Here is a 136,133-nt window from a genome sequence, read left to right as displayed (position 1 = left end):
CGTCTGGACTCCTGCGGGAGCCGGACTTCGCACCTGACTTCTACTGCAAGGAAGACTCCGCCCGGACTTCCTACGAGAGCCGGGCTCCGTCACCAACTTCAACTGCTGGTAAGCTCCGTCCAGACTCCTATGGGAGCTGGACTTCGCATCTGACTTCTACTGCAAGGAAGACTCCGCCCGGACTCCTACAGGAGCCGGGCTCCGTCACCAACTTCAACTGCCGGTAAGCTCCGTCCGGACTCCTATGGGAGCCGGACTTCGCACCTGACTTCTACCGCAAGGAAGACTCCGCCCGGACTCCTACGGGAGCCGGCTCCGTCACCAACTTCAACTACTGGTAAACTCCGTTCGGACTCCTACGGGAGCCGGACTTCGCACCTGACTTCTACTGCAAGGAAGACTCCGCCCGGACTCCTACGGGAGCCGGGCTCCGTCACCAACTTCAAACTGCCGGTAAGCTCCGTCCGGACTCCTACGGGAGCCGAACTTCGTACCTGACTTCTACCGCAAGGAAGACTCCGCCCGGACTTCTACGGGAGCTGGCTCCGTCACCAACTTCAACTGCCGGTAAGCTCCGTCCGGACTCCTACGGGAGCCGGACTTCGCACCTGACTTCTACCGCAAGGAAGACTCCGCCCGGACTCCTACGGGAGCCGGGCTCCGTCACCAATTTCAACTGCCGGTAAGCTCCGTCCGGACTCCTACGGGAGCTGGACTTCGCACCTGACTTCTACTGCAAGGAAGACTCCGCCCGGACTCCTACGGGAGCCGGGCTTCGTCACCAACTTCAACTGCCGGTAAGCTCCGTCCGGACTCCTACGGGAGCCGGACTTCGCACCTGACTTCTACTGTAAGGAAGACTCCGCCCGGACTCCTACGGGAGCCGGGCTCCGTCACCAACTTCAACTGTCGGTAAGCTCCGTCCGGACTCCTACGGGAGCCGGACTTCGCACCTGACTTCTACTGCAAGGAAGACTCCGCTCGACTCCTACGGGAGCCGGGTTCCGTCACCAACTTTAACTGCTGGTAAGCTCCGTCCGGACTCCTACGGGAGCCGGACTTCGCCTTTTGATTTCAATTGCAGGAAGACTCCGCCCGGACTCCTACGGGAGCCGGACTCCGCCTACGACCCCAACTGCAAGTAGACTACGTCCGGACTTCTACGAGAGTCAGACTCCGTCTTCTATTCCGACTGCGGGAAGACCTCGCCCAAACTCCTATGGGTACCGGACCTCGCTACCGACTCCAACCAAACTTCGGCCGACAAGTCTGGACCCCCTGGCAGGTCACAGTAAGGACAACACTGCTCCACTCCCTGCGGCGGACCCTGCACAGCTCCACTACTCCCTGACAGGCCGTATTAACGGCCATGATTCTGCTCCACTCCCTGTGGTGGATTCTGTGCGATTCCACCACTCCCTGACGAGTCACGACAGCGGATGCCGCTCCACTCCCCGTAACTGATTCCACGTGGCGAGCCACGGCGATAGCCATGATCCCGCTCCACTACCCTCCGCAATAAATTCCTCCTGACTCTGGACGGCCCACGACCAGACGGTTACAGGCGTCACTATCGATTTGTTACCCCTCCGTCTATAAAAGGGAAACCCCAGATACGTTATTCTATAAGCTCTCATTTTTTTTACCTAGAAACTCTGCTAAAATTTTCGTTCGAGCACTCCATTCTTGTTGAGGCAGAAAATCGACTTGAGCGTCGGAGGATCTTGCCGGAGCAACCCCACCTCCGGTTTAGACTTCTTTTGCAGGTCCCGGCGGCGACCGCGACTCCCTCGACTCCAGCTTCTCCGACGCAGGCGGATTTTTGCACCAACATAGTCGATTTACAGAAACTGCTAACACAGAAAGCATATAATGGTCAGAATATGATCAGTGACGGGTATAACCATCTATCCCACATCACATAATATCAGAACAAACAAGATCCACGTGTCTAACTGTTACGAATGGTTACCAACTACTCGTCTATAAAAGAAAGTAAATGAACAGCATTTGGTAAGGTCTCTTAAGAGCTGAAACTCTATCTCTTAGAATTCTTATCTGCTGTTCATCACTCCTCACTGACTTAAGCATTAGAGAATCTCTGTTGGACACAATTTTGGTCAGTGTGAACTTCATTTTGCAGGTACTCTTCATCGAGAACAGGCGCAACAGGAGATTGACCGCAATAGAATCAATATTTTTATTTATACTTATAATTTATTATTATTTAATACTTAAAAAAATATATAGAATTGATATTTAAATAATTTCATGATATAGATATAAAATATGGTAATATATTTTTATTATAGTTTTAGGATATAATTGAATAGTAATATGACAACAATATGAATAATAATATATTATAATGTAAAATATATCATAAACTCTAAATATGTAATATATTATAATATAAATATATCATAAACTCTAAATATGTAATATCAATATATATATATATATATATATATATATATATATATATATTATATATATATATATGGCTAGATCATGTATATTTGGCTATTATCCAGGAGAATGGTTTATTGTCATTGTCTCTGCTTCAAACATGGGCAGCATTTTTATTTTTTTTTTGGTATCATCGGTAGTAGATAGGGTAGGACAAACGCTTCACAAGATGTAATTGATTGTGCACAGCACTGCTGCCCACAGAATTGACTGTTCACCTAAAAAGATTTTTTTTTTTTGGTAGAAACACCTAAAAAGACTTAAACTGCAAGTAAACTATGGAGAGGATAAGACACAGAATATCCTAATTTGATTTATATGAGAATATTCCTTTGCTGCTTGTTTTTGCATTTGCTTGCAGTTGTCACTATAAGCATCAAATTCATTTCTGCATTACTTTCAAAAAGAATAAATACATGTGAAATATATATATATATATATTATATATATATATATATTATATATATATATATATGGCTAGACCATGTATATTTGGCTATTATCTAGGAGAATGGTTTATTGTCATTGTCTCTACTTCAAACGTGGGAAGCTTTTTTTTTTTTTGGTATCATCAATATGGGTAGTAGATAGGGTAGGACAAACGCTTCCACAGATGTAATTGATTGTGCACAGCACTGCTGCCCACAGAATTGACTGTTCACCTAAAAAAACTTTTTTTTTTTTTTGGTAGAAACACCTAAAAAGACTTAAACTGCAAGTAAACTATGGAGAGGATAAGACACAGAATATCCTAATTTGATTTATATGAGAATATTCCTTTGCTGCTTGTTTTTGCATTTGCTTGCAGTTGTCACTATAAGCATCAAATTCATTTCTGCATTACTTTCAAAAAGAATAAATACATGTGAAAGATTAGGAGCTTTATACCAGGCCAATCAACAACCAAATCGTGAAGGACTATCATTTTTTTTTGATACAAACGGGCAATCACATCATTCTAATATGAAAACAACCTAAGGAGTCAGAATACAAAATATCACACAATGTCTGGAGGCATTCATCTCCCTGATGCTAGGATCAATCTCCAATGTAATCAGCAACAAAGAAAGCAATCCAATCTGCGACGCTGTTTGCCTACCAATAGATATGACGAATAACCATCGCGGAGCACTGATGGAGGGACTCTTAGATATCATGGAGGAGCGGATGAACTCGCACATGCTTCATGTCATCTTGGATCTAGCCAATGACCATAGCAGAATCATCCTCTACAAGGATCTTCTCCGCATACAGCTCTTGACGTGCGCAAATGTTGCCCATCCAAGCAGCTCGAAGCTCCGCTTCAGGGATTGAAAGCTCAAAAAGGGAGAGCCCCCAGCAGCAAGCAGCCTACCATTCAGACTCTGGATGATGTAGCCCGCAGCATCTCTATCATCTCTGACACTGTCATCGAAGTTGATTTTGATGAATCCCAAAGGAGGAGGCTCCCAGAAAATGAGAAGAATCCTATGGATCATCGTAGGACTATCATTTCAAAAGCATCAAGCAACACAAGTATCTCTTGAGTTGACGTGATTATACATTCAACATCATTTCAAAATTGATCGAACTAATTCTACATCTAGCATTACACTAACCTCCAACTTCATGTAACTAATGTGATCCCAAGTTTAAGCAAAATTGAGTCATATATTGAATGGAAAGGAGGAAGAAATGAAAGAATATGGGGGGGGGTGCAGAGAGAGAGAGAGAGATTTATGTTTCTTTTCTTTTTTTTTTTAGATAAAATGGTACATTCATACTATTTTGGTATGAACACAACCAAAAGTATCAGAAAATAAAGTATTGTGAAAACCGCATGGCATCATAGACATATCAATCTAAATCACATTCTCTGAGTACTCCGCTATAAAAGAGACAGCCTAGTCTACCACGGTATTGGCCTCCCTGTAGATATACCTGGCACATACCATGGTGGCCCCTCTCAGTAGCATCGTAATATCCCTCAGAAGCGAATGAGTACCATCCTTTGTATCCCACATCTGAATCTATTTGACCACGTGACAGAATCATCCTCAATGATGAGTTGATCTATCTTAAGAGCCCACCTCGTATAGGCAATACTAGCCCACGTAGCCCACAACTCCATCTCGGGATCATAGTATCCACCAGGCAATTTCCATCTGCCACCAACGATCTCGAGTTCGGGCCATGAATCATGAACCCCGCTCCTTTTCTCAAGTCAGACACACTGCTATCAAAATTAATCTTGAGAAATATCGGGGATGGAGGCTGCCAAGAGATGAATATTCGACGGGTTGCTCAACAAGCCCAATGGGAGTCCCAGTGATCTGCCATCCTTAAGACTGAATTGGATGGTGAAGAATAAACAAACTCCATTGCCTGGGCCAGCGCTCTCTCCACCACAACAATCATTGATGATCGTCTCGACTCAAGCACCATATTATTCATAAATAACCAAATATTGTATGCAACATAGCCACACGAATCCCAATGAGCCTAATTAAATTTGAAGCTAAACTCTATCAGAGAAACTCCACAAAGGTCTGGGATGAGGTTGGTCAGAACAGCGATCGTAAGTGAACCTACCTGCCGTCAGATCTGAACAGCTCTCGAACACTAGAACAACACATGCTCTATAGTCTCCTCCTCCACCTCACAACAAGGATAGATAGATGAGAGATCTAGACCCCTATTCCTCAGCACCACAACATATGATGTGTGTGTGTGAACATTTTTCATGTGCAATTGCTTTTTCCCTCATATTGTATTTTCAATCATCGTATATTATAATATATGAATATTGAATAGCCTATGCTTTTGTGTCATCTATTTATACATAATTATATAAAATATATTCTTTTTTATTAGATTAACATCCTTTTTTTTCTTAATCCATTGCAAGAAAAATATGAGATTTTAGCTATATTTGTATCATGATAGGTGATCTCAAATTTTATAATCCGATTAGTCAGTAAATTCTCCATCACTTCAAATTTATTTGATGCAAATAATTATCATGTTTTAAGCTTCCACAACTTGTAATATATCATGCTTCTTTCCCCTCTCTATGAATTGCATGAGTTTTTTGTTGCTCTCATAAATTATATGTAACTAAATTATAACCCCATGCGATGCATGGGATGTGAGGCTCGGGGAGGTTCGAGAGATCTCAAAATCTTAAGAGACCAACTCACACCGCCACAACTCGCACAAAATCCCATCTCCTTCAAAAAAAAAACCAATCAAAACCTAAGAAGCCCCTTTAATCTTTCTCAAGTGCTCTCCTTTCCCATAGATCTCTAAAAAAGATAATGAAATGAAAAGAAAAAGAAGCGGAAAAAAAAAAATCATCTATGTGGAGAAGATCTTATCCTTAAATTTTTTCTGCCTTTCCTCTATTTTCCTTGGTTGTAGATGCTCTCACACTTCTGCCAAGAGAAATTTGTATCATAATGAGGAACTAAAGACACACATTTGGAGAAGAGGATACATGCATACACAGAGAGAGAGAGAGGGGTTATAAAAAAAAAGTGATATTTTTAGGGTTCATTCGAGAGGAAGACAGCAAAAACCTCTTATATGTATGAATGCTCCATCCTCATATCTTTGTTTATCATTTTTATTAACATATATGAGGGATGCTTTGTGCTTACTACCCTTGAATTCAGTTTGAAGAATCAAAAGCTAATAAAAACCACATCCAAACAAATAATTGAATGAATCTACTATATATTATAAAGAAATAATAAATAAATTGTAGTAACAATGATCGAACAATGATAGAATAGAAAAAGAACCCTTGTTACCTGTAGCAACTTAAGTAGTTCCCTCGAATGTCATAAAAACCTAAGGTCAAGCAATACAAAAAACCTTGTTTTTCAACAAACTAAATAGCATTTTGTGGATTTGGGTTCCTGAAACTCTAATTTGCTATAGATTCTTCAGCGGCAATATCAATAATAGTGAAGAAATTCAAGAAACCCTAAAAAAAGAATCTTGAAAAAAAAAGCCAAGTAATTGGAAAGTAAAGCAGGCGAAGATGATGGAGGCTCCGATTCACCAATAGATCTATAACTAATAAATCAAATCAATGCAGCTCTCCAAATTTGACAAACAAAGAAGAAGGAGAAAAGCAAGGGAGAAGAAACATAAAAGAAGATAGTTCCTTTGAATATCATAAAATGATAGTTCCTCAATTAATTTATCCAGAGCAAGTGGCGTTCGTTAGTGGGTGCAATATTTTTGATAATATTTTTGTTGCTTAAGAGTTCATGCATGATCTTCAGCGAGCTACCCCTCATCGTGGTCTTATGGTGATTAAGCTTAACATGGAGCGAGCTTATGATCACATGAGCTGAAATTTTCTAGAGAGGGCCTTGACAGACTTCGGCTTCCACCGTACATGGATCAACTGGACCTTGGCCTGTGTTTGGAGTTCTTCTTTTGCCATCCTGCTCAATGGGATGCCTTCGGATTTTTTTTACTCCATGATCGGACTATGCTAAGATTGTTCTCTATCTCCATATCTTTTTATTATCTATGTTGACACTCTCTCATGAGCTATTTATACTACAACCCAAAGGCTAGCCTTAGATTCCTATTTGCCAACACCCGATGCCCAACCGATCTTGGACCTCCTCTTCGTAGATGATTGTTTGCTGGTTGGTTGGATTTTTATCCAGAATGTGATTGACTTCTGGAGGATTTTGGAGGAGTATTGTGTAGTGTCGGACCATAAGGTCGACCTCCTTAAATCAGTAGTTGTGTTTAGTCCGAGACATCGGTCCAATAGTGGCTTGTGATCAGAGATATTCTTGAGATCAAGGAGCACAATGGGATCCTACAGTATGTAGGCATTCCTATTACTGGGTGCAGGTTAAGGAGGATGGAGTATGTGGATGTTGAGCGGATGATTTGGAAGCGACTGGAGGGTTGATAAGGTCATGCAGTGCCTATAAACGGGTCACCCTAGTGTGGTTTGTTCTAGGCTCCATTCCTGTTTACTTGTTGTCACATACGGTTCTTCACAAAACCCTGGTTACGAGATTGGAGCAACTCTTTTGGAGCTATCTATGGGGATCATGCTCGAGAGGAGGGGGAGGCATCCATTTGCTTGCTTGGAATGTGGTATGCCAGTCTCTAAGGGAGGGTAGCCTGGGCATTCAATTCTTAGCTAGGAGGAGGGAGGCCCTGATCATGAGGCATGCTGTACCTTTTTTGCTCAGTCTGGATTTTTTATAGAGCTCGATCATGATGGTTAGGTATGGCCCATAGTCTACTATGGGTGAGGTCCATTTTAAATGTACTGTCTCCTTTTTATGGAGAGAGATCTGCACCTACAGTCATAATATTTTTTCTTAGATGAGATGCCTGGTGAGAGATGGGCACTCTGTGGATATCCTTCATGATGTTTGGATTGAAAATCTGTCATTCAGTTGGTGGCTGATCTTTATCAGTGTAGAGGTGATAGACTCCATGAGAGTTTTAGATCTCCTTCATGCTGATGGTGTGGGGTGGGATCCGATAGTCATACCTTGTTTGTTTGATTAGCAATTGGGGGAGTGGGTGATGTCCCTTATGACTGCATCTTCAGCAATCCGAACATTAGAGTTTGGAGATACTCCTACATTTTGAGGGTTTTGACAGCTGACCTCTACCAGATCTATCAGATGGAGTCCATCAGACATGAGGATCTTGGGTAGATCTGGAGGATCGGAGTGCACCCAAGGATGAGCTTATTCCTCTAGAAAGTGATCTAAGATCGGTTTTCAACCAAATCTCTCTTACGAGCTCAGGGTATAGATATTTAGGTGGTGTGCCCGTGCTGTGACTTTGAGGAGACCTGGAGCATATTCTCTTCTGGTGTTTGAAGGAAATGGCTGTCTAGTCCATGGTGGGGTTGCACCTCGGTATCACTCAGGTGGAGGACCTCACTCAGACCTTTCTGGAGCTCCTGCAGCACAGCACTAGAGGTGATGTGTCTAGGGCGGCAGGGGTTCGTGTGGCCCATTTGGCCCTCCACATTTGACTGGTCAGAAACAGTTGGGTGATTCCAGATGGTATTTGGTGAGGCTTATCTTTGAGAGAGTCTTGGTTATGGCAGTGGAGATCATCGACCTGACGTCCAGGCTATCAAAGATTTGGAGCTCCCACCTTGCTCACGTAGCAAATGTCAGGTGTTTGTCTCCTGGGAGCCCCCTCCTCCATGTCACCTGAAAGCTAATTTTGATGGAAGTGTTCAAGGTAGATATGGTGGGATTGATTTTGTGATTCATGGATTCGACTTCAAGTTTATGGTAGTTGGGGGAAATCACCTATTGGAGCCTTCTATCCCTGAGATGGAGCTTCGGACGGCCTGGACGGGGATTGCTTTTGTTGGGCGGACCTTGGGGGCGACTCAGCTTGTTATGGAGAGAGATTCTGCCATGGTGATGACTTGGCTCCTGAGATGTACTCACGATGGAGCCACTCATCCCTTTTTGCATAATGTCTCGAGGTTGCTGGGAGGATGCACTTCTCTAGTTGTCAGGCATATCTTCCATAAGGAAAACATTACTACTAACTGGATGGTAGCTTTTGTAGCTGAGCACACTGAAGAACTTTTTGGACTAGGATGGAGGCCATTTTTGGATGACTTCAGGATATTTTATTTTTCAATTTTCTTGATTATATTCATACAAGACTTATTTGAACGAACCATCTTATCAAAAAAAAAGATTAAGGTCAAGCAATACAACACCTTGTATTTCAACAAACTACATAGCAATTTGAGGATTTGGATCCTTGAAACTTTAATTTGCTATGGATTCTTTGGCAATAATATTTATCATAGTAAAGAAATTCAAAAAATTCTAAAAAAAGAATCTTAAAAAAAAGCCAAGTAATTAAAAAGCAAAGGAGGCAAAAATGAAGACGGAGGCTCAGATTCACCAATTGATTTGCAACTAATAAATCAAATCTACTGCAAATGGCAAGATTGCCTCATTGTCAAGAAATAATTATTTTTCACTCAAAACATTGCAAAATCCTAGTCTGGGAATCATCACGGCCTCCTTGTGTAGAACCCAAAAGCAATGCAACTCTCCAAATTTAAGAAACAAAGGAGAAAAGCAAGAGAGAAGAAACATAAAAAAAGATAATTTTTTTGAATACAACATTTTGTTTTTAACGGTTTCCACTCAAAGCGCCACAAAACCCTCATCCAGGAATTATCACGGCCTCCTTGGAACCGAAAAGGAATGTCGCTCTATGAACAGGTGAATGGGGAAGCCTCTATGAAGTAGGCAAATAGGGAAGCTTCGGCGATGGCTATTTTTTCCATCAACAGTCTTGCCACAGGCACCTTCGATCTCACCGACGTCATCGTTTACGAGACTTTCATCCTCGAGAGCAAGGCAAATAGGGAAGCTTAGGCGATGGCTGTGAACAGGGAAGCTACGGGCAAATATGGAAGCTTAGGCGCTGTTTTGTCCATGTAGCTTCCTCTTTCTTTTTCAACACTCTACGTGTCAAACAGAGACTTCTTCATTAAACAGGGAAGCTTAGGCAATAGCTGTGAATAGAAAAGCTACAGGCAAATAGGGAAGCTTAGGTGTTGTTTTGTCCATGTAGCTTCCTCTCCCTTTTCCAGCACCTCACATGTCGAACAGAGACTTCTCAATGGAGAAGCCTCTATTTTAATATATATATATATATATATATATATATATATATATTATATATATATATATATATATATATATATATGATTAACATTGTTAGGTGAAGTAAAGAATGCTAGCTAATAAGACTTGGTCAAATAAGGCAATGCAGAATAGCATTTTCCAACATAATATGCCATTAGTCTTGAATTAGGATGCCATCGTAAGGGTAAAGTAATTATTCCTTTTGTTTATTTTTGTCGGGATACTAAGCAAAGCTATTAGTAGGTAAACTTTTATCAATAACTTGAAAATACATCATTTTCAGACTGTCACATCTAGGATATAATTCCACACATTAGATTCTTGATCCAATGGATATCACCGAAGTAGAAACTTCTTCAAGAAAAAAAAAAATTTCAGCCTAATCACATCCCTCAACTTGATATTAGCTTGACTTGACATTAGTGTTGTCGCTCTAACTCGCAAATCTGGCATCTGATACTCGACCCAATTGAAACATAGTATACGGTTTATTGCATACATCCAAGCAAGACTAGATACATATATACACGCATGCGCACTTATAGATTATTAGTTTTATTTTTATATTCTTTAACTTATAAATTTTATGTACATGACATTTTATTCAATAAATTAAAGGGTTAGAAAGAATAAAATTAATAGGATTTACATGTAAAAGGAAATGCTTTATAAGAGTATATGCATAAGTAATAAATTTATGAGGGTGTATATACAATTTTAGATTTTTATAAAAGTATGCATGCAAAATAACAATTATATATATATATATATATATATATATTATATATATATATATATATAATATATATATATATATATATATATATATATATATATATAGCAACTTTGTAAGGATATATATGGAAAAAAAACCCTAATGTAATAATATGCTAAAGTATATTTTGGTGCTTATACTTGAGTTTGAAGTAAAGTATATTTATTCAATTTTTAGTAAATCATCATTATATAGTTAACAATAAAGTGCTTGTTATTTATTATTTAATTTTTGTAGCTTATATTGGATGGTGTATTTATAAACTCAAAGTGTAAATTGTTATAGCACAATCAATTATTTAAGATATAATATTTGATATCCAATAGAGATAAAATGATCTCTACCTGGCTCCAATACAATATACATAATTATTACCCATATCTAGGCCTAACTTGACCCATCAATGGACAAAATATAGAATAAAACAAGATGCAAAACCCTAACAAGTAGATCTAGATTTAATGGAATCCAAACCCAACCCAACCTGATAGCACCCCTATCTGGCATTAGCAAGAATGCATATAAAAAGATCATCATTGACTAACTTGGATGAATCACACCAATTTCCCTAATGTCATATTCAATGCTGACCATGATATGAAACTTTTTTGTAACAAAATTCAGTTCTTATTTACCAAAAATAAAAAACAAAATTCAGTTCTTAGAGTCAACCATTTTTCTATATATAAAAAAAAGAAAAGTAAAAAAAAGGGATCCTGGATGTTGACCCATACTTCTTTATTTGTGTATCACTTCCTCAATTTTAACTTTATATATTAGTTTCTAAAACTTTTATCTGTTTCTTATATTAGTTGTTTTACATGCACAACCAAACTGGCTAGCTCTAGTTGAAAGATAACCCTTACATCCTTTGTTTGTCTTCTACAGCTTAGATTATTCTCAAGTGAAAACTTAATATTTCTATTGCTTTAGTCCTGTCCATGCCTATCTACTTTTATCTTCCATAATTGTAGAAAACTCCAATGATTATCTCTAAATCATTTTCAACAAATATTCTAAAAAGATAGAAGAATGAGCAACGGTGTGACTAAATGAACTTGGAACTCAAACTTCCACAATAAGCCAATTACAAGGCTTCAAGCTATGTAAAAAGATGGAGAGCACTTTTCAAAAAAGTTGAATAGGAGTTACCCTTCTAAGTTCTAACCATAATTAAATTAAACTAATTAGGGATGTTCTTTGCCACACATAGAGCTACACATACACACACACACACACACACACAAAAAGGAACAAACCAAGGGAACAATATGCAGTTTGTTATTTGCTTATATGAAGTAACATGCATAGCTAATAAATTAATCAATGGATATGCAAATCAAGAAGATTCTATGAAGAACACAAAGCAGTCTCAAGGCAAAAAATAGTTCATATAATTTTGGACCTCGAGTAACTTAACATATGCTAGAATATTTCTCGAATATCTGTTCAACTGCCATTTCAATCGGTTTGCAGAAACCTATATCCAACAGACTCTATATTTTAGAGATTAATATATAATTCCAAGGAGCTGAGAAATTAACTAATATACATTATATATTAAGAAGACATCATAATACAGTACCAAAAATTAAAAAAAAAAAGAGATCCTGAATGGTTAATGTGCAAAAAATATTTAAATACATGTAAAAAAAAAAGAAGAAGAAATTGAAGCTTTTCAAGATCTGTAACCAGCATATATAATTTTGGACTTAGTGACCAAGAAGTGATTGGTGAATAGGTTGAGGGCCATGTGGATGTGATGCAGCTGATGAGAGCTGAAGCCTGTGGTCCCTGCCTCTTCTCCGTGTGGTCCCGGTGAAGCATGTGCCTCCCTGGGCGTCCACGGCGGAGCCCGACCACATGGTACGTGTTCATGGACGTCTTTGCTCCCGGAATATGGCCCTATTTTGATGAAAAAAAAGTTCTCATGTTGCATATCTGCAGTTGAGAAATTTTTTGTACACCGCAAGCGATGCAGTATGTGCATATCATCTGTGATGATTGATTCATGCATAGAATCAAAATGCAGCATGTGAGATATTTTTTTTTTTCTTTCGATTCCGTACATAAGATAATTATCACGGATGATGCTCGTGGTTCTACACCATTCTGCTCGTGATGCATAAAAAATTTCATATTAAAATTTTGAACTAACTAGATTTTCATCGTTGCTGGCCTTTCTGTTTTTTTTTTTTTTTTGGTAACAATTGCTAGCCTTTCTTTGACTCTGACTAATCCACCGGGCTCCGACTCAATATGAGCTGGGAAGCTCATCGTTCTAACGTCTCCCCCCGCCGGCGTCAACACTCAACACACACTCACCACTTTGTCCTTCTCCGCTCCCACGTCACCGTGCCATGCCAGCTGCTTCCTTCCACTCCCCGTGAAAACATCCAAGCTCGGTGCCGTCCTTACGGGCACGGCATCCGACCGCGTCACATAAATCTCCCGATACCGGTCCAAAGAAAGAAACTCTTTTCAAGCCGGCGCCTCCAAGGCGCGCGCGCAAGGAAAAAAAAAAAAAAAAGAAAGAAAAAAAAAAAGGCAAGAGTTTGGAAGAAATCGTCCATGTCATAAAATCAGCCTAAAATGATTATTTCAGCTCAATTTGAATTGAATTTTCTTACGTTCAGTTTGGTTTCAAATTGAAATTTTTTGGAAACAAAAAAATAATTTGATGTAGATTAAGTTTATTTTAATAAAAAAGAACTTAAACTATATTGATCCACGTATATGCAACCAACTTCAAATATGTGAACCAACTCAGTCCAACAATCGTACCCAAATCTGCAACCATAACTCGACTTAAAAACCCATTTGCAGGCCCGAGCTTGCCCCTTTAGTGAGGATTTTCTTTTAAAGAGCCTCTTATGTGTATAATTGTGTGGGACTGAGCCAATCAAGCCTTCAACCATTTTACATCCTATCATTTTAGATTTTAATGTTTTAACATCTTTTTGTTAAAAATTTTGTACCAATATGGCATCTATCTACAAAAAATCTGATTTTTATTAGTAATAGATGTTTTACTTATTCCTCTATAATGACATATTCTCCTTCCCCTCTGCTGTCATCTCATCAAAGAGGGAGCTTATTTTTAGAGAGGCGCTGATGTTACAATAGATCTGATAACCAAATTTTGCATAAGATTAGTTTAGTTTTTTTTTTTTTTTAAAAATCAATTTTAAATTTATTGTCACTCAAAATCTAATCTAATAGATGGACAAGTTGATTGAGCAGGACTATTTCAACCGGAAGAATATCACATAATGTTGGAACTAATCTACAACCATAAAAATGATTGAAGATCGTTGGAATATATTTAGTTGAGGATTTTTTGATGTTTAAGTTTGATAGAGTTTTGAACAGAAACACGAGAGATAAAAGAGAGGGTTAAAATACAAAAATATAAGTATTTGGATTTCTCATCATACCTCGATTGTGTAATTGATATTTATAGAGGACAAGGTGCAAATCTGCATCGAATCACATAACGCACGGAAGAGTGGTTGGATTTTTTTTTTATCCTCTGACCTCAGTGGTGCCACTATCCGTTGATCTGATCGATCATGATGTATTTTTTGGATACATTAAAATTGTATCGAGTTATAATCGATTATTTAGAAATTTGATTGACTATTGATTTTGTTAGACGTACTCGTCGTATGGGCTAAGCCCTGAGATGAGATTTTAGGGATGAAAAATCGGAGCCATATTAAAATCGATTCAGTTTTAAAAATAATTTTAGACCGGTCAAGCCGCACACCTTAAAACCAGTTGTCCGACGCCCATGGGAAACACAGGCCGGAATCCGAATTCACGATCCAAACCCACAAATACCACCGGAAAGCATGGCGCGCCTCCCACAACGCCAAAGCGCGCCTCCAATGCTAAAGTCTCGACTTTCTTGCTCCTGTCGCTCCCCCTCCTCTCTTCTCCTCGTTCGCGATGCAGGCCTCCACCGCCCCTTGCGGCGACGCCTCCGCCCCTGTGAAGCCCACCACCCCGCTCATCTCCTTCCTCGAGCGCCTCCAGTCCGCCGCTCTCGCGACCCTCGGCCCCGACGGCTTCGACCCCAAGCTCTACGTCGACCTCCCCCTCAAGACCGACCTCACCGCCACCGAGAAGGCCTTCGCGAACCTCCCGCGGCCGGGCGGCGTGATCCCGGTCTCGGATTTGGATAGGTTTCTAGGCGGCTATTTTGGAGAGGCCGGGTCGGATTTGGTGCATGCAGAACCGGAGGACTTCGTGGCGGAGCCGGAGGGGTTCTTGCCCAAGGTGGAGAACCCGAAGGTGCGGGCTTGGGCGCTGGAGGTGCACTCGCTGTGGAAGAAATTGACCAGGAGGGTGTCGGATGAGGTGAAGAGGCGGCCGGAGCGGCACACGTTGCTGCCGCTGCCCGGGCGGTGGTGGTGCCGGGCTCCCGATTTAGAGAGGTTTATTACTGGGATTCCTACTGGACTATAAGGTAATTTGATCTTATAACTGGTTCTATTTTGGGCTCTTTTCTTTTCGAAATATGCTTGAAAATTAGAATTTGTCAATGATTCTTGAATTCCAACCTTGTCTGCCTTGTTGTTTTTGATGATGATGGAGTGTTGCATGTCGATGGTTTCTTGTTGGAAAATAGGAATGGTCGATCATTTAATTACAATATGTGGATACCTTGATGCCACCTGTTAGTTTGATATGGTCAAATTCTGCTGCGATCAAAAAGAGAGCTATCAAAACAACTAAGATGCTGTGTATGTTATAGGATGCTCATTGATCATCTTGCCGTCCATCTCTTAATGGTGGTCTTGCATAACTACACGACAGTTTATGATGCCACTGCGTACATCCATACTTTTCTCTTTCTTTCTTTCTTTTGATGCAAGAGAATCCGTGCTCTTACAAAAGCTATGTATCTTGCTAGTTAGACCTCATTCTTTGGAACCACATTCTGCGGTGTAGCAGACTTCTCTAGCCCTGTGGCTTATTAAAAAATAATGGCGGACGAGGAAATTGCACGGGAAATTGCAGTAACCTAGTTAGGTCAAGTCTCCTCTAGACGGGCTCAGAGGGAAATTTCTAGATGCAATTTACTTCTAATTTTTTAACTATAGTGATGGGCTCTCCCACCTATACAAAAACATCAGTTTCAATTTATATATAAATCTGTTAAATAATATTTAATTATTTAAATATTTTTTGATTTTTGGTTGGGAAAGTTTACGGCCATTAGAGCATTTAGGTTGTGTTTGGTGCATCGCCAAACAATTTTGAAAGATAATCTGCATTACCATCAAGATAGGTTACCATTGATTACTGTATTTGGTACATGTAGGTAATGTTACAGTAAAATTACTGAAAATTTTGATTGACATATTTGATATGACAATCAGATTACCGATAATATGAAATCAAATTTCTAAAATATCCCATTAATTTTATAATAATAATATAATATAATATAATATATTATATTATTATATATAATAATATTTATACAATTATTAGAATATAATATATTTTAATATAATATATTATAATACTATTATAATATTATAATATAATATTATAATATTATAATAAACTATTATAAAATAATATATTGTACTGTATTATTACATATAATATAATATATTATGTTATATTCACAAAAGATATTATTATAATATATTATAATATTTATATAATATATATATTACAATATATTAATATTATATATAATATTATATGATAATATAATAATATTATATTATTATATATAATAATATTATATTATATACAATATTATAATAATATAAGATATTAATACAATATAATGTAATATATATTATTATATTATATGATAATAATATAATAATATATAGCAATATGATATTATTATAATATAATATAATATAATATAATATAATATAATTTATTGTTATATATAATAGGATTTATATAATATATATATTATCATATATTATATTATTATAATATAATATAGTTACTATAAAAATATAATAAAAATATAATAATATTATATGATATAATATTATATTATATTATATCATATTATTATATATAATAAGGGGAGGGTGAGAGCTGCTGGGAGAAGAAGGTAGAGGGATGGATTTTATATGATTTTTTTTTAAAGATAATTTTGTCTAAAAATTTTTTGCAACATTGCCAAATAAGTGGTAATTTGAATAGTCATCTCTTCTCAAGACAACCTAGATTATCTCCTGAGAGGTAATCTGGATTGCCATCCAAAAAGCATATCAAACACAGTAATTTGATGGGTTCACTTTAAATTGTCAACAATCTTGATAGATTATTAGCTACAAATACAATCTTACTTCTTACTGGTTCAATAAATTTTAGTCTCATATTCAAAAATTAACGTAAATAGAGTTACATTTAATACTTCTCCGAGGAGAAGATTTTAGTTTGATATACAACATGTTTGGCTCGGCTTCGCGGGCCATGCGATGTGCACTGGGTGGAGCACATTTTGCTTATTTCAAAATTATTTTGATGTTTAAATTAGACTTTTCATGATTTGTTCAGCCATCCGTTGGGAGTGGTCGCTATAACCAGACTAGCCATTTAAGGGGCGTGCAAGCTGACAACAAGTTATTTCAGCTGCTACATGACTGGCCTCAATATAAAGGCAATGGTCCCATAGCCATCTTTTGTACTCGCCTACTTTTTTCCACGATTTCTATTATTATTTTTTACTATATTGTATATTACTTTGGAGTCTTGATTTTTGGGCAACTAAAGGATCCGATCAGGTTAAGCTTTCCATATGCTTGTGATGCACCAGAAGGAAGCCAGCTAAGTTGAGATTAATTGTACCTTGAGAGGATTAGAACTATCCTATGTTGAGATTAATTGTATCTCGAGAGGATTAGAACTATCTACTCTGCATGAGACGAGCGATAAAATGCATGGCATACATCCATCGTGGTTCTCCTATTTTCTTTTTTTTATTTATAAATTATTTCTTTTGAATTTATTTAGATTGTTTTGTTACACAAAAATAGAAACATGGGGCTAAGGCTATGTATATATGATCCTCCCTAGCCCCATAGTAGCAGGAGCATGGAGCATTGAGACATCTTTTTAATTATTTTATCCACAATTTTTCTTATTTTCTAATTTAATTAATAATTATCTTCAACAAAATTTATTTCGAACACACCTAGATTTATTTTATTAGTACGTAGGGTCACAAATAAACTAAGTTGTTCATAGGCAAGCTTAGGTCCCATTTTGAGGCTTGACTCATGAACCAGCGAGGCCGAATGCTTTGTGGTTAGGCCCAACTCAATGATAGATTGCCCGAACTTGGTCTATGATAAAAAATAACCAAATTCGGACACTTTCCACTGGCATCGAGTTGAGCTTAGAAAACCCGTTCATCCAACAATCCAAAGTGCCGCAGCCCTCATAATATGGTCTCCTTAGTCTCACAAAGGTTACCACAACCCTCCCCTCCATTTACCCGTCCAAACTGAGCCGTTCCTGTCGTGAACCGCCAATGGAACCCGCTGCTACCCGGCAAGCGCGTAAACGGGAAGCCCCCCGGGAAATGGCGCTTTCACTATTCCCCTCCTCTTTCTCTTCCCCATCTCTCTTGCCCTTCTTCTCGCCGGCGAAGATGCCGGCTTCTGCCCCGCGAAACTCTGCAGCCCTCTCCTCTCCTCCAGCGCCTCCACTCCGCCGCCCTCGCCTCCCTCGGCCCCGCCGAGTTTGGAGTCTAGATAATCATAGTAGCTTACCCTGCCACCGAAGTCAAGGTAATTGAAGTTGCCTTTTTTTTTACCAGACCCAACTCGGCCCAATTATCTTTCTGAAACACTAATCACTAGTCGTTATGTACTTAATTATGTTATGAGTAATGCTTTTTTGATCTTTCCATCAAGACTGTATGGCATGTATAGATTATTTGTTTATCTAAAGTAAACGTCTTGTCATGCAGGGGCTTACTAGCAAGCAAAATGTATGATACTGCAAAGTCAATAGTGAATAATCTAATTTCGCTGATTGATATTTATGGCTTTGTGCTGAATGGTGCAAGGACATACTATACTAATCGAAGGTGATGATCTATTTACATATTCATCTTGATCTCGTTGCTTCATTGGTCACTTATGCGATGCTTACTGAGAATTTAATGCAAAGGTTTCCTATGTAACTACATTCTGTTGATAGTATGTTTTTTTTTTTCAACATTGATTTAATCTTACTTATTTATATTTGCTATAATGGTGCAATGACTGTCAGTACACACATGGTAGCATGTAAGCTAAAAGCAGAGATCAAGAACAACTAATGTGGGCATGATTTCTTATGTGGGAGTCTTGTGTCAACCTTTTTTTTTTTAAAAAAAAAAATATTTTGAGGCAGGACAGTATACCCAATGACTAGCTTGCTAGAGTCTGGACTGTTAGCAGGCAATGGGAGACTCTGATACCTGGTGGGGCATGAGAAATTAGACATTTCACCATCATTTTCTTTTCTTATTGGTCATTTACTGTTGGACAATTCAAGAACATTTCTTGCATCTCCTCTAGTAAAAAACACCATAATTCCAAATCGTATTCTAGTTTTTTTTTTTCTTCAACATTTTTTTCTGAAAAATTGTTACAATACATCAACATATTCTTAGGCATGCATAATTTCATTCCATTTCATATGATCTGGGCATGCCATAATTTTGTTCCATATCATACAACATCTAGAATATACATGCATACTCACTTTCTGTTGTGTGATCAACTTTTCTTCTGGGATCTAAATCTTTGGGATAGTCTCCTAGTGTTCGCTAACATAGTGGATGAACTTCAGGGTGATGTTCCATGTTACTATTTAACTAGAACCACCTGTAGAAATTCACATACTTGTGGAAAATATCTTCTTGCAAGCAGAAGTTGAGAAATCTTCTATCCCATGCTTCCCAGTACACCTTTATATTACAAAGCCATTCTACATTTCCTGGTCCATTCCAAGCTCTGTACTCCAGATACACATTCTAGCCCTATGAGATTATTATGTCTGCTCTGGTTGTTCCTGAATGGGTTTCTAGCCTTCAACTAAATTGTAAACCCTTTTCTCAGACACCCTTTTTACATCTGACATGGAGAGGTATTATTTTGGAGTACAAGTTTTGTGGATCAAAGTGGCATTTATAAGCTAGGTTTTAAGCCTTTGAATATGCGTGTTCTTCCCACCTTTCTTAAAATAGAAATATGGGTATTTATGAAAGATAGTGGATCAAAAAAGGAAAAAAAAATATGAATAAAACAACTGCAGTGATGTGTGCAGGCAGTATTCAGGTGAATTGGTGTTAGTTTGGTGATGCCACTGTATTGATGGAAGATGTAGCTTGGTGAAATTATATCTAGAGGCTGTTCATTTTATTTCACACTTTCCTTTAGTTAGGAATTCTTACATTGGAATTAAAATGACTTTCTCTACATTTGTTACTGAGAAAAGTTTGAGAATTATATGATAGTCCATAATTCTGTAAAATTCTTACATCGTGATTAAAATTACTTTTTATACATTTGTTAATAACAGAAGTTTCAGAAGCCTATGAAAGTCCCTGATTCTGTAAATTTAGTTGCATGTCATGCTGCGCCATTTTTCTACTAGGAAATAAATAGGTCCGGGACAGCACCAAATGGACCCTTGTTTTAGTTCTTGAATAATATTATGATTTGCCATCTTGATGTAAGTTTCACCTGGTCAGTGATGTTATATGGTCACAGGCACTACTATATGGAACAGATACTTGCAGATACCCTTAAATATTGATGACTATAGTGTCTTAACTGAAATTTAGCATGGTGGAATTTTCTGCAGTGAACCTCCACTTCTTAGTTCAATGGTATTTGAAATATACAAGAGAACTGGTGATTTGGCATTTGTGAAGAAATCACTCCCTTCCTTGCTGAAAGAGCATAGCTTCTGGAATTCAGGTTGATATGCTTGACTTTATTTGCTATGTTATTTTGTTCTGATGCTGAATTTGATCCTTTTTGCTATGCATTTATCCTTTTTCGATTCATGAAACAATGCTACAGATATACACAAAGTAATCATTCAAGATCTTCAAGGATGCAAACACTCTGTTAGTCGCTATTATGCAATGTGGAACAAACCCAGGCCAGAAACTGCAACAATTGTGTGTAGCCCTGTGCATTTTGACTATATGCATTTGATTAAAAATAAAAGAAGAAGAAGCCATATTGAAGATCAAAAACTTCTTAATTACCTCTTGTAGGATGAGGAATCAGCTTCTAGGCTTATAAGTGCTTCTCAGAAAGAAATTTTTTACCGCGAAGTTGCTTCAACAGCTGAATCTGGATGGGACTTCAGTTCTCGCTGGATGAGGTTGTATTACTCTTCTGTTGCATAGCATTCTGAAATTGCATTCTACTTTATATTGATTTTATTTTACAAATAGACTACATATATTATTCTGTGTTATTTAGTGGTTTGATATTGCAATAACCATGATCTCACAATGTATTTTTTCTTATATATCTTGACAATCTTCATTCTCTTTGGTTTTACCTGTTTAAGCTAAATTTGAACGTCCAAGTTTTAGAATAAATTTTCTTTGAGAGAGAAAAAGGGAGGGAGACCCACTGGCATCATAATTGCCCTGGTCTAGATTTATGGGATGTACTATCCAAGAATCAAACCCAGAACCTCTAGTTGCTAATGGAGATGTGTGACCACTGGGGCAAGCCTCGGTTCACCTAGAATTATCTAGATATTCTTATTTGATTCTAAGTCATGTTGATGCTTCAGATATATATATATATATATATATATATATATATATATATATATATATATATGTGTATGTATGTATGTATGTATATATTTTAAATTATGTTTTAGCTTCAACTGCTTATTTCTAATGGTGTTCCCTGTCTATTGCAGTAATTCATCTGACCTCACAACATTAGCAACAACATCAATCATACCTGTGGACCTGAATGCATTCATACACAAGGTGCTGTATGGAGGATATTGGAATAATCTTTTTATAGTCGAATGGTTAGATACTTTGGTTTAATAGTTTCCTTGTAATTTTCTAAGCCTAGTATTTTGTAGTCATATTCTTGTATTGTGATTTCTGATATTAGCAAAAATATTAGTTTAATCATTGCAAAATGCGATAATTATTTTATCTAAATGCTTGACCCCAAAATCTTAAGCTGTTAGAGAATAAGTCTATAACGCAAATCATGCTTAACAGGATACCTCCCCCCCCCCACAACAATGGAAGAAAAAGAAAAAAGAAAAAGGAAAGAAAAGAGACTAACCACCCGACTCTAAAATCTGGAGCTATTAGTGAGTGGGTCAACAATATATGTCAGGCTTAACATATTATTTTTCACTTCAGCATTATACATTAGCCTTATTATTCTTTCAAATTTCTCTTTTAAACTACTGTATTGGTAAAGGGGTATTCTTGTCTCTATGTGAGAAAAGTCACAACTTTGTGTAAGAATGATGAAAAAAAATTCCCACTTCCCAGAATAAAGATATTTGTGCATTTTCTCTGATGTTAAATTTGTTGAACAATATACCCATACAAGAATGAACATGGGAGATGAGTAGTTGCAAATGCATGAAATAGTGTGAAAAATAAACTTCAGGCAACCAATTTTAGTGTTCTAATTAGTTTCCCCTTGTGTACAACCTTATTGGACTTTGCTTTGAAATAAACTCTTTGGTGTTCCCTAGGTCCTTATGCACATTTCAAACAAATTTTGTTTCAGTTTATAGGACTTGCATTGCCAGATTTTTTCCTGTAATTATGTTGGAGTGTGCAATGCAAGTGTTCTCTGCTGAAAGCCAACTGAATATTCAGTTAGAAAAAATTGTTAGATATGCTAAAATATAATCCAAAGATCCTACTTGTATTATAAGATGCCTACTAGATGAATCCCTCAAAGATGGAGTTCAGTTTGTTGGTGTGTCATTGTGTATATATAAGTACAAATGTGTTTTTGGTACCAATAGTGTAATCCTTGTTCTTAAAGAACATATAAATCCATATGGAGTCATTTGTAACAGATGGAACTTGACATTGCCTTCCTTGCAAAACTCACTGGGGATAATTCAACCTCAGAGAAATTCTTGGCGGCTTCAAAAGCACGACAGGCAGCAATAAAGTCCATTTTCTGGAACTCAGAAATGGAACAATGGCTTGACTACTGGCTTATCAGTAAGAGCAACTGTGAGGTGCATAATTAAATATCAGAGTAAATCTTACCTCTTGTAACATGCTACAGATATTAAATATACTTCAGTTGGCAGTATATTGATCTTCGCTTTCATACATCCAGGAAATTTACCAGTGGGAATCTCACTTTCAGAACCGCCATATTTTTGCATCCAACTTCATTCCTTTGTGGATTGAGACATACAACACAGGTTTGTCATCATCTTTCTGTTGCACAAGTTTTTGGCTTTTAATGAAAGAACATCTTTATGCTAACTTGCATAATATGCTTTTCCTGAAATGGTTTAATACAACTAAAATTGCTTCAAACAACTTGTTTTAGGATGCAATCTAAAACTCTGGTATCGATGCTTGTGCTTGTAATATGCTTTAGGACAAACATTTTAAATATTCTAGAGAAGAGCAGTTACTTCTGGAATTTTGACCAACTTTTATTGCATTTAATAAAAATGAGGTTTAGATTCTAACATTTTTATGTCCTCTCATGTATATGACTATTCTTCAGCAAATAAAATAGCTGGTAGTTTGACCAAATGACTCTCCAATTTAATTAGGGCAAACTCTTCTGGTGGAGTTTGTCCCAATCATGAATTCATAATCAAAATGTGTTATTTTTAGTCATTCTGGCTTTACACCATAACATGTTGGAGAAAGTGATTAATTGATCAGACAAATTTAAGAACAATATACCCGTGCATATGCTGAGTACATACTTAAGTGTATCTTACTGTGTTTCGGCAAGAAGTCCCATATCTTAAGGACCATGAAATCCATGCCATGATTGTTAAGAATCAGCTCTTCTAAGCTTCTGACATGCATTCCAAATTAATACGGATTCAATACTTGTAAACTCTGTATTCAGATTTATGTAAAGATGGGACAATGGTAGAGAAAGTGCTGAAAAGCTTCCAAAGCTCTGGTCTACTTCATGCTGCTGGCATTGCAACTTCATTGTCAAATACTGGGCAACAATGGTAGGTTGTTGTAATGCAGTTGTATGGCTTTTGAATTTTCAAAGTGATCATGATATATGGAAGAAACAGTGGACAGGTTTCAGATATATCAATTTTCTCATTTTATGTCAAAAAAAAAAAAAAAAAGAGTAAATGGTTGTTGATTCTGTTGAGCAGGGATTTTCCAAATGGTTGGGCGCCCTTACAGCATATGATTGTTGAAGGATTGGCAAATTCTGGTTCAAAAGAAGCAAAGTCTGTGGCTGAGGATATTGCTATAAGGTGGATCAGAACAAATTATGTTGCTTATGTGAAAACTGGTTCAATGCATGAAAAATATGATGTAGAAGCCTGTGGAAAGATTGGAGGAGGTGGCGAGTACAAACCTCAGGTAAAGTTATCGCATGCACAAGTGACCACATGTAACAATTTGATACAGTAATGTGTGATTGTTTACAATCTTGCAGTGACACCGATTCACATCAAGGGCCACATTTTCCATAAACATTCCTCAAATTGCCTTCTTTCTAATTTTCCTATGCCTTCCTTTTTTCTTTCCGATCCTTGATTTACGATTAGCACCCTTCTTATTGCCGACAGTTACACTGTTGTACCTATCTCAGGCCTCCAACTTCCAGTTTAAGAAACAATATATTTTACTGGGTAATACATCTAGAAAAGATCTTTCTTATAGTGAAATATAGTTAAAGGTTCATGTGCCTTGCGAAAGTATCTTTCAATTCCTTTCGCTGAAATGTTGCAGCATGCCCCTTTTGCCGGAGGGTGTCCCGTTGAGTCACCAGCTCTGGAGGGTGTCCCATTGAGTCACCAGCTCCAGTCGTTGTATATGTTATCAGGAGGCCTATGATTGTAATTCCTTGCTGGCATTTTTCCTAGATTGTAATTCCTTGCTGGCATTTTTCCTAGGTTTCCAGTAAGACGGATCTAATAAGTATCTGCTATAGGAGCCATCATCATCATCATTTTTTTTGTGCTACAGGGGGGTGGTTTTTCATTGCCATCTTTTACTCTACTAGAATTCTCCTCGTTTCGTGCTTCCCGTTGTACCAGATAAGTTGTATGCATTCTTGTGCTACTGATCGCAGTTATTTGTTTTATATCTTGGTGCAGACTGGTTTTGGTTGGTCCAATGGTGTGGTGCTGGCTTTTTTGGAAGAGTTTGGGTGGCCTTATGACAGGGAATTAGATTGCCGGTCAGAGAAAAGAAACTCTGTAGCAGCTTAGTATATTTGAGCATGTTCGAGGGAATGCAAGTTATATACAGAGCTGCCATTAAATTTATTGGCAGAGATCCTTTGAAAAATTAGGAAGGTGAAAAAACATCAGCAGGGGATGTGAACACATTTGGATAGAGAAGGAAGATGTCAAGATATTACAAGAGATTGAAGGGAGTCTGAAATGAATCAAAGCATAACATTTGTAATTTGTAAAGGAAGATTTTAGTAATTGTTTGTATTATCTTTATATCTACTAAGACAACACATCCGGTAGTTTGCATAAGCTGAATTTTTTCCAGTAACATCTTATGAAGTCGCTCTTGTGCTTCTGATGACTGAGCAAAGCTCCATAAGCATTAAGTGAAGGCTTCAGTGATAACGTCGTTTTCTTTTTCTTTCTTCCGGGAAAGGGACGTCAGCACCCAATTTATTAAAGAAAAGAGAGGACGCACAGAAGGGAAAAAGAAAAACAAAACAACAGAAAGATGAACCCTAAAGAACAAAGCAATAGACATCACAAAGAGATTAAGATGTTAGATTCCTAACTCGACCCCCCAACTTAGCAGCACCCGCTAAGTGCTTTTGGCTGCAGATGAGACCAGCCATTGGACACTCCTGGACTGCAGTAGAAAGCCAGATCTTGTAATTTATAAGGAGGATTTGTTGAATATATGGCCTTTGCTCTCTTTCAAGGAGGACCAAAGGATTTCTGCCATCAGCTGGGCGAGAGCCTGACTAAGAACTTGCGGGATCTTTGAGCATCGCCATGACGTCCACAGATCCGAATTTGACCATTTTATCAACAGACAATCTAGCTCAAGTTTTAGGCCCTATAGCAACTTGCTAAAACAGACGTTGCTCTTGAGTTGACATGGCTATATATTCAACATCATTTCAAAATTGACTGAACTTATTCTAAATGTAGTATTGCACCGAACTCCAACTTCGCATGATTAATGTGATCCCAAATTTAAGCAAAATTGAGTCAGATAGCACATGGAAAGGAAAAAGGAATGAAAGAATAAGAGAGAGAGAGAGAGAGAGAGAGAGAGATGTTTCCTTTTCAACTGACAACATATGATGTGTACGTGCCAACATTTTTCATGTGGAATTGCTTTTTCTCTCGTATTGTATACTCAATCATCGTAAATTATGATATATGAACATGGAACAGCCGATGCTTTTGTGTCATCTACTTATACATAATTATATAAAAAAGGTTTTTTTTATTAGATTAACATCCTTTTTTATCTTAGTCCATGGCAAGGTAAAAGTGAGATTTCAGCTACATTTGTATCATGATAGGTGAGATCTCAGATTTTATAAGCTGGTCAGTAATTAAATTCTCCACTACTTCCATGCTTCTTTCCGTCTCTAGCTATGAACTGCATGAGTTTCTTGTTGCTCTCATAAACTATATGCAACTAACATAGAACCAATCATAAGGCTTCAAGTTATGTAAAAAGATGGAAAGCACTTTTCAAAAATGTTGAATAGGAGTAACCCTTCTCACCATAATTAACTTAAACTAACTGGGGATGTTCATTACCACACATAGATCTACACATACCTAGACCCACACACAAACAAAAAAGGAACAAACCAAGGAAACATATGCAGTTTGTTATTTGCCTATATAAATTAATATGCGTAGCTAATAAAATAATCAATTAATATGCAAATCAAGAAGATTTTGGGGAGAACACAAAGCAATCTAAAGGTAAAAAATAGTTCATATAATTTTGGACCTCAAGTAACTTTACGTATGCTAGAATATTTCTTGAATATCTATTCAACTGACATTACAATTGGTTTGTAGAAACCTATATCCAACAGACTGTATAATTTTAGAGATTAATAAATAATTCCAAGGAGCTGAGAAACTAATATACAATATATATTAAGAAGAAATCATAATACAGTACCAAAAATAAAAGAAAGAGATCCTAAATAGTTAATGTGCAAAAAATATTAAAAAAAAAAAAAAAAAGAAATTGAAGCTTTTCAAGATCTGTAACGCGCGTGACCAAGAAGTGATTGGTGAATAGGTTGGGGGCCATGTGGATGTGATGCAGCTGATGAGAGTTGAAGCCTGTGGTCCCTGACTCAGCTCTCTGCGGTCCCGGTGCAGCATGCGCCTCTCCGCTGGGCATCCACAAGCGCGGACACATTGTACCTGTTCATGGATCTTTTTGCTCCCGGAATCTGGCTCTATTTTGATGTAAAAATAGTTCCCATGTTGCACATTTGCAGGTAAGTTTAGCAATTCCGAAGTAGTAGTTGTTCGTCATTGCTGGCCTTTCTTTGACCCTGACTAATCCTCGGCAGCACGTGAATCGCCAAAAGGCCTTTCTCGAATCAAGCCTCCGAGGCTCCGACTCAAGCCTGAGTTGGAAAGCTTATCGCTCTAGTATCTGGCCCCCGCCGGCGTCAACACCCACTCACCACTTGTCCTTCTCTGCTCCCACCTCACCGTGTCATGCCAACCGCTTCCTTCCACTCCCAATGAAAACATCCAAGCTTGGTGCCGTCCTTACGGAAGTCACGGCATGTGACCACCTCGCACCGATCCCTCGAAACCCGCCAAACAGAAAGAAAGCCTTTTCAAGCCGGCACCTTCGACGGTCAAAAACAAGACATAAAATCGACCAAGACATAAAATCGGCCTAAAATGATTGTTTCAGCTCAGTTTGAATTGAATTTTTTAACATTCAGCTTGGTTTCGGATTGAAATTTCTTTTGAATTGTATTTTTTTTCTTTTTTTTTGGAACCAAAAATTTAGTTTAATTTTGATTCAAGTTTTAAAAAAGAAGCGTAAATGAAACTGACCCACATGTATGCAACTCAACTTCAAATGGGTGAACCAACTTAGTGCACCAGTTCCACCCGAATCCACAATGATGGATTTGGGAAGTGTCGAGGATCCGATGGTGAGTATGGATTCGGAGAAGGTGAACAGGCCGGGGAGCAAGTAGTTCAAAAGAGGCCATTTTGCACATACTTTGGACTCAATGGCTAGGCGATCGCTATGTGCCTCGACAATGTCACATGCCACAATAACAGGGTGGCGGTACTCACAAGGCTAAAGAGATTGGTAGAAGCTGCGAAAGAGTGTAAGATAGCTGCTCAACTGGATCCAGCTTATGGGCGGGTGCCTCAAAGGCTAGATTCCCTGCTTATAAGGTATATATTAAGTCATTTCCTTTGAATATTTGATTGGAGACTCCATTACTATTTTGATGAAAGTGTTATTCTTAAAGTATGATTGGATCCATATTTTGTTCTTTACTGTCTATTGGGTATTTCTTACATTTTTTTTAAGTTTTGTATTAGTATGACATCGGTCTGAAAAAAAAATCTGTTTTTTATTAGTGATAGATGTTTTATTTATTCCTCTATCATGATATACTCTCCTTCCCCTCTGCTGCCATCTCATCAGAGAGGGAGCTTATTTTTAGAGAGACGCTGATGTTACAATAGATTTGATAAATCGAATCAATTTTTTTCAATCGGTTTGAATCAAATTTTGCATACCATTCGTTTAGTTTCTTTTTTTTATTTTAGAAAATCAATTTAGAATTATTCCCACTCAAAACCAACCTTACAGGTGGACAAGTTGATTGAGTGGACTGTTTCAGCTCGAAGAGTATCGTATAATGTTGCAGTTAATCTATAACCAGAGAAAATGATTGGAGGTCGCCGGAATGTACCTAGCTGGAGACTCTTCAATGTTTAAATCTAATAGAGTTTTGAAAGAAAACATAAGAGATGAAGGACAGGTTAAAGTATAAAAAAATAGTATTCGGATTTCTCATCATATCTTAGTTTTGTAATTGATATTTATGAAGAACGGGGTGCAAATCTGTATTGTTAGAATCACACAATTCATGAATGAGTGGTTGGATTTTTTTCTTATCTTCTGATCTGAGTGCTTCCATTATCTATTGATCTGATTGATCCCGATGTTTATTTTTGGGCATATTGAGATTACATCGAGTTGTAACTGATTATTCAGAGATTTTACTAACTATTTACTAGATGCATGTCGTCGTATGGGCTGAGCCGTGAGATAAGGTTTTAGGGATGAAAAATCTGAGCTATATTAACATCGGTTCAGTTTTAAAAATGATTTTACGCCGGCTAACCCCCACGCCTTAAAGCCAATTGTCCGACACCAACAGGAAGCACAGACCGGAATCCGAATTCACGATCCACACCCGCAAATACCTCCGGAAAGCATGGCGCCTCCCACAACGCCAAAGAGCGCCTCCAATGCTAAAGTCTCGATTTCCTTGCTCCTGTCGCTCCCCCTCCTCTTCTTCTCCTCGTTCGCGATGCAGGTCTCCACCGCCCCTTGCGGCGACGCCTCCGCCCCTGTGAAGCCCACCACCCCGCTCATCTCCTTCCTCGAGAGCCTCCAGTCCGCCGCTCTCGCGACCCTCGGCCCCGACGGCTTCGACCCCAAGCTCTACGTCGACCTCCCCCTCAAGACCGACCTCGCCGCCACCGAGGAGGCCTTCGCGAGGCTCCCGCGGCCGGGTGGCGTGATTCCGGTCTCGGATTTGGATAGGTTTCTAGGCGACTATTTTGGAGAGGCCGGGTCGGATTTGGTGCATGCGGAGCCGGAGGATTTCGTGGCGGAGCCGGAGGGGTTCTTGCCCAAGGTGGAGAACCCGAAGGTGCGGGCTTGGGCGCTGGAGGTGCACTCGCTGTGGAAGAATTTGACCAGGAGGGTGTCGGATGAGGTGAGAAGGCGGCCGGAGCGGCACACGTTGCTGCCGCTGCCCGGGCCGGTGGTGGTGCCGGGCTCCCGATTTAGAGAGGTTTATTACTGGGATTCCTACTGGATTATAAGGTAGTCTGATCCTATAACTCTGGTTCTATTTTGGGTTCTTTTCTTTTCCAAATTTGCTTCACGGTTAGAATTTGCCAATGATTCTTGAATTGGTATCCTGTCTGCCTTGTTGTTATTGATGATGATAGAGTGTTGCATGTTGATGTTTTCTTGATCATTTAATTTACAATATGTGGATATATTGATGCCACCTATTAGTTTGATATGGTCAAATTCTGCGTGGTGGTATTTTCAAAAGCAAACTGCACTGCATGCGCCGGAGAGCGCCATCAAATGGCTGCCAAATAGATGCTGTGTATCATAGCTGACCCTCTCTTGAAGGCGGCTTTTTGTGATTAGACAGCACTCTATGGTGCCACTTGCATACATTTTTTTAAAAATTAATTTATTTTTTTAACACAAAAGGATCCATGCTCTTACAAAAACAACGTATCTTGCTAGTTAGACGTCAATCTTAACAAAAGCTGTTGTATCCTTCCCACATTATGGTAGGGTTGATATCTCATCGATAAAAGGAAATGGAGGACCAGGGAGTAAGAAATAAGAGATGACCTTCGATTCCTCATGAAGAAGATAAAATTAGATTTTACTATAACGATTAATTTGTTTAAATAGTTTGAATTATCAGAAAGGTGGTTGATTCTTATAATTGCATGATGTATAGCTGGACATTGTGCTGGAAACTGCAGTAAGTTGGCTGGGTCAAATCTCCTCTAGACAGGCTCCATGGATAGAGAAATTTCCATATGCAATTTACTTCCAGTTTTTTCGATTAAAACTGTAATACCCAGCCTATTTGGGCTCTGAACCAAGCCCAAACCTAGAAAGACCAAGAAAAAAAAAAAAGGAAGAACATTGAAGACTCCCGCTGGGAGTCTTCTTTTACGAGAACAAATCGGAGAGAAAATCGAATCCGGAGAGGATTCAGCCTCCCCTCTGTCCTATAAAAACTTCCTCTCCTCTCTTTTAAGGCTGGCCATGATAAGCACCGGATCTCTCCTCTTATTTTTCTCGATTTTTCTCGTTAAAGCCATAGACGTCCTTATCGTGTTCATCTCAAATCCTTGCCGGAGACCTCACCGGTGATGAAGGTAAGCCCCAGCCCTCCTTCTTCTCTTCCTTTCCCTCCTTTCCATGGCTCGTGCACCCTCACCGGCCATCGGGCTTGTCAGAAAATCTGCAAAACAACATGACCCTGTTTTGCTCTATTCGGTCGAGCCTTCTCTCCCTTTTTCGGCCACCAGCACCGCCGCCTATGGTGCTGCACCTCTAGATTTGGACCCCCAACCTTCTACCTATCTTTTTCGAAGGTTATGGCCGCCGGTGATCGGCCAATGATCGAAGAAAATTCAAGGAAAGGGGGCGGTCCCCTGTTTTTCTATTTTTTTTCTAACTTCCCACCGATCGAACCTCATCGTCGGCCATCTCTGGCTCCATCGCCGTCGGTCGCTACTGTCGGACCATCGATCGTGCCGCCACAGTCCATCAGACTACGAGGAATGTCCTTTTGGTCCTCCCTTGTTCGGCTAGGGAAAGAAAAAAGAGGAAAGAAAGAAGAAAAGAAGAAAAAAAAGAAAAAGAAAAGAGAAAAAAAGAAGGAAAAAAAAAGAAAAAGAAAGAAAAAAAGAAAAAGGAAAGAAAAGAAAAGAAAAGAAAAGAAAAAATAAGAAAAAAATAAGAGAGAGTTTTCTCTCTCTCTTTCCTCTCTCCTCTCTCTACATTCTCTCTCTATTTTCTCTTTTTAAAATTTTTTGTCTTTAGGATCTTTCTACTCTCTCTCTTTCTTTCTCTAATTGCATCATAGACTCTAGAACAAATTTGAGATGAAAATAAGATGATCTGAAATTGCTTCAAAATTCGTATAGTAGGCTGGATCCCAGCCGATCCTTATTCAAAATTTATAGTATCTGATTATACTTAATCCATATTGAGTCACCCATATATGACTTCTGATGATCTCGATCATAATTGCCTCATCTGAAGGATATGGAGATTTTCTCTCTATTTTTTCTCTCTAAAATTTTCTTGCTCTAGACTTTTTTTCTCTCTTTGTGGATTTTCTCTCTCTAGAAGTCTTATGGACCAATGGAGGGTTTAGATACTTAGACAAATTTCAATTTTGATTGATCCTAAGTAGGATCCTGGATTTATACTATTAGGATCATTTATCTGTAATTTCTCCATATATGATTTTTATATTTGATCATGGTCATGTAGAGATGCGACTATCTGCATAAGATGTCAAGGAGAATATCTTGTTTTTGAAATTTATAAATCAAAGAGATCGTTGATTGCTATACTTGGATCAATCACCAGTGAAGGTAAAAATTTTCGTACATGATCATCATTATATATATATATGCTATTTTATCGTTGGTATTGTATCGTTGATTTTGCATCGTTGAATTAGTGATCGATGATTTTGCTATGCCTGAAACACCATTATTTGCTTATATGATTTTTAAGCATGAGTATGTTATGTCAATATATATCATCAGTAATTGATGGCATGATTATATGGATATGACATATCTAATTTGATTATACTATCAATCAAAATTGATCTGATAAAATCAACATATAATAATTAAATAAAAAAGATATGGTTTGGACTAGTCTCGTCATGTGGAACAGCCTGTCAGGAGCTTATGCCTGGGACAGCCTGTCAAGAGCTTATGCCTGAGACAGTCCCTACGGGCTTATACGTAGAATAGCCCGCCAGGAGCTTATGCCTGGGACAGCCCGCCAGGAGCTTATGCCTGGGATAGCCCCCACAGGCTTATACGTGGATCAACCGGTCAAGAGCTCATGCCTAGGACAGTCCGTTAGGAGCTTATGCTTGGGACAACCTCCCACGGACTTTCGTACGTGGAACAGCTGGTCAGGAGCTCATACCTAGGACAGCCTTGAAAGGCTTATGAGTAGAAAATTATTCGGATGGAGACTGAGGTATAGACTTGGTTAGTCCAAAGTCAGAAAGAAAAAAGTTAAAAGTCATGTGATTGTAAAAGAGAAATATAAGACATGACATGAAACTAATGCTGAATAAAAATGTTTCACCCGTTAACATATGATGATGCATCTCTTTTGACAAGACAGATAATTTATGGATATTTGCAGTATTCTGGATATTGAACATGAGATTTTATGTTTTATTGCTTATCTTTATTTTCAGATTATATTATTATACTGGTGTGATATATGGTATTCTTAATGGGCTGTAAAGCTCACACTCCTCTATTTTTTTTATTCTTCTCAGAGTTACAGGATGCTCATGGTTGGCTATGGTATGGATTTGCGAGTAAGCGAATGCATAGATAGAGTGTCATTGATACCTGATCAGAGGATTAAAAGAATTTGATTTGTAATTATGCAAGTTTTACTAATTATTATTGAATATAGACATTATGGATGTTGAGGTTGTAATGAATTATTTTAGGCCTTGCATATTTCTTAGGACTTGCTCTAAGGAGTGTGTGGTCATCCCGTATCCGATCCGGATGTTGGGTTCGGAGTGTGACAGAGTGGTATCAAAATTTAGGTTATGATCATTTGAAGATTATGATATAAATGATTAGGATGTGACAGAGTGGTATCAGAGCTTAAGTTATGGTCATTTAAGGATTATGATATAAGTGATTAGGATATAACAAAATGATACCAGAGCTTAGATTTAAGATCACTAGAGACTGTGACATAAGCGATATCAAACTTTGGGATCATGATCAATAATGTGATAGATAATATCAGAGTTTAAGGTTATGATTATTAAGGATGTGATAGAATGATATTAGAGTTTAGGTTATGATCATTAGAGAATATGATTTAAATGGTATTTGAGCTTAAGGTTATAATTATTCGGGATTGTGACTTTAGTGATATTTGAACTTGAGGCTATGATCATGAGCAACATAATAAATATAAAAGAAAAGATTTAATATTGAAATTTCGAATCAATAGATACTATGATGAAATTTATGCGTAAATGGCATATGATATCTATAATAAAATTAACGAGTTATATCTTGGATTTCAATTAGTAGGATTGACCTAAGTATAAGAAGTGTTGACCTTAGAATGAAGAGGGAGATATTGATGTGTTGTATTGAGTATACTCGATGATTTTTTAATATGAAACTTATATGGGTGAAGATCATGATAACTTTTCTGATTTCGATGTTAATTTTTTTTAGCATTATAAAATTTTTGGATTTATCAGAAAGAAGTTAGTTAGGATGTGGTCTAAAAAAAAATTACATCATACAAGAAAGAAATATTTTTGAGCATTGAACTTATGGGAGGATCATATATGAAACTCAAATTTAGATGAAAAATATACTTGAATTTTATTATGCAAATATGAGATACACATCTTGGTGAAATTCTTGGTTATTCAAAATATCATATTTGGATGTGATTTTTTTTATCTTTCAAGTTGCATTGAATTTCAAGTAAAAAAAAATTTACTTTTCTAAGTGAATTTAAGGTATTTTGATATTATTGTTAAATTGAATAAAAAAATTAATTTTGTTAGAGTCTGATATATACGTTATGATAAAATCTTTAATAATTTGTATTACCATCTTTGGATTAGATTTCTTAGTTTTTTTCTTGTGATTATTGAAGATAGTGGACTGTTATTCAAATCAAAGTTCAGATTTCTGAGCTGATCTAAGGTATCTTGTATTTGTTAAATTTTGAATGACTTATATAAGGGACAATATTTTGCATGAATTTATCTATTAATGCGAAGGATTGTGATGAAGGAAGCTTTACAAGAAATAACCAAGTTGATTCTACTCACAAAGATATTGACTTGAGTTCTTCTAGTTTGTTCGAGTTGGAGTTAATTCTTTTAAAAAAGAAGATTGATTTAAAAATTATCTAAATAATTTTAAAGTAAATCGAAGGTTAACTCTAATTAATTCTAGATATGTTTGATTCTTGAGAAGTGATGAAGCTTATGCAATGAATTCAATTATAAAAAGTAGATCAAGATTTAATTTTGATGTGCTATGTTCAAGGGATAGTAAAGATAAAGAAACTTAAAGTTTTGCTATAAGTTTTATATGAAAAGCGAAGGTTGGATTTATCTTTGATTGATCTAATATACAAGGATATCTTTTGATAAACCTATATAATTTGATAAATTAAGATCAAAGTATGCAGCAAAAGCGTGGCGGTTTAAATTGATTAGAAATATCAATCTTTTAAATCAAAAGATATTATGGAATACATTAGTTGCAAATAAAGAAGAATTTTGTTGATAATGAAATGATGCTACAGATTTTGACCTAATCTGATCATAATCGGATAATTTTTGTCAGTAGATTATTTCATTGTAGATAATGTCAAGAAGAACCTTAGACATCTTAAGTTTATTCTTGACAGCTTGATAGTTATTTTGTTAGTTCAAACTTAGAATGTTTTGACATAAATCTCATTTTTTGAGATTTAAAATTATTATTTGAACTGATGTAGAAGGTTGAGATTTTCTTGAGATAAAAGTCTATATATAAAATTTGTGGAAGATCAAAGAAGAAAGAAATCGATGATTATGGAGAGTATATGATGTTTGGCCTTTCTTTATTTTCTATCATAGGTAATCTGAGATAATTATGAATTCTGAGTGGAATGTATTGGATAAATAACTGTAGTATGTTAATACAAACCCAAAATATTATTATTCTTCAAAAAAATTGAGAAATCAATATAAAAAAAATATATTTGAGATTTCACATAATTTTGTTATAATAAGATCATAAGAAATAAATAATATATAAGACATTATTGGAAGTATGAGAATGACATGATGCATATATATTTTTAAGAATATATCTCAAACAACAAAACTTAATTTCGAGGATAAAATTATTTTAAGAGGGAGAGAATGTAATATCCAGCCCATTTGGACTCTGAACCAAGCCCAAACCTTGAAAGCCCCAAAAAAAAGTGGAAGAACATTGAAGACTCCCACTGGGAGTCTTCTTCCATGAGAACAAATCGGAGAGGAAGGCAAATCCGGAGAGGATTCGACCTCTTCTCTACCCTATAAAAACCCCCTCTCCTCTCCTCTAAGGCTGGCCATGACGAGCATCGGATCTCTCCTCTTATTTTTTTTTATTTTTCTCATTGAAGCCACGGACGCCCTTATCATGTTCATCTCAAATCCTTGCCGGAGACCTCATCAGTGATGAAGGTAAGCCCCGATCTTCCTTCATCTCTTTCTTCCTCTTTTTTTCATGACTTCGTGCACCCTCACCGACTGTCGAGCTCATCAGAAAATCCACAAAACAACAAGATCCTATTTTGCTCTGTTTGGTCGAGCCTTCTCTCTCTATTTTTCGATCACTAGTGCCACCGTCCATAGTGCCACACCCCTAAGTTTGGATCTCTACCCCTTTACCTATCTTCTCCGAAGGTCATGACCGTCAGTGATCGACCAATGACCAAAAAAAATTCAAGGAAAAGAGGCGGTCCCTTGTTTTTCTATTTTTTTTCTAACTTTCCACTGGCCGAACCTCGCCATCGGCCATCTCTGGCTCCATCGCTGTCGGTCACCATTACAGGACCATCGATCGTGCCACCACAGCCCGTCGGACCATAAGGAACGTCCCTCTGGTCCTCCCCTGTTCGGCTAGGGAAAGAAAGAAGAAAAGAAGAAAAGAAGAAAAAGAAAAAGAAAAGAAAAGAAAAAGAAGGAAAAGAAAGGAAAAGAAAGAAAAAAAAAGAAAGAAAAGAAAAAAAAATAAGAGAATTTTCTCTCTCTCTTTTCTCTTTCTCCTCTCTACATTCTCTCTTAACTTTCTCTCTCTAAAATTTTCTCTCTCTAGAATCTTTCTACTCTCTCTCTTTCTCTTTCTAATTGCATCACAAGTCTTAAGACAAATTTGAGATGAAAATAAAATGACCTGAAATCACTTCGAAATTCGTAGAGTAGGTTGGATCCCAACCGGTCCTTATTCAAAATTTATAGTATCTGATCATAGTTCATCCATATCGAGTCACCCAGATATGACCTTTGATGATCTCGATCATGATTGTCTCATCTGAAGGATACGAAGATTCTCTCTACTTTCTCTATTTCTCTCTCTAAAATTTTTTTGCTCTCGATCTTTTTTTCTCTTTGTGAATTTTTTCTCTTTAGAAATTTTATAGATCAGTGGAGGGTCCAGATACTTAGACAAATTTCAATTTTGGTTGATCCTAGGAGGGATCCTGGATTTATACTATTAGGATCATTTATCTGTAATTTTTTTATATATAATTTTTATGTTTGATCATGGTCATATAGAGATGCGACTATCTGCATAAGATGTCAAGCGAAATATCTTATTTTTGAAATTTATAAATCAAAGAGTTCGTTGATTGCTGTGCTTGAATCAATCACTAGTGGAGGTATAAATTTCTGTACATGATCATCATTATATATATATATATATGCTATTTTATCGTTGGTATTGTATCATTGATTTTACATCGTTGAATTCGTGATCGATGATTTTGCTATGCCTGAGATACCGTTATTTGTTTATATGATTTTTAAGCATGAGTATGTTATATCAATATATATTATCAGTGATTGATGGCATGGTTATATGGATATGATATATCTAATTTGATTATACTGTAAATCAAAATTGATTTGATGAAATCAATATGTAATAATTAAATAAAAAAGATATGGTTTGAACTAGCCTCGTCATGTAGAATAACTCGTCAGGAGCTTATGTCTGAGACAGCCTGCTGGGAGCATATGCCTGGGACAGCCCCCACGGATTTATATATGGAACAGCTCGTCAGGAACTTGTGCCTAGGACAGCCCTTCAGGAGCTTATGCCTTGGATAGTCCCCACGGACTTAGACGTGGATCAGCCGGTCAAGAGCTCATGACTGGGACAACCCGCTAAGAGCTTATATCTGGGACAGCTCTCCACAGGCTTTTGTATATGGGACAGTCGGTCAGGAGCTCATGCCTGGGACAGCCTTGAAAGGCTTATGAGTGAAAAATTGTTCGGATAGAGACTGAGATATAGACTTGGTTAGTCTAAAGCCAGAAAGAAAAAAGTTAAAGGTCATGTGATTATGAAAGAGAAATAGAAGATAAGACATGAAACTAATGCTGAATAAAAGTGTTTTACCCATTAACATATGATGATGCATCTCTTTTGACAAGACAGATAATTTATGGATGTTTGCAGTATTCTAGATATTGAACATGAGATTTTATGTTTTATTGGTTATCTTTATTTTCAGATTATATTATTATACTGGTGTGATATGTGAGATCCTTACTGGGCTGTAAAACTTACACTCCTTCATTTTTTTAGTTCTTCTCAGAGTTACAGGATGCTCATGGTTGGCTATGGTATGGATTTACGAGTGAGCGAATGCATAGATAGAGTGTCATTGATACCTATTAGAGGATTGAAGGAATTTAATTTATAATTATGTAAGTTTTACTAATTATTATTGAATATAGATATTATGGATGTTGAGGTTGTAATAAATTATTTTAGACTTTGTATATTCTTTAGGGCTTGCTCTAAAGAGTGTGCGGCCATCACGTATCCGACTCGAATGTTGAGTTCGAACGTGATAAAAACTATAGTAATGTACTCTCTAACCTACCCAAAGCATCTGTTTCAATTTATATATGAATTAGTTGTGAGCGGGTCTACATCATAGAATTGATCATTGATTAAAAAAATATTCTTTATAAATAATAACAATATGTCCATTCATATTTCTAATATAAAAAATAGTAGACTTTAATAGCATAATTAAATATACATAAGTGGATTTTAATTCCATCCATTAATTGTTGGGATATCACTTGCTCTGATATCACTTGTTGGGGATGTCTGACCAAGACACAATCTCTATAGAATCTTTTCGATACCACGTGTCACAGCCAGAAGAAAGAAAGAAAAAAACAGAAACATAATCAAATGTATAGATTAGTCAAAAGGCTCATCTTCACGAGGCATGCAAGCTTTACTATGAGAAAAGAGAAAATTACTAGAGGAGATCACACCCTTAACTCTTGTATGTCCAATCTCTCTCTCATAAGAAGCACTCCTTTACAAAAGTTTTCTCTCTAAGAAGATCTTCCTAAACTTCTGAAGCAACTGCTATCCACTGTCTGATAGTCTATTTGAAGCACTTCTGCCTCTGCTCTCTGTTGGACCCCTCAAGGTTTACTACTACTACTGTCGAATTCTCTCTCGACTACATCTCAGGATTCTGCCGAACTCACCACCGTGCTCTCTGTTTCACCATGAGCCTCTTAAAGGCCAAAATCTCAACTCAAGATGGAGTCTGCAATCCGTTTATAACTCAAACTAGCATCTGACTGTCCGATCAACTCTCAAAATCAACACCATCAAGCCGCTCACGTTCCTATCTGTTGGATCGTGCAATACTATGTTCCCGATCCACCAAAATGCTTGTAAACTGCGTGAAACGGATGAGAAACCATCCATTGGTCCATGTAGACCGTGAGAATCCGGGTAGGAAATGCCCAACTGGTCCATGCGACACCCCATGCACCGTCAGTCCATGCACGATATGTGGACCTCATGAGAAGTCTGTGCAGGCCACACCTGTGTGCGCCTGCCTGGGCCTGGGTCGTGCCCGTGTGCACTTGTGCGTCTGCGCACTGAGCTGCGCATCACTGTATGCGCTTGCTCCGCCACAGCCTTTGTCGGCCCACCACCGGCTTCTGCCGCTCCGTGGGCCATGCCACCACGCCCTGATCTTCTTTCGCATGTAGTTTCTTCGTCTGGACTCCGTTTGGACTGTTCTTAGATTCATTGGACTCCATTTGTCATCCTAGTCTCGCTATGGGCTCAATATGGATCGAATCTCAAGATGTCAAATTCCAACAATCTCTACCTCGATTCGATATTCGGCCTCCTCCTAACTCTGAGAGCTTTTGGATTTTCTCGCCCCCATGTCCTGGGGCAATCGCTTGCTGATCATGAATGGACAAACATGGGAGTTAAGCTGGGCTTCTCGATCTCATCTCCATCATATGCTGTGCTCCTCCTGACTTGAGATCTGCTCGGAGTATCCTCCTACGGTAATAGAAATCTCACCCTACGATATCATCTCTCATCCTCTCGAGTCTCATATCTCGTATCCGATCCACCTCTACCTCGCTCTGGCTCCTCTTGGCTCTTGAAGCTCCACCTCGCACTAGACTCCCTGACAGATAGTAATGTTCTCTCATCCTCTTCTTTTCCTCTAGAATAATCCTATCGCCGCTTATAACCTTCAGGATTCCTCCGTCAGCTATCCATCTGTAGCCGATTGAATCCAGTCTGCTCAGTGAGATAAGAATCTACCTGAAATTGGATATATATTAGACCTCTCCCAATCTTCTCACTGCACCATCATGCATCCTCCAACTGACCGTCCCGATACATCGGATTGCACAGCTCGATCTATTCGACAAATAAACAGTACCCTCACTACTCTTCAGGAAGTCAAATTGTTCCTCTCTGCAATATACATGATAGGTGCATGCAAAATTTAAAATCCACTATTGAGAAGAAGTAGATATCTCGTCAGATATTTTCATAACATCATCCTCTGACTCGTGACTGACCGTCACTGCAGTAGCCCTCATCCGATCCCTAAGTTGAGGATAATCTCTGGCTAGATGCCCCAACTCATCACACCGGTAACATCTGGTCTTGCTCAAGTCTCTCATCTTGGACTTGGACTGCCCTCATTATGATCTCCTGTCGCTCCGTCTGCCACCTCCTACTCCTCTAAAAATCATCAAAGCTAAGCTGCCGCCTCAGCTCGAAGTCGAGTTCTCCCATCTGAGAATCTCGTTCTAGAGAATTACCGTGATGATCTCATCTATCTTGATGGTGTTCTTCTCCACTAGAAGAGCAGTCATCAAGGACTCATACGAAGGGAGAAGTGACACTAGCAAAACTAGCATCCTAGTCTTCTCCTCAACTTTCTCGCCAATGCTGAGAAGATCGGTGAGGATCTTCTGAAAGTGGTTGAGATACTCCTGCACACTCTGTCCCTTAATCATTCGCAGCTGATAGAACTACCTTCAGAGGAAGAGAGTGTTGGTGAGAAACTTCGCCATGTACAACTCTTTGAGCTTCAATCACAGCACCGTCAGAGAAGTCTCTCTAAGTACATGGATCACCATCTCATCTGCTAGGTACAAGCAAATCGTACTTACCATCTACATCTAGAGCCGTCTCCAATCCTGTATCTCTATGGTAGTCGGTTTCCTCTCGTACAAAAGAGCATCGATCAACTCTTACTGGATGAGCACGTCCTTCACCCTCGCTTGTCACAAAGAAAAATTGCTCTTTTCATCAAACTTATTGATCTCCATGTTGATTGAGCCTGTCTTCTCCATCTTCAATTTTGATCACCACCATCACAACCTACGCCCTGGTACCGCCTAGCTTTGATATCAATTGTTGAGATATCACCTGCTCTGATACCACTTATTGGGGATGTCTGGTCAGGACACCACCTCCACAGGATCTTTTCGATACCATACGTCGCAGCATGAAAAAAAAAATAAAATAAAAATACAATCAAATACATGGATCAGCCAAAAGACACGCTCTACGGGGTATGCAAGCTTTACTATAAGAAAAGAAAAAATTATAAGAGGAGATCACATCTTCAACTCTCGTACACCCAATCTCTCTCTCACAAGAAGCTCTCCCTCACAAAAGCTCTCTCTAGGAAGACCTCTCTGAACTACTGAAGCGATCGCTGTCCGCTGCCTGACAGTCTGCTTGAACCACTCCTGCCTTTGCTCTCTGTTGGCACCCTTCAGGGTCTACTATTGCTGCTGTTGCTGCTACTGCCAAACTCGCTCTCGGCTACGTCTCAGGATTCTGTCGAACTCACCACCATGCTCTCTGTTTCACCACAAGCCTCTTAAAGGCCAAAATCTGAGCTCAAGATAGAGTCTGCAATCCGTTTATAACTCAAACTAGCCTCTGGCTGTCCGATCAACTATCAAGATTAATGCCATCAAGCTGCTTGCATTCCTATTCATCGGATTGTGCAATCTTGAGTCTTCGATCCACCAACATACTTGTAAACCATGCGAAACGGATGAGAAACCACCCATCGGTCCATGTAGACCGCAAAAAATCGGGCGAGAAATGCCCGATCGGTCCGCGTGATGCCTCATGGACCATCGATCCATGCACCATGCATGGACCGCATGAGAAGTCCATGTGAGCTGCGCCTGAGCCCGCTCACCTGGGCTGCACCGCTGGGCTGCACGCTTGCAGCCGGCCCATGCATCGCCGCATGTGCTCGCTCTGCCGCAGCCTCCACCGCCCTGCCGCTGGCCTCCATCGCTCCATGGGCCATGCCACCATGTCCTGGCCTTCTTCCATGCGTAGTTTCTCCGTCTGGATTCTGTTTGGACTATTCTTAGGTTCATTGGACTCTGTTCGTCATCCTAGATCTCGCTGTGGGCTCAGTGTGGATCGAATCTTGAGACATCAAATCCCAACATTAATGATATAATGCTTTCATTTAATATTGAAAGGATTGTTAGATAGGAGAGGCCAGATACGTAGCATATTGAAAATTGATTTTGATCTATATGGCATTCATACATGAAAATTTGCTGCTTACGTGGATAGTTTAATTGACTACTCCATTTTCATTCAGTTTTTGCTTTCAAATATATATATTAGAAACGTTAGATACTATTTAACCATTAAATATTTTTTTATTTTTGGTTAGAAAAGTTCCACCATTAGGGCATTTACTTCTTACTGATTCTATAATTTTTAGTCTCATATTGAAAAATTAATGTAGGTAGAGTAGATGTGTGGATGGTTTGCTTCGGATTCATTTGGGGTCAATTTTTAAATGGATCGATTTGAATCAATTTTCTAAAATCAAAATCGAAATCGAAATCGAAAAAAAAATTAAATCAATCATATAGAAAATCATTTTGAACCTGTTACTCCTGATCTCCGTGCCTGAGATCAGATTGCTGAGGTAAGGATGGCCGAAGTGATGTTGTCACTGGAGCTTCTTCTGAATATCTGCAAAAAATCCTCATCAAAATATTCTTCGATGCAGATCCTCCGACGCTCAAGTCATGATATGGAGAATAATAAGAAAAAGAGAGCAGGAGTGGAGAATTTATTTTGAGGGTCCTTATGCCCCTTTATGTATAGGAGAGAAATCGGAGTCGTATATATTTTGGAGTTTTGATTGCTTTCTGAATTTGGCATACAGATTGATTCGAAGAAGTTATTTTTTTTTGCAGAAGACTCGATCATGAAGAAATCCTTCTTTATCTGAACTTTTTCAATTTAAGAGAGAGACAAATTCTATTGGAAAGATCGTAGCTCGGACATGGACGACCTAAAATAGGTCGTCTGGAGTCGAGGTGAGGTCCTCAGTATAAACTGAGGATCGAGGAGAGCCGCTACTAGCACGATATGAGATGTTTAGCAACTTTTGGATCCATTGCTAATATGTGGTTCAACTAGTGCCCATCTTCTGTAGTTCCGCTGGAGTCATGATGTATCTAGCTGAGGCCGAGGTGGAGATCCACAACAAAACCAAATCAAAAAATCAGTTTGGTTTGGTTTGGTTCAGTTTATCGGATCATAGATTATTGGGCTCATATCAAATAGACAGTTATGGAATAGGTTAAATTGGTTGTTATCTATTTTAATTTTTTTTCTAATTATACAAAATAGACAGCTTATAGGATGAGCTAAATGGGCAATTTATAGAATGGGCAATATGGCCAATTTATGAAAAGAGCTAAAAAGGCTAAATATAGAAGCAATAAATTGATGAGGCTCGGATCAAATATAAGTGAACCTGCTATGGTTCGTATATGTGTGTATACCAATGGATCGGTTTGATTTAAATCAGATTTTTTTTAAATTGAAATTGAAATCAAGCCGTTTTTTTTTTATTTCTAAAATTTTCGAACCGAAAACAATTCGAATCTAAAAAAAATCTAAACTGAATTAAAATTAGTGATTTGGATCGATTTTACAAGTTGATCGATTTTCTTGCACACTTCTAAAATAGTGGCACTTGATACTTCTCCAACTAGTGGATTTTATTTGGAGATACAACTCGCTTGATCGGCCATGCCATATGCGCATGATCGAAATATATTTTATTTATTTTAAAATTATTTTGATGTTTAAATTAGATTTTGCATGATTTGTTCAACTATCCGTTGGACAGATCTCTATAGGTAGACCAGCCATTTAAGGGGCATACAAGCCAATAACAAGTTATTTGAGCTATTACATGACTAGTCTCTGTATAAAGGCTTCCTGCAATAGCCAGCCATCTTCTACTCTATTTCACTCTTTATTCACCTTTTTTTTTTCGCTACTATTACTATTTTTTTCATATTTTATATTACTTTGAAATGTTAATCTGAACGGTCTGATCAGATTAAGCCTTCCATATGCTTGTCATGCATTAGAAAGAAGCCAGCTAAGCTGAGATAAGTTAATACCTTTGAGAGGATTACAACCATCTAGTTGGCACAAAGGCGAACAATAATGCCTTTAAGAAACGCATAGCATGCATCCATCCAATTCTCCTATTTTCTACTTTTTTTTTACCGATAAGTTGTTTCCTTTGAATTTTATTTAGATTGTTTTGTTACTCAAATATGAAAACAACATTCTTCTTCTTCTTCTTATGTGAGGCCAAAACTATGTACATACGATCCTCCCCTGACCCCATAGTAGGAGGAGCTAAGTTGTTTCCTTTGAATTTTATTTAGATTGTTTTGTTACTCAAATATGAAAACAACGTTCTTCTTCTTCTTCTTATGTGAGGCCAAGGCTATGTACATACGATCCTCCCCTGACCCCATGGTAGGAGGAGCCTGGAGCATCGGTGCAACTTTTTTTATTATTTTGTCCAACAAACTTTTGATTTTCTAATTTAATTAATATTTATCTTCAACTTCGAATATACTCAGTTTTATTTTATTAGTACGTAGGGTTACAGATAAACCAAGCTGTTCGTAGACAATTAAGGGTTCGCTTGTATAATATGCTGGCTTACGTAATTAGAAATAAGCCCAGCTTAGGTCTCATTTTGAGGCTTGACTCATAAGCCAGCGAGGCCAAATGCTTTGAGCTCATAAACATAAGTTTGTGGTCAGGCCCAACTAGATGATAGATGCCTGAACTTGGACCATCATAAAGTAACCAAACTCAGACACTTTCCGCTGGGCTCGAGTTGAGCTCAAAAGAAGCAAAAAACCCGACCATCCAACAAGCCAAAGTGCCGCGTACCAGAAAAAACGAGCCAGAGTCCCGCAGCCCTTATTATATGGTTTCCTTACTCTCACTTTAGGTTACCACAACCCTCCCGTCCATTTACCCGTCCAAACAGCGAAGTTCCTGGCCTGACCACCAACGGAACCGGCTGCTACTCGGCAAGCGCGAAAACGGGAAGCCCCCCGGGAAATGGCGCTCTCACTATTCCCCTCCTCTTTCTCTTCCTCATCTCTCTTGCTCTTCTCCTCGCTGGCGAAGATCCCGGCTTCTGCCCCGCGAGACTCTGCACCCCTCTCCTCCACTCCGCCGCCCTCGCCACCCTCGGCCCCGCCGAGTTTGTAGTCAAGATAATCATTAGAAGCCTACCCAGCCACTGAAGTCAAGGTAATTGGAATTGCCTTTCTTTTTACCAGACCCAACTCCATGGCCCAATTATCTTTCTGAAACACTAATCACTGGCATTCACTTTTAGTCGTTATGTACTTAATTATGTTATGAGTGATACTTTTTTGATCTTTCCATCAAGACTGTATGGCATGTATAAACTATTTGTTTATCTAAAGTAAACGACTTGTCATGCAGGGGCTTACTAGCAAGCAAAATGTATGATACTGCAAAGTCAATAGCGAATAATCTAATTTCGCTGATTGATATTTATGGCTTTGTGCTGAATGGTGCAAGGACATACTATACTAATCGAAGGTGATGATCTATTTACATATTCATCTAGATCTCGTTGCTTCATTAGTCACTTATGCGATACTTACTGAGAATTTAATGCAAAGTTTTCCTATGTAACTGCATTCTGTTGCTAGTATGTTTTTTTTTTTCAACATTGATTTAATCTTACTTATTTGTATTTGCTATAATGGTGCAAAGACTTTCAGTACACATGTGTAAGTTAACAGCAGAGATCAAGAACAACTACTGTGAGCTTGATTTCTTATGTGGGAGTCTTGTGTCAGCCTTTTTTTTTTTTTTCAATATGTATATATTGAGCCCGGACAGGATACCCAATGACTAGCTTGCTAAAGCCTGGACTGTTAGTAGGCAATGGGAGACTCTGATACCTGGTGGGGCATGAGAAATTAGGCATTTCACCATCATTTTCTTTTTTAATGGCCATTTACTGTTAGACAATTCAAGAATATTTCTTGCGTCTCTTTTAGTAAAAAAAACACCATAATTCCTAATCATATTCAAGTTTTTTTCTTTCCTTTTACATTTTTTTCTGAAAAATTGTTACAATACATCAACATATTCTTGGGCATGCTTAATTTCATTCCATTTCATGTAACCTGGGCCTGTCATAATTTTGTTCCATACCATATAACATGTAGAATATACATGCATACTCACAGTCTGTTGTTCTAGTATCTACAGCTTTGGGAATTGGGATAGTCTCCCGGGTCTAAGCATTCACCAACATAGTGGATGAACTTCAGGGCGATGTCCATGTTACTATTTAACTAGAACTAACTGTAGAAATTCACATACTTGTGGAACATATCTTCTTCCAAGCAAAAGTTGAGAAATCTTCTATTTCATGTTCCCTAGTACACCTTTATAATACGAAGCCATTTTTTATTCCCTGGTCCATTCCCAAGTCTGTACTCCAGAGTCCAGACACGCGTTCTAGCCCATGAGATTAGTATGTGTGGTCTGGTTGTTCCTGAACGAGTTTCTAGCCTTCAGCTAAATTACACATCCTTTTCTCAGACACCCTTGGTGTGCTTATTTCAATCTGACATGGAGAGGTATTAGTTTTGAGCACAACTTTTGTGGATCAAAGAGGCATTTATAAGTTAGGTGTAAAGCCTTTGAACATGGATGCTCTTCCCACCTTTCTTAAAATAGAAATATGGGTATTTATGAAAGATAGTGGATCAAAAAAAAAGAGATGAATAATAGAACTGCAGTGATGTGTGCAGGCAGTGTTCAGGTGAATTGGTGTTGGTTTGGTGATGCCACTGTATTGATGGAAGATGTAGCTTGGTGAAGATATATCTAAAGGCTGTTCATTTTATCTCACACTTCCCTTCAGTTAGGAATTCGTACATCAGAATTAAAATGACTTTCTCTACATTTGTTATTCACAGAAGTTTGAGAATTATATGACAATCCATAATTCTGTAAAATTCTTGGATCCTAATTAAAATTACCATTTTTACATTTGTTAATGACAGTTTCAGAGGCCTATGAAAGTCCAAATTTCTGTAAATTCAATTGCATGCTATGGCAAGCCATTTTTCAACTAGGAAATATATAGATCCACGGCAGCACCAAATGGACCCTTATTTTACTTCTTGAATAGTATGATGATTTACCATCTTGATGTACATTTCATCTAGTCAGTGATGTTATATGGTCACAGGCATTACTATATGGAACATATATTTGTACATACCCTTATAATATTTATGACTGTTGCCTCGTAACTGAAATTTAGCATGGTGGAATTTTCTGCAGCCAACCTCCACTTCTTAGTTCAATGGTATTCGAAATATATAGGAGAAGTGGTGATTTGGCATTTGTGAAGAAATCACTCCCTTCATTGCTGAAAGAGCATAGCTTCTGGAATTCAGGTTGTCATGTTTGGTGCACTTTAATATGCTTGACTTTATTTGCTCTGCTATTTTGTTCTGATGATGAATTTGATCCTTTTGGCTATGCATTTATCGTTTTTCCATTCATGAAACAATGCTACAGATATACACAAAGTAATCATTCAAGATCTTCAAGGATGCAAACACTCTGTGAGTCACTATTATGCAATGTGGAACAAACCCAGGCCAGAAACCGCAACAATTGTGTGTAGCCCTGTCCATTTTGACTATATGCATTTGATAACAAAAAAATAAAAAACCAAATTGAAGATCAAAAGCTTCTTAATTACCCTCTTGTAGGACGAGGAATCAGCTTCTAAGCTTGCAAGTGCTTCTCAGAAAGAAATTTTTTACCACCAAGTTGCTTCAACAGCTGAATCTGGATGGGACTTCAGTTCTCGCTGGATGAGGTTGTATTACTCTTCTGTTGCATAGCATTCTGAAATTGCAGTCTACTTTATACTGATTTTATTTTACAAATAGACTACATCATATATTATTTGGTGTTATTTAGTGGTTTGATATTGTGATAACCATGGTCTCACAATGGATTTTTTCTTATATATTTCGACAATCTTCTTTCTCTTTGGTTTTACCTGTTTAAGCTAAATTTGAACATCCAAGTTCTAGAATAAATCTTCTTTGAGAGAGAAAAAGGGATGAAAACCCACTGGCATTACAATTATCCAGGTCTAGATTTATGGGATGTACTATCCAAGAATCAAATCCAGAAACTCTAGTTGCTAATGGAGACGTGCGACCACTGGTTCACCTAGAATTATCTAGATATTCTTATTCGATTTCTAAGTCATGTTTTAGCTTCAACTGTTCATTTCTAATGGTGTTGCCTGTTTATTGCAGTAATTCATCTGACTTCACAACATTAGCAACAACATCAATCATACCTGTGGACCTGAATGCATTCATATACAAGGTGCTGTATGGAGGATATCAGAATAGTCTTTTTATTGTCGAACGGTTAGATACTTTGATTTAATAGTTTCCGAGTAATTTTCTAAGCCTGGTATTTTATAGTCACATCTTGTATTGTGATGTCTGACATTAGCAAAAATATTTGCTTGATCAAATGCAAAATATAATAATTATTTTTTGTAAATGCTTGACCCAAAAAGCTTAAGCTGTTAGAGGACAGGTCTATGATGTAAATCATGATTAACAAGCTACACCCAATCCCCCCTTCCCCCACAACAACAACAATGAAAAAACAAAGAAAAAGAAAAAAGAGACTAACCACTTGCTCTAAAATCTTGAGCTATTAGTGAATGGGTCAACAGTATATATCAGGCTTAACATATTATTTTTCTCTTCAGCATTATACATTAGTCTTACTATTCTTTCAAATTTCTCTTTTAAACTACTGTATTGATAAAGGGGCATTCTTGTCGCTATATGGGAAAAGTCACAACTTTGTGGAAGAATGATTGAAAAAAATTCCCAGAATAAACATATTTATGTGTTATCTCTGATATTAAATTTGTTGAACACAAGTGTCATACTGGGCATTGAAAATTCTGAGCCATACAAGAATGAACATGGGAGATGAGTAGTTGCAAATACATGAAATATTGTGAAATAAACTTCAGGCAACCAATTTTTAGTGTGCTAATTAGTTTCCTCTTGTGTGCAGCCTTATTGGACTTTGCTTTTAAATAAATTCTTTGCTGTTCCCTAGGGTCTTATGCACGTTTTGAACGAATTTTGTTTCAGTTTATAGGACTTGCATTGCCAGATATTTTCCTGTAATTATGTTGGAGTGTGCAATACAAGTGCTCTGCTGGATAGCCAACTGAATATTCAGTTAGGTAAAATTGTTAGATATGCTAAAATATAATCCAAAGATCTTATTTCTATTATGAGATGCCTACTACATTAATCCCTCGAACATGGAGTTTAGTGTAATCCTTGTTCTTAAAGAACATCTAAATCCATATGGTAGTCATTTGTAACAGATGGAACTTGACATTGCCTTCTTTGCAAAACTCATTGGGGATAATTCAACCTCAGAGAAATTCTTGGCAGCTTCAAAAGCACGACAGGCAGCAATAAAGTCCATTTTCTGGAACTCAGAAATGGAACAATGGCTTGACTACTGGCTTATCAGTAAGAGCAACTGTGAGGTGTGTAATTAAATATCAGAGTAAATCTTACCTCTTGTAACATGCTATGGATATTAAATATACTTCAGTTGGCAGTTTATTCATTTTTCCTCTCATACATCCAGGAAGTTAACCAGTGGGAAGCTCACTATCAGAACCGTAATATTTTTGCATCCAACTTTATTCCTTTGTGGATTGAGACATACAGCACAGGTTTATCATAATCTTTCTATGATACGCAAGTTATTGGCTTTTAATGAAAGAACATCTTTTATGCTAACTCGCATAATATGCTCTTTCATGAAATGGTTTAGTACGACTAAGACTATTTCAAACAACTTGTTGTAGGATGCAATCTAAAACTCTTATATTGATGCTTGTGCTTGTACTATGCTTTAGGACAAACATTTTAAATATTCCAGAGACGAGCAGCTACTTTTGGGATTTCAACTATCTTTTATTTCATTCAATAAAAATGAGATTTTGATTCTAACCTTTTTATGTCCTCTCCTGTAGACTATTCAGTTCAGCAAATAAAATACATGGTAGTTTGACCAGATGACTGTCCCATTATAATTATATATGGCTACATTGTTTATTAGTCAGGACAATCTTTTCTTGTGGAGTTTGTCCCAATTGTGATTCATAGTCAAAATGTGTTATTTTTAATCATTCCAGCTTTACACCATAATATGTTGGAGAGAGTGATTAATTGATAAAAAGAATTAATAACAGTATTGCCGATGCATATGCTGAGTACATATTTAAGTGTATCTTACTGTGTTTCAGCAAGAAGTCTCAAATCTTAAGAACCATGAAAACCATGCTATGATTGTTAAGAATTTTCTCTTCTAAGCTTCTGACATGCATTCCAAATTAATACTGATTCAATACTTGTAAAATTTGTATTCAGATTTATGTAAAGATGGGACAATGGTAGAGAAAGTGCTGAAAAGCCTCCAAAGCTCAGGTCTACTTCGTGTTGGTGGCATTGCAACTTCATTGTCAAATACTGGGCAACAATGGTAGGTTGTTGTAATGCAGTTGTATGGTTGTTGAATTTTCAAAGTGATCATGATATATGGAAGAAATAGTGGATAGGTATCAGATACAATAATTTTCTCATTTTATGTCAAAAAACAATAGAGTAAATGGTTGTTGATTCTGTTGAGCAGGGATTTTCCAAATGGTTGGGCGCCCTTGCAACATATGGTTGTGGAAGGATTGGCAAATTCTGTTTCAAAAGAAGCAAAGTCTGTGGCTGAGGATATTGCTATAAGGTGGATCAGAACAAATTATGCTGCTTATATGAAAACTGGTACAATGCATGAAAAATATGATGTAGAAGCCTGTGGAAAGATTGGAGGAGGTGGTGAGTACAAACCTCAGGTAAGGTTATACTCATGCACAAGTGGCGACATATAACAATTTGATACGGTTACTTGTGATTGTTTGCAACCTTGGAGTGACATTGATTCAAGGGCACTTTTTCTATAAACATTCATCAAATTACCTTCTTTCTAATTTTCCTATGCTTCCTTTTTTCTTTCGATCCTTGAACTATGATTAGCACCCTCATTGCTGAGAGTGACACTGTCGTGCATTTTGCAGGCCACCAACTTCCGTTTTAAGAAACTAGACATTATACTGTGTAATGCATATGAAAAGGATTTGTTTCTCTTATGGTGAACTACAGTTAAAGGTTCATACCTGGTGAAAGTATCTTTCAATTCCTTTTGCTGAAATATTGTCGCATGCCCATTTGGGTATAATAAGTATCTTAATACCAGCACTGGAAGATGTCCCATTGACTCACCAGCTGCAGTAGTTGTATATCTTATCAGGAGGCCTAGGATTGTAATTCCTTGCTGGCATTTTTCCTAGGATTGCAGTAAGACAGATCTAATAAGTATCTACCATAGCAGCCATCATCCTGATTTTTTTTTTTTATTGGGTTTATTTCCATCTTTTACTGTACTAAAATTCTCCTCGTTTTGTACTTCCTGTTGTATCAGATAAGTTGCATACATTCCTATGCTGCTGATAGCTGTTATTTGTTTTATATCCTGGTGCAGACTGGTTTTGGTTGGTCCAATGGTGTGGTGCTGGCTTTTTTGGAAGAGTTTGGGTGGCCTCATGACAGGGAAATAGATTGCCAGTAAGAGTAGAGAAACTGTGTAGCAGCTTAGTATATTTGAGCAAATTTGAGGTAATGCAAGTTATATATAGAGCTGCCATAAATACATTGGCAGGGATCCCTTGAAAGAAAAGGAAGGGAAAAAAACATCAGCAGGGCATGTGAACACGTTTGGATAGCGCAGGACGATGTCAAGATATTACAAGAGATTGGAGTCTGAAATGAAGCAAAGCATAACATTTGTAATTGGTAAAGGAAGATTTTAGTAGTTGGTTGTATTATCTTTATATCTACTAAGACAGCACATCCAGTAGTTTGCATAAGCTGAATTTTTTCAGCAACATCTTATGAAGTTGGTCTTGTGCTTCTGATGACCGAGCAAAGCTCCATAAGCATCAATTGAAAGCTTCAGCGATAGCGTCGTTTTCTTATTCTTTTTCTGTTTATTTTTATATTCTGGGAAAGCGAGGTCAGCACCCAATTTATTAAAGAAAACAAAGAACGCACACAAGGGAAAAAGAAAAACAAAACAACAGAAAGATGAACCTCTCAAGAAAAAAGCAACAGACACAACAAATAGATTTCAGATGTTAGATTTCTAGCTCAACCCCCCATCTTAGCAGCACCTGCTAACTGCTTTTGGCTGCAGATGAGACCAGCCATTGGACACTCTTAGACTACAGTTGAAAGCCAGATCTTGTAACTTATAAGGAGGATTTGTTGAATATATGGCCATTTCTCTCTTTCAAGGTGGAGCTAAGGATAGTTGCCATCAGCTGGGCGAGAACCTGACTCCATGACGTCCATAAGGCAGGTAAAGAAGATGGACGCAATAGCATGCCTATCAATCTACCCTACTCGAAAAAGATTTGATGAACATTACACCTCTGAAGAGGTGGTCATGAGTTTGAACTGAGCCCCCATATCATGCATCCCACTAGACATCTTCCTGTCTTCTAGTAGAGGCTGTGCCGAGTTGTTTGGGTCTACTCTTATGACCCAGCAGAGAGGCCTAATGTTTATTGGCGGAGGCATTTTCCAGAGGTGTTTGGGTGAGAGGCATTTGACAGCATTGCTATTTAGAAACAGGGGTAGAAATCAGGTCAGATGGGAGAAGATATAGATCGGATCAGATATATGCCGTCAACCTAAATCCGATCTAAATTTAAAATATAGATTTGAATTTAATTATTTTATTAAATAAATAATCTAGCTCGATACATGCCGAAATAAGTTAAATGAGTTAAACTAATGTAATGTACCAAAAATCTTGTTTGAACATAGATATTGTTCACAAGGACAATTCTTTTTTATGCTTGCTAGTGACCTTCGACCCATCTCTTCCTCCAATAAAATATAAGCCCAAAAAAAAATACGCAATATAATATCTTTGTCATATAAGCTCCTGTAGTTTATATTTATGTACAACAATGACAACATAATATACTGCTACTGTCTTATTTCTACCGCGCGTACGGGTCCTAAATCCCCGTAAAGCCTGCTAGTTCTCCGTACCAAAAAGAGAGTGCAGAAGGAAAAGAAGGCGGAAGCGCCCTTTCTGCTGATGTCCCAAGGTACTCCCTTCCCTTCCGTATCCTGTTACCAAGTCTGCCAGCGCACAACGACTCTCTTTTCGTTGCCTTCCTGTTCCTAGAAAACTGTTCATCGGTCACTCCTGGTCTACTTTGTCCCCGATACGTCACATCTCGTCCGGCCGGTTCGGCGGGAGCGAATCCGGTCCCAACCCGGTTCGTTGCGGCCGCTCTTCGGCCATGGCCTCAGACGCGCGCCACAGCCGCGCGGCCTCGTGCCGGTTGGTGGCCAGCGACGATGGCGACGCCTCGTTGCAGTCCACGAAGTACTTCCCCGACGCGCCCGCCACATTTGGGTGCGTCGCCACGTAGCACGTCGTCGCTGCCGCCTGCGGTGCACCGGAACGCAAAATAATTATATTACTTACTAATTTCTATTTCCTTTTTTTGAGCGTATAGATAAAGCTGGCACGTTACTATTATTAGCAGTCGCTCTTCTCACCTGGGGAATCGTCTTGACGAGCTTGGATGCGAGGAAGAACGTCAGATCTGCCATCCAGATAGAAATCAAGACCACGGGATCAGATCGCACGGTCTTTTTTTCCCTTCTTGTATCATTAAATGCGTAATACCTGTGACGAAGCCCTCGCGTTCTCGGGTGAGCCGGGTTCGCACGACTCCCGGGTGGACGCAATTCACGGTCACGTTCGCGTCCATTTCCTATGATGCAATAAAGAGGAGAGAGGAAAAGAAAGAATCTTTAATAAGATGATAATGACAGATATTATGCGATGCAAAACAACGACGCAAGAGATGGCGATGGTGGTTTGGAAACCTTGAGCCGCTCGGAGAGCTCCTTGGTGTGGAGCACGTTGGCGAGCTTCGACAACGCGTAGGCTTTCGTGGCATCGTACGGTCTCGAGACAGGAAAATTTCGTATATATATTAGCTAATAAATTTCTATGAGCAAAATGATTAGCGTTATTATGATAAATTGATGGAATCGCGTCGCTGCTCACATTCTCTTGCGGGTGATGAGATCAAGGTAACCGATGACGTCGCCGGAGAACCAGCCATGGATGTTGGAGGACACGTTCACGATACGGCCTTGGATCCCCGTCACCCTCGCCGTCTCCACCATCTTATCCAGTAGCAGCTTCGTCAACAGGAAGTGACCTAAAATAAATTTCAATTCCAAAAAAGCATATATCAGAACGAAGTTCGAGGATGGAGGCTGGGGTTGAGAAGCTTCTAGAATTTTATCGCTCTCGCCAACCCAAGTAGTTGGTTGCGAAGGTCATCTCGATCCCGTCCTCCGATATAGCGAGATCGTGGGGAAACTTGCCCGCGTTATTTCTGTAATTATTCATTAGATTTTAGAAGTTTTAAGCCTAATAAAAACACTTGAGAGAAAAAGAGGAGTCGCAAAAGACACATACATGAGGAGGTGGAGGGGGAGGCGGAGCGAGAGGAAGCGGGAGGCGAAGGAACGGACGGAGGATACGGAGCTGAGGTCGAGAGGGAGGACGATGATGTGGGATCCGGGGAAGTCTGCGGCGATCCGGGCCTTGGTCTCCTCGGCCGCCTTGAGGTTCCGGGCGGGGAGGACCAGCCTCGCCCCGCGCTTCGCCAGCACCCGCGCCGTCTCCGCCCCAATCCCCGACGTCGCTCCTGACACGAGAAGAAGAAAAGGACGTTAGATTGAGATTGAGATCAGAAGAAGAAAAGGATTATATATCACTTGCTTGCTTTGCATCTGGTAGTGGTGGTACCTGTGATGATGGCGGTGATGGAGCGCAGGTCGGGGGAGGCTTCGGTGACCTCCTCCGCCGTCGACTTGGCTCCGAACCCGCTCGCGCCGGCCGAGCCCATCAGGTACTTCACCGTCTCCAGCATTTCTTTCTTCCTTTCCTTTTTTTTCTCCTCTTGGTAATTTCCTCTAAAAATTTCTGCGTTAAAAATCAAGTGGAAAAGGCGCCGCCCGGAATTTATAGTGAAGGCGAGAGAGACGGGGACGACATGAGACGAATCGGAGGGAGGACGGGTGATTAAGAAAGGTAGAGAGAGAGAGTCAAGTGTACACTGAAGTGGTAGAGAGAGAAGTGAGGTGATTACGGATTTTCTTTATTTTAAACGGAGAGACGGGATGCCAGAATGTTCGATGTGCGCGGACGGTCAGCAGTCGTATAAAATTTAGTAAAGCTATTATTATATCAAGGATTCAAAAAAAAAAACCAGTTTTTTATATTAATTCAACAAATCTTATAATTAAATTACACCTATTCTTTTTTTGCCATGTGGAAGAGAATTATTCTGTTGTTAGAACATGATTTAAATTTTTTTTAATATAATTAAAAAATTAAATAAAGTTAACAAAATTTTGTTGTAAAAAAATTATAATAACTTACGGAATATGAATATCAAGAAATAAAAATAATCAAATCTGAAAGCATACGAGCATTATCTCAAGACATATTTCAATCCTTAATGCAGCAAAAATTAGAAAAACTACCTCAATCTAGAAATATGCGAGCATAACCATGAAGGAGATTAATGAAAATCCTTTCGGTACACAGAAAAATAATCATAAAGAAAAAAATTTGAAGTGAATAAAATAAGAAGGAAGAGAGGGAGAGACTTGATAAGATCTATAAAATCAGGTCTTAAGATGATCTTTTTATAGTCATCCAATATGATTATTTATAATTATTTGAATTTTTATTAACCCATTAAGGTCTTTAATAAAGAACTCAAGGGTCATAAAAAAAAAAGTGATTCAATGTATATGACTGTTTGGATTTTTATTGACTCATTAAGACCTATAATTAGAAGCTCAATGGTCAAAAATTAAAAGCATGATAATGAATATTTAAACATAAAATTAAAAGATAAAGATAAAATGGTTGGAGGAAAATTTTAAGAAAAATTTTGAGTTTTCTTTTTTTGGATTCCCTCCAATAAGGATGACCCATCTCTCTTGGTAATCATTGGTTTATGAGAGCCCATTATTTTATGGATAAATATCATAAAAAAATTGATCAATTTTTTTATTGATCAACTTACCTATATTCTCATATTTTTCAAGATAGGTAACTTACCTTCTATGGATAGTATTTATCCATGAAATAAAGGATAAATATTATTCACTTAGAGGATGGCTAAATCATTTTTTCATTAGCCAGCAAAATAGATATTTAATTTTATTTCTAAAATATCCCATCATGAATTTTAATGGTTCCACCATTCAATACCCAATACCTTAGTCGTCCACTTTCTCCAAGCTTAAAAAATATAAAAGATATTATATAAAATATGGATAAATTTTAGTGACTTGTTTAGAAAAGTAATAATGCAAAAGAACATAGATAACATATTTCGACATTACTTTCTCATATATAAAAAAATATAGATAAATTATTTTTTATCTAAATATTGTCTAAAAAATATTTATCTGAAAAAATATATAGATTTTCAGATAAATTTTTTATCTATAAAAAAATAATCCTGAAGGGATCTCGATCTACTGCTTTGATTGCAGCAGAGGTGATTCTAAAAGCCAAAGTTGAGTATTTATCCTTTCTCAAAATAGTTATGATGTAGACAACCCGAAAAAGCCTATTAAAGATTTTTAAGGCTGGCGGCTAATGGAGAGATAGATAGAGACACAAAGAGAGGTGGAAGCAGCGACTCATAGATTTTAATACATGGATGAGTGGAAAATCATTATTGGAAGGTGTTATAAGAGCAATGGGATTTGCCATATGGCAATGCCAGATACATCTAACCGATTCAGAGGCATGGTGATCGGTGGGAACATGTTCAGAGAAATTATTGATTAGAACCATTCTAGCATGTGTACTTTGGATCATTCAATAAGAAATCATCACATCATCCAAGAAAATGAACTTTTTCCCATTCCAAACAATAAAAGTTGCCAACTAACCGATCATAATTATTAGTGAAATTTTTTTTATTCAAAAGTTAAATCAAACTTAGATAACAATGCATCTTTTTCCAACAATAAATGATATAATGGCTTCTTATTGGATGTTGGATTGTCTAAGATACACATGGTGGAAATGGTTCTAACCAATAAGTTTTCGTACATTTGATTCACGATTTATCTCGTTAAGCCGGATGGAAATTATTCATTCTCAAGATGATTCGAAAACTGGCAAGTGCTCGTGCTTTTCCAAAAATGTTGACGCATGTTCAAAATCTCAATGGTAGTTGATCAAGGAGAGCTAATGGAGATCACTTAACATTCAGGGATCGCCTAGTGCTGGTGGATCTCGCAAAGCAGGTTCGTCCACCAGTAACTTGGTTAGGATCCAATGATTTTGTGCTAGAAAGTCAAAAAGGTGCAGTAATAGGTGCATTGGGCTCAATGTTATTACCAGGTCTAATTCACTAGCTTCCACATCTTTAGCCTCCCCAAATCCTACTGTTAAACCCTAAATCACTAACCCTTTGAAGGATGATTCACCGGGCTTTGCTGATCACATGGTGAGATTGTATAACAGGTGGAGGTAGCTGCTAAATACTAGAACTATACCTAAAGCCATTCTAGAATTAAGTAAAGAGGAGACAGATGAGATACCTGACTAGATTTGGTGGCCTGCAAGCTTTTGCAGTACCCAGGAAACTCCCATCAAATATGAGACAAACAAAGAGGTCGAGAAGATAGCGGACCAAGATTATTGAAGTTCACAAAACTATGACTTAGATCAATAAATTGGTGATGTCATCAGACCAAGCGCAGATCTGGCGATGGAGCATAGAAAAGGTGATTTGACGTACTATTTCAAAAGAGTACTCGCTATGAGGAAAAAATTTATTTATGATTAAATTAATTACGATGATCGATCTATCATCGTAAAAAATTTATTTATGATGATAAAAAAATTTTATAAATAAGATATCAATTTTAATTATTATTTATAATAATATTTAAATTTTATAATAAAAAATAAAATTTTTATAATGATAATAAATCGTAGTAAATAATCTATGATTTTTACGACGATAATGGACTGTAGTAAATAATCCATGATTTTTACGACGGCAATGCACCATAAGTAATATTTTTTTTTTACAATAGTATTTTGTCATAATAAAAAATAGTTAAAATTAATATCCTGCCTAAGATTTTTTTTTTCTTCTTTTGCAACGACATTTTGCCGTGGCAAAAAATCAATTAAAGTCCCACCCGCTCGATTTCCCTGGCTCGCCCCTCTCCTCTTCCCCTCCCCCCCCCCCGCCCCCCACTGGCTCCAAAACCCTACGACTGCGCCCTCTCGCCCCCTCCTTCGCTCCAAACCCCCCCCACCCCGCTCAATCTCCCCAGCTCGCCCCTCTCCTCCCGTCCCCCTCCCTGGCTCCAAAATCCTGTTGTGCCCTCCCCCCCTCCGCTCCAAACCCCCCCTCCTCCACTCCAAAACCCTACCTCGATCCATCTCTCCGACATGCCGATCTCCCCGGCATGCCCTTCCCCCCATCCGCCGCTCCAAAACCCCCCTCCTTCGCTCCAAAACCCTAAATCCCCCCTCCCGCCCGATCTCCTGGCACGCCCCTCCCCGTGATGTGCCCCCCGATCTCCTCCACTCAAACCCCATCTGGCGTGCGCCCCCACCATCCAATCTCCCAAGCATTCCCCTCCCCCCCAGGATCTCCTCCACTCTAAAATCCTAGCCGGTGTCTTCCTCCTTAGTGCCCCCCACCCTCACCCCCTCCACCGGCGGCCCGACGGCGATTTGGCCTTCCCTCTTCGATGCAGGAAGCGGGATCTCTTCCTCCACATCTATCGGAGTCCTCCATCGTCGTAGGAAGCGGGATCTCTCCCTCCACATCCGTCGGAGTCCTCCATCGTTGGTTAGGTATGACCCCTCCATCGCCAAACTCTCATGTGGAGGGGGGGAGGGGGATGGGGGATGGGGCAGACTTGCATATATTTTTTATAATATCTTTTTCTTTTTTCTCTTTTCTTGGATCAGTAGTCATATTGAGAACTAATTTCTTGAAAATATGAAAATACTATATGAAAAATATATCAAATAGAATATAGCAAGATTATCATCAACATGTTATTGCATCATGATTTCAAGGACCGATAAAATATTGTTGCAAATAGGTTATACATGTTGCTATCTTAGCCCATATGTTGCGTATTTGAGCTAGATAAGGATATAGTGGATAAATATTTTTATTCCATTTCAATTCGGAGTTTTTGGTTGCTTGCATAATTTTTTCAAGAAAAAACACCTCAAGTTACTTTTATTTTTTTTTTCAATTTTGATCATGCATGCATGATTTCAAATAATACAAGTAGGTGTTCAAAAATGATCGAGAATTGTCATATGGTGCACACAAGCCCAACTATGTGAAACCGACATACTACTTGTTTTTAGAGGCCCAAACAGATGTAGTTGGTGCTCCATGGATGTGAATGATTTCGTTCTTAGCAAAGAAAAATATATCATAAAGTTGAGTACATGTGTTAATAGTTTGCTGAACTCCTATTAGATTTGCTTGTGATTTGCAATAATATTAGTTCTAGCTTCTTCACACTAATTTCATGCTTCAAAAAAGAATGTACATTCTTACCCAAAAAAAAAAAAAGGCGGGGGGGTGGGGTGGGGGGATGGAACCTTCATCTTAGTTTGGCAAATAATGGGAAGATTTCATATAAGGCCACTGGAAGAGACCAACATTCTTTCATGCAACAAAGATGAAGAACCAACCTTTGACACCGAAGATCAAGACTATGGAAGACCAACTTATAATCTATAGCATGTGCCATCCAAGAACTGAGTTAAAAGATAAAGCAATTTGTGCTACCTCCTATTTTCTTTAAAAGAAAGAAAATAAGAAAGAAAACAAGTAACACAACCCAAGGGAGAAAAATAAGAAAAGTCATGACAGGAATTTGTTTTCACAATGAAAACTCTAATTGGTCTTCTATAAGCAGACATACTAAAAAAAAAAAATGTGCATAACTTATAAAGACTTAATATATCCTTAGTAACGTTATATAAAAAATCGCATGTACTAAGATTTAATATATCGTGCTTAAGGTTTACTTAGTGTTTTACTATTCTTTTGTTTTAGGAGACCATCTTCACATTACTAGGAAGTTTTTATCATTTTCGATATTTATCCTCATAAATTTTATTCTTTTATAAATTTTATTCTTTTCTGATATTTATAAAGAAATTATTGTATATAATTTTCAGAGAATACATAACGATAATAGTATCAGCGGATAGTAATTATGGATAAAAGTTGGATCGATTTGCGAGAAAGGACTTTACCTACGTATATTGAGGGAATCAATTACTTTTTGAACTTTGCATATGCTAATCAGGTAGACGATGCAAAGATTTATTATCCGTGTAAGAAGTGTAAAAATCATTTTCTTGAGGACCGACATATGGTGAAACAACATATTATTACAAAAGATTTCTTGACGACATATAAGATTTGGACTTATCATGGAGAGACATACTATTCTACTAGGCCTAACCAAGATTGTGGAGTAGAGATTTTTTTGATATGAAAGATGATATGGTTGGAATGATATAAGAGACAACTGAAATCTTAATGTCAGATGACAATATGAAATTTAATCATTTAATGCAGAATGAGGGTCATGAGGGGTCTAATCAAGAAATAAAAATTTTTTTAGACTTCTTGAAGATGCGAAACATCCACTTTATTCAAATTGCACGAAATTCATCTCATTGTCATTTATTGTTCGATTACTGCATTTGAAAGTGTTAAGTGGATGGACAGATAAGTCATTTATATTGTTACTAAAATTGTTGAATGATGTATTTTCGGAAGGGATATGCTTGTCAACTTCATATTATCAAGCAAACAAAATCACCATGGATTTGGGTTTTACTTATGAGACATAGGATGCATATCCCAATAATTGCATGTTGTTTAGAGGCAAAGATGAAGGATATGATAAATATCAAATATGTCATAGTTCTAGATACAAGTAATTTATAAAAAATTCAAATGATGATACTACTAAGAATAGTCGGATTGTTGCAAAACAAGTACGGTACTTTCTATTGAAGTCGAAGTTGCAAAAATTCTTTATGTCATCAAAAACTACAGAGTTAATGAGATGGCATGAGGAGGAACGAACAAAAAATGATGTTCAAAGACATCCTGCATACTCAATTGGCTGGAGAACTTTTGATGAACGGAATCCATCTTTCGCTGCAGATTATTAAAATATTAGACTTGGTTTAACAGCTGATGGATTTAATCCATTTAGATCAATGTTTATAGCTCATAGCACTTGGCCTTTTGTTCTAATACTATATAATTTACCACCATGGATGTCTTTGAAACAACCTTTCTTTATTATTTCTATGCTTATTGATGGGCCAAAAGGATCGGCCAATAAGATTAATGTTTATCTATAATTATTGATTGAGGAACTAAATGAATTATGGAAGAAAGGGTACTTACGTATAATGCATCAAAAAAGAGATGTTTCAACTTCATGCTATATTATTATGGACAATCAGTGATTTTTCTGTATATGCAAACTTGTCTGGATGGAGTACAAAAGGTAAACTTGCATGTTCTTCTTGTTACAATCAAACAGAATCAACATGGTTGTCACATGATAGAAAATTTTGTTATAGAGAGCATCAATGGTTCTTACTGAATACCCATAGATTTCGAAGAGATAGAATATTTTTTAATGGTCAACGAGAATACAAAAGGAAGCCTGTTAAATTAGCAAGTTCTGATATACTAAATCAATTGTGACATTAAACTTTATAGTGCATTAAGTCATCAAGTATTGATCTATTCATGGTACTATTTTAGTTAAATTTTGACAACTTTTATTTTATTTATAAAATTCTTAGAAATCTATTCATAGAGCCAGCTATTCTAAGGAATACAAACTTAGTCCATGACAAGATGTTTAAATTGTGACAACTTTTATTTTATTTAAATTCTCATCCATTAAAAATTTTTAAGGTAGAGAGATCATCTAAGTAGTATTCGAGATTTCTAAGTCACCATTTGAACCATGCTGCGTCAATTTGCTTATAATGAAATGTTCCCAAAATTTCTTCTCCATAGTGAAATTAGAGAGTCATTCGATTTTTTGATGATACAAAAAGATTCCATTATAATCTTTGTTCTAGAAAATTCATTTTTGTTGGTAACCTCATTTTATATTTTTTGTAATAATTTATTAAATTAATATATATTTTTTATTTATTTTCAAATTTAGGTACAAGTCCATGAAGACGGAGTAAGCAAATTTCAAATTCTGTTTTGCTTTTTATTGTATTTTGGACAATAAATATGTACTTGAATACTTATGTTATGTTTTGTTTTAGTTTTTATTATATTTTGAACAATGAATATGTACTTGAATACTTATGTTTAAGCAAAATCTAGATAAATTTTTAATATTGGACAATGTATTTCAAGTTATTTTTGGTTGAATAGATTTATTTTCAATATTTGAGTATTATGCTTTATTTTCTCTCTAATTGATAAGCAGGTATGTCAATAATGGTTACAATTTCACAGGCATATATACATTAAAAAAATAAATATAATTAATAAAAATATAATTTATATTTTTTACGACAATATTTGCCATCATAAATAATGTGGTAAAAATAATGAAAAAAGTTTTTTGCTACCACTATTTGCGACGATAAAATACTGTAAAGAAAAAAAAAATTTTGCTACCACTATTTGTGACGGCAAAGTGTTGTAAGAAAAAAAATTTTTTTACTACCACTATTTAAGACAGTGGAGTGCTGTAATAAAAAATTTTTACTATCACTATTTGTGATGGCTATAATTATCGTAAAAATAAAATATTTATTTGTGACGATAAAATACTGTGGTAAAAAGTTATTTACAATGACATTCTTTATCGCAAATAAATGTCACAAATATATCTTATACGATGTTCTTTTGCGAAGCAAACAATTATTATCGTAAAAAATTATCATAAAATTTTTTTGTGACGGCATTCCTCCATCGTAGAGTTTTTATTGCGGCCGAAATGATGGCGGTTAAAATACCATTATAAGGCCATCGTAAATACTCTTTTGTGATGGCAAGTCATTATTTACGATGATAAAATATCATCGCAAAAAAATTATTTTGTTGTAGTGATTGAAAATCTTCTAGTTAAACCACATCCGAGTCCCAAAAAAGGCAATGCAAAGTACCATGAAGTTAAAGTCTTCAAAGGTTGATATGCAAAGCAAAGTTTGTGGTTGAAGGAAAAGCATGGAGCACAAATTCAGAAATAGAGCGCAACCCAACTTGGAGCTATATCTTCTCGAGCAGCACTTTATTTATAAGATTTACAACACAATGGGTACACTGCAAGCTTCTCTGATATGTAATAAGAATAATTTATTAAAAATTATATATTATATAATAATTAATAGTTATATATATATAATATATTTTAATAATTAATGTTTATTTATTTATGCTGATATATAATAAAAATATCTTTTATCAAAATAATATAGAATTGATATTTTATATTTATTTTAAACATATATCATTATGCACATGTTGTGAATCCACTATATTTATTCAATCAAAATATTACGTATTAATATCACAAAAATTTAACCTACTACATCTTTTATGCATGTCATAAAATAAATAAAGTTATTATAGATTTTTACCGTGATTGAAATATAATTTTTAACTATAATAATTAATATCTTCTATTTTTATAATAATATTCTAATTGTTCTCTAAAATAATTTATATTGCAAATGCATGGAAGATAGCTGGCAAGGGGAAACTTGACCAAGATGAAAAATTTCATCCTTTTTTCGTACTTTATCTTCAAATATTATCCAAACCCCTATCTTTATCTTTGAAATGCATCCACGTGAAAAACCAACAAAATCATAATTATCACATCAACTAAAGTTTTAATCCAAAATAAAAATGAGGGCTGGTCCCAACCTACTTCTTTTGACTCTTGCCGGGATTAATATTAAATTTTTTTATACCCAAAATCCTAATTCCATTTTCAAATTAACCAGGCCTAAAACAAGCGTAACAAGAAGCACAATTGCATATACACTCATCTAGATCTAGAGTCGTGGAATTATATATATATATATATATATATATATATAGAACGGATGAATTATAGATTTGATTATCCTGTACGAGTGCATGCTAATAGAAGGCCAATCAGCAGCCCCTACCTGTTAATCAATTGGTTGTCATGGCTCATTTGTAGTGGTTCCATCATGATATATACGGCATGGTTCCACCACCATCATCACGAAACGAGCTAGCCCATATATATTTGGTCCACCACCTTGTTGAGTTAGGTCCCTCTCATTGGACTATCGGATGCGTCCAATTGAAAGGGAGCAATGGTTGGGAAGGAGATGGCATCCTCCGGACAAATCCAGTCCTCTTATCATACATCAACTTACCTCATAGAAGAATGGAAACGTACAAGACGATGAATTTCCGCTCCAAAGCCCCCCTCTCACCTTGCTTTCCTTCCACATGACATGATGATCTCTTTGTTCTTTTCAGAAGATTTGAGGCTTTTGGACTTTAGCCTGGCATTTAGCCTTGTTTTCTTGGTTATTTAGCCTGGCATTTAGTCATGTTTGTAGAGTAGGAGCGGTGAGTCCTGGATCGCAGTCCTTGGAATCTTCTCTTGGTGATGTGTTGCGGAGAAACCAAAGCCACACGGAGAGAATAAAAATCCTGCGTCTGGCCCTCAGGATATATCAGATAAATTTACGTGGGGTACAGGAATCAACGTGCATCACATCCACCATGTTTGTCGCTGGGCATTGGCCAGCAGGATGAGGCGGCCCATGCGTAATTGCCACCCACCAACCTTTGTTTCGCGTTGGTGGGGGGGAGAGAGCGAGCGCTAACGAGCACCTACCTCTCAAACTATATATGATAAACATATACATGTAATCATCAACTTCTACTTGAAATATTAATTTGAATATCTATATTCGAAGATATTTTTAGATCAACAAAAACTTGGTCAGAAAATTTCAGCTGGTATTTTATTGTGTTATCTGTTTAACATGATGGTTTATATTGTATCATACAAGGAGTGATTGATATGGTCCAAGGCACATATAATGTATAATAGATGCATAGGTTGAAAGCCTCTTTAGCGGGGGCACGAACTAGCTAGAGATCGGTCCAATTGCAATATTGTGAAATGTCTGGTAGCGAGTGGGACACATTTTTCATGTTCGATACACCAATCACTATATCTATCATTGTAACATTTTCAAACATCTTGCATCATTACACTGGCCATCATTTGATTATTATTATAGCTATCGTCCAAACAATTTCAAACATCATGTATCACTACAATAGCCATCATTTAATCATTATTTTATTGCAAGTTCATTTACAGGGCATTATAATTGTTAATTTCAGTAAATAGATCCAATAGAAAAGTTTGTCAATAACCACTATACCATACAGCATGATGGTAATAAACAGGTTTGAAATGGTTCAATCCTACTTATTTGTTACAAAAATCCTCTTAAGGTTAGGTTGAAATACCACTTAAATCCAGTAACTTTAAAAACCTACACGTACAGCCTTTATATTCATTTTAACTCTATAGTTTAACTTACACTATTAAGCAGCCCGTTGATTCAAAATGGAACTCAAGTACCACATAATAAATTTTTTCTAAAATAACTAAAATAGCCTTCAATAAAAAATGAGCAAAACCAAAGATAAAAAATTCTTCTTCTTTTCAATCTTCCCTACATCCATTGTTCTCTTGCTCCAGTGCTCTTGGATGCTCCATTATTTTCTTGTTCCAGTGCTGTTAGGCAACAACAGCCCCCTGCTCCAGTGCGCCTTCACTTTAAAATTTCTGTGTGCCAAAAACATCCTCCTCCATCGCCACCATGTGTCCATCTATGGACATGTACAGCTTCTCATCGACCCCCGCCCTGACGTAGGTCCTGGGACACGCGGCGCTCTCCACCAAGTGCTCCTGCATGGGGCCCCACTTCCATGCCATGATGTCGAAGGCCTCCGGGGAGGGAGAGAAGTGGGCCCGGGCCTCCATGGTGTACCCATCGAAGACATGGAAGGTGCCGCGCAGAAAAGACACCCTTGCACTCGTCGCGCTCCTTCGCCATGTCCGGGAGCAAGACCCACTGGTTTCTCACCGCATTGTACGCCAGGACGGACCGCAGCACATTCTTTCTCTCGTCGTGCCTGCCCGCCATAAACATCGCTCGATCCACATTCGACATCATGCAAGCGAAGGATCATCGGGGGGCCGGCATGCAGGCTCCGCTGCGCCACATCACCATTAGGATGAAGTCGTAGATGAACATCTCATCAGAGGTGATTGAGGTGCGTGGGTCCTACCCGTCAATGACCATAAGCTCGATCCTGATGGTGGCCAATTAGCAGAAGAGAGGGAGGTCATGGTGGAGCCCCAGGATGGGCGGGAGCAGGGCCCAGGCGGCAGTGGAGGCGTCAAAGAGGGCATGGCGGTACAATGGGGCGAGGGTGGCATAGTTTTTGGTAGCGAGCAGGCTCGGTCTAGGCGATGACGATGTGTGGGCAAGCGAGGCCGATGGTGAAAGGGGGACGACTCCACCTCCTACTTTCAGAGCTTGTAGTCGAAGCAGGCCACGTTGAAGGTATCGTGCGGGATGCGAAGGAGGTGCTCTCGAGCAATCTCCTTCGGAAGACCAGGTATCAGATCCCTCCTCATCCGGTATGTAGAGAGATTGGGAAGAAAATTAAGTTGATTCAGAAAAGAAGTGGGAAAGGATGGCAATTTGATCATTTTATATTTTTGAAATGATTTAAATAATGCTGCTACATTTTATGGATACAAGTATCGATTTTGAAAATTAATGGGTGAAAGTGTAATAAACGCAAATCTAATTGGAAGGATTTTTATAATTTTTTTTTTTTAAATCAATATACTACACACGTGCGCGCACAAACACTACAACAAAATTGTGCCCTTATTAAGAAGATTATGGTTTTTTTTGGTATCAATTAAGAAGATTATGGTTGCCATTAATTAGCCCTAGCTTTATTTATATAAGGATTGTCTATGCTGTTATTACTTGCAATGGCAAGGCGATGGTCCAATAATTAGATGGATCAAATTTAGCGGATCAATCAGACCATGGGCACTGGGCCGTGCTAGTTAGGCACGTGCTAGCTAGGCACGCTTGGCTCATGCCCATCAGATTAGGCTCCAAACAGGCCGTGCCAGGCACGGCCCATCGGTTAAGTTGGCCGTGCCGGATATGGCCCATTTATCCTAAACCCTAGCCTGGCACGATCCTAGATCCGAGGTCTGACAGGCCGTGCCAAGTATGGCCCAGTGGTCCGTCAGGCTCGTGAGATAGGCGATCCATTTTTTCTCTCTTTTTTTTTTGAAAAAGCAGCCCAAAACGGGCAGTGCCAGCACGGCCCGTTTAAGCCCGTTACGAGCCGTGCTTGGCACGGCCCGTTTAAGGCCATTACGAGCCGTGACGGCTCATTCCTTTTTTTTTTGGGAGGGGGGATTGGGTAACGGCTATTTTTAAATTTTTTACCATTTTATCTCCCTAACAGTCATAAAATGGCTAGTTTTAGGAGTATTTTGAAAAAAATAAAAGTTTTAGGACTTCTATAAGTATCCCCTCCTCTTCTATTTTTACCATACCAAATTAATTCTTTTCTCCTTCTCTACTACTCCTCTTCTAGTAATATTTAGCAAGTGTTCAATATTTAGCAATTAGTAAATATTCAAGTACTATACAAAAGGAGAATTAGTTCATCTATTAGAGTTTTGGAGCTTGGAGGTCATTGTTGAGATCTTGAGGAGCACAAGAGAAAGCTCACAAATCTCCACTGACCCATCTCTACTCAATTTCTTCATTTAGTATTTTGATTAATTTTTATTATTTGCATAACTCATATTTAAATATGACATCTTTTGATGAGAGCTATTTTGACATTCTTTCGATTTTTAAAAAAAAAGAAACCACTATTTCTGTTCTCTCTGAAATCAATATCGAAGATAAAAGTTCTATCTTTTATTTTCATAAAAGAACTAGTATTCACTACAAGGAATTTGACTTTTAACGATGAAATTTTAGCAACGAAATTTATTTCGTTACAAATAATTAAGCTTTTGAAATGAAATTTAAATTTCATCCCCAAAAATCAGGTATTTGCAATGAAAAAAAAATTGTTGCAAAAAGTTATATCTTTTGCAACGAAAATTTTATTTTTGTTGCTAGAAGTTAATCTTTAGCGATGAATTTTTTTTTTCATTGCAAAAAAATAATTTTTTTTGTGATGAAATATTTTTTCGTAGCAAAAAATATTTTTCTGCGATGAAAAAAAAATTTATCGCAAAAAAATTATATTTTTTACGACGAAATTGATATTTCGTTGCAAAAAATAAGGACTTTTTTGATCAATTTTATTTGTATTTAGCGATGAAACTAGTTCGTCGCTAAATTTTATTTTTTTGAAAAAATTTGAATATTTTGTGATGAAAATTTAATATTCATTGCTAGAAATTAATCTTTAGCAACAAAAATTTTTTTCATCATAAAAGATTATTTTTTTGACGATGAAAACATTTTTTGTAGCTAAAATTATTGTTTTTTGCGACGAAAATAATTACGTCGCAAAAATTTTGATTTTTTGGGATGAAATATTTTTTTCATTGCAAAAAATTTGATTTTTACGATAATTTTTTTATATTTGCGACGAGATTAAATTTTCGTTGCAAAAAATTTATCATTGGCGATGAAATAATTTTTGTTGCAAAAAATATATTTTTTTGCGACAAAATATTTACTTTTCACAACGAATTAATTTCGTCGTTAAATATTTTTTAATTAAAAAAAAAAGACACTTTGAAATAGGATAAAAATTTGTCCCAATTCAAAATAAACCTCGCTCGTTCTCTCCTTTGCCCATGCTGCCGCGGTCGCCAAACTCTTTCTCCCTCCCCGATCGCCGGCGACAGTCCTCCCTCCCCAGTCACCGATCGTTGGTCGTTGGTCATCCTTTTCGGTAAGTACGCTCCCTCCCCACCACCATCCTCTCTCTCTCTCCCTCCCGACCACCATCCTCTCTCTCTCCCTCCCCACTGCCGTCGAGCCCTCCCTCCCTGCCACCTCTGGGAAGAAGAGTAGGCCGCAGAGGACCTCACACCTATCCTCCCCCTCCTCGCCTCCGCCGTCTCCCTCTCCCTCCGCTTCCTCTCCGACTCCTCCTCCCTCCTTCCCTCGAATCCTCCCTCCTCTCCGCCTCCTTCTCCCTCTCTCGCCTCCCGTCCCTCCTTCCCTCCCCGTCCCTCCTGTCCGATTCCTCCTCTGGCCCACCAGACCAGTAGCTTGACGCTGCCCTCTTCCGCCTCGCCCACGCTGCCCCCTTCCGCGACGTTGCCGTCGCTTCGGCCTCCCATCCCGCCGCCTGCCGCCTCCCATCCCCCGCATGCCGCCGCCGCCTGTCGCCTCCCCTCCCTCCCTCTCTTTCTCACTCTTCCTCCCTCCCCACCGTCGATCGAGCCGTCCCTCCCCTGTCTCCCTCCCTCATTCTCTTTCTCAGTGCCTAAACTCATTTTCTTTCTCACTCTCTCTCCCTCACTCTCCCTGTCTCCCTCTCTTACACCGACTTGTCTGGTTTCGTAGGGCCGTCGCCGCCACCGCTGCCGCCGCCGTCGGGCCACCACCACCATCGTCGGTTGCCGTCACCGTCACTGCACAGCTATCGGATTCAAGGGGAGAGTTGAAGGTGAGAATAATTTTTTTAATTTATATATTTTTTAATTTTTATAATAATTTTTCTCAATTAATTTTAGCCATTAAAAATAATTATTTATTATTTTAATAATTAGATATAATGTTAGATATAATTATTTGTTTGATATAATTAATTTTAGTCATGATTTAAAAATATTTTAAAAATAAAAATAATTAATTTTAGCAAATAGATACAGAGATCGATGATATAGGATTCATAAATACTGCAATGAGCTGCAGGCGAAGGGGATTGATCATGTGACCCAGCCATACAGAAATTGGGCTGGGTCTAGTGACGATTGGCGGTGGTTATGTGAGCATTTTGGAAGTGAGGCATTTCAGATATGTCTAGTGTTTCAAGTTATTTTAATTTTGTTATGTCCTTTAGTGGTTATAATTGTATGTATTTTGTAGCGATGATCGGAGGCGAATAAGGTGAATAGGAGTAAGATTGATTCTATTCACACGCAAGAAAGTGCCTCTTTTGCACAGAGAATGAAGAGGATGGTACGTAACTATATTTGCAATCATACGTTGTAACTTTTTATTAAATATTTATATTATTTTGATATCTTTTTTCTTCTTTTTTTTTGTTTGAATAGGGATTATCCGGAGTCGACGCCTATGCTAAATTTTATCAAAACAAGAGTGGCGAGTTCGTGACTGAGGAGGCGAGGCAGCGTCATGTAAGTATCATTACTCTATATTTTGAATACTTTTAAAGTTTTTGAAAAAAATTTATGATTTTATTTGGTTTATTGTGAAGTAAAAAATTTACAATTGAGAGAGCAGGCGACGAGGGAGGTTGGATCTGACGATGATACTAGATCGCAGCAGGTTTGTTTGATGACAAATGATACAATTTTGGATACCGTCCTCGGACGGCAGCTAGGATCTAATCATAGCATGCGGTCCAAAAAATCACGCAGTTCGTCATCCGGCTGGTCTGATGATGCATCGATGCCAGAGACAGTTAGGACATCCATGAGCATGATGCAAGATCAAATTAGTTACTAGATGAATTGTAGTCAGATGCTCGAGAGGATGGTGGCTGCGATGGCGAGACGGCTCGGTATTGATGCTTCTGAGTTAGCACCTCTACAATCACATGATGCCGCCTCTGCATCACCATCGCGACACATATCGGGTCAGGGATCGACGCCTGGAGAAGGAAACGAGGCCAACGAGCCAGATCATACCTAGTTTGTAGTTTTCTTAAATTTAAAATGGTATATGGACTTATATTTTTGTATATGACAACGAAGATTATGAAACTTTTTGTTATTTGGAATTGGTATTTTGAATTAGAATATTTTTATTGTGTTCATATATTGTTATGTAAAATATGTTTGATATGAGAATTTGTATTTGAGCTGATTTTTTTTGATAAAAAAATAAAAATTAAATTTTTTATTTAAAATATAATTTAACGATGAAATATTAATTTTATCACAAAAACAATTATGAATCTAAAAAATAAAATTTTTATTATACATTGCGACGAAATTTTTTATTTCGTTGCTAATTTTGCGATGAAAAAATAATTTCGTCGCTAAAAGTATTATATTTTTACGATAAATTTTTTATTTCATCGTAATTATCGCGATCAAATTTTTATTTCGTCGTAATTATCGCAACAAAATTTTTATTGCGACGAAAAAAATTATTTCATCGTCAAAATTACGACGAAATTTTTTTTCGCTACAAAAATTACGACAAAATTTTTTTTCGTTCAACAAATTACGACAAAAATTTATTTCATCGTAATTATTGTGACAAAATAATTTTTTTCATCGTCATTTTTGCAACGAAATAAAAAGTTCGTCGCCATTTTTTATGTGAATTTTTTTTTTATCGCAAAAAATTACGACGAAAGAAAAGTTTTATCGCAAAAAATAAGAGAATATTTTTTTTAATCACTATATTTAGCGATGAAATTATTTTTATCGCTAATATTTGTCATGAAATTCAATTTTCATCGTTAAAATAAAAAAAATTAAAAATTAAAAAATTATTTTTTACGATGAAATTATTTTTCGTTGCAATGTTAGTGATGAAAATTTAAGCTCCTGCGATAAAATTATTTTGTCACTAATACAGCGATTACTTCATCGTCTAGGTTGACTATTTTTTGCGACGAAATAAAATCTTTTCATCGCTAAGGTGTTTTACTACGAAGTTTTCTCTATAAATTTTTAGCGACGATATATTTCATCGTAAATACTTTTAATGATGAAAAAATAAATTTTAGCGGTAAAAAAATTTCGTCGCAAAAAATTAAATTTCTTGTAGTGGTTGTATTAAATAATTTTAAAAAAATTATAATAGATAAAATTTTAAAAATAAAATATAAAAAAATATATCAAATTATATAGTTGTGTTGGTAATGGAAAAAAATAATTATTTAAAAAAAATAATAATCTAATAATTATTGATTATATTATTTTTTTATTTAAATAATTCAAGATGAAATGGAAGGCCTTGCCGTCCACTATATCGAGTTTTGGATTGTAGTGCATCTAATACAACGGTCAGAGGTTCACACGTGAGGCTTGGAGGGTTCTGGGAAACGAGTCAAAACTTATACCTCGAAAGTAGTGCACGTAAGAGTGATGGGATGCTTAGGGTGGGCTTGCCAGCGTTAGCTGGTTACCTGTCTGACGTGTATACCATTTCCTCGGTCCCATCACCCTGGGTGCTCCACAGTCCTTTCACTCCCACCGAGGTATTTAGTGCAAAAATCACGCATCCCCATGCGCCAATGTGCAGTCTTCTTTCCAACGTTAGATATATATCTCATTATCTCTTTCCTATTATTAGTAGTCGACCACGGCACCACGTCAGTAGCCTAGCGGTGGTCAGCTCCGGACTAATGGCTGGTGTATAATTAGTCGGACCGTAGAACTAGGTAGCGTCCAATGGGACAAACTATCAATGGCAGCAATAATATTTATTTATTTTATAAAAAAATATTTATATAATTTATTAAAATTTGATATCTCAAAATTCGATCTATATTGAGTTTACATCAAGATACAGGATAACGAACGGAGTCCAACGAACTTAAGAACAATCCAAACGAAACTTGAATGACGAAGATATACGCGATAGAAGATCGGTATGGAGATAATATGATCCACGGGCCGCCAAAATGAGCCCACAGGTCAGCAGCAGGCTGAGGGGTCGCCAAGGCCCAGCGCGACGTGCATGGGCGAGCTGGCCGATCATGTGGATAGGCTCAGCACGAGCGAGCGCACGGCCTATCATGGACCATGCGGTCCACGCCCCCTATGTAGACTAGGGGCATTTCCCTTCTACTTTTCATGAGGTCCACATGGACCAAAAGATGGATTCCACGCTATTTCTCACGGTTCATAGGGATTTTCTTAGACCGAATGGCTTGTTACGTAATCCGATGGCTCGTATGATTTTCGATCATGATCGACGGTTCTAGAAGGCTTTGACATGATCAAAAGTGCTATTCGACTTGATTTTGGTCACAGTATCCCATCAGAACTCAAACAATGGCATTTTATGCATTTTGTACTTAGGATTGAGCTCGATTCCAGGTCTTTAAAAGATCCTATGGCGAACAGAGGCTTGGTATCTATGGTAGCAGTGGTGTTCGACGAACCTGAGGAGTAGCAGTCGTGAGAAATCCAGCAACAACAGATCCTGAAAAAGACACCGTCAGAGAGTAGAGACAGGGGTGCTTCAGATAGATGTCAGGCAGCAGACAGCGATCACTTCAGGGGTTCAAGGGATCTTTCTAGAGAGAGAGTTTTTATGACGGAGAGCTTCTTGTGAAAGAGAGATTGGATGTACGAGTGTTGAGGGTATGATCTTTTCTTATAATTTTTTCTTTTTTCATAGTGAAGCTTGCATGCTTCGTGGAGACAAGTCTTTTAGCTGATCCATGTATTTGGTGATTGTATTTCTGTTTTATTTTTTCTTTCTTTTTGTTGCGATGTGTGGTATCGAAAAGATCCTGTGGAGGTAGTGTCCTGATCAGACATCACCAACAAATGATATCTAAGTAGGTGATATCACAACAAGTGGTATCAGAGAGAGACGTACCAAGATGCAGGTTGTGACGGTGGTGATCAAGATTGAAGATGGAGAAAATAAGCTCAATCAAGATGGAGATCAACATATTTGATGAAAAGAGCAATTTCTTCTTGTAGCAAGTGAGGATGAAAGACTTGCTTATCCAACAAGGATTGATCGATACTCTTTTGTGCGAGAAGAAGCTGACTATCATAGAGATGTAGGATTGGAGGTAGCTCCAGATGTAGGTGGTGAGTACGATCCGCTTGTACTTAGCAGATAAGGTGGTGATTCATGTGCTTGGCAAGTCGTCCCTGATGGTGCTGTGGTCAAAGCTTAAGAAGTTGTACATGATGAAGTCTCTCACAAACACTTTCTTCATCTAGAGGCAGTTTTACTAGCTACGGATGACTGAGGGATACATTGTGCAGGAGCATCTCAGTCATTTTCGAAAAATTCTCACCGACCTCCTTAACATCAGCGAGAAAGTTGAAGAGAAGATCAGGACGTTAGTTTTGCTAGCGTCACTTCTTCCTTCGTATGAGTCTTTGGTGACTGTTCTTCTAGTAGAGAAGAGCATTATCAAGATGAATGAGGTCACCACGGCGATTCTTTAGAATGAGGTTCTCAGGAGGGAGAACCCAACTTCGAGCTCAGATAGCAGCTTAGTTTTGGTGGTTTCTGGAGGAGCAGAAGGCGGCAGATGGAGCGACAGAAAATCACGATGAGGGTGGTCCAAGTCCAGAACGAGAGACTTAAGCAAGATCAGATGTTACCGTTGCGATGAGTTGGAGCATTTAGCCAGAGATTGCTTTTAATTCAAGGATCGGACGAGGACTACTGCAGTGACGGTCAGTAGCGAGTCAGAAGATGATGTCGTGGAGATATCTGATGAGGTATCTACTTCTTTCTAATAGTAGTTTTAGATTCTACATGCACCTATTATTTATGTTACAGAAAAGAGCAGTTTGACTCTCTGGAGCAGTAAAGGCACTGTTTATCTGCCGGATGGATCAAGCTGTACGATCAGAGGTATCAAAATGGTTAGTTGGAGGACACATGATGGTATAGTGAGGAGATGGAGGAGGTCCAATACATATCTAATTTCAGGCAGAATCTTTTCTCACTAAACTGACTGGATTCAAGAGGCTACAGAACAGTAGCTGGTGGAGGAATCCTGAAGTTCATGCACAATGATAGGATTATTCTGAAGGAGAAGAAGAGGATGAGAGGACATTACTATCTGGTGAAAAGTTCAGAATGAGATGGAGCTCCAGGTAGAGATGGATCGGACATGAGACGTACGTAAGATTTGGAAGGATGAGAGGTGATATTACAGGATGAGATTCCTATTACCGTAGGAGGATACTCCGAATAGATCTCAGGTCAGGAGAAGCACAGCAAACGATGGAGATAAGATCGAGGGGCCTTGCTCGACTCTGATGTTTGTCCATCCACGATCGACAGGTGATTGTCTCAGGACATGGGAGTGAGGAGATCCAGAAGCTCTCAGAGTTAGGATTAAATGGAATATCGAGTTGAGATGAAAATTGTTAAGATTTGATGTCTCGAGATTCAATCCATGCTGAATACACAGCGAGGTTCAGAATGACGAACGGAGTCCAACGAGCCTAAGAACAGTCCAAACGAAGTTCGAATGGTGAAGATACGTGCGATAAAAGGCTAGCATGGAGGTGGTACGATCCACAAGCCACTGGAGTGGGCCCATGGGTCGGTAGCAGGCTGGCAGGCTGTTAGGGCCCAGCACGATGTGTGTGGGTGAGCGGGCTGACCACACGGGCGGGCCCAATGCGAGCGAGCGCTCGGCCATGCGCACGACCTATCGCGAACCATGCGGTCTACACCCCCTACGTGAACCAGGGGTGTTTCCCTTCTGCGTTTCATGCAGTCCACATGGACCGAAAGATGGATTCCACATCGTTTCTCGTGGTTCATAGAGATTTTTGTAGATCGGATGGCCTGTTGCACGATCTGATGGCTCGTATGATTTTCGATCATGATCGACGGTTTCGGGAGGCTTTGATGTGATCAAAAGTGCTATTCGATTTGGTTTTGGTCATAGTATCCCATCAGGACTTGAGCAGAGGCCTTTTACGTGTTCTGTACTCGAGATTGAGCTCAGTTCCAAGCCTTTAAAAGATCCTACGGTGAACAGAGGCTTGGTATCCATGGTAGCAGTGGTGTTCGGCGAACCTGAGGAGTAGCAGCCGTGAGGAGTCCAGCAACAGCAAATCCTAAAAAAGATGCCATCAGAGAGCAGAGGCAAGGGTGCTTCAGGCAGACTGTCGGACAGCAGACAGCAGTCATTTTAGGAGTTCAGGGGATCTTTCTAGAAAGAGCTTTTATAAGGGAGAGCTTCTTGTGTGTGAGAGATTGGATATATGGGGGTTGAGGATGTGATCTCCTCTTGTAATTTTTTCTTTTCTCATAGTGAAACTTGTATATCCCATGAAGACGAATCTTTTGACTGATCCATATATTTGATTGTGTTTCTGTTTTATTTTTTCTTTTTTTCTGCTGCAATGTGTGGTATCGAAAAGGTTCTATGATAGTGGTGTCCTGGCCAGATATCCCAACAAGTGATTTCAGAGCAGGTGATATCATAATATAAGTATATTTAAGCATTAGATTAGATAGCAATATATATCTATCGATAAGTAATTACTGGATAGCGTTTAGTTAATAAAGATACATTCCTCTTTGGCGGGATGATTGCTCATCTTATACCTAAAATTTTATATAGAGATAATGGTATTTAACTATTAAATTCATTTAAGATAATTCGATCTATTGTAAATATGGTTAAATTATCTATTTAATGAAATGATCAAATTAAGATATATATTTTTGATCTATTTAATAAATATATCGAATTCGAATTGATAGATTTTTGATCCATCTTATATTTGACATGATCCGATTACTGCTTCTAATTTTAAATTGCTAATCCTACTCCTCTGTGGACCATAATTATTTGCATACACTATTCTTGCATTATGGGTTTCAAATTAATATAATTGAAGTGCATATTTTCAGAAGATTCAGATTTTTATAAGTAGGTATATCAATGATAAATTTTTTCCCAATTATGTGATATCGCACCATTCATAGCTACTATTTATTCAGTCTAAAAACTAGAGTAAGGTTTCCTATGAAAATTAAAGTCATCGGAGAGCGAAATGGAGTTAATATAACAATGCGGACATAGAGATTTTGAGTAATTCAGCATATCATTCATTCCATGATAAATAGAAAGGAAAGCATTGGTTGCCCCACGGACAAAGGTCAAATTAATCCAAACAGTAACTATTCCCGTATGATACTCTCGCAACCTCAGCTATCTCTCCTCCATTTGGTGGCCTACGCAAGATTCCTTGCGTCATATCACGTGCAACTTTTCCATGGATAAAATCACATGCGTTCGTTTCTTTTTCCGCCCCAGCCACATCACACTTAAATGTTCACGAAGCGGAAGGCAAGAAGCAATGGTTCTATTTTTTTATTCAAAAGCACAATGCAAGAGCAAAGATGAGAAAGACGTGACGTCACCGACAAAAACCGAGGTCTCCCGTGTTAAGCATCACCGTCTCCCTGCTTCTCCTGTCTTGTCAAACTAAAGCACTAAGATGGACCTCAAACAAGTACCAATGCATTCAATATTACATTTGGCTCGAGAAATTTGTTCTCGTATGAGTTTATACGGGTGCCGTTCCCGTCACCCCGTTCTCCGGAGAAGAGACGCGGTAGGTAAGTGCGACTTCGTGTGTTTGGTCTTTTATTTATTATATGATAAAATAGAAGGTATGTTAGCGTGGATTAGAACGCAAGCTTGCGTTGGGGCTTATAATATACTCCCATACATCTCATTCGGGTTTACTAAGAAATACTTCCATACCTGATGCACCGCTCCCCCCCCCCCCCCCCTCTCTCCTCGTGCTTTTCTTTGTAAGATAATGCACTAAGCAGAGACAAAAAATATTCTGATCTTGATGTAAGTACCGTTTACTTTAGATCATTGAAATTCACTGTTTTATTTCTCTAAATCTTATTTCAAAAGATATCTCACATGAAAAAAATGATCTCTTTCTATATAAACTAGAGAGACGTCTCATATGAGAAAAATAATCACTTCCTATATAAATTAGAATTTCTCTTAATTCATAACCAATATAAAATGCATTCCTTCCTTATTATCATTATACATTCTAATAATGGATTAGCTATATCTCAATATCCAACATCTCCTGCATCTTTTTAGACCGTTTATAAAATGTAATGGTCATGAATTGCATGTAAAAAATTGTGCCTTGATTCCTCTTGAGCGAAGACTGATTTAATCCTTAGCCTTTTCTCCGACATGCATATCGGCAACCAAAATACGTGGGGCTTTCCAAATTTGGCAAAACCATGCAACATGTTTTAGAAAGTATTCACTTTATTTGAGCATTAAATGAATAATAACTGTTGCTTTATCTCCTGCTAATGAGATTTTCAACAACCATTCCTCTTCATTGTAATCTTTGATACATGTTACTTAATTCACCATGCCATCGTTGGTTTGCCAAAAGATAGCTATTGTGTTTGCGTGATCCTGTGTGCATGTAATGAGTTAAACAGTTTTTTTAAAGGGTCCTTAACGCAGTTCTTAATGGACAATTATATACAAATTGGAAATAAATAGTCGGCCTTCCATGAAAGGCAGATATTTAGCTCAGCATTATTTGGATTAGATTTCATCATTTGCTCAAAAAAAGATGATACTTTATTGCATTAGAATTAGACTTGAAGGTAGTATTTGGATACCAAAATTCTGGATAGAATAAGGATTTATTCCATCTTATTCCTCCAAACAGATGAAAAAATGATGGTGGGCCACCATCATTTAGCAATTTCGATCAATCCTCCTTAATTTCAGGCAATTCTGATTTAGCAATTTCATGGTGGATCATGAAATTACTTATTCTAGGTCTTTAATGAGCATCATCTAGGTACATGGAATAATACTGTATTAATTGCATTAGAATAAGGACTGGATTAGCATATTTCTAACCAAACGGAAATTTGGAATAACAAAGGTGAATAGCTATTCTTTGAGAATTCGTATTCATTCCAAGAATAAGATTTGGGTATCCAAATACTACCGAAGGGATTTCATGGAATTTATTTTTCATCTTCAAAGCTTTGTTATTGATATATGTTGTTACTTTTATGTATGGCCTATGTTTAGATGTTGGTGATCTTCTTGCTCGAGGCATCTCGGATCTACAGATCTGAGTGCAACCACATTGGTTGTTAGACAGCATCATTGTAATGATTGTTCAATAGAAGGCAATTGAAGAGAAACAACAATCTATCCATAATGATCAATCATGGACCACGGGACATTTTCGATGAGTTTCTAAGGAGGTGCAACTCTCATTTGCGAAACATGTACACAATGGTGCAACTACTGAAAAACACCTTACTCAAATTTGATGCAGAAAATATTCCGTCTCATGTTGATTATTTCCATCTCACCTCAGGATAGCCGACCTTCCCACCTTGACCATAAACGACCTAAAGCTACGATCATTCCAACTAGCAATACTCGATAGCAGTTGCCCAGAATCATTATCCAATTGTTATAATGGTGTAAGATAAGGTGCCGGAGATCGTCGGATCGATGACAATTCATCTTAGTCGCATGTTAACCGCGGGACTCGATCAATGCATGCAATCTTCATGGAGGTGGCTGCCACTCATCATGGAAAGGGTCACCAAACTTTCTTATAAATATAAGGAGGTAGGGGATCTTCAGATCCAGCAAGAAAAAAAAAAACTCCTCTCGCTCTCTTTCTTTCTTCCATCATTCTCTGATCTGAGTTGTGCATTGGAGACTCACCATCAGAAAATTTCTGATAAGGGACTTCTTTACAAATCATTTTTCTCTCTGAAAGCTTCAGCCACTCCACCTATTTTAGCTCAAATCAGCACAACCGACCTCAATCTTGCATTGGAGATCAGCAGCAACAAAATCCAATCCAAATCCTTCTAGATAGCGTTGTCAATGACCGATAAAAGGGTGGCAGCGTTGTATCCAAATCCAATTTGAACGGAGTATAATTATGGTCCAAAGTCCCAACCCCGTCTATTGGGGATTGTTTAGCTGCCAAGTTAGACATAGAAATCATGACCTCCATAAAAATTGATTCCACTAGCCATCAAGTGGGAATCATGTCATCTGTCTACTAGCTACTTTTTTTTTTTTTTTGTTTTGATAGAAGTCTACTAGCAACTTTCCAAGCCTTAAGCAAAGCCTCTTGTGGGTTTATTTTTGTAATCATTGCGGAGAGTGCATGCAATACATTATTGGGTATCGTTCAATTTGAAGAAAGTGTTCATACCGAGCCGGATAGCTTTTTTAATTCTTGTTGGCTTATGTCCACTGGGCCGGTGAGATCAATCCTACGGTAAACCATAAAGTTGGAAGTCTCAGACTTTACATCAAAATTCACTTGAAGTTTCCACGTTTAGCAAATTTGAAAAATTTGTGTCTTAGAATTACCCAGACTGGGAGTTCGAAAAATTTGTGGACTGCGAAGATTGGGTGTTGCTCATAAATGTAGACATAATTCTCCAATGGAATTGGGTCACCTCGATTGATAGCGGATTTCACCTATCCATGTAGAACTTAAAAAATTTGGCTTGGAACCTAGCTCATAAAATCATGAGTAGATCATCCACCCACATGCTGACCTAATTTTATACTTTTTTGACCCAACTGATGAGTAGGTCGGATTGGGTCCAACCCAAAGCCATAAGCCTGCATGAGAATGAGAGAGAGAGAGAGAGAACGTTTGTCTATTCATGTAGATGCTCTGGATAGGGACCTGAGAGAGAGAGAGAGAGAGAGCGTTTGTCTATTCACGTAGATGCTCTGGATAGGGACCTTCAACCAATGTCATTACCCTCTTTTCTTTTAGCTAGGATTCCATTTTCCCACATTGACATCACAGTTTTATCATCACCACTGGTTCCCATTCCCCACATCCATCTCATGAGAACAGTGGAGCTCACCCAACTCCATTTGAGCATTTTCTATGCAGACACGGATCCCCATACAGAAAACCCTCATTTAATACCAGAAGTGTACTTTTGAACGAGGCCAATGGGTGTCATTGTTCAATGATTGTTTGACTTGTTTTTTTATCATTTGAACCCAGAGGATAGGGCTAGAATTCCCAGTCGTTCTGCACACAAGCACATGCCCATGTTCCGTTTCTTACGAGACTAAACATATTTCTTATTGGAAGCGAGACTAATCTGACACCAAAATATATGAAGGCATTCAAATTTATACTTCCACTCTTTTGTTACACAAAGCGGCCATGCGTTACATTCTACATGTGGTATACGGTGATAGTTTAGGAACCTTTAAGCCTATTGGATGGGTACTTTCCTTGGATCCTAGTCTCCGATAAAAGAGGCTTTGGAGTTGTATTTTGCTCATGATTAGAGGATTTTAAATTCTACCTCACTCCACTAAAAGTAAAGCAATTCATCACCAAATGCCACACGCAGTTAGAACGTAGGAATTTTGGGAATGCTATATGTTTTATGATTGAGTGCTTAGTGGATGAGTAAGTACATGCACCTACCAAGGTCCATATTGGATTAATCTTATTGGCACGAAACTTTGTAATCATCTTGGCCTTCTCCCATCACTTGCTAGTGCTAAAACTGTGTGCTATGATCGCCGAATCTCCAATTCACGCTATAAAGAAATGTTTGAAAAAGAAACAAACGGACGACTGACTACGAGAGACGAATGATTTGCTAATCAATCATTGCGAGTTTAGCACCTCCTCTCCTTATCTTAATGCAATTGGGCGAGTCAAAGGTGGGGTGATGCAATTGGTTTTCAGCGTCCCCACAAAGTGGGCAGATATGCCAAGATTCCCATATTTTTATGTGATCCGAGAACCACGCCACCGCCCATGAATAAATTATGAGAAACGATGAAACGCACCAAGTGACTTTGAGTCAACAAAAGAAAGCTCCTGTCTTCAAAACAAAGATAGATTCCTTAAACGAAAAAAGCTATCGCATTCTACCCAAAAAAAAAAAAAAAAAGAGGATGTTCGTAATGAATGTAGTAAAATATTTCATTACAATTTTATTATTTTTTAAACAAAATAGTGCATACTCATCATAATATTTTATTGATAATGAAATGAAGTGGAGGCCGAAGAAAAGAGAGGAGTGAACAGAAATAAAGAAAGGAGAAGAACGTGGGGTGGCCAAGCCCAAGCAACCAAACATGGACATAAGCCCATCCGAAAAATAGAAAACATGTTTGAAGTCATGAACTCAAACTCAAATCCATTATCAGACAACTACTAGCCAACCTAAGTGGCCCACGGCCACAATGTATGTATGTATGCATATTGTCATCCAAAATCTGATCCAATGAAATTAGGTAATTTGGCAAATGATGACTAGTCAATTTGGATAGAGCTGATTTGCATAGCGTAGGATCTAACTTATGAGAAAAGAAGAGCAATCAATGTTCACTGAAATGTGTCTGGAGATGGATCTTTTAATGCGTAAGTCAGGTAGAATTTTAGTAGAACAGAGATAATTTGAGAATGTTAGTAACAAGATAAGAATGAGGTAAAAATCCCCTTACTTGATGTCCCTTGACCTAATTTATATAGATAAAAAGATGATAGTCTATTGTGATTTGGCCGAGTGACTCTCATACGAGCTAGGCCACTCTTTTTTATCTGTCGCTTTAAATAATTATGTCTTTCTTATTTGGTACCCTAAGATTACACCGAATTCTAATCGTCTGCACTATTTGTTTAGATGTTTGCTCGGCCATTGATGGTGCACATCATATGTTGCCTAGATATTAGCCGATCAAGTTGGCATTACTATTTTGGTGGGCATCGAATCTAGGCTATATCAATGTTATTATTATAATTCTCTATCCATTTGAGACAATTCTTTAGCTCGCAGTTCTTTGAATCCTTTTGACTAGGATCAATTATATAGCACCAATAATCAATTTGTTTCTGCGGTTGTTTTGGCCATCACACGGTATCTAAGCTCTCCGTGATCCAAAAAGCATAACTAAGATATCTTGTCACACGAACAGTTGCATGATAAATAAATACGCTTCTCTGTCACCGACTGATTTTTGGAGGAAAAAGGTCCATTTGAAGTGAAATGTCATATAACTGCTTTGCTTCACTATGAGTATAAAGAATGCATGAAAATGGAGAGAGAAGATGATCTCAAAAAACATGAACCAGACATTTTTACCAAAGTGATTTCGTTTAATTTTCTAATTCCCCACATCACACTAAGTTTTCTCAATACTTTGCCAATCTCAAATAACTAAAGCGGGTAGTAAAAGAAAAAAAAGCTGCTTGTGATGATCTGCTAGTTACATGATAACGCAACCCCATGGGGAATCAAGGTTTAACATCGCCCCATCATAACCGTTATAACCTATAGAAGCCATCATAATAGCTTTGGTGCCCCAAATTAGTAGAAAAGAAAACAACTGTCATAATGTGCTATGTAACAGTTTGTTATAACATTAATAACAGCCATATTTTCACTTGTATTTTTATCGGAATAACATATGTTTTTTCCAAATCTTTTTTTGTTTTAAATCAAATTTTCCTCCAAAACGACTGTGCGTTCCAAATAATAATAACTTTTTTGTCCAATGAAAGCGAATGGAAATATAATGCACTTACTTTTCCATTATTATCCATTTTTTTTCATAATGCCATTATAACAGCTATTATAATCATGATTGTTTTAATATAAAATATTTGGAATGCTATTTTTTTAGGCAAATAATGGTCATTATAACCGTTATATCAGTCAATCTCAGTTTAGGCTGGGGTCTTCGTAACAGCATAAGATGTAAATTTTAGAAAAGAGATTTCCAAGTAGAAAGTATGTGAAGGGGAGGAAATATTTTACCGCTATGGGAAAATTTGATTCTTTAGGATCCCGCATAACAAAAATCACCTTCTAAGATGAGTGTGCCATCCTATTCTTTCCGGATTGCTTGATTGGATGCTTACCATGATTGCCTAAGACTCTTTCTCAATCGTCCCTTCTTCCTTCTGCTGCTTTACAATCGGTCTATTCCTGGACATCTTATCCGAGCTGCCAAACAGGCCCCAACCAAATACATGCTTTTGTTCGATTTCTATTCATTTTTTGACGAGTTATTTGAGGTTACATTGTGCTTTGCCTGTTGGATGGCAATTTATGGCATAATCCATCAATTCAACCTGCAAATAATATATTTAAATAGATTTGAATTTGACATAAATTAATTTTGAATCGTAAAAGGATTGATTTGTTTAGATCTGTAAATTAGTCGAGTTCAGATTTAGATCTTAATCTATTTAATTTAATTTATTTAATCTCTTTAAGATCTGTTTAATTAGATCAAAATCTACTTAATATATTTTTGTCATGTTTAGCTTGATCTATTTAACCTTTGTAATCTATTTAAATTTGTTTAATCTACTAAAAATTTGCTCAACTTACTTAATGTAATTTGATTTGTTTAATAAATGGATTATGTAGGTTGAGTCGAATTACTTATTTGATAAATAGATCAGATTTAGATTTAAATTTTTAATTTATTCGATAAATATGTTGGATTTTGATTGATGAATTTTTGATCTGACTTATATCCAACCTAAGCCATCCTCCGTACTCTTCCCTTCGAACTCTAGCAAACAAATTTACGCATGGATGGGTAAAGGTTTGGGCCGTGGACCCTTAGTTAGTTAGGCCTCCAGAGAATAATGAGACTGGTGGTGGGCTTTACTAATCGAACTGAACAATGGATTTGCTAAAGGCCTAAAAATGGACCCGACCCGGATCCGACCCGCTGTCACGCCACCCCGTCCCGTCGAAGCCGACCCTGCGAAAACCCTAACTCCTTTCCCTTCGACGGTGGAAGCGAGCGTCCGGGGGGAGAGAGAATTATAACTCTATACCTCTTTCCTTTCGACGGTGGAGGGAAGGACGCGAGCGAGCGAGCGAGCGAGAGGGAGGGAGAGAGAGAGAGAACCGATAATGGCCTCCGCTCTAATACCCGAGGCCGCCCCCAAGTTGTTAACCCCGGAGACCCTCCGCTCTGCCGCGAAGCAATCGGAGGGCATCCACCTCGTCCCCCTGTCCCTCCGCCGCGCCATCAAGAAATTCCTCCGAGGTCTTGATCTATTCACACCACTTCGATTATCTTTTCCTTCTTTGGAGATTCTTTGAAATTTTTGGCGGATTCGAAGCAGAGCGGCAGAAAGCCCACATGAACCGGAAGGTGTTGCTCCTCTCGGAGTCCTTCAGCCGCATCAAGGACGCCAACCTCCAGCTTATCGCCTCTTCCTCCCGGGATCTCGTCGACGACCCCTACCGCCCCGTCGACCATCGTTCCGCGCGCTGGAAGATCCAGTCGGCCTATGGGGACATCGGTCTCAAGTATAGGGAGGACGAGACCGAGGCCTATGTGGCCTCCCGTATGCCCGCTGTCTACTCCGCGTGTCATCGCGTCCTCAGAGAGGTTCAAAGCTGCCTCCTTTTTGTTGAATAAGACCATGACGCTTTGTTTGTGTGCGTTAGCCCTGTTTATTGTTTCCTTTCCCCCTGTATTAGTTCTGAGGGTGGCTTGCTCTTCTAGGTTCGTCGGAGGCTGCCGGAGTTCTCTCCGGGGAGGGTGTTGGATTTCGGTGCTGGACCAGGTTCAGCACTTTGGTGAGAATACCATAATTTCGTTCTAGTTTGCAAGTATTATCTTTGGATTATTCCCAAGGATTGTACTTGTAAATGGTGGTTGTCTTTGTCAGGTTATCTTCTGTATTACCAAAACTGTTAAATTCTTCAGGGCAATGCGGGATGTCTGGCCTCGTTCTTTGGAGAGAGTAAATTTGGTAGAGCCATCTAAATCAATGCAAAGAGCTTGCCAAAGCCTTCTTCAAGGTGAACTAATTTCTGATATCAATACTTCCCCTTTTGGCTAGTAAATGTTGTCATCTTCAAAAGAAAAACTCTGGCCCTAGATTATGCGGTTTATTAAGTTTATGTTACATACAATCCTGCAAAAAGTTACTGCAGTATATTTCATAAATCATCTATATCATTAATGTTCCTAAAAGATGTACGACTAAAGGTTTGGAATGCCATCTGAGGGACTAAGAAGTGAGAAAAATTGCAACTTGACGATAATAAATTACTGCTAATACAATTAGGTTTCTTACAAGACTGAAAGATGGAAAACAGAGCTACAATCATCAAAAATTATAAATGGATAAGAACTATAATGAGCACCAGAATATTTTACAAGCAGAAGACCCTTGCAATGCCCGGGACATGCTATTGTACATTATTTGGAAGATCAACATAATGAATACAAAAAAAGTCATTAATTCAATTTTATAACAGTGAGATCTCGGGTATTGTCTGGGAAAAGATGCTGTCAATGAAGCAGCAGCAATTATGGTAATCAAATTCCATGAAAAATAGTAAAACTACTGAATGAGATTAAAATAAATAAAGCCTAGGGATAGAGTTTGTTCAATGCTTGTGCAATGCACATTATGCTCTTGATCTGAAAAGTATGATGTACTAAATGTATATTTAAATTGGTTTGAAAAAGGAGTAACAGATTTGGAGCACATTGAGTCAATAGTATAGAAAAAAGGGGTATGAATAAGATTTAAAAAATATTATTTGATCATGCAATTGAGACATAACCAAAAAGCTTCACAATTTGAAAGCAAATTCTACAGGGTTTGATCAAAGACTGGGACTACGGACCCATTAAATAATCAATAATGCATTATTTGGTTTATTTATTTATTTTTACAATATTTATGGTAATGATTTATTATTGTATTGACTTGATTATAGCTTCTCAATATTTGGAAGTTTTGATTTTATATCTTAATGATTACCTGTGATTCATAATTTTTATCCTTGCAAATTATTTAGTATCTTGTTTTTCATGGCATATGAAACACAACAATTATTTGAGATAATTTGAGTAATTACTTGTGGCTTTTGTGGTAGATTTGAAAGACTTACCGCTCATTCATAGCTATGATAGCATTCAAGCATTGAACCGTAATCTCGATAAGGGTGATAGAGAGCATGACCTTGTAATTTCTGTGAGTTCTCTAGACTTACTATTGTTTCATGGATACTTATAGATTATTTTATTTTTGTGCTTGTATAATGGTATCATGTGAGCTGTCCTTCCCTTTCCTTTTCTCTATTTCTTGCATAAACTAGGATCAATACTTTTCAAATTACGTAATTGCTTAGGCATGTATTTAGTATTTTAGTGACTTGTTATGAAGATGACAGAATTATTGGAATGCTCTTTTTCTGTCATTATAATTTGGAAACTTAGACGAAAGAATATCTAATGGGGCTACACGAATTTTGCTACTAGGATTTTGTTCCTCTTTAGAAGTGATATAACAAATAAAATTTGGCTAAAGGGTGATTTTATTATGAGCATTTAGTGGAGGAGGTGACTGCAAGTAGGTTACTCTTGTATTGGTGGATTATCTTCATAGGTTGATGGCATCCTATGATAATTATTTGTGAATTAGTGAGTGTGTAAAACTAGCAGGGAGAGTGATCTAAGGTTTGATTTTTAAGTGTTATAAAACAATTCTCTTATGGGAAGCAGATGTGCAAATTGAAAGTTAGAAGCAATGTTGCATGAGCATGAATCGGGGAGTCTTATTTTGACATGTGTTCATAATCAGATTCAAAAGGAAAAGAAGTTGCTTTCCACTTGCTTATGCAAGAAATTTGCTGCTCCATAAATTTTCTTCTTCATCGTTATTTTTATTAGCATAAACTTTCTTGTGCATTTTAATTGATTTAAGTATTCTGATTTTGCAATGTTGTTAATTTTCAAGAGTTTGACATTGTCATGCAGCAAGCTGGTCGCATGTTTGAACTTATCTCCTTTTTCAGTTTTCTAGTGGAAGGGCATGATGGCCCAGTAATGGGTAAAGTTTGGGGGAAGGTCATGTAAAGAGATATAAATCCAAGACTGTGCATGCGGAGAAAATTAGGTTTTTTTGAAGGCATGATATGAGGCTAGACCTGTTAATAGGCAGTCTCACTAGGCTTGGATTTATAGCATTTTGGCTTGGGCATGTTGAACATTTTGGATTGCCTACCCTGAGCCTGACTAAATGGCGGTCCTCTTTGAGGTGAATGGATGACTATGTCGAGATGAACAAGCTCATATAATCTTAAAAGAGTTTAGCGCATTCGAATTGGATGGGCAGAAGACAATTAATGGCTCTGAAAGTGCATGGTCTTAGTTAAGAAGTTTGGACCAACGTGAGGTAGTTAAGAACCCCTGCTTTTAGATTATCTTCATGCCTTTTTCCTTTCTTTTCTCTGTCATCCCCACCACCTTCCTCACAAACCCACATGGCAATGACTGTTTCTTTCCTATTGGTGAGTTCTCAAGTGATTGAAAGGGGTCTGATTCATTTTAAGATCCTCCGAGGGCTGTAGACAAATTGGACTTTGATTTAATTAAAACCTCAAGGCTGATTGTGCTCTTTTATTTTTCTTTCTTTTTGGTGCTGCTGTAAAACTTGCTTGTTGGATCAGAAGGTAGGCTTTTATCATTAAATGTCCTTGCATCATGATGCATTGAAGGTTATGAGTGTCCTCTTGAGCCATGGATTCTCCATTGCTACTGAGATCCATCGTCTATTGATACTTAATTCTCCTTAATCATGCTCTTTTCCTTTCCTTTCATTTTCCTTAATCTCTCTGTATATCATCTGGATTTTTTATTATTTGTGGATTCTTCACATCCGGTTTCACTTACAGTGTCATGTTCCATTCCTTGCATTACTTGGTTCTTTTCTCTAGACCTTCTATTCTCATGATATTGTTGCCCTTTTGCTATCCATTTTTTGCATGGTTCACTGCCCAGTATGGGGCGCACTGTACCATACCTGTATGCACCGACACAGCCATACTGCATACCGACATTTTAGTGGGATTTTACTAGTATGGGGTCCGATACCAAGATGGCGAATTTTGGTTTTTTTGTAAGCTTTTTGCCATGGCTCTATCAATTATAGTTGTAATCTACTATGGCTTTTCTTGGAACTTTGGGATTTTTTGCTGAACTGAAATTTCCAATTTAAGTTTTGCCTCTGATTTGACTTAACAATGATGAAAGGGAACTACCAACACTAGAAATTCATCATGTTGGTTTTAACTTGCCTATTAATTGAAGTTGTCCAAGTAATGCCCCAAGCCAAAGTCATATTAACCTTACTGCAGGCTGGTTTAAGCTAGTATTTTCAGGTCTTAAAAAGGGGGGCCAAAATAACTGTCTTAATGCCTGTTTTTGGTATGTTTGTTCTGCCAGGTTTTTGTGTGGCTGCATGTGTGGTTGCATCTCATATGTCATTCTCGATATACAAACTCATAGTTTTGGATTTGGTGTCTCTAGTGCATTAATTTGTTTTGAATTAACTAAACATCAATGAGCGTAGTGTTCTTGCTGCATATCTTTAAGATTTCGAAGCATCAACAATAGCTGTTTAATCTGATCATTTTAAAATGTTGTTGCTTATGACAACCTAGTGGAATCATTTTTAATCTACCTACCGCATCTTATCTGTCATTCTTAATCTACAAACTCATGTTCTTGAATTGAGTGCACTACACCAATTAATTATGAATTCCATAGTCATTATTGTGGTAGTTTTCTTGTTGCATCTCTTTAAAATTTTGAAGTATCATGCTTATTGCTGTTTGAGCTACTCATGTTAAAAGATTGCTGCTTATGACAATTGAATGAAGTCTTACGCACTTGGGGAGATACCGTCATTAAGTGACCGGATCACTGTATTACGTCAGCTCTGGGATCTTACACGAGATGTTTTGGTATGATCTACAAGCACAGTGTTTTTATTTTATTTCATTTATTTTGGCTTCTTCTTGGTTATGGTTATTGACTTATTTATGATGCAAATAAATATATTTTTATTGACATTAATTGCATTTGTTTGTAACAACTTGGATGATGTTTTTACCTGTCATATCTGGGGATGTTTTAGATTTTAGAATATTTTCTAGAATAATGTAATGACATATCAAATGATAGCTTGGTTAAATAATAGGTAGAATCATGTTCCACAAAAAAACTGCCATATCATATTCAGCTAAAACCATGTTAATGTAGTTATCAAGGCACTTCTTTACCTTTTTCTATTCTAGAAAGATCGTTAAAGGAAAAAAAAAAAAAATTCATGTAAAGAGAATGAAAATAGCAGTCTAGGTATCTACCTGGGTTCCTGTTGAAAAGCTTAATGAACTGATTGGAAGAGAAATTATAAAGGACTAGAACAGTTTAAAAAGATTGCATGGTTCACCTTAACAACAGCCTAATATTGTTTCTGTGCATGATCTTACAGAAATTTGTATACAAAGACATTTGATGTTTTCCAGACTCATCTTTTGGGTACTCAAATTTTTGAGTGGCACTTCATAAGTTTTCTAATTTGTGGCAAAACACAATTTTAGCATTTAGACTTCTATTTTATTCTAAGCCTGTCTGACAAAGGTATCAAATTTTGGGTAGGTTTTGTTGGAGCCTGGGACCCCACATGGATCAAAAATTATAACCCAAATGCGTTCATATATACTGTGGATGGAAAAGAGGGTAAGCTGATTGTTCCCATTAATTCCTCTGCTGCTTTGTTCATCTAACTTTTAATGCTTAATTAATTATAATCATTGTCTGTTTGCCTTCAAAGAAATGCCGCAAGAGTACTGATTCATCAAGGGAAGTTTTAAGTGATGTTAAAAGTATTGCTGTTGAGAGGGCCTCACTAAAAAGTGGTGCATTTGTGGTTGCTCCTGTGAGTTGCTTGAGAACAATTTCCTCAATGTAGTTGTTAAATATAAGGGTTTGTTCTCTGGGTCACTTACACTGCTGGTTTATTTTTCAGTGTCCACATGATGGACGCTGTCCACTGGAAAACACTGGAAAATACTGCCACTTTGTTCAACGGTTGGAGAGGACATCATCACAACGTGCTTATAAGGTGACTTTTCCTTTTCCTTTTCTGTTTTCTTTTACCTCTTTAACTTTTTATCTTTTAGAAGCGAAATGGCTATTTGTGCTAGTTGACTGTACTATCTGAAGAATTATGCTGATTATGTTTATTGTTTTTGCTGTCATCATTATCATTCTATTAGTTATAATAATACTCATTTTGATTATTGCTTGGTTTTGGGTGTGAGGTAGGGAGGAAATTCTAGAGAGTCTGAACAGTTACAATTGACTGGAGAAATATTGATAAAAGATAGGGTACAAGTGCTAGCATCACTGTCATCAAAATTTCCACTGCTTCCTTGGGAATGACAAGATCACTAGATTAAGACAACTTGAAAGTTTTTCACCCTGTGCTTCTTTATCATAAACATGCCAGCCAATTTGCACACCTATCAAGTTGATTTCATGCATCCAATATCAATCATTCTGTCAACTGTTGAAGCTTCAGCCTATCAAGACTATGTTGGCTCCCTGTTACTGAGCTTAACTTGATAAATTATTTTAGCATCCATCTAAATCCAGCCACCTTATTTTTTTCAAGATTCTACTTTTGATCACTCTTGCCCTAGAAACCTTTTAAAAGGCCACATGATTGCCTTGAGAAGACTCCCAAACTTTGTGGTTGCTTTTCTTTTTCAATGTATGTACACACTAGAGCTCCTTGCATCAGTGTGGGTGGCAAACCTGACCTTCATATAGCTACACAATCACACTTTAACTGCTCCACAACTTACTGTTAATTGTGATGGTTGTGAAAATATCAATCAGATTCAGTGACCCTTCTTCTGTCCTCTGTGCTGATCCATTCCAACCCCACTTGATCTGATGCCAAATGAAAGGTCATGTCAGTGGGTATAATTCCCACAAGGGGCGATAGCAGCCACTTTATCAGTTCCGTATTGCTCCTTGGATATCTGAGGGCTGATCTTCTTGTGAAGCTTCACTTGTGATATGCCTCATGCCTGAGCATCTTTGTGTCCATTCATGCTTGTGTAACCAAAAAGGATGTCATATTTAGTTAGTTCGGGGGCTCATTAAACTTCCACAGATGTGGAAAATGCAATGAAGTTCACTCATCTGTGGGAGCATGATCAGAATCTTACTTATTCTCTTGGGGAAGGTGATGGAATCTCTCACTGGGCTGGTTCCTCAAAGAAATTGCATAGGAAACTTGTTTTTCTTGGATGAACTAGCTTTTCAATGTGTTTGTTTCATAACTTACTATTAAATGTCCAAAAAAACTTATTACTACATCTCTGGAAAACTTTTCCTTTCCATGTATGACTTCTCCTTTTCTGTAGATAAACATACCCACACTTTTCTGCAATTTATTGCAGCATGTGGGCATGTTTATGGGTGCTTTGCACTTACATAAGCAGGTTTCTGCTAGAGGTTTTTCCAACCATTGTCGCCAATAACCTTTTCTTGGCACATAACCTATTTATAGCCCTTAAAATGTGTGGTTTGGAGGAACATACTGGCTTGCCTATTTTTTCCTTTGTATTGTCTTCTAAGGTTGGAAGGGGCAGCCTGTTGGTTGGTTACAGCTTTAACTTTGTTCGAATCTTGTTTTTCGTTACACCAAAAGCTCATTAGAACCATCTTGTTCTAAAAATTCAGCAGTCATGTGGAATTTATTTAGATGATTTAGGAATGCAGTTTAAATATTTGAAACAAGTGCTCATCAGTCTCTTTTGCTAAGAATGTGCTCATTAGTCAGGGGCAACCAAAATAATCTAGATTAGGAAAGATAGTCTTTTCATACCTTTTTTTTTTGCATCTTTGGTGTTATTGTGCTATTTTTATCCATTTTACTCCTTGTGCCTCTTTACTGGTGTTACCTAGCCACTAGATGCAGGTGCCAAGTCTCCAAGTTTCCCCAAATGTCCCACACTCCATCCTTAAGTTCCAAAAATGGAACAATTCCATACAACACAAGATGATGTATATATGCATGTGGATTGTTTATTGATTTAAATGTTAGACCTTCTTATTTCTTCTTTTTTCTTTTTTGAAAAACGTTCTCCCTAAAGGAAGGTAGGGTAGCATTTCTGTTCATAATGCTTGAGGAACATATATGCCATGTGTTATACTGCACTTGCCATATCAGTACTGAAGCTAAGGGTGGTCGGTAATGCCATTTTTTGCTGTATACTGATCTTTGTCATGTGCTCATTGTTGGTCAGCAGTGTTCATACTTCATACTTCTATGAGGATAAGTTATTTTTTGCTCGTGCGCTTCTATTGGCGAAAAGGGAGAAGAACAATTGGTTCTCATCATCTTACTGAAGCAACCATTCTGACAATACATAGCACCATAACTGTTGTGGCAGTAGTCCTTTCCATAGCAGCATTTTAGGATGGCATCAATGCATATGTTGCTTAAAGATGTGCACCCAGTTTTGTTCTTGTTTCTGATAAATGAAAAAAAAAATGAAATTCTGTGATAGTTGCCTTGTGTATCTAGCTAGTTTTCTATGCACAGCTGACAGAGACTTGGTACCTTTAAATTGGAGAAGGAAAAACCATTGGTTTAAAGGGTAAAATCTTATTGGGGAAAACTGAAGACTAAAATTACTTGGGAAGATATGAGAATAAGATAATGTCTATGTAAATTACATGAATGTCCATTTATTGCGTTTTTATTTTATAAGAAAGACTTTCAACTGTTCAAGTATTGTATTATCGTTACATTTCATTGGAAACTTCTTGAGATATTTATTTTACATGGTAAGGAAGACTGGAGAAGCCCAAGAAATGAACAACTCTTAGGCTTGCTTGGAGGATTGAAAAAGAGTTGAGAAAGACACACAGATCCATATAAGTTTACTTATACATGCATACATATATATGCACACATATAAGTGAAAGCTATATGGAACTATATGAATGGCAGGGGGAAGCCAAGGTTTCTGGTTTGAACCAACTTTTTTTTTTTTTTCTCTATAAGTTGATTTCTAATATTTGTAATGAGGTTTGCTGGATTTGTGAATATCAGTTCTTAATTTATTCTGGAGATACCATCCATTACTTCTTAGAATCATCTTTAAATGTTATTCATATTCCAAAAACTAACGTATGCCCCTTTTAATTTTGAAAATGTTGATCGATATATCATTGTCACTAGTATGTTAGCCTCACCTTCATGCAGTGACAACAATATTTTTATAGGTGAATATGTTTCCATCACAGTACTTTGAGTTGTAATGAATGACTTGGGTTTTGGAAAATTTTGTATGCCTTTTGTCTCCTTTTCCATGTAAAGGTTCTAATAGTCTAATATCCTCTCTCCTCCCCCAGCGATCTAAAGGTGAGCCACTACGTGGCTTTGAGGACGAGAAATTCTGCTTTGTGGCTTTAAGACGTGGGAAACGACCACGGTAAGAATGTGAACAGTAGAGTTTCAATGTGCCCGAGCATTTTGATGTGCATTGGAAAACTTGTGATCTTATTGTAGAGAGTGGTATATTGCTAAATCATTTTATCTTTTTTTTGTTTGGCCATATCTGTTAGAATTTAGCCAAATATGCTTGATTCAACACTGGCAGCCTGTAAATTAAGATGATTAGACTAATCCATTACTATTTACTCTTGAGTTAAAATGCCTGCTTGTTATTATCTTGAGGTTGTTTGTGCACAATTTTTCTGGCTATTTATCTTCTAGTTGTTTAGTTGTGATGGTAACAGTTTTAACTTTCTTCGATTCTTATTCCTTTTTTCCTCTTCCTAAGCAAATCATCCCTGGCATTTGATCTCGTTGTTGCATCTGGTAAATATTGGATGAATCATATTATTCTTTAAGTGTGGTAAAGAAGCATTGACTGGCTATATTTTGGTAGACTGTGTCTTAAGTCCTGTTCGGGCACCATACAACTTTCTGAGCTTATGCACCTAGGCCTGATTGGCTTGTCAGTTGGGTCGTTACTGGGGTGGATCCGGGGGAGTGCTGAGCCATTTATCAAGAAGAAAAAAGGTTCTGCTTACAAGAGAAAGTTTGGAAATAACACCTAACATCAATATCACTTGCTCTTATGCTGATCAAAATTCTGATGTTTTTGAGAAAAGAAAATGCACAAAAGATTGATTGAAGTTTGTATGCCCTATTTTCTTTCTTATCAAATGTCATTTACAATTGAATCTGTACCAGATTTCTGCTAGCCGGAGTAGAGATATCTCCAAGGCTCAATTTGGCTTGATAATAACCATGACTAGCGTACCTTAGGCACATAATGCTTGTCATTCCCTGTATACAATTCAAGACTTGGATACACTGCATGCGAGTATGGACAAACTTATATGTCAGTTATTTAAAAATTAATTTTGTTATATCTTTCATCTGCCCAAACTTCCCAATTTTATTTGAGCTTGTTGCATCTGTGTTGATTTCCCTGTATACTTTAGCACTAGTTTATGTTTGTTTGTGATTCCATTTTTTGCGAACGGCTCTGCATTCACATATGCATATGTATGTTTGGAATTTGTTTCAGCAAGGCCATTTCAGTTTTAATATGACATAAATCTAGCACGGTCTAGGAGGTCTGAGATATTTCTGTTTGAATTATCAAATCACGTTGACTTGTCATTACAATGCAATGAATATTATCATAAAAATGAAAAAGGATTGTTCTTATGTATGTTAGGATGCCTTCTCTATCTTTCTATAGTGTAATTGTTTTTTTCAGTGGACCAGTTTTCAGCACTATGTTACACAAAAAGATGTATTATGCTGGCTGTCAATCAATATTTAATAACTTCCTGCTTCAGTTATGGAGAAATATTGAATAGCGACGTACTTCCAGGAATAATTTGTCTAAAATGATTCATCTTGGAGAAGTAGAAAAGTTGTCTTGGAATATATTTTATTTATTCCTATCTACCACAAGAAGAAGATTACCACCTTAACTTTTTCCGGATGCATGAATTAAACATTTTGCTATGATACTTTTACCATAATATAATATACAATCAAGCTTCATTAATATGATTAAGATGGAAATCATTTTGTACAAAACCATCTGAAGTTTTACATTACATGATGTTTTATTATTTCTGAATTCTGAAAGTCATATTCAATAGATAAACTGCTCAATTTTTCATTCAGAGTAGGCATTGATCTGAACTTGCTATGGACTAATCAATACATGGCTTCTGTTCAATTTTAATAGAAGGAAATACATTAGCGTTATGCTTTCATTGCAATATTTTAGTGGTTCGATCGTCTGAGAAACTTGAACAGCTGTGATGTTATCTGGCTCTTTTTTGTTGGGTAGGGAAGCTTGGCCGCTTGACAGTATGGAATTTGAGACACTTAAAGAACGACTTGCTAAAAGAAACCCTGAGGATCTTATTGTTGACTTTGGTAATTAACTATTCATTCTGATATTGTGCAAATCAATTCTATTCTTTATTGCATTTTGTTATGTTACTATATCTTTTGTTATGTGTTGCTTATTTTGAATTGTGGGTTGCTGTGTTTATCCAAATTATGTTAAGATAGTTTACATGACATATGAAAAATTCTACAATTGAACTATGCTGTTAAATGGTTTGGTTGTGGAAAAATTTGCCGACCTTCGAAAATTCCTTCTTTATCATATATCCTAGCACATGTGTCACTTTGTTTTGGCTTGGTTGAGCAGAAAAACATGATTTCAAACTTACAATGGTTGCTTGCATGCATGAGGTCTCCTAAGCACGTATGCATGTGAGTGCACAAGCATGCATGTTTGGGTCTACCGGTACAACACAGATGCTTGTGGAAAGCATACAAATGGCTCGTTTTTAAAATAAGAAAAGCCATTTGTTGACCTGTTATACAGGCAAAATAAAGCCATATGTTGACCTGTCATATGGGCGCAAGACATTCTTTCATAAAATGAAAAAGATGAACTTGTGATGATCATCCATCTATTTAAAATTTAAACACATCTGTCTGCCTTTTACTTGAATTTGTAGTGCTTATTTGAATGTAAAATTGGCTATGGTTAATGGACCACATTAGCCAACAATTTGATGGATGCCAGCAATTTTGCCATGGTGATCGGTAAAAATTACTCTTTCTTTCTTTCTTCCTTTCTGAACTCCATATCAAAATCAGGTCAGGTCGATGGTTGGTTGTAATTTTTACCTGGGGAATGAAATACATTGGCTGGAGGGAGAAGGGATTTGAGTTACTTGAGATTATATGGTGGTCAGTTTTACTGTCTGGTGATGGGTGACCATTCCAGGTGCTGTAGGTGCCACTGGGAAGATGGATAGCTTGGATAATAACATGAGTTATACTAGGGAAAACTTACATGTCAAGTTGATGAATATGTAAGATTGAGCAAGGGGGAATTTCTTTCAGTCAGTCTAGAGGTGATCAAGATAATAGATGGCTGAAACTACCACTTAAATGTGTCTTAATGAAAGTGAAGTTCAATGGATACCTTAAATCAAAACTAGGGAACATTCTGCATAGAAATTCTGTATTTCTAGATAATAACCTTTTGGTGATAGGTGGAAGTGGCAACTTGCGTTGCATGATAAGTAAATTGAGTGAATAATGGCTTTACATGAAGCCCTTCAACTTATTGAGCCACTATGATAAAAGATTACTGGAGCATTCCACAAGTTCTGGATGTGTATCTGTTTTGAGAGAGGGAGGGAGGGAAGAGAAGAGAGAGGCGAGGGGAAGAGAGAGTGAGAGACGTATATAGCAGCCATTCCTTGAATCATGCAAAATTCCAAAATACCAATCAGAGCGAAATTGTTCTGTCGAAATCAGGTCCTGCCTCTGGATCCTTGTGACTGTTCTAGCTAAATATTAGGACTGCTGTCCATGTGACAGACTTCTTTACATCTAGTGCAGAAGCCTCCATGGCCCCTTGCATGGCCACACTTTAAAGAGTCTACAATCATCTCATGGACATCCCAACCACTGAGGGGCACAATGGTTGAATATGATATAAAGTTGCATGCCTTTACTGTCTGCTGGAATAATGTATGAATGCACCTTCTTGTTGTAGCCCTCCAGAGATATAAAGGAGTTGCTCACATCTAGATGCTGCACCGGCGTAGCGATTTCGAGCATGACATGTAACAGAACATAGATGGCCATATGGGGGATATAGGGAGCCAAAGTTATCGACCGTCATACTGCATTCAATGTGGTGGTGATCTAATGATATCCAAACTTGCAAAGTGTTGAAGGTTTCATGTTTCTGTGGTGTTATTCAGTCATCACATATTGGGGTATCTAACATCCAAAACAGACCTGAAATGGATTCGGGCCATTGCAATCTGTAAATAGTTCTGAGCTTCTACGATGACAATAAGTTACACATAGCCTCAGTAGAAACAGTATTTTGGTGTCATATCAACCCCCATTTCATAACGGTGAGACTGCATGAATGTCCTACTGATCTAGCTTGGTTTTTTCTGCTGCTAATATGACCTCCTTTTCTTCTCTTGTAGCATAAAAATGCTCATCAATTTTGTGGTAATGTCTGTGTTATGGCTTTCATCAGAGGATCAATCTGAGACTGAAGCTGATGAGGAAGCCCATTTGAAGATGCTCTAGTCCCGTACGCTTCTGATATTTCGGAAAGCAGCATGTTCCACCAAGATGAAGAAGAAGAAGAAGAGGAGGTTCGTGCAGATCTCGGAGGTGGTTGGGGTCGGATTATCTACACCCCAGTACGGAGGGGGAGGCAGATACAGATGGATGTATGCAGATCCACCAAAAGGGATGGATCTGAGGGCGCCTTCGAGCGTGTGGTGGTCACACAGTCTAAGAATCCTGCCTTACACCTTCAGGCTCGCAGATCTCTTTGGGGTGATCTGTGGCCATTTTAGGTGAGTTCGTCATCATCGCCATTTTTTTAATTGTTATTGTCCTTAAATTCCCCAATACTGCATCAAAGAATGCACTTAGTGTTGTAGTATGGCAATATTCATACTGATCAGTGAAAGAAAACTTGCAATTTTTATATTATCAAGAAATATGACCTGTATATTAAGCATTCCGGGTGGTTACACCATGGGAAGTCTGTCATAGGAGAATATTTAATAATATGCAGGAACTTGGACCATAGTTTATCCACGGTCAGTTCAATTTCTACTTTCTGTTATACTCACAACTCCCTCCATCAAAACGGTGGTGGGAAGAGGTTTTTGCACTCGCCTTTTGATGCTATGATGCACGTTAGCTAAGATACCAGCTTGTCATGATTTACCCAAGGGCTGCAGGTCTTTTTCTTTGGCCTGGCAGAACGTTTTTAGACTTATTAGACTGAGTCAATCATACAATGGTTGACGATGCCAATTTTGTGGTTACAGTTCCGCATGGTTCAACACTTTGAATCATCAGTTTCTGTCAGAGTCCCTTAAAAAATGCTCTCTCTGGAGCTTCCTGGATTCCAAATTTGCGTGGTGGATCCAGCGGGCTTCCCCAGTTAAAATCGTAGAGACTCTATTCTATTGCGTGGACTGCATCTTTGTTTGTTGAGCGTCCGTTGGGTCATTCAGCTTGTCAACTTGGTCCAGCTACTTGGGCCAGGTCAGAAAACTGTACCTTCCAACCCACATGGGATTACAATGTACTACCCATGTCATTGCCGGAGTTGCTAAATACTTCGCCTTTTCTAACCAGAACTCTCTGTATCTTCTTCTTACTTTGTGATGATTACATCACTAATCAAGTTATTGGGTTTTTGTCCTGGAGATCAATGTCTGGAGATCAAAGAGCTTTGTTCCAAATCTCTCCAAGAGTCTTGTGAATGCTGCTGCTAAGAGAGGGACCATGGTGAAGCAAAGCCCTCATTCTCCCCACCTCCTAGTGGATGATCCAATGAGGTACCCTCTGATGTATCTCTTCGTAAGCGGTCGCTCTGTTTCAAGATATAATTTGCTATAAGACAGCTTGAATGATCCCCATTATCAAATCAAATGCGCATCAGAAATAAGGCCAATTTTGCTTGGGTTGCTGGTTCTCGAATGGGCAGAATATCAATACAAAGGGATGGGGATGGCAAAGGGGCCATTCAATGTTACTTATCCTGCGGCTTGACTCTTTAGGAAGTGAGGATAAGCTTCATTTTGCATTGAAAGTACCTCACAAGTCTCGGTGATTCACACCCTCAGATGCCCTTAAGTTTAACAATTTTATTCACGCTAATTAGGTGTGCAATCTGAGAGTAATATATATTATATATAGAAATAAGTAATACGCATTAGAACAGTGGTTTTGAAATCTGATACAGCGCTCTTTAAGCAATTTAGCAGTGCCTGATTTATATTGTCCTAGGAACTCATCGTATTTCATTACATCTTCAATCTTATACATTTTCCAAATAAAAACGCAATCAAATGTATCTTTTACTCAAAGTTCAATTGAAAAGACAAAAACACTAGGAAATTCCAATACATCATTCACCTAAAACTAAAACACTAACATCGAACTGGAACTAGATGCGAGTTGACTTGACCCAGCATTATGTAGTCTGTAACCTAAACCAGAAGCCACACCTGTGACCCTTTCCATGCTTCTGGGATAGGGGTGCAAGCGAGCCGAGCTGCACATGGGCAGCTTAGGCTTGGCTAACTAAGAGCTCATTTAAGCTCAGCTTAGCTAGAAAATAAACCAAGCTCAAACACATTTCAGATTGTTTTATGAGTCTAGCACGAGCACTTAGCTATTTGAATATAGTAGGAAAGCTCAGCTCGGCACGATTAAACTGAGATTGTGGAGCTTGGCTTGAATTTGAACTATGCTCGAGAAGTTATCCAACGAGTATGAGTACATAAAAAATAACAAATAAAAAAATAAAAGAAATTGAAGTAGACCATAAAGATTCCATTAGAATGTTCCCAGCTTGTTTAGATGCGGGTCCAGTCCCAAGCAATAATTAATCAGCTGGACCGCTCCCCTTTCACGTACTGATGCAGCGTGGAAATGCGCCAAGTGGTACCCCCTTGAATGTGTCGGTGGGGTGTATTCTCTCCTTCCTTATAATCGTTTTTTTTTTCTGGGTGTTCGTTTTTTTTTTCTGGGTGGCTTTTCCGCCACCCATAACCTAAAAAACAAACCAAAAAAAAAAAAAGAATGCGTCGGTGGGACCTCCTCCACCAACTAGTTATCCGTGACCTAACAATCACAGTTTTTTCGCCTCCAATGCTACAATCGCGAGGAATCAAATGAGCTATGATTTTGTACTGCTGGAATCCACAAACTATCATTATTTTAGGCTGAGACAGAGTCTAGAACATGAATGGAAGGAATCCATGCTGTGCTGCTGTGTCTTCTCCCCTTTGGCTTCTAATTATATCTGTATTCTCGGTGCCGGTGCTTTGTTTCTTGCTGCGTCGCTTAATTTAATTACTCGAGAGCTTTCACAACGTCAATCAAAGAATTAGTAGATTCCTGGGGCAGTGCCTAGGTCAAGCAGTTGTGATACCAGAGGGGAAAGAAGAGTTTAAGGTAGAAAGGCGTCCTCGATTTGGTTGCACCGTACCTTTTAATCATGGAAAATCTGTGATAGCGTTCCAGTTTTAAGTAGAGTATAATAGTAAAAGAAGAGAGTGGAGCAACTAATGAGTGGTGATGGCCTAATCAGTGCCTTAAACAAACCTTGCTTCTTATGCTGCTCCCATCTAATACTATCATGGTAGCCTCACAAAGTGTTGTAGGCATTAAAAATGAGCGGCCTCGGTTAGGCTAAATTCCCACGGATAGGGCGAGCAAATTTATATATTTTTTTCCCTGTATTTTGGATTTGTTAAAGGTGCCCAAATTTATATAAAATTCGTACAATGCTGAAATAGGTGGTATAAATTTGACAATATTACTTTATATTTGAGTTGTTTATAAACGCATCTGCCCATATATTGCAGAGAAAGGGACCTTTTCATAAGTTACGAACAATATTGAAATTATGAAATCTTCCTAAAAGTATGAATCATGAAAATAATGTCGGCAAATCTGTCATCCTCTTCGGATATCTCTAGCTGCATACTAGAAGTATGTGTGTGTGTGTGTGTGTGTGTAGAGAGAGAGAGAGAGAGAGAGAGGTACAATTGATTTTAAAAACTGCAACTTAATTTGATATTTCCCACAGTGCACTGGATGAAGGTGCCCTTGGCCACTATATAAATTTGTGAAATTTACTTCTAAATTAGACTAAGTAGCTTCTTGAGAAATTTGAATTAAGCTGCAAAAATTTGTGCAAACACATAAGAATGGGGACAAGCATGCAATGTGATAAAGACCAAGGCATCTTTTGCCTAGTGCAACCAAAAGAATCTACAAAAGCAAAAACTAAAAAGACACAGTATCAAAGTTGATAATAGCAAAACTAATTATATTTTCTCGCAAAATTTTGAAAAATTTAAATAAAAGATTAAAATATCATAAAAAACAGTTTATTACATTTGGATGATCCTTCCACGAATCCTTCATTGAGCGTAAAATAATGAGTATAAAATGGTGCAGTCACTACATTAGCTGCCTATGTCCTAGTCATCGCTAGCTCTTGCATTATTATAAAAGTCTTGAGCCTCAACAACCACCACCACTTGCGAGAGTATTAACCGACTACGTTGTTATACTCACTCTACCTCTTGTCAATTGCACTAGCTAGCAACTGCTTGGGTTTTCACTGGACTCATTTGTAACCTTGCACGAGGCAGCTGCCGTAGTAAAAGCCAAAAGAAGCATGTAGGTCCAAAAGTAAAAGTTCCAGTCAGTGATGACTTCCTAAATGCCATGTTCTAAGCCCTTACAAGCAATCTCAGTATCCAAAGGCGTGCCACTCCCACTATACGATGCAGGAAAGCTATATCTATTGTCTCCTAAAAGACAGGCACTTTATCCGTCTGCTAACTTTTCCAAAAGGTTTTCCGAGCTTCCCTACAATTGGACCTTCCAAACCACAGTAAAACTTCTCCGAGAGCAGTCGCAAGTATTCTCTTTTTAGCCTTCCAATAGTCTTCTTTCCTGTTCCCTTTGTCATCATCTTTACTCAAAGTCCGTTGTCTTATTTTTCTCACGTTTTATCCCGCTACCGTGGCTGGTAGGCGTGGGACGTTTGATTCCAAAACTTGGATCCCACTGTAGGACAGTTGGGCTTTTGATGCCTCTATTCTCCGAGTCAACGGCCAGGATTGTGTAAATTTTTTGACCTAGTATTTCCTTGTTTGGGGTGTTAGCCCGGGCAGGGTCGACTGTGAAAGAACAGAGAAGAAGGCCACCAAAAGCGTATAGAGTAATGATATCTCCGGTCGGACAGCGTGTGATAACGAAAACCGGGTTGGAGGGAATCATGAAACCTGCTCTTCTTACTCTCACGGAGATATATAGACAAATCTCCAGTCCGCAAAGTCTTTTTTATTCCTTTTTTTTTCAATTTTTATCTGCTCTAGACTAAGAGAGCTCAAACCAGCAGTTATAAGGTGGATCTCCTCTTTCCCTTCTTTATAACTCACAGAAGTACTCCAGCTTCCATCCTTCAGCTCTAGAGAGATGGCTTGGTCTTCTGATCATCTCATGGTTTGGCTCATCTTACTTCTCTCCCATTACGTTCCACTTGCCTTAGCAGCCGGTAATAAGTGGCCTGTGGGAGGATCTACAAGGTTCTACGACTTCAAGGTCTCTTTCTCTGCCAACCTTCTATGCATTGATATTACTTCTCCCTCTCTCCCCTCTCTCTCTGTGCGTGGCGTGTGGGTGAGGAATGCGGTGGCAAAATTGTCACCGCTCTCCAACTAGAGGCGTAAATGAGTCGAGTTCATGCGAGCCCCAGCTAGCACTACGTTCATTTTGTATTTCTAAGCTTGAGCTGATATTTAAATTTGAAAAAGCTCGAGTTGTTTGCACACATTTCTAGTAACCTACGGAAATTTTTTTGAGACTTTCATTTATATGCTCTGATACTTCATAGTTAAGATATATTCCATTCTACACAGTTTTTTGTCTATTTACAATTAATAAATTAAAATATTTTATACAAAATAATAATTAAAATATTATATAAATATGTATAACTTATTTAGTTTACATATTCATATTTTGAGCTTAATCAATCCAAGTTGGAGTTATGCACGGGGTTGGCTCAGGAATAGTTCTCATTTGGCAGCCCTAACCCATTGCGTGCACCGACAAAGCCTTTGGCTTGATATTATTTGGTTTACTGCTTTTTTTTTGCAATGGTCAAGACCACATCTGATCTCTCCAAATGCGGTGCCCGGCCTTGCAAAAACTCAGTTTAGCATTGGTTTTTCTTGGGACGGTAGGGAAGAACTTTTAACGTCTAAAAGTTTTTGACTTTTAATGTCCGCAGGCATGAAATAATTAGTCAAGTGACAGAGAAGCAAACTAGACCTCCTTGCAAAGATAAGCCTTTTTGATAGTATGTGTCTTTGTTTTTGGGGGGTAAGAGATAGCATCTGGGTCATTTAGGATGTCTCTCCTTTTTTTTTTTTTTTTGGTAGGATGTCTCTCCTTCTTTGGTGAGTGGTCATTTGGGGTGTCTTTGATTGCATGTGACCGAAGCATCTTCGACTTCCATCGGTACAACTTCCAGCTATGCACCACTTTTTAAATTAGTACTGCCTTTTGTTTTTTTTTTTGTTTTTTTCAACTCGCAAGTTCAAACTCACATGGAACGTGGAATAACATGGCCAGAACTCTGGAGTAATGGTAGTTTAGAGTAGTTGAAGGCGTCTGTTAGAACATTGTATATTGTATTCAGTAGTAAATTAATGGAGTAATTGTAAATTGAGTCGCTGTAACTCTAGCTTGTCTATGCCATAGGATACAAATCAACTATTACTGTACCACAAACTGCATGGTATAACGACACTTTAGAAGGAAATGATTGCCAGGAATGTTCAGAAGACAATATCTATTATTAGTTCCTAGCTAGTCTGTAGCTTCACTGCACAATTCTGAACGTCGTTAAATTGTACAGAGACATTAATCTGGACCATTCCCACGTATGGACCAAACATTGGCAGAATTTAATTAGTAGTCTCACTTTGCTTGGTAATTTATTGTTCAATCCTTGAGATGTTCTTTCATTTGCTTTTCTTTTTTCCCCCATAAAAATATGTAACATATACCAGACCGTGTCGGTTTGTGAATGAGTACATTAAATTTCTTGATGGGTGTACTAGAGACTAGGATGAAATATTCTCACGTTTATGATCACCATAATCATTAAAATTCTGCATGCTTCCTTGATGTTGCTGATGATTGTGTGTTTTATACTTTGTGAAGGTACAAACGAAGAGGATCGCCAAGCTTTGCAGGACGAAGGAAATCGTCACCATCAATGGCATGTACCCGGGTCCGGTGGTGTATGCCCAGGAGGATGATCGGGTCATCGTCACGGTCACGAACGAGACACCATACAACACCACCATTCACTGGTAATTAGACGATCACCATATGCGATTGGCATTCCAGCTTGGTGCCTGACCGAGCCCAACGCGACCACCCCAATTTAGGGATGGGTTCGTGCGCGCGCATGGGCTCATCATAATTCGTAGCACGCGGCTAACTCCATTATATTGTATTGTGTGATTACAGGCATGGGATCCGGCAGAGGCTAACGTGCTGGTCGGATGGACCAGCATACATAACCCAGTGCCCGATCCAGGCCGGCCAGTCGTTCACCTACGAGTTCACCTTGGTCAACCAGAAGGGCACGCTTTTCTGGCACGCCCACATCTCCTGGCTCCGTGGCACGGTCCACGGCGCCATTGTGATATATCCCAAGACTGGGGTACCCTACCCCTTTCCCAACCCTTATGAAGAGCATATACTAATTTTGGGTAATCATCTCTCTTTTTCCACCTCCTTCGTATGAAGAATATACATTGGGGTTTTCATATCAAGTAATTCTGGTTCAAGTTATCAAAATATTAATCACAATGGAAGTAGGAAAAAAATCAGCCTTATTTTTTTTGTTTGAGATGTCGAAAGTTATTGCATAATCTAGCACAATATTACAAAGTCATAAGGTTAATTTAATTGGGAGTCTCATGAGATTTGCAATGGTTCTAATGGACTTGAGAACAATGGGTGCGGTCGCAGGGGAGTATTGGCACAATAATTTGGTGAAGCTGGAAAAGAAGATTCTTGCGAGTGGTGGGGGTGCTCCAGCATCGGATGCATACACCATCAACGGCTACCCAGGACCACTCTATAACTGCTCGAAAAATGGTATGGTCGACTTCTGTTTGTTTTCTTAAAGATTAATGAGGTGTGAAGAAAATTATTTGAAATATATTTAATTATAAGCTCAACTAGTATTCATGCATTCATAAGAATTGTTACAAGCAGGATAGGCCACTTCATATCAAATCCAGGGCAGCTCATACTCAGCTAGATCTTAGTTGTCTCATAAAAATTAATCCCAGGGAAAAATAAAATGACAAAAGCTCGTCTATGATCTGATATAGATATATATATATCAGACGTCACATGGACTAGCGGCCATATTATTGTCCTTATCTACCAACCTATATACCATATATAGCCCTGCACATATTTAAATATTATGCGATTGCTTCGTCTACTTCTGATAATTGATATACATGAGAGATACACTAATGCAGTTTGATACATTTTGCAGATGTATACAAGATTGATGTAATCCCGGCAAGACATACCTTCTGCGGATAATAAACGCAGCCCTGAACATGGAGCTCTTCTTCTCCATTGCAAACCACAAGCTCACCATCGTCGAAGCCGACGGCGAGTACACCAAGCCCTTCACGGTGGAACGGCTCATGATCACCCCAGGCCAGACCATCAACGTCCTGGTGGAAGCCAACCAGCCCATCGCCAAGTACGACATGGCCGTAGGCCCTTACATGTCCGCACGCTTCGTTCAATTCTCCAACACCTCCGCCATCGCCCACTTCCGCTACTCCGGTGCCAGCCTCAACTCCTTGGGCCTCCCCGCCCCCCTCCCCGTCTCCAACGACAACCTCGCCGTCAAGAACGGCATGGATGGCCTGAAGAGCCTCAACGCCACCAACCTCCCTCTCGAGATCGACACCAATCTCTTCTTCACCATCGGACTCAACGTCGAGACATGCCATTCCCCGACTCCTAACAAGAGCTGCCAAGCTCCCAATGGCGGTAGATTCGCCGCATCGATGAACAACATCACCTTTGTGAGGCCCAAAATTTCGTTGCTGCAGGCCTACTACAACAGCTTGCAGGGCCTTTATACCGATGACTTTCCTCAGGTGCCATTGAAGGCTTATGATTTTGTTAATGGCGCACCTAACAACTTTCCGAATAATACTCAGTCCTTGAATGGAACTAGAGTGAGGGTCCTGGAATATGGTGCTCGGGTGCAGCTCGTCTTGCAGGACACGGGGATTGTCTCCACAGAGAACCACCCCATGCATTTGCATGGATATAGCTTCTATGTGGTAGGGTATGGGACCGGGAACTACGACCCCATGACGGCGAAGCTCAACCTGGTGGATCCACCATATATGAACACCATAGGTGTTCCGGTTGGAGGATGGGCTGCAATCCGGTTCCTTGCGGACAATCCTGGTATGCATATTTTGGCTCATCAAACATTAATGGAAAATGCTTTGAGTACCTCAATCCGGTTTTTCGTGGGATAGAATCGATAATTATTAGGTGGAGCAGATCCATCGTGGATCTAGAATGAAATCATATAAAAAAAAAAAAATTAAATTTATCTTAGATCCATGGTAAATTAACCGTCCACCCAATAGGGATAGAATCGATAATTATTAGGTAGAGCAGATCCATTGCGGATCTAGAATGAAATCATATAAAAAGGAAAAAAAAAAGAATTAAATTTATCCTAGATCTATGGTAAATTAACCTAGTCCACCTAATAATTTCTCGATGGAACGGGCAAAAATGCCCTTAAACATATTTCCTTTTCATCGCGAGCATATATAATCCAATTTATATGGACTATGGTGTTTGATTAATTTTTCAAATTTTGTAGGTGTGTGGTTCATGCATTGCCATCTCGAGATTCATACAAGTTGGGGTCTAGCTATGGCATTCATTGTGAAGAATGGTAAGGGTCCATTGGAGACCCTTTCGCATCCTCCAGCAGATTTGCCCATGTGCTGAGAAACAAGTGAGAAAGCAAAAAAAAAAATTGCTTTTTGTTGCTGGGATTGGTTGCTGATTTCGGGGATCGATACAATGGAGCTTCGTTTTGACTTTCTATTCTTTTGAAGCCACTTAATTGTATGTTTGAGTTCTCAGGTATAAAGAAGATAGAATAAAATAATCCAATTAAGCGCCTGTTACGTAGTCTGTCAGGCAAAATTCCACACATTTGTAACATGTGAAGCATTCATAAATATTATTTTCTTGTACGTTCCTACCTCCTAGTTTCACTTAAGCATGCAATTGAAGCAAACACATGATATTATGAAGGGAGAGGAAAACATTCGATTTATGACAAACCATTTCCAATCCAAGTCAGGACTAGAGACGGTCCAAATCCTTCATCATATCATCCTCCAACTTCTGCTCCATCAATTGTATGTAAAATCTACCATTCAAGATGTCAATTGACTCTCACACAGCTTACAAATTAATGACTAACGTTTAACAACTCTGCCAGACTTCTGCGCATGGGTAAGAAGACGTGATGAACAAGACTCCCTTGATTTATGGTTAATATATTGAACTAATCCAACACTATTAATATATTAAACTAATCCAACAGTGCTCACGCACAGACAGAGAGAGAGAGAGAGTGTGTGTGTTCGTTTTGTGCAACCTTATTTATAGAAAATTCTATCAATTTTCTTCTAAAAAAATAGAAATTCCATTAGTTTGAGTACACGACATATTTTTACCAGCTGGACAGCTTGAGGATCAATCAAATTCATCCAATTGGCTAGACTTAGTGCAGCATTTTTTCCTCAAATTTTTGATGCAGCGTTCTATCTGCTTAAATAAAATAGAATAAACATCGGGACCCAAAAAGCAGAATTGGATCCACTACCACTCAAATATAGGAATTATATATAACTTTAACATGGGGGGTGTCTTAAATATGAGCACAAATATCTCTTTTCATAAAACAACCATCCTATTTTGTATATATAATGATGCTACACAGAGCTCTGCCGGTTGCCTCTTTAACCAGGCATGGAGGGTAGAGACCTGAGCAAGCACCAGGCTGGGTTGGCCTCAGCCTAGAAATTTTAGTTCTAGCATGGTCCGTCCTTGCAAATTGATATTCTAGACCTAGAAAGATACATTGTGGACAAGAGAGTCAATGGTGTTATTGTAGTGGCATGCTTGATGCAGGAGATTTGCTGGCCATGTAAATGAGGCACTTGCTAGTTATTTGTGTGGTAACTTGTTGGGCTTGGTTTAGAGGGCTGCCTCTAACACTGTATAGACCACTTGCACAAGTATCTAAATAAATAGTAGGTTACAATTTTTTCTTTTAAGACTAGTTAAAATTTATGTCCAAACACATGTATAAAAATATAATTAATTGCAAGCCAAATAATAAAAACTTATCTAGATAATATTAGTATATTAGTTAAGATGCCCATGTCATTTATGATGATGGTATTTATGTCGCATTGGACTAGTCATAATTGGGTGTTCAATCAATATCTAGTGTTCGAGAAAGGGAAAAAAAAAGCAAACGAACAAAACAAGAACATGATTAAGCAAGATGGCATGTAAATGAAGAAAGAAAAATGAAATAAAAAATAGAATGGTTGAATATTAGATTTTAGCATCTCGAATTCGATCCATGCAGCGAGGCTCAAGATAGAAAGCCATAGCATTCGGCTCGCGGGCGCGCAGGCTTGCAGGCACGTAGGCCCGCAGGCAACACCATACTTCATGCGGTCCACCGTGCAGTCTAGGGCCTCACGCAGTCCATGCGCGGTTCACGTGGTCCATGATATGGCCCACGCACGATCGAGTGACTGCAGGTACGACGGACACGATCAAACGATCAGTTTTGGTTCTAGAGTCCTAACAGGAGTCTAGATGCGACTAGACATGATTTCAGGGCTTAAAAGGGAGTCCTAACAGGAGTCTGGATGCGACTAGGACATAGTTTCAGGGCCTTAAAAGGGGCAGATGGTCAGAGAATTGAGGGAGGCAGTCAGAGAGTATTCTTGAGGGTTTTGAGAGTTTTTTTGAGAGTCTAGAACTTCTTATTGAGAGAGAAAGATTGATGTATGTGGATTGAGAGGGTATGATCTCCTCTTGTTTGGGACAATTCAATCGACCCCGATTCTGACTCTAGATTGGTCTTATAAACATAATATTTCGACTGACAATCAATTGACTGACCGACGGTCAGCTATTTTCAACCATCGACGAACAATCACGACAACTCAGTTAATATCTGATCGATGACATTGATATATCAGAGTTACCGACCGATGCTCATTCGAATCTTACGACGACCGTTATATAGTCAGCTTAATTCTCACGATCACATAATACCGAAATACGGAACCCATATGTCTAATCATTATAAATGGTTATCAACTACATGTAACGATCATTAGTGGGCATAAACACCCCATTAACTCTATGATTATAGTCCGATAATTGGGGTAATTGCTTTTTAGTGCAATAAAAAATGGGATCACGTATGCGACGGTTATATCTGAATCACGTATAAAAGGGAGGTAAACAAATAGCATGGATAAGACACTTCTGAGCTGAGATTCTACTATTCAAAATTCTTATCTGCTGTACACCACTCTCCACTGACTTAAGCATTGGAGGATCCCTGTCGAATATAATTTCGATCATTGAGGACTTCTTTTGCAGGTGCTTTTCTCCGACGACGGACGCAACAGGAGATTGGCCATAATAGATTGACGTGCCAGGTGGGAGAAACAATATAAGCAACTACGGCAAAAATCAGAGTTCAACAATCAACAAGATCGGTAAGGCAATCTTTCCGTCAGGAAGATGTTCTTCCCCTACCTCCATTGGCAGAGCCCAGCTCTTCGCATCCTGTGGTTACCACAAATGTACAAATTGCTGTATTAATGTAGTAAATGAAGATATTAATGGAGGCGGTCAAAAGCCTCCAGCAGTAACAAACTTAGCAGCAGCAGCAGCTACGATGGAGCCGGTAGCTCATTCAATGCCATCCAGGCATAGCCACCGTCCTCCACGATGTTCACCCTTCTCATTTCTAGAGCGACGACCATCTCGACACTCTCACCGAGACAGACAATCGCATTCTCGACACTCCCATCGTGCCGCTCATTCTTTGCGGCATTCTCCTTCTCCTTCCCGTGTACATAGTATCAGGAAGGAAAAAAGGTGTATGACCAGTAGCTCATTCAATGCCATCCAGGCACAGCCGCTGTCCTCTACGGCATTTACCCTCTTCATCTCCAGAGCGGCAACCGTCTCGGCACTCTCATCGAGATGGACAACCGATTCTTGGCACTTCCATTGTGCCGTTCATTCTTCGCGGCATTCTCTTTCTCCTTCCCGTGTATAAAGTATCAGGAAGGAAAAAAGCCGTGTACAACTTCTGCTTCTCCATCCTCAAATTCTTCGGAGGGTTCTACCTCCGAATTGTCCCGACAACAGCGGTTCGATGACTACGAATGTAAGTTCAAAGAGATCGATTGTCAGCTTGTCTGACTTCAGGTGGAAGGTCAGAAATCTTTCAATGACTATGATTTTCGTACTGCCCAACCTCTCTCTCAGCACATACTGGATAAATCGATTTCTGTCTCGATTCAAGATGCCATAGATGGAGCCATACGATGGCTTCACCGATTCAATCGATCATTTGGAGAGTTATAAGGCTCTCATAATGATTCAGAGGACAATCGACGTCCTCTTATGCATTGGTCCCGACAACTATTCGAAAGGCTGTTCGAGCCTAGTATTTTAGGCTTCAGCTGAGGAGTATCAACTCCTTCGAGCAGCTCGAGCATTCTTTCGTGATCTATTTCAGCACTAACCGAAAGGTATCACAGACATCAGACAGTCTTTTCTCCATTAAGTAAGGCGAGACAGAGATGCTGAGAGATTTTGTGGCTCGCTTCAATGCGGCCATATTAGAGGTCAGAGACCTCAATGAAGATATGGCCATATTGATCATGAAGAGGAGTTTAAGAAGATCCAAATTCACCTATTCTCTGGATAAGACTCTTCTCCGGACCTATGTCGAACCTTTAGAGCACGCATACAAATATATCCACGCGGATGAGGATGCTTCTGACCGATGCCAAACAGATGGAAAAGGTCAAAAAAAGAAGCAGAACAAAAGTGAAGCTCCGATTGGATTAAGTAGGCCGACTATCAATAAGCGAGCTTCATCTCGATGACAGAGTCCGAAGCCGAATAGCTATAGCAGGTATGACTCCTATACTCTTTTTTCTACTCTCCGTGCATAGATCTTGATAGAGATCGAAGAAGAGGAGTATCTTCGACACCCCCCGCCAATGAAAGTACCATCAAGGAGCTGTGATAGAAAGAAGTACTATCGATTTTATCGTGATCATGGATACGATATCAAACAATATATCCAACTCAGAGATGAAATAGAAGTCCTGATTCGACGAGACTATCTCAAAAAATTTTGACAAGATCGCCCGACTCAACCTCCCACCGACCGACAGCCTTAGCCACAAGCTAAGAAATGATCAACAATCGACCAACGACAGGAGTCATCAACATGATTTCTGGGCAACAGAAAGACTAGGAGGCAACTTTCCAAGAAGAGTCAGCGAAGAAACGATGACTTGATAATGTAATTTCTTTTTCAGAAGACGATGTCCGAAGAATACAAATTTTCTATGATGATGCTGTCGTTGTCTTGATGACGATAGCGAATTATGATGTAAAAAAAATTTTAGTAGATAATAGAAGCTCAACAGATATTCTTTTTTACTCGACTTTCTTCTGAATACGATTACCAACTGATCGACTTAGAAGATCTCGACGTCATTAGTCGATTTTATGGAGATGAAGTTACTGTGGAAAAAAAATTACTCTCCCACTAACTGTAGGAACAGATCCACAACAGAGTACTATTCTCTTGACATTCACGATCGTCTGAGTTTTCTCGACTTATAATGCTGTACTCGGACGATTTGAACTTAATGTCCTGAGAGCAGTAGTTTCAACATACCATTTGCTGGTCTGATTTTCGACAAGAAATGAAGTCAGAGAAATGCGAGGAGATCAACAGCTTGCTCGATGTTGCTTCTTGGTCTGCTCCAAAATAATCAATCCGAAGACTCTTTATCTATCGATAAATTGGATCAAAAAGAAAATGAAGAAAGAGGTGAACCAACCGAACAATTAATTTTCATCCCACTAAAAGAAGAAGATCCTGAGAAGATGGTCCAAATTGGATCGCAGTTGCCTGATCTGGAGTGGCAACAACTGATAAATCTACTAAGAGCAAATACTGATATTTTTGCTTGGTCGGCTACTGATATATCAAAATTCCTCTAGAGATAATAATCCATCGACTAAATATTGATCCAAAAGTTAGACCGGTGAGACAAAAGAAAAGACCTTTTGCTCCTGAAAGATAGAAAATCATCGATGAAGAAGTCGATAAGCTCTTCATGGCTAATTTCATCAGAGAAGCTAATTATCCCGATTGGCTCGCCAATGTGGTGATGGTGAAAAAAATCAATGAAAAATAAAGAATTATCTCAAGTATCGTCGGGTAGAAAGAGAAAATATTTCAGACACAGTCTGATTCCTTCTGCTCTCCCTAGCTATCAGAAGCAGTGTGGCTTCGATGAGTCGCTTGGCCAATGCTGGATTGGCCAATGCCGACTCATCTTCAAAAATCCTAATGTCGAAGAGTGTGAAAAGGCCCGCAGATGACCCATCGTCAGTCGAGGTAGCCGGCACCTTCCTTCGATCTCCAGTTAGAGGTCGCATGCCTGAGACTGCCGGAAAGTTAGTGCTTGACTGCGCTCGAGAACGTTCCGCTGAGGAATGGCTGGCGCAGCCGCAGATTGCTCAGGTTCAGCTGTGACTTCCGACCCGACCCGAACCCTTACCGATGGAGCCGCTGATGGTTCTGCTGCGGCTTCTTCATCCCTCGCTGTCCTGACTCCAGTGGACGATGTTTCAGATGGAAGAAGCGTTGTTAGGGCCAACAACACTAGGACCGACTCGGGGGCTACCTCCCATAGAATGTCAGATTCCCTCACCAGTTTCGATGGAGATTCAACCCAACTCCTTCTCGATGGTTGGGAAGATCCAGCATCAGTCGCTGCCCTCTTCTTAACAGCATGCGAGCGGATGTTGGTGGCTGACACTCATACCCTTGTTCGCATAACTGCAATCAAAAAAAAAGATCAATACAAAACTCAGAAACAAACAAAAGAAAAGTGAAATAACTGACTATGTTATACCCAGGGAAGTTATTGAACTAAGTCCGCATTGTAGAGAGCTTGTTCGGTCATTAGCTCTCGCTGTGATGGAACTTCCATATCCTTTAATCGAAAAAAATCTTCCTAATCAACAGTCTCCACCCGATATTCTCATTGGAGTCAGTTCTCGGATCACCCTAACACGAAGGAAAGCCCCAAGGAGAAGAAAAAGAAGCAAAGAAAAATTGATTCTTCCATCCATGGATGGAGATGAAGATCGGAGATGAAAGAAAGATCTTTTCTCGGGTTGAAGAACCATAACCTTAAGTCTTGGGATGAGGATAGAGGACAAAAAAGGATAAAAAAAAAGGATGAGGTTCAGTCAGTATAAACCGATATAACAAAGCAAAATTAATGATCAGCCAGATGGGTTCGGAACCAGCTGAGCGGGACAAAGACCATAATAGTTAAGAAGATTTGGATGAATTCTAGAATCAAAAATCGAAGACCGGCCCGAAATCCTCGATATAAAATGCATCTTTGTCTGGAGAAGGAGAGTTCACCCGATCGTCCAGATCAAAGCAGAAAGTTGATATTGCTTCGAGATATGGTACTGTTCCTAAAGCCGCTCAACATTGGATCTGGATAAGGAAGAAACTTTATTTTCGGATCGAAGGAGAATCGTCGGTTGGATTCTCCGACCGACTATCTCGAGAAGATGAAATCTTCTTACTTACCATTGAAACTGAAAATCCTAGAAGAAGAAAAATCCAAAAAGAAGGAAAACCCTAAGAGAGGGAAGGAGAACTCGACTGGAGCCAAAATGACGTGAGAAACAGAACTCGAAAGCACCTAACACTGGGGCAGCAGAACCATCTCTTGTAGAGAAAAGCACAAATGCAAAAGTAAAATTTGATGAAAGCGGCTTTATATATATATGACCTTCAACGGTCTGAATAAATTAGTCAAATTAGGATATCCCCAAATATCGATATGTGACAATATTGAGATCGATCGTTGATCGGACGGTTCGACGCACCTGCTCCAGATCACGCCACCTCACCATTATCCACGTGAACATCTTAGAGCCAATGATTTATGGACACGTGGCCAAGATTTACTCAAATCGTCTGGATTCTCTAGACGCCGAATTATCTTCCCAAATGATATCCCAATGATGATCTTGTGGATATCGAAACAATAAAATAGCTAGAGACCTCTCGTATTTCAAAAATCATTAATGCAGCAGTCGAATCGAGACTCGAAGCAGCACATGATGTGACAACTTCCTTCATCCAGCATGACAGGCTACGTGACAATATGCATGTCGGACCACCTTGGACTTGGGAGTGGGGGGTAATTATTGAGATAATTTAACCGACCCCGATTCTGATCTAGATCAACCTTATAAACACAATATGCTGACTAATAATCAGTTGACCGACCGACAGTCGGCTATTTTCAACCATCGACGGACAACCACGATAACTCAATTAATATCTGATCTATGACCATCGGCATATCAGAGTTACCGATCGATACTCATTTAGATCTCCACGACAACCGACATATAGTCAGCTTAACTTTTCACGATCACATAATACCGAAATGTGCGGAACCCACATGTCTAACCGTTATAAATGGTTATCAACTACATATAACGATTATTAGTGGGCATAAACACCTCATTAACTCCATGATTATGGCCCAATAATTAGGATAATTATCTTTTAGTGCCATAAAAAGTGGGACCACGTGCTCGACGGTTACATCTGAATCACCTATAAAAGGGAGGTAAACGAATAGCATGGGTAAGATACTTCTGGACTGAGATTTTACTATTCAAAATTTTTATTTGCTGTTCACTACTCTCTACTGACTTAAGCATTAGAGAGTCTCCATCGGATACAATTTCGGCCAGTGAGGACTTCTTTTACAAGTGCTCTTCTCTGATGACAGGTGCAATAGGGGATTGGCCGCAACATTTGTATTTATTTTTTCTCTTATAGTGAAACTTGCATACCTTGTAGAGATAAGCCTTGAGCTGATCCATGTTATTTGATTGTCTTTTGTGCATTTCTTTTCTTCTTCCTTCTGTGGTATCTACATCATCACCAGCATTTGCAATCTTGGATGGAGATCCATATTTCACACTTGTGAGGGATCCTCCCAACAAGTGGTATTAGAGCACGTGGTTGTCCAGATTTTGATGATGTTGATCGAGGTTGAAGAAGATGAAGAAGATAAGCTCAATCAAAGTAGAGATCAACTAATATGATGGGAAGAGCAATTTTTCTCTATGGAAAGCAAGGGTGAAGGATGTGTTTATCCAATAAGAGTTGATTGATGCTGTCCTGTGCGAGAAGAAGCCAACTACTATAGAGGAGAAGGATTGAAAGTAGCTCCAGATGCAGGTGGTGAACATGATCTATTTGTACTAGACAGATGATGTGGTGATGTATGTACTTAGCCAGACTTTTCTAACAGCGATGTGGACGAAGTTCGAGGAGATATATATGACGAAGTCACTCACCAACACTCTCTTTCTCTAAAAGTAGGTCTACCAGCTATGGATCAGTAAGAGACAGAGTATGCAGAAGCATCTCAATAACTTTCAGAAGATCTTTATTGATCTCCTAAGTATTGGTGAGAAGGTTGAGGAGAAGACCAAGGTATTGATCTTGCTTTCATAACTTTTCTCTTCTTTTGAGTCTTTTGTGATTGTTCTTCTTGTAGGAAGAGCACCATCAAGATAGATGAGATTACTTTATACTTCTCCAAAATGAGGTTCTCAGACGGAAGAACCAAGCTTCGAGTTTAGGAGGCGACTCGACTTTGACGGTGATTGGAGGTGGCAGTGACAGAAGATAAAGTGATAGAGGATTGCAAGATGGGCGATCTAGATCCAAGTCGAGGGACTTCAGCAAGGTCAGGTGTTATCGATGTGATGAATTGAAACATCGAATCAGAGATTGCTCACAATTCAAAGATCAGATGAAAGCCAGTTAGTATGATGGCAGTCCATGATAGCGACACTGATGAGACTGATGATGTGCTTATAGTCTTAGATAAGGTATCTACTATTTTTTTCTCAGTGGATTTTAGATTTAGCATGTTCACATCATGTTTGTTATAGAGGGGAGCTGTTTGACTCCCTAGAAAGTAGTGAGAGTACTGTTCATTTATCGGATGGATCGAGCTATGCGATCAAAGACATTGGGACAGTCAGCTTGTAGACACATGATGGAGCAGTGAGAAAGATGGGTGTGGTCTGATATATATCCAATTTCAGGAGTAATTTAATTTTATTGAGCAGGCTGGATTCAAGTAGCTATAGATGGAGAGTTGATGATGAAATTCTGAAGGTTGTGTGTGGCAGTAGGATTGTTATGAAGGAAAAAAAATATGAAAAATACTACCTCTTGGCAGGAAGCTTAGTGCGAGGTGGAGCTTCAGGTGCCAGTGAGAGCTTAGCGTGAGATGGAGCTTCGGGTACAGGTGGATTGGGCACGAGACAGGAGATTTGGGAGGATGACATCGATGTCGCGGAGTGAAATTTCTATTACCACAGGAGGCTACCCTGAGCAGATCTCAAGTCAGGCAGGTTACAGCACATGACAGAGATAGAATCAAGCAGTTTGGTTTGACTCCCATATTTGTACATCCATGAATAGCCAGGTATTTGCTCCAAGACGTGGGGATGAGATCATCTAGAAGCTTTCAAAGTTATATGGAGACCAAATGTCGAGTCGAGATGGAGATTATTAGATTTTAGTGCCTTGAATTCGATTCATAATAGCGAGGTCTAAGATAGAGAAGTCCATGACATTCGAGCTCGTAGGCGTGTGGCCCACAGGAAACATTGCGCTTCATGCGGTCCACCATGTGGTCTAGGAGGGAGCGCACGGTCCACCGCGGGCCTTATGCAGCTTCACATGATCCATGCACGGATGCACACGATCGACTGGCTGTGGGTATGTGCGGACGTGATCAAATGGTCAGTTTTGGTTCTGGAGTCCTAACAGAAGTCTGGATGTGACTAAGACACGATTTCAGGGTCTTAAAAAGAGCAAACGACCAGAGATCAAGGGAGGTGGCCAGAGAGCCTTCTTGAGGGTTTTGAGATTTTTTTTAGAGTTTAAAGCTTCTTATTGAGAAAGAGATTGATGTATGAAGGTTGAGAGAGTGTGATCTTCTCTTATATTTATTTTTTTCTCATAGTAAAGCTTGCATATTCTATGAAGGTAAGTCTTGAGCTGATCCACATTATTTGATTGTATCTTTTGTGCATCTCTCTTCTTTCTTTCTCTTGTGGTATCTATATCATCACCAGCATTTACGATCTTGGATGGAGATTCGTATTCCGCACTTGTGATAGAAATTCTCCCAACATAAAAAATATAGAAAGCCATCATCAAATATTTATTAGAAATCTAAATCCTATGGTTAAAAGGCTTCCCTAAGCTCCAAAGAGGTGAATTTTTTTTTTTTTTAGTACAAAATTCCTTTTTACCAAGTGGAAGGATTGTAAAGAAAATAAGTTGAATGTTGGTAAAAAGATAGTGTGATAAGGTTGTAAAATTTCGTGACTATATTTTCTATGGAAAGCAGTGCTTTAAGTCTCCAAAAAGAGGAGAGCTTAAGGATAGAGAGGGGTAGAGAATCTTAGGGTAAAGCCTTTTCCTTTCCCCCCTTTTTTTTGGTTAGTGAGGCTGCTTTATAGAGCTCTTAAGTAAACACATTCAGTCGTAAAAATATCCCATAGCCTCCGAGGTAGTGATGCTGACATCTCCCAAGGTGCAGATCTATAACGATGGACCACGACCCACTAAGGTAAAGCTTTCACCACTCCTCTTTATGATGGAGTTCTATAAAAAAAAAATATCAGTTTCGCTATCCACAAATGTAAACAAATAGTTAGGAGAGAGGATTAAATCTAGGGGTAGGTATAGATCATATATAGATGTGATTAGTGGGAAAGGCTTATCTTAGTCCTTAGAGGGTGCATTTAAAAAAGTTTATTTATTCATGTCTGTACGCAAGGATGACGCCATTTCCTAGAAGGTAGAAGTGAGTGATACATAAATAAAATGATAGAAATAAATGTATGGATAAAGTTATAGCTGTAAGATATACTATCGGTAATCTATGTTTTCCTGATAGTATATGGTTATATTGTTAATTTTGATTTTGTCAGTATCACGCCTCCGATCCGAGATTGTGAATCGAGGGTCATGACAACCACCGCATACTCATAGAAAATTTTTTCCATAAGCATGCAAGGTATTTCATCATGATATCTTACACATAAAGTTAAATAATTTTTTAATTTTTTAATAATCAAATCTTAGTTCAAATAATAAATCAAAACTCAGTGTCCAAAAGAAAAATAATTGTCTGACAAAGTCAACACTTAAAATAAAAGTCTTGAATCAATTCTGAGAAAATCCTAAATCAAATGAGCTAATTCCATCTCTAATCGCTCTCCCAACCGAAATCTCACATCATGCTAATTTTTTGGATCTGTAAAGAAAAATATAAAACTCATCATGAGCTAAATAGCCCAGTAAGCAATGTATACCTTTAACTGAATAAATCAGACAAATAATACTATACATATCGATTTACTGATAATAACAAAATTAATATGTAATTTCATGAAATCATAATCATACTATCACTCATATAAAAAATTCAATTCATCATAATTTTAAATTATGCTTATCATCTTAAATTCATCAATTTCTTAAGTTCTTCTTACCAACCATGACTCTGACCATATTTTTCCTGTGGCAGGGTCATAATACCGCGTATCTGCTTGCGGTAGGCCGCGAATCATCTGGCAGTCAAGTCCTTTGGAACCGCTGGTCTCGTTGGCGGTTTGTCGCTGGTCTCTCTGACGACATGTCGCTGGTCTCGCTGGCGACATAAACCCTCAGGACAATCAATTGCCAATGTATATGCCCCTATTGGCGGGGTCTTTTACATAGTCAGGTTATCAATTTCATATCATCTTCCAATTCATATGTTATTTTCAAAAATAATATAAATAATTGATATTCGAGTCAAATCAATCATATCATTCTTTATGATCATACATCATCATAATAATTGTTCAACAATTAATTTCAATCATATATAATTTCTACAATTAACTTCAATCATAAACAATTTCAACAATTATTTTCAATCACAAGCATGCCATGAATTTATTTAATTCAAAATTTATAATTTACCAGATAAATTCAATAAAAGTAAATACTATTTACCTCAAAAGAAAATCCAAAGTAAGAATTCTAGAAATCTTGAAAATCCTTCTCCAGACCACGTCAAATATCATATTTTTGATCAAAATTTCATCGATTTAAAATAATTAATATTTATTAAAATTCAATGTCCCCACATGGATCAACTTGACGACAGCATCCAGGATTTTCGGACTGATCTATGAAAACCCTCCTTTTATTTCTTTTAATTATTATTATTATATTATTATTATTATTTTTTATTTATTTTATTTTTTTATTTCCATAAATCTTAAAAATCTAAGAGAGAGAGAGCAGAAAGTTTCTCTCTCCCTTTTCTTTTTCTCTCTCTTTTTTTTCTTCTTTTTCTTTTCTTTTCTTTTCTCTTTTTTTTTCTTTTTCTTCTTTTTCTTCTTTTTCTCTCGGGCTCCTTCATGGCCGAGACAGGGGATCGGCGGGTCTCCTGCCTTGATCGGCCGTTCAGGCCACGGCCGGCACGGTGGACCCGACGGCAAGGGGGGCCACTCTCCCGGGTTCGGAGGGGCAAGGCCGGCGGTCGGTTGTGATCGCCGGCGTCGGAAAATCCAAAGGAAGAAGAGGCCAAAACAGGGGTCTCTTTTCTGACCAAGAATCGGCGACACCCGTCACCGGCAATCGCACACAAAGGCACGGAAAGAAGGGGAAAGAAGAGAGGAAGGGAAGGAAGGCTTACTTCGGCCTCCGGTGACCTCGTCGGTGAGCAATCACGGTGAGAACAAAATGAGTGTCCGCGGCTCCAATCGGGAAATCAGAGAGAAAGAGAGGGAAAGAGGACCGATGATCGGCTTTTAAGGAGGGGGAGGGTCTTTTTATAGAGAGCCCTAGGACTCCTGGTGGTCCTAGGACTCCGATCTCCGAGATTTGATCGGAGAAGAAGACTCCTACCGGGAGTCTTCTTCCGGATCCCCTGTTTCTGTCTGTTTTTGTTTTTTTTTTTGGGCTTGGGTCTTACTAGTTGGGCTTGGGCTTTGGGCTATAACATTCTTCATCCCTAAAAAAAATTTCATCCTCGAAATTTTTCATACCTGTAGTCTCGAAGAGCTGGGGATATTTTTGCTTCATTTCTTCCTCTAGTTCCCAAGTAGCTTCTCTTTCCGAATGTCGACTCCACTGTACCTTGACATAAGGAATGTTGCAACGTCTCAGCACTTGTTCTTTACGGTCTACGATCCGTATCGGATATTCTTCATATGATAGATCTTTTCTGGCTTGCACTGGTTCAAGTTCCACAATGTGACTTGGGTCTGGTAAATATTTCTTTAACATAGAAACATGAAAAATATTATGTACTCCGGCAAGTGAAGGTGGTAAGGCAAGTCTATAAGCCACCTCACCAATTCTTTCCAACACTTCAAATGGACCGACATATCTAGGATTCAATTTACCATGAATGCCAAATCTTGAGATTTCTTTTGAAGGAGATACCTAGAGAAATACATGGTCACCAATTTGAAATTCTAATTTCCGTCTCCTGTTATCTGCATAACTTTTCTGTCTGCTTTGTGCTGCTCAAAGTCGTTCTTTAATTAATTGAATCTTCTCGACTGCTTGTTGAACAAGTTCGGGACCCAATATTTTCCGCTCACCAACATCATCCCAGTGAATCGATGATCGACATCTTCTACCATATAAAGCTTCATAAGGTGCCATACCAATGCTGACCTGATAACTGTTATTGTAAGCGAACTCAATCAAAGGTAGATGCTCATCCCATGAACTTTTCATATCCAAAATACAGGTTCTCAACATATCTTCTAAGATCTGAATTGTTCTTTCTGACTGACCATCAGTCTGTGGATAAAAAGCTGTACTGAAGTTCAATTTTATTCCTAATGCCTTGTGTAAGCTCTTCCAAAACTATGATATAAATCTGATGTCTCGATCTGATACGATGGTCACTGGAATTCCATATAGCTTTACGATTTCTTTCATATATAATTTTGCTAGTCTTTCCAAAGTAAATCCAACTCTAATTGGTAGAAAGTGTGCAGACTTTGTCAATCGGTCCACAATCACCCAGGCTACATCATTTTTACTTGGAGTCTTCGGTAGTCCAGTTGCAAAATCCATAGTGATATGTTCCCACTTCCATACTGGAATATCAAGAGGTTGAAGTAGTCCCGCAGGTCTCTGATGTTCAGTTTTAACTTGTTGACACACCAAACATTGAGCCACGAATTGAGCGATCTCTCTCTTCATATTATTCCACTAGTACATTTCCTTTAAGTCTCTATACATCTTAGTACCTCCCGGATGAACTGTATAACCGGTCTGATGTGCTTCCTGAAGTATTTCATGCTTGAGTACTGAATCATTGGGTACGCAAATCCTGTTTTCGAACCTCAACGAACCATCATCATGTATCTTGAATTCAGATTGAACACCAGCTTCCACTGAATTCCTTATTTTCATTAGTTGTGGATCATCATTCTGGGCAACTATAATTCTTTCAATGAGTGTTGGCGGAACCCTCATGTTGGCTAATCGTACTATTGAGTCATATATTCGGATATCTAATTTCAGTTTTCTTATATCCTCCAATAATTGACTTTGATGTGTGATTAAAACTGTCAAATTTTTCACGAATTTTCTATTAAGGGCATCAGCAACGACATTAGTTTTTCTGGGATGATAATGGATTGTTAAATCATAATCTTTCAACAGTTCTAACCACCTTCTCTGTCTCATATTTAATTCCTTCTGCGTAAAAATATACTTCAAACTCTTATGATCAGTAAACACTTCACACTGCACACCGTATAAGTGATGTCTCCAAATTTTTAGAGCAAAAATCACTGCAGCTAATTCCAAATCATGTGTCGGATAATTCTGTTCATATGGTTTCAATTGTCTTGAGGCGTAGGCCACTACCTTACCATGTTGCATCAATACACAGCCGAGTCTCTTTTTAGATGCATCACTATATATTGTGAATTCTTCATCTCCTGTTGGTATAGTAAGGATAGGAGCTGAAACTAATCGTTGTTTTAACTCTTGAAAACTCTGTTCACAATCTTCGGTCCACTCGAATTTAACCCTTTTTTGAGTAAGACGAGTCAAAGGTGCAGCTATGCGAGAGAATCCTTCTACAAATCGTCTGTAATATCCTGCCATTCCCAGAAAACTTCGAATCTCGAAAATATTTGTAGGTCTGTTCCACTGCATCACAGCTTCCACTTTTGTTGGATCCACAGAAATTCCATCTTTAGACACGATGTGTCATAAAAAGACTATTTTGTCCAACCAAAATTCACACTTCTTAAATTTAGCATAAAGCTTTTCTTTCCTCAATATTTGTAGTACACACCGTAAATGTTCTTCATGCTCCAATTTGCTCCTTGAATATATCAAGATATCGTCAATAAATACGACAACAAATTTATCAAGATAGGATCTGAATATTCTGTTCATTAAATCCATAAAGGCCGCTGGAGCATTGGTTAACCCAAATGACATCACTAGAAATTCATAATGTCCATAACGAGTTCTAAATACAGTCTTTGGTATATCCTCTGTTTTGATTTTTAACTGATGATATCCTGAACGAAGATCAATTTTAGAAAAGACTTGTGCACCTTGCAGCTGATCAAACAAATCATCGATTCGAGGTAGAGGATACTTATTTCTGATAGTGTTCTTATTCAACTCTCTATAGTCGATACAAAGTCTCATACTACCATCTTTCTTCTTTACAAATAAGACTGGAGCTCCCCAAGGAGATACACTAGGCCTTATAAAACTTTTATCCAACAAATCCTGTAATTGATCTTTTAACTCCTTTAACTCCATAGGGGCCATTCTATAAGGAGCTTTAAAAATTGGACTGGTATCGGGCGCCAACTCAATGGTAAATTCAATTTCTCTGTCTGGTGGTAGTCTGGTTAAATCATCAATGAATACATCCAAAAATTCATTTACGATAGGAATATCCTGTAACTTCAATTCATCATGTTCTTTATTCTTTATTGATACTAGGTAACCTCTACATCCCTTTCTTAGCATCTGTCTAGCTTGCACAATCGAAATAATACGTGGAGGGGTGATTCCTGTACTTTCATCAAAACTGAAAGTTAATTCTTCCGGTATATGAAAGTTCACTCTCTTTCCATAACAATCCACAGAGGCATGATAAGTAGCAAGCCAATCCATTCCTAGAATGACATCGAAATCATGCATATCTAGGACCACCAAATCTGTCGGTAATTCTCTTTCTCCTATTCTGATACTACATGACTTGCACACACTTTCGGTACTCAAAATACCACCTACTGGTGTCTCAACATATAATTTGGTTTTCATAGGTTCACATACTATATCATGTTGTCTAATAAAAATAGTGGATATAAAGGAGTGTGTAGCACCAGAATCAAACAAAACTAAAGCATGAATATCAGATACAGGAATGATACCTGTCACCACAGCATTAGAGGCCTGAGCATCCTGTTGTGTGAGTGCATAGATCCTTCCTTGAGTTTTCGGCCTTTGACCTCCATCCTTTGTTTGTGTGGGTCTATTCTCATCCCTCTGGGGGCAATCTGCAATCTTGTGTTCTTTCTGTCCACATCTAAAACAAGAATGAGTATTCCATGGGCAATTAGAAGACTCATGCTCTCTTCGGCCACATCTCGTACATCTAGCTGTTTCATTCTCACGATTCTTATCAATTGCTGGCTTCTTTGCTGGACCCTTATTGTTCTGATTTTGTCTTTGAGTTCCACCAAACCTATTTCTCTTCTTCTGATTCCGTTCTCTCTCCGCATGTACTTCATTAACTTCTCTCTCAATTATTAGAGCTTTATTCATAACTGAGGCATAAGTAGTTAACTCATAAGGTACAACTTATTTTCTGATTTCTGTCTTCAGTCCCATTTCAAATTTGTATACTCTGTCTTGCTCAATCTCAACTAATCTTAGAACAAACTTGGCTAACTCCATAAATTTAGCTTCATATTCTGTAACGGATCTGTTCCCCCATTTCAGATGAATGAACTCCTGCTCTTTCTGTATTCTGACACTTCGAGGGAAGTATTTGTCAAAGAATTCATCTCGGAATCTCTCCTAAGTGAGTGGTATCCTATCGTGTTCATATTTTTGTTCAAGTATACGCCACCAGTTGTATGCCTCGCTTTGTAACAGATATGCTGTGTAGCGGATCTTCTCTTCATCGTGGCATTCTAGCACGGCGAATGTCTTCTCCATTTCTATAATCCAATTATCTGCTTCCAGTGGCTCGATGGTCCCTTTGAAGGCTGGAGGGGCTAGCTTCTTAAACTCGACAATATTGTTTCTCTGCATTGGATGTTCTCCATATCCAGATGTCGGTGGAAAATGCTGACGTGGCTATGCATGTTGTTGTTGAAGTAACTGTTGTTGTGTTTAAACTACTCTGATCAGAGTTTGCATTAGCTGAGTCATGTTCGGCTCCTCCTGTACTGTCGGAGTATTTTCGGTAGGATCAAGGATTCCCTCTTGCTGAGATGTGCCGCTATTTAATTGGGGAGTGTTATCGCCAAGTGGATTTGATGTCCCTCCTACCGCTCCTTGAGTATTCTTCGTTCGTCGTGGAGGCATTTTGACCTATGACAAATTGAGGTAGTAACTTATCCTTAATAAAGTTATAAACTTACTTGAGACAGGTCAGATCATAATCATCATAACTAACCTTTCAAATTTCCTAATATCTACCCATCACTCGCTCACTCTATTCTACTTGTCTTTATCTATCTACATATGCTCTGATACCATATTAATTGTCACGCCCCCGATCCGAGATTGTGAATCGAGGGTCATGGCAACCGCCGCATACTCATAGAAAACTTTTTCCACAAGCATGCAAGGCATTTCATCATGATATCTTACACATAAAGTTAAATAATTTTTTAATTTTTTAATAATCAAATCTTAGTTCAAATAACAAATCAAAACTCAGTGTCAAAAAAAAAAATAATTGTCTGACAAAGTCAACACTTAAAATAAAAGTCTTGAATCAATTATGAGAAAATCCTAAATCAAATGAGCTAACTCCATCTCTAATCGCTCTCCCAACCGAAATCCCGCATCATGCTAATTTTCTGGATCTGTAAAGAAAAATATAAAACTCATCATGAGCTAAATAGCCCAGTAAGCGGTGTATACCTTTAACTGAATAAATCAGGCAAATAATACTATACATATCGATTTACTGATAATAACAAAATTAATATGTAATTTCATGAAATCATAATCATACTATCACTCATATAAAAAATTCAATTCATCATAATTTCAAATTATGCTTATCATCTTAAATTCATCAATTTCTTAAGTTCTTCTTACCAACCATAACTATGACCACATTTTTCCTGTGGTAGGGTCATAATACCGCGTATCTGCTTGCGGTAGACCGTGAATCATCTGGCAGCCAAATCCTTTGGAACCGCTGGTCTCGCTGGCAGTTTGTCGCTGGTCTCTCTGGTGACATGTCGCTGGTCTCACTGGCGACATAAATCCTCGGGACAATCAATTGCCAATGTATATGCCCCCATTGACGGGATCCTTTACATAGTCAGGTTGTCAATTTCATATCATCTTCCAATTCATATGTTATTTTCAAAAATAATATAAATAATTGATATTCGAGTCAAATCAATCATATCATTCTTTATGATCATACATCATCATAATAATTGTTCAATAATTAATTTCAATCATATATAATTTCTACAATTAACTTCAATCATAAACAATTTCTACAATTATTTTCAATAAATATTTTCAATCACAAGCATGCCATGAATTTATTTAATTCAAAATTTATAATTTATCAGATAAATTCAATAAAAGTAAACACTACTTACCTCAAAAGAAAATCCAAACTAGGAATTCTAGAAATCTTGAAAATCCTTCTCCGGACCTGGTACGTCAAATATCATATTTTTGATCAAAATTTCATCGATTCAAAATAATTAATATTTATTAAAATTCAATATCCCCACATGGATCAACTTGACGACAGCATCCAGGATTTTCGGATTGATCCATGAAAACCCTCCTTTTATTTCTTTTAATTATTATTATTATATTATTATTATTTTTTTTAATTTTTTTATTTCCATAAATCCTAAAAATCTAAGAGAGAGAGAGCAGAAAGTTTCTCTCTCCCTTTTTTTTCTCTCTTTTTTTTTCTTCTTTTTTCTTTTCTGTTCTTTTCTCTCTTTTTTTTTCTTCTTTTTCTTCTTTTTCTCTCGGGCTCCTTCATGGCCGAGACAGGGGACCGGTGGGTCTCCTGCCTTGATCGGCCGTTCAGGCCACGGCCGGCACGGCGAATTCGGTGACAGGGGGGCCACTCTCCTGGGTTCGGAGGGGCAAGGCCGGCGGTCGGTTGTGATCGCCGGCGCCGGAAAATCTAGGGGAAGAAGAGGCCAAAACAGGAGTCTCTTTTCCGACCAAGAATCGGCGACACCCGTCGCCGGCAGTCGTGCACAAAGGCACAGGAAGAAGGGGAAAGAAGAGAGGAAGGGAAAGAAGGCTTACTTCGACCTCCGGTGACCTCGTCGGTGAGCAATCACGGCGAGAACAAAACGAGTGTCCGCGGCTCCAATCGAAAAATCAGGAAGAAAGAGAGGGAAAGAAAACCGATGAACGGCTTCTAAGGAGGGGAGGGTCTTTTTATAGAGAGCCCTAGGACTCCTGGTAGTCCTAGGACTCTGATCTTCGAAATTTGATCGGAGAAGAAGACTCCTACTGGGAGTCTTCTTCCCGATCCCCTGTTTCTCTCTGTTTTTGTTTTTATTTTTTATTTTTTTTTTGGGCTTGAGTCTTACTAGTTGGACTTAGGCTTTGGACTATAACAGTCGGGGAAGTTACTTTTTTGGAAATTTTTGCACTAACTTTTGACTTGTTCATGGAGTAATGGGTTTCATAACTCTCAATCACTAAACAACTAGGATTGCTACTTGGACTAGATATTTTGGGGTTTGGTTAGGAGACATGAGAATAAAGAAGAACAAAATTTTGACAAATGGTTTGGATGAGGGTAAGGATAGTTTGAGATTGTGGAAGAAATGCTAGATAAAAATTAAAGGATACACATCATTTGACTAATTTGCTATAAATAACTACCGTGAAAGTGGAAATCTTTCATTTTCCAAAAAAAAAAAAGAAGCTACACTAATATATATTTAAGCTCCATTAAAAAAAAAAATCTTCTCTCCCACTGCTTGTCATGTCTCCTCATATCTAACTTTTTCATTTGCAAATAATTAGGGGAAGAAATTTTGCCATATACGTTTCGTGTGTTCCAAAGATCAGGTGCCAGCGAATTTCACAATGGCATGAAAGGAGGTAAAGCAAAGACTGACTTAAAGATTTCATTGGACAACTATTTTAATTTCACTTCCTTAACAAAACAAATATTTTTATGTCAAGTACTACTTAATCCAATTTCCTGCACTTAAGGATGTAGAGGAACCAAACATCTATAAAGTACCGTCTGGATCTAAGGTGCAGACAGCCCAAGGAACACTATCACACAACTCCAAACCCAAACCTTCACCAAGAATTAACAAGGAGGGCCATAGTACAGTATATCAGCAGAAGTTACTAATAACATATCATAAATTATTTCAATTCAAAATTTAATTTTTAAATTTTGAATTCAAATGGTTGCTGTAATCTTTTTTTTATTTTTCTCCTATTTTTTCCCCATTCAAATTCAAAATTCAAAATTTGAATTATTACTGAAATTATTACTGAAATATTTTTCTTATTTTCACATATAAATTCAAATTCAAATTTTGTTGTTGCTGAAATTGTGGTTATAATCCTCTACTTATCTTTGTATGGAATGGGATTTTTAATCTGTGTTTCTTTCATGGTTTTAAAGCATAAGACATCATTATCTTCTTTGTTCAAACCCAGCTTTTTTTTTTTTTTTTTTTCAAATCAAGATTTCCATCTCAACAATGTCAGCCATAATTTCAGCAATAATTCTAATTCAAAATTTGAATTTGAATTTGAATAAAAAAAAGATAGGAGCAAAATAAGAAAATAATTACAACAATAATTTAAAATCAACATTCAAAAATTGAATTGAAATAATTTATGGCATGTTATTAGTTACAACACTAATGTCACGGAGAACCACTCACTGATTGGTCTCCTCCACCCAAAGGAAAAAACCTAATGATGCTGAAAAGCAAACTAGTTATTTGAATAGGATTAACTAGGGAACATAAACAGTAGGCAATATAAACTAGTTAGAGTAATGATGCAGGCCAAGCGTCCATCCAACGTCGTCCAAACAATCAGTCATAGGAGCAGCAAGGGTAACGTTTGGAGGCCTAGCTCGTGGTGTCCATTTGGGTTGCAGATTACTGCATGTTGATCTTATTTATTTAATATCGATTTTTTTTCATTGTAAAATTCAACATGGAAGTTTTGATATACGCAAAGTTCGTGCATCGAATAGTTTGGATGCAACGAGATGTACTGGAATATAACTTACATCATCTTCAAAGAGTTAGTTCGAGAATGAGAGAAAATTTTGCAATTTAGAAACTAAGGATGGTAGAAAAAACCTTGACAGGTAACTCATAATTCAATCAAAAAATGACAGTATTGCAATATGGTATAGGTAGTACTGCTCCATCCATTGATGTTACTAGCAAATCTAATTTTCATGCAGGTGATGAATCGTGTGAAAGCCAAGGAGGTGGTCAAAAAGTTCACATAAATAAGGTCATCAAAAAAGCAGTGGGGTTTGTCCCCCAAAATAAAAAAGGAAAAAAAAAAAAAAGAGGGCAGTGGGGTACATGGATGTCTCGTTATATCAATGATACGGCTAATCCCAATTGATGGCCCCATTCGTTATTGCTGTGTCCTCTTATAACCAAAATGACGGCATTTTTTTTTTTTTTTACATTTTTTGCCCATTTAGACCAGAATTAGCCTAATAAGGAAGAGAATTATCTGATGTACCGGAACCTATCTGTCATTATAATAGAAAACAAAGAATAATGCATTATTTGTTCGAATCATTGCCGACCAAACAAATAATTATCTTTTCCAGATGAAACATGGGATCTGAATATGAAAGAATATTATTTAATTTTGGTGAACAGTAAAAAACATCAGATAACAACAACTATAATCAAATAACCAAGAAATAAAAACCACCATTTAGAAGTTCATTGTGTATATAATAAACATAAATGAGGCCTCCGTGATGCCGATGATTTAATTTTTGGAGTGCATCAAAGAAAGATTTCAAACAAAAAACGTCCATTCAGCAATTGGCATCACATGCCAACCGACAGCCTCCTAAATTCATTTCCTTTGCATGGAAGTTGCAACAAACGATCAAACCAACACTTCATGGTCTTATCTTCTATACTCGTCGGCAGGGACTTCTACTTCCAAGTTTTGTGTTGTAACAATTATCCATTCTTTTATGTCGTTGCCATCTATCATGTATCCCCCCTTCCCCCCCACCCCCCACACACCACCAAAAAAAAAAAAAAAACCCAACCCAACAAAAAAAAAATATATATATACCGATCAAACCAACACACAAGAAGGTATTGGAGGAGTTGGTTTAATTCCCAGAAGCTGGGGCGTTCTATAGGAAGAAGGGGAGCAAATCTTCCTTGGGTGTCAAAAGGTGGAGCAGAGGGCCTTCACATTCCCTTCCCATGGGAAGGCTTCTTGCTCAAATGAGTATTCCATTGAGAAAGTGATGCTCTATGCTCTGCCAGAGCAATCTGGGCTTCAAAATGAAATACTCATTGGGGCAAGATGTCTTGCATGGAAGGTGGCAAACAAACCAACCAGGTGAATCCAAGACGAAATCATGTATGATAGTTTGTCTTGCTCATCTTCCAGGTTACCATTTCCTTCTCCATTACATTGTTCTACATCTCATCCACCTAGTATTTTACTAATTAGTATGGCTTTCCTGGCAAAGTGCATGTTAATCTATTTGAGGATTCCTCCTCCACATTTATTCCATTCTTGGTGTCAGCCACAGACCGGATACTCCTCGTCACCGTCACAATTTCTCGAGGAAAAGAAAATCAAAATATCTGCTCAAGAACATTGCAAATTCTACCAAAAAGATTTTCACGCACTATGATGTGTTCAGGACCTTGTTATTGTCTGAATTTGTTTCTGATCATAGACAAGATTTCCTTTTCAAACATCTAATCTTCTCGGAACATTCCTCAAGAGAAATGCACCTTTTTTTTTTTTTTTTTGTTGACAAATAAATAACTTATAATTCCTGCTTCTTGCTTCTAACAGTACGTCTTGTGGCTCAGCCAAAAGAGACTGCATCTATACGTCATATCCATATATACATAGGACTCATTTGGTTCTTGAGAAGTAGAAAGGGAAAAAAATAGTTCCTGAAAAATAGAGAAGAGGCCTCATCTTTGATTGGAGTTTTAAAAAGAGAGATAGTCGAAAAATCTCTTCCTATGGGAAAACACTTCCATATTTTATGGGAAGAAAAAATTCATACGGAAGGTCGATTTTACCACTTTCCATAGGATGAAAATTGATGATGTTTTTTTCTTTCTAAAAATATCTTTTTAAAATTCATGACTAAGATTTTACAAAATATCAATCGATGATTAAGATGAAATACTAAATAGTGACATCATATTATATTAATATTATCTTAATATTTATATGAATATAATATAATATTTATATTTATATTAATATTATAATAATTATTATATTTTAATATTTACGTTAATATAATATTTTTATTAATATTAATATAATATTTATATCTATATTAATAAATTTATTAAATTAAAAATATTAATATTATATTAATATAATATTAATTTATATTAGTATTATATTAACCTAATAAATTATTATGATCTAATATTATATTTAATATATTAATATTATATTATATTAATATAAATATAATATTAATATTTATATAAAATTTGGAAGTAAAAATGTATGATCTTATATCTACAATAAATTATTTTTTTATAGTCAACTAAACGTATCAAAATTCTATTCTCAAAAAATAAATTTTTAAAATTACTTTTAAAAAATTACTTTCTAAAAAAAAATTCTTTCTGCGAACCAAAAGAGTCCTTAAAATTTATCCTAAAAGTCTTCTTTCAGAGTGGTTGAATGGTGGATGGCAGGAGGAACATTTCATCCAGCAATGGAACTGGAGTGAAGCAAGCGAAATCAGTGGGCTGCCGGCATGCCAAAGGCACAAGGCTGCTGTTGTTCAGGAACGCTCTTCCACTCAATTCTCCTAGACAATGTATTATGCTGCTCCTACTTTCGTCCAGCTCTTCTAGTTGATACTCAGATGGTTTAAAATGTTTCAACATCAGATCTCTTAAAATGTACAGATAAATTTCTTTGGTAAACACATGACTCCAGATAAGAACATGCATCTACACACAATTGTCTATATCCAATCCACATAGCAATACAGAATGGAAGACAAATTATGCCCAAAATAATGATTACATCTACACAGCATATCGATGGATGAATTGGTACTTCATTTGTTTGCAATACATGCATTTGTACTTCAGTTCATTATTGACTGAACTAAAATTCATGCTTTGGGTGTTCTAGGTGTTGAAAGAGATTCCACAAAAAACCCTATCCATTGACTGCTGTCAGATTTTTTAAACTTGGTTTGACCACCAAGAGTGAAAATGACCATTGTGCTATTTGATTGTCTTCAAAAAGGGAATGACTCTGAAATTTCATCTTGGATCGTATATAGTTGTTTGGCATCAAGGTGGGGGGAGGGGAGGGGTTGGAGACATAGCAAATTAATTGAGGTTGAAATAGTTGGGAGTTAATTGTAACAGTTGATAAAGACAAAAAAAAAGAGGAAAAAAAATGGATAATCTTATGAACTGTAGGAGAGAATGCAATGGGGGTGAGACAAAAAGCAGGTCTTGAAAGTATGCATTGGCTGATAAATTGGCTGATAGGGATCCAGCCTAGTGGAAGATCTGTCAAATGAAGTATTACAAAGAGGGAGTGATATTGGATACCACTTTGAAATTGTTTTACCATCTTTCATTCTTTTGCAAAGTGCCAAAAGGAAAACAAGCCTTCTTTATAGACAAGAAGTTACAGTGCATTAATCAAAAGTGGGTGTAATCATCTAAGTAGCCAAGTGCTGTATGTATATTATGGCAGGCATTTAATAAATGTGCCATGTAATGCATGCAGCTAAATTTTTCTTTTACTGACTCCTTGTTTGCATCATGGATGAACAATTAAATCCAGATGCAAATCAAAGTGTCTGATCTGGAACAGGAGAAAAGGAGCTATCTGGACACATTAAAGAAAAAACCCAAATTGTTTATATTAATTTACTATGGAAATAAAGAAATATTAAATAAAATATTTCTCGACATTCTTCATCCTCTATTAAATAAATAAATAAAAAAGCAGAAATCTACCACATTGTTAAGTGCTAATTTGTTAGTGCTTCATCAATTTTAACTTCAAATATATTGATAATTACAAGTTGTTTCAAGTGTATATGAAAGCAATAGCACAAGCAAATTGATGAAGCTCCCAAATGCCTTAAAACGTGGTCATAGTGTGTGATTGTTCAATTATTGCACATATAGAACTTCAATTCACTGCATGAAGAAAAAGTGAAAGGTTAGGTGGCTTTAAAGAATATATTTTTGCAAGTGATGAATCAAGTATGTCATTTGAAATACTATGGACCATACTTTGCTTCCATACAACTTCAGTAGGTTCAACTAAAACATATACGGACACTAATTACTTGGCGGTCAACATAAAGTTTGTTCACATGTTGTGGCTGCAAGAAGTTCACTGCATGAGAAAGAACTGTGGATAGAAGCTCATACAGAATCAACTCTTTTGGTCATATAAATTTATATGAACTTTCATTTTAAAGAAGGATATGATGATATGGTAATAAGTAGGAAAGAGAACCGGAGAAGATAGGAAAATTCTATTATAACAGAGAACAACAAGAAGGTTACCATAAACAAGAGTCTGTGTAATGAGCTGGATATCAAACTAATCTTGTATAAAAATAGCATCCAGAAGAATCATCAGAGTGAAAAGAGCACCTGTTTAAAATAATTGATTCTCATTCAACTTGATGCAGAAAAGCACCAAGATCTGAGATCAGGTAGACACATAGTTTCTATTAAATTATTACGGATTGATTTTCTCAAATATCCAAACTTTGCAACCATTCGCACTTGGCCTGGATGTGAACATTAACCTTTCATTGCTTTTCAGATTTAAATAGTCAACCTGAGAACAAAATAACCAAGTATGGTTGGAAAGATTCAGGAACATTACAGGTTAGATGAATGAAAATTACTCTATCACAGCAGAGGACTTCTATTTTTATGAAAACATGTGAAGCCCATAAATGCATGCATGATGTAGCATAATTAATGAGAAAAAACTAAGAAAACAAATCCTTGTTGACAATCTAACCTGTTCTGGGTCAAGAATTAACAGACAGAATGCATCAACTGGGCCAGCGGATGAATCAAGTTGATTCTCTGCTCCAGGATTTTCGTTAATAACTGGAAGACCAGGTGTAG

At 38.0% G+C, this 136,133-nt stretch overlaps 6 protein-coding genes, 1 long non-coding RNA gene and 1 pseudogene across 16 annotated transcripts in view; 5 read left to right on the top strand and 3 right to left on the bottom strand.

Annotated features, from left to right (window-relative positions):
- Window positions 1–14,665: 14,665 nt before the first annotated feature.
- LOC105043431 (probable trehalase) lies at window positions 14,666–25,679 on the top strand. The gene is given in 13 exon segments (XM_010920973.4): window positions 14,666–14,846; window positions 14,849–15,316; window positions 15,319–15,385; window positions 18,875–18,994; window positions 20,761–20,876; window positions 20,982–21,082; window positions 21,182–21,291; window positions 21,850–21,922; window positions 22,993–23,160; window positions 23,265–23,352; window positions 24,024–24,135; window positions 24,292–24,505; window positions 25,246–25,679. Coding segments are annotated over 13 exon segments (1,890 nt in total). The 5' UTR covers window positions 14,666–14,707; the 3' UTR covers window positions 25,360–25,679.
- Window positions 25,680–28,137: 2,458 nt separating this feature from the next.
- LOC105043432 (probable trehalase) lies at window positions 28,138–52,792 on the top strand. Of its 4 annotated transcripts, none has more exons than XM_073255822.1 (12): window positions 28,397–28,536; window positions 29,392–30,208; window positions 46,084–46,203; window positions 47,971–48,086; window positions 48,211–48,311; window positions 48,408–48,517; window positions 48,969–49,041; window positions 50,078–50,245; window positions 50,350–50,437; window positions 51,138–51,249; window positions 51,400–51,613; window positions 52,300–52,792. In XM_073255822.1, exons 2-12 carry the CDS (start codon window positions 29,592–29,594, stop codon window positions 52,384–52,386), a joined length of 1,806 nt encoding a protein of 601 aa, XP_073111923.1. In that variant the 5' UTR covers window positions 28,397–28,536; window positions 29,392–29,591; the 3' UTR covers window positions 52,387–52,792. The 4 variants fall into 4 exon arrangements, with proteins under 4 accessions (XP_073111925.1, XP_073111923.1, XP_019705692.1 ...); XM_019850133.3 differs by having other exon boundaries at window positions 28,399–28,536; window positions 28,961–30,208; XM_073255823.1 differs by having other exon boundaries at window positions 28,404–28,536; window positions 29,535–30,208.
- An 805-nt stretch (window positions 52,793–53,597) lies between these two features.
- On the bottom strand, window positions 53,598–55,959 carry LOC105043433 (short-chain dehydrogenase TIC 32 B, chloroplastic). Its single transcript, XM_010920975.4, has 8 exons — window positions 55,666–55,959; window positions 55,333–55,564; window positions 55,170–55,249; window positions 54,913–55,069; window positions 54,729–54,810; window positions 54,526–54,613; window positions 54,396–54,442; window positions 53,598–54,282 (listed from the first exon to the last, which is right to left on the bottom strand). Exons 1-8 carry the CDS (start codon window positions 55,787–55,789, stop codon window positions 54,061–54,063), a joined length of 1,032 nt encoding a protein of 343 aa, XP_010919277.1. The 5' UTR covers window positions 55,790–55,959; the 3' UTR covers window positions 53,598–54,060.
- A 10,838-nt stretch (window positions 55,960–66,797) lies between these two features.
- Window positions 66,798–67,664, bottom strand: LOC105043560 (F-box/kelch-repeat protein At1g80440-like; annotated as a pseudogene).
- Window positions 67,665–85,716: 18,052 nt separating this feature from the next.
- Window positions 85,717–99,984, top strand: LOC105043434 (rsm22-cox11 tandem protein 2, mitochondrial). The gene is given in 13 exon segments (XM_010920976.4): window positions 85,717–86,014; window positions 86,094–86,362; window positions 86,480–86,553; window positions 86,684–86,778; window positions 87,868–87,965; window positions 90,655–90,738; window positions 91,436–91,516; window positions 91,611–91,715; window positions 91,806–91,901; window positions 95,213–95,292; window positions 97,183–97,271; window positions 99,421–99,453; window positions 99,456–99,984. Coding segments are annotated over 13 exon segments (1,533 nt in total). The 5' UTR covers window positions 85,717–85,878; the 3' UTR covers window positions 99,749–99,984.
- Window positions 99,985–104,304: 4,320 nt separating this feature from the next.
- On the top strand, window positions 104,305–109,375 carry LOC105043435 (laccase-6). The gene is given in 7 exon segments (XM_010920977.3): window positions 104,305–104,537; window positions 106,167–106,318; window positions 106,479–106,723; window positions 106,986–107,114; window positions 107,527–107,550; window positions 107,553–108,467; window positions 108,898–109,375. Coding segments are annotated over 7 exon segments (1,722 nt in total). The 5' UTR covers window positions 104,305–104,411; the 3' UTR covers window positions 109,029–109,375.
- Window positions 109,376–131,302: 21,927 nt separating this feature from the next.
- On the top strand, window positions 131,303–134,206 carry LOC140857198 (uncharacterized). Its single transcript, XR_012140728.1, has 2 exons — window positions 131,303–132,408; window positions 133,678–134,206. It is a non-coding gene; the product is annotated as an uncharacterized lncRNA (long non-coding RNA).
- A 698-nt stretch (window positions 134,207–134,904) lies between these two features.
- The window catches only part of LOC105043436 (pyridoxine/pyridoxamine 5'-phosphate oxidase 2), a 10,994-nt gene continuing 9,765 nt past the window's right edge, over window positions 134,905–136,133 (bottom strand). For 2 of the 7 annotated variants that reach the window (XR_012140726.1, XM_073255821.1), the window contains 2 exons: window positions 136,024–136,133; window positions 135,581–135,834 (listed from right to left, as the gene is read on the bottom strand). The exon at window positions 136,024–136,133 is cut by the window's right edge and continues 58 nt beyond it. Coding sequence is in view for 2 of the 7 variants with exons in the window: in XM_073255821.1 (XP_073111922.1) it covers window positions 135,733–135,834; window positions 136,024–136,133 (212 nt within the window). In the remaining 5 variants the exon portion in view is untranslated. The other 5 variants (XR_012140725.1, XR_012140724.1, XR_012140723.1 and 2 more) reach the window with 5 other exon arrangements.

Source organism: Elaeis guineensis, chromosome 4 (genome assembly GCF_000442705.2).
Source record: "Elaeis guineensis isolate ETL-2024a chromosome 4, EG11, whole genome shotgun sequence".
Classification (NCBI taxonomy): domain Eukaryota; kingdom Viridiplantae; phylum Streptophyta; class Magnoliopsida; order Arecales; family Arecaceae; genus Elaeis; species Elaeis guineensis.
The sequence above is the reverse complement of the archived record's forward strand: the minus strand, read 5'-3'. Positions and strand labels throughout refer to the sequence as shown.

Bases quoted from the DNA above. Each gene is read 5' to 3' on its own strand.
- LOC105043432 (XM_073255822.1), top strand. From the start codon at position 29,592: ATGGCGCCTCCCACAACGCCAAAGAGCGCCTCCAATGCTAAAGTCTCG. The intron at 30,209-46,083 runs GTAGTCTGATCC...CTTGTCATGCAG, and splicing joins GATTCCTACTGGATTATAAG to GGGCTTACTAGCAAGCAAAA. The intron at 50,246-50,349 runs GTGTGTAATTAA...TCATACATCCAG, and splicing joins TCAGTAAGAGCAACTGTGAG to GAAGTTAACCAGTGGGAAGC.
- LOC105043433 (XM_010920975.4), bottom strand. From the start codon at position 55,789: ATGCTGGAGACGGTGAAGTACCTGATGGGCTCGGCCGGCGCGAGCGGG. The intron at 55,565-55,665 runs GTACCACCACTA...TTCTCGTGTCAG, and splicing joins CATCACCGCCATCATCACAG to GAGCGACGTCGGGGATTGGG. The intron at 54,811-54,912 runs GTGAGCAGCGAC...TCCTGTCTCGAG, and splicing joins CTCATCACCCGCAAGAGAAT to ACCGTACGATGCCACGAAAG.